The 144179-nt window shown below is 41.4% G+C and overlaps 1 protein-coding gene across 10 annotated transcripts; it reads right to left on the reverse strand.

Moving 5' to 3' along the window:
• Positions 1–8352: 8352 nt before the first annotated feature.
• Positions 8353–104559, reverse strand: EPB41L3 (erythrocyte membrane protein band 4.1 like 3). 10 transcript variants are annotated; one of them, XM_063396177.1, is made up of 27 exons: positions 104022–104559; positions 72862–73079; positions 67887–68084; positions 48466–48570; positions 46207–46249; positions 43376–43451; positions 41684–41902; positions 41295–41382; positions 37646–37798; positions 35521–35618; positions 34021–34196; positions 31712–31932; positions 27682–28248; positions 23584–23637; positions 21674–21709; positions 21441–21506; positions 20778–20969; positions 17456–17530; positions 16940–17041; positions 15433–16161; positions 14796–14918; positions 13891–14283; positions 12732–12863; positions 12197–12295; positions 11045–11125; positions 10662–10778; positions 8353–9426 (listed from the first exon to the last, which is right to left on the reverse strand). In XM_063396177.1, exons 2-26 carry the CDS (start codon positions 73066–73068, stop codon positions 10668–10670), a joined length of 4344 nt encoding a protein of 1447 aa, XP_063252247.1. In that variant the 5' UTR covers positions 73069–73079; positions 104022–104559; the 3' UTR covers positions 8353–9426; positions 10662–10667. The 10 variants fall into 10 exon arrangements, with proteins under 10 accessions (XP_063252247.1, XP_063252181.1, XP_063252188.1 ...); XM_063396111.1 differs by lacking the exons at positions 21674–21709; positions 27682–28248 and having other exon boundaries at positions 104022–104558; XM_063396118.1 differs by lacking the exons at positions 21674–21709; positions 23584–23637; positions 27682–28248 and having other exon boundaries at positions 104022–104558.
• Positions 104560–144179: the final 39620 nt, after the last annotated feature.

Here is a 144179-nt window from a genome sequence, read left to right on the forward strand (position 1 = left end):
AGATCCAAAAACACCATCAGATCCAGTGCTTTCAAATACCACATCTTCTGAGGACAATGACTTACCCTGTCAGAAGCAGAGCCTGCAAGGGAGTATGACTTCTATCCGTCAGTGTATTCCCAAGATAATCATGAGGGAAATTTGCTTTGTTTTTCTTCCTCTGGGAGAGAAACAGATACAGAAACACCTATATTAGGAGGTCTTAGATATTACTGTTGTCTCAAAAGATCATTATTTCTCTCTCCAGCAGCAAAACAGTGCAAGAGGTGACTGAATTTTAATTGTCGGTGTCAACACATTGTGCATCAATTTTGACAAAAGCTTTACTAATTGACTTATAAGAAATCCATTTGCCAGAGTAGGTGAGCACGCAAGTATTCTTTGACCAAGCAGATAATTTAAGGTGAACATCATTATCAAATTACGTACAGGTGAAATCAGCTCACTTGGGAGTCTCAGCAATTGCTGCTTTGCATAATTTCATGTAGGTACAGAGATATTACTGGTTTAGTGTTGAAATACTTCAGTCTTGTTCACACAATTTGTAGTTTTGTGCCTATTTTTTAAGGGGAAAATACAAATGCAAATATTACTGCATAATGAAATCCCTTGAAATTTTTACTCATGACTGAGCCATCAGCACTGTCTTCATAGCAACTGTGCAGGCATTGGATATAGACTCTTTTCCCTAGTTTCTCCCTGGCACACATTAAAAATATCATCAAATAACAACACAGTTGTTGTATCTAAATACATTATTAGAGATACATTCTAGTATTATATAACCTGAGGACATGCTGTGGAATTTAGCAACATTATGGGGATGATCTTTTCTGTTCTTATCTCTGCTCATCAAGGTCTTAAAGCAATAGCATGTAAAGGTGAAATATGCCTGTTTCAGATGGTGGATGGGTATTACACTATTTTTACTCCTTTTCGAGACAGCAATGCTCATAATTTATGACTGCAATGATAAGAGTGCATTTTACAGGATACAAGCTAACAGAAGAGATATGTTGGCTTGCATATCTGAGCTTTCTGTTACACCTGTGGTATATTTTGTGTGATTTATTTTTTTACCAAGCGTCATTTAGACAAACAGGTTGTGTTACCTTTACAGACGTTCTGCATTAGCACTGTCTGCCCTACCTCATTTTCCTAAATTAAAAAGATTTTTAAGATTTTTACAAAACCCACACAGCTATTGGTTGTTCTGTATCACCATCTGCTGCAACATTACTCCCTTATTTTACTTGCAGAGACCTGGAGGTTTTCTTTTTTCCACATGGTTGTTCTCTTATGAGTAGCCACAAGATTTTTTATTCCCCTTTGCCACCATTGTTTTTGCCTCGAAGAAGGCAAAATTAATGCTGTAGACACGGCATAAAGTTTGAGATGACAACAAAGATTTTACTGAGACTCAGGCATAAGATGAAGTTTTCTTGATCCTAAACTATTACTAATTGTCTTTCAGTCTCATCATCTTCCCCAGGCTCAAAAATAAGTTCCATCATACCTAGTGAAGGAATTGATTTTGCCACCATAACATGTCAAATACTGATGTTTTGATGGAATTTTGATGAGGCTTTTGGTGGGATCTTTTCACTTCACTGTGAAAGGCAGGTTGTTAGTTTTGGTTGAATTAGTTTTCTTTTGACAAAAAAACCCAACTTGTTCCAAATCACTAGAGCAATGCAGCTTGGCTTGCCACAGCACTGGGTAGCTTCCTTAACACTGCAGGGTCAATTGTCAATAGGAGATTAACATACTTCACTGGAGAAACTGGAATCAGCTTCCCACACTGCACATATATTTCTGGAAAAACAAGGGTGTATAATGATCAAATTTGGGTAGGTAGCCAGCTGGGCGTATTGTTGTCACAACATCCATCAGCTTTAATTGCTGGGGTGATTGATGTACTTGGCAACACAGATGGAACATGCAGGGTACCAGCCAAGGTTTCTGTCACCCACAAGGCTACAGCAGAGCCTGTGCTTTGCCTGCCTCGCTTCTGCCATGCCATCTTCATCCTGCAGCATTAAATGCACTGAAGGAGAGCTTAGCAGCATGGCTGAATAAATGCTGTTGATGCCCCGTTTCAGTACAATTGCACCGATGCATGTATTCAGTGAGTTGATACCTGACTTGCTCAGCCTGTTTCACAGCAGCCTGGCTCACGTGGATCAGAACACCTCACTGCATTCCTAAGGTTTGTGTAGGGGTCATGTGTACTAGAATGGGAGGAAACAGTCCCCTTCTTCAGCCCTTGCTCTGAGCAGATCAGGTAGAATCCAGCACCAGTTCAGAGACTACAGGGCTGGGCCCCAGTGAAGATGCCCATTTGGTCATGGGCATTTTTATCAGTGGAAATAAAACAGGCAGTTTATTCCAGAACAGTTTAGGTGTCAACATAGCAATGATGTTTAGTTCTTTATTCTCATACACTAACAAATATCCTATTTCCTGGGAGTGTCTCCATTTTGCCTTCACACAGAAGTTCTAATGTGGTAACACGCATGACAGACCTACTTTTCCTACTAAAAAGTGCTGCAGCTGTAAATATACTCAAATTGCTTTCTGACTTATTGAAAGAACTACAGGCTGGTTGAATCCATGTTCTCAAAGATCACAAGATCACAGCAAGGCAATGTAAAAGGAAGACTGGATGCACACCATGAGCTCCAAAGATATCCACAGAAAAGTGGAGTGAAACAAGGAGGGCCTATGCTAAAAGAGTGGATAAAGAGTCAGAAGGACTTAAGTGAGCACAGAGAGGAGAACAGGACTGGGACAGAAAAGTTGTAAATGTGTCTACAGAGAGGATAAGTCATGGAGGACAACAGAAAAGTACTGGTCCTGAGCCTGGAGAAGAGCTGCTGTGCTCTCTCTAGTGGGAAGAACAGGCTGGCCTGCCGAGTGGGAGAGAGCTGTTCATGGTAATGTCAACAGATGTGAATTTGAGACTTGATGGGGGCCAGAGAAGACACTTTTACCATGAGAGGAACTAAAAATTTAGGAAATAAAACTGATATTGTGAGAAGAAAGATCCCTTGGGATGCAGTCCTGAGGATGTGTTGAGGCTGTCAGGAATTGAAGCAGACAAAATACTTCTATGTCTGTGAAAAGGGCAAGTTGAGAATGAAGAGAAAGTAGAGAGGCTGGTAATAGTAATTTTGCTTGTTAATTATGCATGTTAGTTATGCTGTCCTTGGAAGGTATAGGCAGGAGTCCATGCAGAAAGAAGTAGAAGAAACAAGCAACAAGACATAGGTTGTCTTCTTGGGGGGTGGGATTTATTTAAATAGATGAGTGTAGTTTTACATTGTTAGAGAAAAGAATGCTTATTTTACTGAAGGCAAACTATCTACAGCATTTCCATCATGCATGCTTTTCAGTGACGGGTCAGAAAGAGGAGCAGAGAAAGTAGGGATGGGGTTTGAAAGGTCTGAAAACAGATGACGACTCATCAAAACTAATGGACCAGAAAACATGAAAGGTCCAAGTGTCAATGTGAGGGAAAATGAGCAAATGTTGAAAGAGATCAGACGAAGGTTGAAGAAGGAGAAAGTGGCTATAAAATAATATCAGAGATTGCTGTTGATAAAATCACTCATGGGAATGACACCGGTGATGTGAAGAATGAACCAAGACTGAAATTTGTAGATAGATATGAAAGCAAAGAAATACCCACTTAAGGGTTGGATGTATCATTGTAGGAGTGGAAGTGATTATGGATGAGTGGGGAAGACTGCAGGACAGAGAATTAGCAAAACTTTAAAGAAGGTTGGTAAGTGTGGTAACATGTAACAGCAAAATGAACAGAAAGAGAAGCATCAGATACAGTTTGCTTAAAAGCTGGGAGAAAAGTTGGAAGAAGATGCAGAGAAGCCTGACAGATCAAACACAGATGGGTTAAGTTGGAGAATGTGAAAGTACATAAGAAGGAAATTAAAATTACTGGGAAGTGGTGGGATAACTGTTACAGGCTGTCTTCCCAGAGTATGCAGAAGTGTCCTCATCACAAGAACCAGATCACACAGGTATTCAAGTCAGTCATTAATTTCAATGATATCAAGCCACACATTGCAGTGGTTTTTTGTTGTTCCCTTTTGTAGAATGATACAATAAAAGTACCTGCAATCATCTGATTGCAGCAAAAAAAAATCTTGTTACATGTCAGTCACCAGATGGCATTTTGAATGGAGAGAAATCAAAACAAAAATCTATTGTTTATTAGATATGAAAGGATGATTTCATCAAAATACTCCTAGAACAAATAATGTTCAAATAAATGTGTGTGTGTGTTAGTCTGGTAGCTTAGGATTCAGGAGCTCTAAAGATGAGCAGGTAAACTATCACCACCTCTGTGACTATATAAAATGATTCACATCTAACTGAGTTGTATATTGATTGGAGATTGGACTACAGGAATATAAATGCCTTTAGAAGCCTTCATATGCCAAATGTTTGACCAGAAAACCAACATGTCTGAGAAACAGCCTCTTAAATCCACTGAGAAAGGACATCTGGGCTAGCAACACTTGATTTAAGAAAACATCATATTAGCTGCATTCTTCCTACTGGAAAAGGCTTTGAAAGTTCTTAGTTATTTGCTTGGTATACTCAGATATATTGTTTTGTTCCTTTGCATTTTTGTACAATTAATGATAACACCCTCCTCTTTAATGTGCTTTGTCTAATCTTGTATCTTTTACACTCTAGCCACCCAAGATAGCCACCAAATAACACATGTCCTGTATTTTACATGTGCACTGTAAGGCAAGGCTTGTGTGGAAACCCCGTCTGGATTGTAATTCAGGCAGCTCCAAAGCTGCATGTTCTGGGATCTGCTTTTCTGCTATCAGTTAACAGCACAGAAGTTAAGAGTCATGGTATACCTCACCACAGCAGACAGCAAAGACACTTCTAAAAAATGGAAAAGAAATTCCTAGTCATCTCTGGACAAAAAAAAACAAAACAAAACAAAACAAAACAAAAACCAAAAAAACAAACAAACAAAACCACAACAAAAACCAAAAACAAAAACCAAAAACAAAACACAACCCCCACCCCACCCAAGAATAAAAGGTTTGTAATTCAAGTTTTGTACTGGAGAAAGTAGAGCTGGTAGACTGTAGAGATAAAAATCTAATGTATTTAAAAATGAAAACAATTTCCAGTGTCAGAACACTTTCTCATTTTTCTTTTCCCTTTTATGTCACTGTAGTCATGCTCAAAGACAGGCCATTAATACTACTTACAGTGAGTGATGGTCATTTCAGCTTCAAGGATGAGGTCACTGATTTATGGAGGTTATAGCTGAATTTGGGAACATGAGATGATGGAAGAAAGTTGACTGACTTTTTTTTTTGTCTAATTTGAGCATATTGGTTTCCCTTTAAACAAGGATTTTTGAAATTCTGCTCCAGAAGCCTTTACAGGAGCCATAAGTTCCAGCTGAGGAGCAGGACTGATGTTGAATAGGAGTCAGAAAAAAGGGTGGAGGTGGAAACAAATGGCATAAACCAGACTAATATATAGTCTGAAGAGGGGATAACAACATTCCAAGGTAATGGAATAATTTGGTTATAGTTAGTGAATACAGAAACTTGTAGAAAATATTTTTATGGAAAAACTAACAACCATATGCCCCATTGTTTATCTATATGCAAATCTTTGAGATGGAACTAAAAGATGCATAAATAATAGTAATTTTAAATACAGCCAAGTTTTAATTAGGAAGGCTGGTATTTTGTGTTGCTCTGGAGCAACCACAGGCAGACTCTTTGCTGATGTGGCATTAGAGACAAAAGACAGAGTAACCCACTATTTGCAGTGTAAGATTGATATAGCCTTTGGAATCTGTAGATTTAAGAAAAGTGCTTAATTTTCTTTCCTTAAAAATAACATAAACCATGGAGTTAGTGTTTCTCATAGCCATCCACTTGTTCATCCATAATCCATCCACAGTGCCTCAAACCACCACTGTACCATGGATCTATATAAGATTGCAGGAGATCTCAGCATTGCCTAGAAATGTCACAAACCTTTAATAACTAGAACTAGGACATATAACATTATTAAAAATAATTATTTCATTCCTAGTTCTGAAGGACCTCAACCATTATTGTTCTGGTATAAAAAAGGGGAATGCATTTCTTTATCTCATCCTTATTACCTGTGAAGAGGGAAGATGTAAAGGTGAAGTTTGTAAATGGGTTTTCTGATCTTAACCGATAACTATTTTGGTGTAAGGAAGGAAACCTGGAGCAAGACTCACCAGTGTGATTGCCAAACTGAAGCCTGGACTCGAAGTCGAATTTATATGCCATGAAGAACTATCATTTTAGCAGATACAAACTGTTGTACAGATGAAGCACACCATCTCACCAGCTGCCTAAATCTGCTCTGGGAAGAAGTAAGGCTAAGCTGTTAAACCCTTGCTTTGATCTAGTGTATGGATTTAGAAGCTCATTAAATGTTTTTTATATTTGCTTGAGCACAGAAACACCATTACTTGCCATTTGTGATGAGACAGCCTTGAAAAACTTCAGGGGTATAAATGTTAAAGCATCCCAAGCAGCCTTAAAAAATCAGTGTGATGTATTCACTCCTTCTGTATGTGTAATTGTCACTATTGCTGTGGTCACTGGGATTCCAGCTGTAGCAAGTAAGGCTGTCTCCTGTGCTGGTGTCTGTGTCGGCAATGCTACCCATGAGTAATACACTATGTGATGGTTTGTTTTCCAGGCCGGTTTATGTCAAGAAGCCAGACAAAGACCAACAACAAATGAGAAGAGACGGAGACAAAAGATGGTTGGTAGAAACAGGCAGGTGCTCTTTATTTCATGTGGCACAGCATTAGGCAGACAACCCAAGAAACAGTTTCTAACAAAATCCAAAGCTATCACTTCCAGGAACCATCCCCCAAACAAGGGTCTGCTACCAACAGCGGCACTGAGATGTCCTTGCCTGTCCACTCTCATCTCCTCATAGTTTATTTGAGCTTAGGCGGTATCTTAGTGGTGAGTGTCCTTTCCAAGGAGACTAACTTCTTACAATGCAGTATCTTTAGACAGCGTACATACTGTGCAGGATCACCAGAGTACAATCTCCTCAAGCCATGCTAAAATATAATGCTAACTCTGGAGAGAAGGCTGTGCGAGTGCCTCGCGTCTCTCTGAGGTAATACAATGCTGTTTCTTAGCTGACAACATGAGGGGCACCTGAGGGAGGGTCAATATGGCTTCAGAGTCTAGTTTTAAACTCCTGATGCGGTAGCGAGGACCTGGTGTGCCATCGGCCGAGACAGGGCGGGGACTCCTCCACCCCTGACCGCCGCTGGGCACCAGCAGCACCAGAGAGCTGAGCCTACTGTCACTCAGGGGGATGAGAACAGGGATGGTCTTGGGCGAGGAGGAGGAGGAGAGGGCCATCAAAGATCACAACAGACCGTCAGCTTTGCCTCGGTCATTGGGCGAGAGGTAACAATGACGGCGGCGCGGGGAGGGGTTACATCGTTAGCACTCCGGATTTAAAGGCATGAAGAATGGCTGGTGGAAGGAAGATGTTTTGGAGACTAAGGGCAAAGCTTTAGAAGCCTTGGGATATTACTTTTAATTATTATCTACAGGTTATTCTCTCTGTATATACTATTTTTTTTCTAAATTATGAAAATAAACATTTATAACAAGTCACTGGGTCAAATCCTGCTCTCCAGTGAAGGCAAATCCATTGACTTCAATGGGAGGGAGCCCCGTGTAAACAACGAAGGGCAAATTTGGCCCTTTATGTCCTGAAAAGTCTGCTTGTACCCATTGTCTTTCAATCCTGCAAGGAAATACAGATTTGAAGGGTGAACTAATCGTTAAAAATGTCTCTTCAACTACCAGGGGAGTGTCAATGAGATGAGGCAAAGGAGGAAAAAACCAAACCAAAACAAAAAAAAGTAACCAATAAGTAATACTGCTTTAAAGAGAATTTTATCCATATGTCAGAGCCAAAGTACAAAAAGAGAGTGGATCTGGATCAAGCACTACTGGCCTTTCCTTTTTAAGCAACAACAAAATTCTTCATTTAGCTTCGGTGAAATGTTACACAACCAGAGAAAACAGAAGGAACCAAACAGTCCTTTTCCTTTGCAAACATCATATGCCCAAAGGTGAACACTGTCATCCCTTTGGACTCTGCTAACTCCCACTGTCTGCACAGTGCAGTGTCGGCCACTGAAGACAAAACACATCTACTGTGCACACGAGTAAAACCTGTGGTGTCTTACAAACATAACATTTTGATGTTTTGAATACTAAAAACCACTAGGTGCTTTTAGACACAGAACAATACGATTTCAGATGCATTTACCACTTTTATTTCACTATGCAGAAACATACATTCACCATGTGTTGTGATGCAGCTGACAGTGTAATGGACGCTATCCCTTCCGTGGGTATTAGAGCTGGACACTAGCGAGTTTTCAGTGGACGTTCTGTACAGGTTAAGGCTTGACTCAGAACTAGATAGTAAATGCTGACCAGATTCTCAAACAGGTTTGTTTTTTGTTTTTTTTCCTCTGAGAACAAAAGGGAAATCAATAGAAAACCATCACGGTTATTTCAGATTAATAATTTTCTAAAGCTGCAAACTAAGTAAAATACAGATTTTTTTTTTTTTCCTCCAAAATAACTACATATAATTTACAAGGTTAGGATCTGTGAAGGGTGACTGGAAGCTGACTCTGAACAATGCTGACAAAAATCATTAAAGTTAATATACTAAAATCATTACTACCTCATAAGGTATTCAGTCAGGTATACAAAGCACACTTTGTAAGCATTTATGTTTTGATAAGAGTAAAGATTCATCATCGTTTATCGGGCAGTAATAAAACCAGATGAAACAAATATAAGATTCAAGTTGTTTACTGAATAAACTGTGTTATTGGCACATCTAATGTGTGGTAAAACATTATACACGGTACCTATACAGCTTCTAGCATTTTGGGGGTAATCTTCATTTACAATATCTGTAAACAAAAGGCTTGCCACCTAACAAATTTTAATTTGTTTAGACTTTCAGAAACTGTGAAAGGCATGAACTGTTTATGTGTTACATGAGATCACTGTTTATATTGTTTATGAACGTGCAGGTAAAGCTGAAAACTTAGACATTTTAAGAAAATGAAAAATGCTGCTTTTCTGTAATTTTATTGTTGCTTCATGCAATATTGTTTAACTGCTGCTGATTCAGATTGCTTTCTATGGGAAGGTATCTCTGCCAGTTTCTTTATTAACGGTCAAGATCAATTCTTCTGTACTGAAATTTTCCATAGACAGATACAAGTCAGTCAGGTTGGAACTGAGACTCCGTATAGGCTCTCGTATTCCTACTGGTATGCATGTCTGGATTCATATGCATTCTAGGTTATTCCTGCAGAAAAGAGAACTGAGTTAATTATTCAAAACAACTAGTCTCTTGCAAAAAAGATTTTGTCAATTTGTTCGTATACGAAAAGCTGTTTGAAAATGGCATCATCCCAGTATAAGCAACTTGGACCAAATCCAAAGTCCACTGACACCAATGGAAAGAATTAGTGACATCACTAGACTTTTAAGCAAGCCACACTGAGCTGTCTCTGAAACAATTAGCAGAATACCACAAGAATCACAGCTACTCACTCCTTAGTGACTGGTTCCATCTTCCAAATAAATAACTGACACTGAAATTCAGTTTTCTTTAGGGTCTGTATATCCAAAAGCAGGAGAGCCAAAGAACTTCAAAAGGTGGTGTGCATTATACTCTGTTACTTACACCAAGTGCTAGGGAATACACATTGTTTTAAGAATAAAATGCTGCTATCGATTCAACAAATCTGACAAGCAGCTTTTTCCTCCCCTGCTGCATACAGCATTCAAAGCAATTTGAGCAATGGTGCTGGCATTAAGAGCTTTTGCATAGCAGGTTAGTATGCGTGACGTGTTTCTGCACACAGAATAAATACAGGGATATTGAGACGTCTGCTTAGCCAGCCACTATTGGAGAGCATGCCTTTACGGAGAAGAAGCTGGGCGCAAAGAAAGCTGCATTATCATCTCATCCTGATAAACAATGCTGCTTTAAAACATTAAATGTTCTTTCAAGTACAAGAAAGCCACGACACCCAAATACTGACAAACTAATTCACTGCGTTTAAAAGCAAGTCGGACCATATCTTTGCAAGTTGGGAATCGAAGCATAACTTTTAACATATCTGCACAAGACATTTAAAAAGCAGCTATAGGTTTTCCCCTTGGCATTTTTTAATCCAAAATGCACACCTTTAAGAACAAATTGGTTTTGTTCTTAAATGACACAAAAGCAGACAACAGACTTTTTGTGACTTCAGAAGTAGAGGATTAGACTATAACAAAGCATGGACAATGAGGACTTTTCAGAGAGCCAACAAAAGCAAATGAGTAGTTTCTCTTTCTCCAGCTGGCACTGTTTAATGAAGGCAGATGTCCAGAGCCGAATGTGGTTTACTTTCAAATATCAGAACAGAAAACCAGCAACTTGAAAATGCCAGTGAGAGAAAGTGAAGAGTTAAAGGTGAAATATGGTAGGAAAACAACATCTGCAACATGCCAGCCCAGTAAATGCCTAGGAAAATCATCCGATCCTCTTACCTGTGGTCAATCCTCCCCATCTTCTGGTGTGATTTCTGTCTCTTTATGTACCACTACTTTGGTCACTGACATGTCAGGGTGCTGCTCTTTGGCTTCTTTAATTGCCTGAGCCAGCGCCTATCCCAAGGAAACCACAGAAGGGCAAAAACAAAAAGGAGGTGGAACATGCATGATCAATAGCAAGGTGAAGAGATTCATGACATATTACACAATTTACAAATGAGGAAAATGATTAAAATATGAAATATACCATCACTGATTTAACTACTATTCCAGCTTAATTTAAGGCATGCCAGTACAAATAATATCTGTCAAAGCAATGTTTAGAAATGTTCTATTTGGCAGTCTTCAGAGTAGCCTTCTTAGCAGTTTGTAGACTTTACCTGATCATGATCAATATCGGCATCTCCTGTGATGACTATTCGTTTTTCAATTCTTGTCTCTGAGATGCCTCCTTTCACAGTCTAGATGGGAGGGACAAAAATGCATGTCAGTAACTTACTTTAGAGTGCTGCTACTCAACCCCAGAATGATCAGTGCAGGAACCCTCTCATGACTGGACCGAAAGGGTCAAGCAGCTTGTGCAGAGGGGACAGCCCTGGACTGAAAGAGAGCAGCTCTGGAGTTGGCCTGAATGCTCTGAATGGGTTAATGACCTCCAGATGTCCTCCCTACACAGGTAATTTTATAATTCTAGTCAATCTGCACATGCATCAAGAGAGACGTGTGTATGTCAAAAATGGCAAACTTGTCCCATGAAAAACAGAATGGGAATACAGACAACCCATATTCAGACCCATTTAAGTCCAGCTGCTTGCTTCAGAATGGCATACGGGGTGGTATGGCCTCTGTATGGCTCATCTACTAACAGGGGAATTTCACTGCAGAAAGAGGAAATCCTGTTCTCAGTGAATATTGGTAGGAGAGCTGTCACAGCACTAAGAGAGTTTCAGCTTAGGGAGGAACTCTTATTTAAACGCTACCTTAGAACCTGGAGGACACAGCATGGTTTGTCTGTGCAGATGAGCTTTCGGTCTGGCTGTGGGCAAGCTCCTCAGGGTACCACCCAAGAACACAGCCAAGGTGTTTGAGCTGACTGAATGTCCTTTTATGGCTACAGGATATAGATTCACTATGTGCTTTCAACACCACAAAGTGCTAATATCTCCAGGCTGAAAGGCTCAGTCATGTCAATGGAGCCTCATGTTCCAAGACAAGTTACACATGATGCCAATGTGGTTAAACTCTTTCCAGTTCTAGGTAGTATTTGCAGCTAAATCAAGTGTCTCTGTACAGCAAGGTTCTGTGCTTGCAGAGACACAGGTTTAGGATTCACGTCAAGTCATTGGATGATGCATTAATCAGCTCGGCATAGCCAAAGACAGGTGAATAAAGACAAGTATTTTTGGTAAATTTACAACATTTTGTCAAGAGAGTATCAGAATGTGTTCCCTTTTTGAAATAAATCATAGAACCAAAGCTAAGACAGCATACATCCTGGTGAAAAAGGAGCTCCCTATTTTCTGAGGACTCACTTTGGTGATATGTGTAGTAGTTGTAGTGCTGGTGGTTTCAGATGTGATAGTTTGTGCACTCATCAATACACCTGGTTCAGAATCAGCACCGCAATCCACCTAGAAACCAGAAGACAAAACCAGTCACTGAAAATATGCTCCTGAGCACAGGAAGGCAAGAACTGGACTGCTAAACTTCCCTATTTCTACAGTTCTTCATGAAGTGAGTATCTTATGGTAGGGGACAAATGCTATTAGGGTGACAATGTGTCAGTATTCTTCTGCATCTGGAGGCTGTCCTTCCCCTCTGGAAGCACATGTGAGAAAATGGCACTTTTAAATCTGCAGTTTCATCGATGTTCTCGAAAGGCCCTAGACCAGGATGTGAGAGTGACCCTCAGGTAAGTTATTGTTATGTACATCCTTCTCGTGCTAATATTTTATTCTTGAAAAACTTAGAAAAGTTTACACTAAACCATACACTTAAAGATGGGTGAAGAAATGGGTTCCTTAAAGGCACGTTAAATTAGACCATGTCTTTTGCAGAATTTCTTACCTGAGAAGACTCATATGTAATGGTTTTTGTTTCTGTATGGACTACTGGCACTTCCTTTGTTGAAATTTCAAGGGTTTCCCCACCAGCGGGAACACTGCTGAAACTTATAGTCTCAGTCTTCACAACTGGTGACTGCGTGAACAAAAAAGAAGGAATTGGAACATTTAGCAAAGCTTATGGATTTCTCAAAACAATTTTTCGCTTGGGGCAAAGAAAGAATAACTAAAAAGGGCTCTGCATGTAACCAAAAAAAAAAAAAAAAAGAAAAAATTATCTTAATTACAGTGGCACATTCATGTATATAATGCTGGCAACATTTAGTGCTTCCCTGCATTTTACAAAAACAAAGGCAAAAATGTTCTAAATACTACAAGAGGCAATAGTCATAACTTGAAAAACTGGAAGCTCCCAGTGAACACCAGGAAACACTTTTTTTGCCATGAAAGTGACTGAACACTGGCACAGGTTGCCCAAGGACACTGTGGAGTGTCCTTCCTTGAGGATCCTCAGAAGCAGCTCTCTGGACATGGTCCTGGGCAGCAACTCACTATGGATGTCCCTGTCTGATCCAGGGATTGGAGCAGATGACCTCCAGAGGGCCCTTCCAACCTCAACTGTTCTGAGAATCTGTGATTCTACATTTTCTTAAAATGACAAGAGAATGAATTCTGTACAAGCTTAGTCTTTTCATCTCTTGGAAAAACACCCTGCACAAAACAGCTCTTGAAATTCTACTTACGGGACTAAGATAAGGAACCTGGTCTGTTTAAGACACAGTACACTTATTTATAATTGGACCAAGCATGGAAAAAACAACCTATTTCCTGTCTTTGAGGACACTTGAACTTTGCCAACCTCAATGGAATGCTAGATGATCTTGTTATCCGTTGTGTAAAATGCCATAAAATTTGCTATTTCTTTGTAGTGTGGAAAGCAGTTTCAAGTAAAACATGCATGGCATTTTGCTAATGATGGAAACCAGCAGCAAGCCTTGCAGGTGACATGCAAGGAGGAAATAAGAGGAGAAAAATCCGCTTGCTGTAAAAGTGCAATCATACAAGCTGGGCACAGTTTACTTTCAATGACAGGAACTAACTCAGCCCACTATTGCCTACATTCACAATTCAGCACAGACATGACCAATTCAACAACAAGTTACCTCAAAATGAGGTTTTCTTTCCAAAGACTCTGAAAGTTGGACTGTTGTTCTGTGCTCCTCCGCCTGCTCACACGAAGCAGCGGCAGCGACTCCTTCCTGTTTGGTTAGGGCTTTCCCAGCCTGCTCCCTTTTTTCCTCCTTGGCCCCCTCAGTCCCAGCAGAGCCCTCCTTCCCTTTCACGGCAGCCGCCACCGCCGACGCTGCCTCAGCCTGGGCATCCAGCGCAAGTCCGGCCACTTTAGCAGGATCCCCGCCTGCATGCACCTCCATCCCATGTCTCTCCTTGACAACTACAGTCTCCTGTACAACCTTCTGCACTGTATCCTGATCCGGCTGAGCTGCTTGCTTCATGTCACTGGAAGTTATCTCCTGAGACGTCGTCGTTTCTATTCTCTACAGGGAAGGAGGAAAAAAACCCTCATCATCAGAAGTAGACAACACTATTTGCAGTAGTTCCCAAGCTTAATGCACTGTGAATGAAATTTTTTTTAAAAAGGGCATTATATTTTGCCAAGTTACTTCTCCCACACTGCATGGATTTTTGTTCTCAGGATGTTATCAGTATACCAGAAATGGAAAACAAAGCAAGAATCAGAATTTCTAAAACTGAAGATAAATTTCAATGTCAGTGCTCTTCTCATTGATATTTTTGTGTGAGTTTTACAAAGGCAAAATACAGCACCCTGCAAAATGACCAAAATGAAATGTAATGAAAGAAAACCTGGTTGTTGCCTTTTTTTTTTTCAGTGAAGTTTCTGTTGTGGTCCATTGTAACAAAGGAAAACACACATGAATACATGCACTAGTAATACAGTTCCATATTGTGCAAAAAACCACGAAACAATACAAAAGCAAAAGTAATTGGTGTGTGGTTATGACATCGATGGAGGGAATCAAGCAGCCACCTGAGCCCAGCTATGGGAAGTAGAAGTAACCCCTCCTATGAACTCAGTCGGTTTTCTGGCAGACTCTATTAAAGTGAAGATATCTGAACCATCCAAGGTTTTTTCACTGGTGGACTGTTTAGTCTAAACAGACAAAGAAATGTAGAGTCACACATAGAAAAAGGGCAGACTCTTATGCACAGACATATTAATTGCCAAAACCAGAGGCGGAGACAGAGGAAAAGGAGAGAAAGGTTGCAGGGGCACGGAGAGGTTGGAAACAGGAAAAGAATGGGAAAATAAATTAGAGCAAATTCATAATGGCTGTAGTAAGCAATAGTTACAAAGCGTAGTTGTTAGCATTGGCATTTTGCTGGTTCAAGCAAACCTTTTTTTTTTTTCCTTTTATTAACAAGCCACAGCAGCAATACTGAATTTCAGTACATAAACCAGAAAGGTTGAAAGCCTTATATAATGTCTGCTTCAGACTGTGAGAAAGATTCAAAGTATGAGAGAAAAAAAATAAGCTGGGTTGGCTGCTGTCAACATAAAGCCAAGCAGCAAGAGAACCAAAAGCTAGGGTGGTGTGAAGGGATTGCCTAAAAGAAGTCATGCTTTTATCTTTAAATCGTGGCATGAAGTCAAAGCCACTTGTTACCACTACTTTTGATGCAGACGACTCAGTAACATAGTGAGCAGTAGCAATGGTAAATGGCTGTTCTCTGGAATATCTCCACTCAGACAGGCTCTTATCTGTCCGGGCAAACGCCCTTGCTTTTACAGCTTCTCCGCCAAGATGCTTTTCTGCTTTGCCAAGCTGTAAGCTTTCCAGTGTACCAAGTAACTGCAAATCCTGGTCCATCTTTAGTGTCTTTTTCAAACTCTCCTCTTCAGGACTTTGCAACTGAGATTCTGCTTCCTTTATGGGTGTCAGAGAGTCAGACAGCTTTCTTCTCGTGCTCTGCACGTCGGATCCCCGCCTGGCATTCTCATCAGTGACAGGCTTGAGGATTTCATACTTGGCCACTATCGGAACGATTTTCACAGATTCTTGCTCTTTCCTTTCCATTTTTTGCAAAGTTTCTACAGAAGGCTGTACTGCTTTCTCGCCCTCTTTAGCTTTACTTGTCATGGTTACAATTTTCCCAGACATGGTATCATAGGACTTTCCTAGGGTGAATATTTTCTGCTTATTCTCCTCATTGGATTGTATTTCACTTTCCAAGTCCTCAAAGCTCTGCGTTAGAACGGTACTGGATTTTAATATCTGAGTTGGAAAGGCAGTTTTACTGCTCACAGTCACTACTTTGTAGGCCAGATTTTTTTCCGATTCACCATCAACTACCTCAGAGGGTATTTTGTCTATAATAACCCAATCCTCAGTGCCCTATATAAGATATAAAATATATTTTTGAGATATAAAAACTAAATTAGAATATCTGCAGGTTTATTTGTACTTCAAGAGCACTAAATTATGAAGACTTTTAAGAAATCACGTTGCTTCTTCTGAAAGCATATAGTAACTTTTAGCATTGTACCTCTTAAAGCAGTTATCAAGCAAATAAACAGAATCACCTTAGGCAAAATGTGATTTCTTTGCATATTCTCTGTCTTCAGAGGTCCATATAACATGGACCCAAAAGTATTACTTTTGCCCCACTATTTCTGTATTTGTTTGAAGCAAAATAGCATGTCAGCACATAATTATAAAGGTGATTGGAATAAAGCTGGGGTTAAAAATCACATACTGCACTGATTCACAAAGCTACAATCAAAAACAAATTACAAAAATAGGGCAAATAAACCCATTCAACTGTATCCCAGTTGTTACAAACGTGCTGTTAATGACGTTTCAGGATAGTATGCTTTTGTATGTAGCCTGCCCTGAATTTCCTTGTTTTATTAGAAGAACATGAAAAAACATCAGCACCCTACAGGATTGTTTAAATGGAGAAGCACAACACAGCAAACTGTATAAACTAAGCATACTACTAAAAATTCTGAATGAAACTGAATTGCACCATCTTTTTTCCTCCTCATGCAAATATGATATGTGATTTGCTTTGACAATGTAATCAGCATCTGGTTTTTTGACTTTAAGACCATAACTTCTGTATTTAACTAAGCAAATGATGCAGTTTAAAATCAAATGAATTAAAAATAACCTCTAGGGATGATGGGATACTTTTCTGGATAATGATTTGATGAGAAGTAACCAAAGTGCCAGCAGATTCTCCTTCCTGCAGCTTCTTCTCTATCACACTTGGCTAATAGAAAAACCAATAAAAATAATAAAGTTCACCATCACTCAGCATAATCTAAATTCACTAGACAATATAAAAGAAACTCATTCTTGTGACAGAAGTGCCCCATTCACCGTAACGTTCTCAGTGAGGTTTATGCTGGGAATGCATGCAAACTGCAAACAACATCCAAACAGCATCGTGCAAGTAAATTTCTAACTAGAGGAGAAATCAGTCTCCATTCGGAAGCCATAAGCTCTGGAGAGGACCCATTCCTCAGAATTTGGTCTCCAGATATAATCTTGTCTGAAACTTATGAAATAATAATAACAAAAAAAATATAAAAAAGGAGGGCTTGGAAAGGAAAAAAGATAATAAAATAATAAATCATTGCCATCCTTTTTGACTGCATTTCAATGAATTATTGTTTGTTTTTACCTGCATTTCAAGGAATGTAGTACCTCCCTTCTGCAAAAATATGAGTTTTTCTGATTTTTCTGTTTCTTCTTTGGTCTAATGTCAGGGGAATAAATGATTTTAGTAAATGGAGGGTATAAAGCCCACTATACTCTACAGTAGCTCATACTTCTCTACTCTACAAATTATTAATCACATGGAAAATTAGGAAACAGAACTAAAGAGAATAATTTTACAGCACAGAGGTTTCCCATAAGAAGTGAAATCAGCGTCTCTCTATGGTGAATGCACAGGAGACATGAGTATACAAATGGTATGCACAAGTGTAGCACAAAACCCACTAAACTGAGTAACACCCAGGTGTGGATGCACTGCGTTTGTTTCGTTTCATGTTACTCATTTAAGTGGGACTGATGCCAGCTTACACAGCTTCCACCAAGAGCAGGCCCCTCCACCTTCTCTCTGGGCAAGGCTCTCTACTGAGTTTGCAGCCCTCTCTGCTGAAGCAGGCAGAAATCTTAGCAGCCCAGCTAAGATTTCAGCTCTCCCTTTTTCCCTGCTGGTATTAGAAGCCTTAGGAACACTTTTCCTAGGAGAGGGAGCTAACTGTTGTTCTATTATCCTGTAGTGTGTGACACTGAAATCTCCTTACTTTTATTCCATCAGCGCTTTCCCAGTGCTATGAGAATGGTAAGAGTATCTCTCCATCTTGGGCAACTGGGAAAATTTTAAGTTTTGGTAAGACTTAATTTCCCAAGGCTTTTGAGCCCACCTTCTGGGCTGGCCACTGTTGTCATTTGGCCAGATAAAGGAAGCCCCTGCAGAGCAAAATGGGTTTCTTGGTAAACCCTTTCTAGTGACTTCAGTAACTACTACACTCAATAGATATGCCAATGGAAGTCCTATGACTGGCATGATAAAAGGAACATATACTCAAGAGGAAAGAGAGAAATTTAAAGAGAAATACAAAACTAGAAAGAGATAAATGACTCAACTCCCTGACTGCAATGAGATGCACAACTCCTTTGTTCCTAAAGTGTTGGTTTCATCCAGTCCAGGTCAGATTAAACATTGTCAGGGACTTTGTCAATACAATGGCTTTTGTGTTCTACAGCTATCTGGCCACCATCATGGAAGATATTTAAAACAGTATTTTTCATCACTAAAGAAAACCAAAGTATTTCCCCGTCTGTTCTAAGAAACCAACTGGTGACTCGACAGGCTTAAAGTCACACCGACCAAACACTCAGGTGCCACATACTCGAAGATCACATTTTGAAAATACACATTCTCTTCTGTTCTTGTTTTATTATAAGAAGGAGCTACAGGTAACAGCACTGAACACATTTTTAAAGTGGATATGCCTAATGAAATGTGTAACTTCTTTGACTAGCAGAAGGCATTACACTGTCTTGACTGTCCTTCTTAGTAGACATCAAGATGCTGATTTTGACCTATGGATGGCTTCACCTTTTTCCTGAAAAAATCCCCTCTCATCAGGACGTGAACTGAGACCATCTCACTTCCTGGGAACAAAGGAATGGCAAGGTATTATCTACAGCAGAAGTCACCTCAGAATTGGGTTCTGATAGCTCAAGTCTGCTCTTAATTTTCCACAGAAATACCTTCATTTGGATGAGGTTCTGTGAAACGGATGTAGATTACTTAGATGTATGTAAGCTATATATGCATCTAAGTAACTGGATATTGGTTTTGATCAAGTTGTCTTCTACTAGGAAGAGAAGAGATATCAGCTAATTCTTGCCGTTTTCCTATTTGCTACTTTGCTACTTCTTGTGTGTTTTAATTAAACCTTTTTATTAAATTCCTAAAGTAATAAAGATATTAAACAAACAGGGTGGTGCTAAGTTTGCTTCCCCTGCAATCCTCTGATTCAGGCTCAGCTAGCCACCCTTTCCAACAATTCCTTATATCTTTATTATGATAAATGCGTCCTGTTCACTGTACTTACAATTTTACTTTTTACAAGGATAAACCTTTATTTTCAACTACAGTCATACCAGCATGTTTGTAGGGTCTGTTATGATTCCTGATCAAGGCAGTAGAAGCGATACTAGAAGTCCTCTGTGCTCCCCTCAAATGGGAAGCTTTGAGCACTGAGCCTGCTTTTTTAGGTATCTTAATCCATTGTGAAGGCCACAGTAATACACATCTGGTGCCTGCATCAGCCACTGAGTATAATGTGGGAGAGAAGGAGGTGAGAGCCCTCTCCTTGGCAATATCCCTTTCCCTATGAGGAGAAGCTGACACTTGCTACCTGCATGCCTCCAGGGATGCCCTTCCCCAGAGTTGTGGGTCTGCAACACCAGCCTCTGAGGTGAGAAGGCAGAAAACTCTTTCAATTTACACTTTCCAGACAATTTTTACTGAGTTCCTTACAACATTACATCAGTGCTATGGGCACAGAAACAAATCTCATGACCATATGTTGTCTTTAATGCTAAAACCAAGAGGTACCATAAAACCATAAAGATAATTCCTGTGAGACAGAAACCAGATATCCATTCATAATAGAATAAAAAGATTAACTTCCAGGCAGACCACACAAGCTTATTTCTTTTTGCTCCATCGGACTTAAGCCAAGACACTGCACTATGTATTTTATTGCAACACAAATGTTGCCTTGCTACCCCTACCTGTCCTTATCTACCTACAGATCAAGTAAACATGAGCTTTTAAACTGGCAAGTTTCTTACAAGCACTTCAAGACTGCACACTGAGCAAGATTTTTCACACACGCACACTGCATGAAAACGCAGATACTGAACAATCTGCATTGGGTCTTCAATAAAGTATCCAGCAGACAGCAGCAACCATCAGGTCCCTTATGGAACTGGCCAAGATGATCTAATTATCATCATTATTTCTTCCCTGTCTTCAGAGACTGAGAGTTCTGCCCTTTGTTTTGTATTTTCTTTTCAAACCTGGCACCATAGCCCCCACCTGTCTCACTACACCACTGCTCCCAACCAGTCACCATTGTTTAAATTTTCTCTCCATCACTTTCATGGTTTCTTTCACGCATGGCTGGACTTCCTCAAGCTCACCGAACCTGCCTGTATTTTGCACCCTCAAAGAGACCCAGTTCTGCCACACGGCTTCCAGTGAATTTAATTCTCTTTATACACATATATTTATATATGTATATATTTATGGTACCTGCTCTTCCTCCTATCTTTGCTGCTAAAGCCTGCATCCTGAGCAAAAGGGAGTGCCTGCAAGCTGGGATTGGCCTCTAACTACAGCCTCTACTCTAGTGAGAGCTGCTATAGGTAAAAACGCATAGACAAATACACAATGAAGCCTTTCAGCTCACGCTGACCTCTTCAGGCACTAGTGGTTCAATCATAGGAGCATCCTCCTGCCTTGCTGCAAGCCGAACGGGAGATGTGGAAAGCCTCTTCTCCCACTCATTAGACACAGTCGTTTCTGTGGAGGTTTCCAAGAAGGTGCGTTTCAACTCGCTTATATTGGTCTGATGTTTCATCAGATCTTCCTGGGTTTTGTCTAGATCCTGGACAGTTTTAAAAGAATAGAGCAGTTTGTGACACATCCTAAGCCAACCAAACTTTAGAGCCAAAACACACAACTTGGTTAGTATAGAGGAAAGTAACAGCTCAGGGAGCCAGGGAGCACAGCACCAACACAACACTCTGTGAAAATGTGGCATTTTGAAAGAGAACAGCATAGCATATCTCGTACAAGTGAGTCTAAGTACACTCTTAAAGAGCCTATCCATATCGCTATAATTTGCACCTGATAAAGAGGCTCCAAACAAACATACATATGCGCGTGGAGGCACACACATATACGCACACGCATATATCGATATTGATAGTACAAGTTAGAGGAGTCACCATAATCTGAGAGAAAAAATAATCTATTAGCAGGTGGGAGTACACAGTTCATGCATCATAGTGCAGATCCACAGGTTACCACTAAAACTAACACACATGTACATGCACTGGTATATACCAATACCAACCTCTAACATAAGATTACTATGTTTGACATACACATTTTCACCCTGTATTCGCTTAATCAGACTATTCTGAAAGAAGTGAAAAAGAAAGGGAAAGGTAAGGGACACAGTATTGAAAGGATACAAAATGCTCTTTCTACACATTTCTTCACAGAGAACCGACAGTAACATGCTGAAAGAGGCGAACACCTCCAACATTAATACCTGAGCAATTTCTAGACCTTTTGTTTCTGTACCTGTGCCTTTAGATCTCCGTCCTCCTCTTGATCCGACTGCCAGCATGAGAAAGATTGGAAAACAACACCTTACCCACTTGCATGAATGAAGGCTTTATGAACATTGGTGAGAGGTACACACTATGTTAAAATTCCATTTTCTCTTCATTAAGGGTTTAAGGAGAAGGAGTAGACACACTAGCTTTGAACGGTTTTCCTAACTCAGAGCAAATTTCCTCTTCTCAAATTTGTTTTTATTATCAAAGGGGTATAAAACATCTCTATTTTATAAATATTGCGACACCCCACATTCATAGATCTCTATTTATGTAGCAGCAGTTGCACCTTCTCACCAAGGTCACGGCTAGTCTAGGACTGACAGCAACAGCAAATGCTTTGGAATTCCGTAATCCCGGAATTTACACATAGGACATAATCTGGGCCACAAGCAAAGCTTTGCATAAACCCACCAGGGCAAACAACCTGGAACTTTCTACAGAAGGAAGCACATTTTATTTGCTTAAAATGCTATTTCCCTAACCATAGCCCCTTTCTGTATTTCTGTAATTTTATTTCGTATTTAGCCTGTATATATTCTTTCAGGACCTATCGTCTGGAACGGCACGCACATCCTTTCCACTTCAGTGCATATTTTCAAAAGCAATGCCAGAAGGACTGCCCCAGCAGCCCTTTCTCCAAGGGTGCAATTTGCAGGTGGTGCGTATACCACACATTTTGAAAATCATATCCATAAGAAAAACTGAGATGTGCTATATCTTCTCCTCTAAATAAAAATGGCAACTAGGGATATTAACATGCATTTTTGAGTAATAAACCGAACATTTAAAATGTCACAATTTTATGATTATGTTTTATTTTCTGCAGGGTTCAAGGCCTGAAGCTATGGAATGGAAGAAGCACTTGAAAGATTTTGTACTCAGACTTTATGTTGTCGCACCGTTTGAATCCTTTTAATGCCCGTGATGCTATATTATTGTTAATTTCTCATATAGCCCTAATTAGACAAATGACTCATGGGAAAATCTGTTGATTACTTTACAACTCAGTTCAAATTTATTCTATTTAGCGCCATGGATGAATTGTCCTGATGTGTCACACAGAAAATTTTTCCTTGACGATAATTTTAACAGTCTCAAATATTAATGAGATCCTTCTGAAAACCTAGAGTAGTGTTTGTGGTAAGACTCTGTCTTCTAGCAGATGTCAGACGAAATCCAGCTCATGTTTGCAGCTGCAACCATATTAATGATGAAAGCATTATATGCACTTCAGTGAAGTCACACAGGGTTGGATTTGCCTACACAGTCTATATACCATGTTGTGGATATGAGGCTTCTCAAATCCACAACAAGGAAAAAAGAAAGGAAAATATAAACAGTTGACTTTTCTCGTCTGAAAAGAATACCTGGACTAGTAGTAGCAATATGTGAAGATGCCATGTGAAATTACATTAAAGAAAAACCTTAGATATTTAAAATATGACAATACCTCTATTCAGTAAATTTGAGAACTGTTTTTTATTGTCTTTTCCCCACTCTCCCACTCAGGCTTCAGAGTATAAGAGCACACAAGCCAACACAAAACCCCAGGGCATGATCTGGCCAGCACAGCCCTCCGGGTGGGCAGCACTGGCGCGGGTGACACTGCCACTGCCCCACCAACCGCACGACGCAGAGGCCTTGCAGCTTCCAGACCAAGCTCAGAAATAAGAGGAACCCACAGGGAGCACCAGAAACTCAACTCTCCTAGCACAGCTGTCCCTCTTGCAGGCACGCACATGCACCCACGCGCAGGGAGGGGCCCTGAAGTGCCGTAGCAGACATGCGGTCCAGCCCCGGGGCCCAGGGTTGGGAGGAGACGAGGCCAAACGCTCTGCCCTGCCATAGCTGGGTGCCGGCGACTGTACAAACCTCGGTGGCAGTGGTCTCACCATCAGCCGCAGTATCCGTCTGCTCACTGTCAGTCTATTGGGGTAGACAAGTACCCGGGTCCCGAGAGGAAGGCAGGAACAAAGAATAAACCCAGCTCATCAGTACACGCGGCTCACGCGGGGAGCGTTAAACTCAACATCCCTGTGAACTGCATTAGCACTGCTTTTCAAACAACGCACATGTCAAAGAAGCAAAATAAAAATGCTATATTAGTAAACAGAACAGACTCAGAGGAAGACTCGAGGCGTACTGTACACAGTATATGGCTTTACTGGAACAAATTTATAAACCAAACAAAACATTACTGGAAAAGTGCTATTTAAATAGCAGATTTGGTTTTTTTCCTTAAGAAAGCCAGGTAGCTTTAAAAAAAATGGGGAAATAAGTGACTAATATTTTCTGAACAAACTTTTCCTCCCATAATGATCTTTTACAGAAAATTATTGAAGTAATTTTTATTCTAGCCAATATAAAGCAGTGGTTAATTTTTTTATCTAGAGGGGAAGAAGATAATTTTAAAAAAAAAAACAATAGCAAAAAAGCTACTTTAACAGTCATCTGACTTTCAGCCCCTCATTTGTACAGAGGTTGTTCTTGTCTCCACATTTATACACCATGAGGCTGTCTGCATTACCAAGGAGTTCAAATAGCTGTACCCCCAGCCCATCTACTGTCTGTCTGTGGAGTAATGGTAAGGCTCAGATCCCACTCGGTTCCAATAAAGAGCAGCTGATAATTGTTAATGATAGTAAAAAGAAAGAAAACTGCCATTAAAAGAAGAAAAAAAATACTTCTCATTCCATTTAAGAATATGGATGAAAGCAGGAGAAAAACAAAAGTAACTCCCAACCCCCAACACTTACTAGGTATGAGTGATAAAAATGAAACAAAGCACAGCATTGTACAGACTGATCTATCCCTGCTTTGCATGAGAAACATTTTAGTGGAGAACACAAGTGTCAAGATTAATAGAGAGTGGAGTGGAGGTTACTACAGACTGAGAAGAGAGTTCAGAAAACTACTCTGATGTCAGGAAAGCATGTGGATAACTAGTAAGTGAAGTGCACCCTACTGCCCCAGACTGGCACATCCAAGTTGCTTTGGTAGCAGTAAAAGCTCTGGTTTCCATTAGGGATTTTCTGTGGTCCTTAGATAACCTAAAGTAACCCAGGCAGGCAATTTAACACCAGGACAACATAACTCATCCTCCAATAACACCAACATGAACAAGAACAAAAGAACAACCTACTGGTGGATGGAGTATCAGTCTTAGCTTTGAATTTCCTCTAATATTTTGTAATTTTCCAACAACTCCAGTGTTTCACAAGACAATGTTTTGATTTTTTCATTGCTTTGTTTTTTATTCTTTGAAGAGTTTGTATTGTTTGTATGACAGAGAGAAGAATAAACAAGTATTTTGCACTACTTGCTAAGTGCATGAATGCAAGTTGCATGATATTTTTCAAGCCATGACCATTCTTGAGACAGACCACATTTATTCTTAAATGCAAGTGTAATGTCAAAGTAGTCTATTAGGCTGGTCCAATTGCTTTCACTAAAGTGCTAGAAAATTGTTTCTTCATTAACAAAGGATCTCATGTCTTTATAACATTATAGGCAATTGTAAAGGTATGGCAATAGAAAAAAAGGTATGCATTGTCACTCCTATTTACAAAAAAACCCCAAAAAACAAAACCCAAGAAACAAAGAGGAATTAATGAATCTAGGCATTTAAAATGAATTAAAAATTGTGTCAAGGCACGGTAACACAAGTCTGGCACATAGGGTTCATTTAAGAACTTGAAGTCAATAGAAAATTAGCTGCTAAGGTAAAAACACAGAAGCCAATGAACTCCAACGGGGGGAGATTCTGTCTTTGACTGCACGGACTGACTCCAGATGCATAGCTCAAGGGAGAACAAGCTCAACAATGTATGACATTGGTTCAGAATACTGGCTGTAGTCTTCTGCATCTCTGTGTGCCATCTTTTGTGAACTGTGGGGGCAGGGAAGGTTCCTATTTCTTTTGCCATAAGTGGAATGAAATCCTAAATAAAACACAGAACTTGCTTTACAGCAACATACATGTCTGCTAATAAGCCAATCAACAGCCAAGGAGTCCAAGTCAGCATTACTGAGTTACTTGAAATAAAGGTCTGGGGTTATCACAGAGCAGGGAATGGTGAGTTAAGGCTGAGCAAGGCAGGTCTCCTCGGAGTGGAGAGTAAGAAAAGCCAGGCTCAGCTCCAAGACGGGCTGAAGTACAGCTGAGGTGGGGCTGGTGGGCAGGCAAGGGCTGGAGCAGGACAGAAGGCAGCTTCTCCTGACGTGCTGTGGCTGCACCTCTCCTACCTTGCGATCATAATTGCTGTGATTTGTTTTGCCAATGTAATGCAGACATGCCCAAGTTTAAAACATATTCACTTTCATGCAATATTTTGAACAAGATATACCCCGTGGATTAGGCACAAGTCTGTGTTGTCTGCCAGGAAGCACTGCCAGAGTAATCACCCTCATAAAACAGCGATGCTAAAAAGCCTATTTTAGATGTTTTTATGCTCAATACTTCCTAACTTTACTAACAAAAAGAAATGCTCATTTCTGAAAAAGGAACAGACTAATGTATTACATAAACACTGCCTCATTATTGCCTCTAGACCTGGAACTATATTAATGCTGTTATTGCTATTAGATTAATCCAAGTGCAGAGCTAATGCAAATTGAGACCTAAATGCTGTCTCAAAATGAGGACAAGAAAGGAGGCAGCAGCATTTTGGATGCCTTTTATCAGAAACTGCACATTATTTTTTAGTTGTAAGGCATCACAGAGCCAAAAGCATCTAAAACCAATGTTTTTACAAGACAAATTGATGTGACTTTTGGCTTTCCATAAAAAGGAAATGAAATCCTGCACCAAGTCTTACAAAACCAACAACAGCAGATGACAATGTTCAAGCTGGTTTACTGAAGAGAGCTACTGCAATTGATTATTGACAAGCGGCCAAGGTGGCTTTTTACACGGCCAACTGGTCTGCAATTATCTGATCTGGGAGTTTTTCTTTATATACAAAACAAAACAGTACTTTTGCATTCGAAGCTGAAGAAGAAAACAGAAAATCAAGGAAAACCTGAACTCATTAATGTATTCTGTCAACGATGAATAATCAGGCTCCAGCAAAAACTGAGATGCCAGTTACTCTGTTACTTAAGCAGATTCCTTTCCTACTTCTGGACATACCATCACAACCACAGTACCCAGAACCACTGCAGACTCCTCCTGCAGCTGGTTCATCTGCCTTGATGACCCTCGTGGCTTGAGGCATCAGTTTTGGCAGCACTAATCTAACACTGCAAATGTCAAGACAGCCCACACGGCACGTTCCCGCAACAGCTGCAGAACAGCTGTCCCAATCTGACCCCTTACTGATACATTGGATTTAACCATGGAAAACAATTTAATCTGCAGCAGAGATGGGATCAAGGCTGAAAATCGAGATCCAGGTTTTGCTGGACCAGAAAGCCTTTTCTGGGGTTCAGCTACAGCTGATAGCCTTTTGCAAAAAGCTGAGTCCATCTGGACTTTGAACATACTGAAGTTGGTGAGGGTGATCATCATTGTTGGCTAGCTAGTCATATAAATAAATGTAGATACATATGCATATATTTGCATGCTTCAGTAATTATGCAGAAAATTACACTTAATATCCACTATTTAGATAACTATTCTAACCCTAGTATAAACAGAAGAAAAAGGAAGAAAAAGGTCTTATCATCTAGTGCAAGTCATATTGCACCAGCTGACACAGCTCAAACCAAGCCTTTTCCACACAGTGTTGTGCCTAACCCTGGGCTTCAAGCTGTACTCCCAGCATGAGAAAAAAATAAAAAAAGAAGAAGAAAAAAAATCCCAAAACCAAACCAAAAAAACAACCAACCAAAAAAAAATAACCCTTCTAACATATCAGCACAGACAGAAATGAGGCTCTGAAAGTAGGACCACTATTGCAGCAATCTAACACTGGTTAGGACTGAAGCACTGAACACGAAAAAGAGTGTGTTCGATGCCGAGGTACACACCTCTTCCTCTGAACTGTCACTCAGGTCATTGGCAAGTGAGGCACTCAAGGAGGCCGCCTTGGGCTCCAGGTAGCAGAGGCACATAGCCAGAGGAAAGGAGAGAGTGAGGGCATATGGCACTGAGAAAGAGGCAGAGAGCAGAAAGAAAAAAATGAAGAGGAAGCAAGGCACGAGGGAGGGGGAGCGGATGGGGAGGTAGTGCTGCACACTGGCAGGCAGGAGGTTGGTTTCGGAGAGGTTAGGGAGCGACAGGTAGCCATCGTCATCCAGGAGGGAAGGAAATGACTCTGGAAGTTGCAAGGAGAAGGAGAACAGTGTTCCGCCTTTGCCAGCTTTTTGCTTGTAGCCAAAAGCCATGTCTTGCTCGGCGGAGCAAACTCGCCCCTTTCTGTCAGAGTCTGGCTCCGACTGGCTGTGTTTGGGAGGGCTCTCTTTGGGGGCCTCACAGCCTAAAGACTTTGTCCGAGTGCTCTCCTTGCATCTCCTGCGAAGCTTTGCTGAAGATACATGGGGGCCAGGCTGAGAGGATGGCAAGGAGTGGTGGGAGTCAGTGCCAAGCAAAGGTGGCTGGTGACAGAGAAAGAGCAGCAAACAAGGCGCAGAAGCAAAAGGACAAAAAGAAAACTGTAATTAGTTAATTTTCTTCCGTGATAATAAATAATATATATTAGCTATATATAAAATTATAAACAGTATTTTAACACCACAGCTTTCCACTGAATTGAATGGTGCATGTTCCCATGCCACACATCACAGGTATTAGTGAATCACGCTTCCAGCTTACAAAAGGCAACTCTTGATGCAACGTTTATCTAGTCCTCTGCAGCATAAGATTTACATAAAACCCTCCATGGCCACACAGGGAGCTCCAGGTGCTGCTAATTTCCACTTACTGCAAGACTGGTTTCCAATCATAAAGAGTTTTCAAATATGACATGGAGAGCAACAAAGAAGGAAACATATTTCTAATACCAGCACTACTTGTAACAGCATTCTTGCAGCCAGGGGGAGACCCAGTGCGGGCCAGGTGCTTCCCATCTATGCCTTGGACAACCTCAGCAGTAACAGTTAAAACTCCAAGGACTTTAAATTCCTCCATTGTAATATTAAAAAAAAAAAATCTAGGCTCTAAATTAAATTAGAACACACTGTGGTTTGGTGAGGGGGGCAGAAATCTATTCATCAGCTGTTCCTGATGGAAAAAACCAGCTTGACAGCTATCCCAGCAGCCAGTTCCTCAGCACAGCTCCCTCCACTGGTCCCTGCTGGGCATCCCCACAGCCCTGCCCTCACCTCTGCCCACTGTCAGCCCAGGCAGGCAGTGCTGGGGCTCAGCCCCTCCCAGCCTCACACCCTGCCAGCCCCTCCAGCTGCCACCTCTTCGGCCGTACACTGAAAGAAGGGAGCTGAGACTTGTGGCTCAGCAGACCCCATCATCTCTCACTGGGGACCTGAAGGGGGGCTGGCTAGAGAGAGGTCTCACACAGCCACATCTCCTCATAATCAAAATGTGACCCTTTAGTCATAGTAAAAAGACAAAAATGCCCCTGATGCTTTTGCTACATGTTTTACCTCAATACCAAGAATACTGACAACCAACAAGCAGGATCTGCTTTGATACACCACTTGTAGGGCATTCAACTGGCCTTTCAGGTCATTTGAGGACAAAAAATTGGTAGGAGGAGCGAGGTGATTCAGCAGAAATGGTGACTGTCATTTCATATGCTTGCTGCAAGCAGACACCACTGTTCTTTAGAAGGACAAAAACCACTGTCGTCACCAAAATGCGTACCCCAGTACAGCACATCTGCCACAACGCTGATGGATCAGAGATGTTTTTGCCCAAATCCACCAGGTGCACATAGCTGAAGTGGCCCACTGCATCCATGACCAACCCCTAAGTGCCTGAGCTGCTCCTTCCATAGTGTGGCTCCCCAAGGAGCTATAACAGCCATTTCACTTTCACTCCAGGCTCCCAAAAGCAAAATGACTTAAAAGTCACAACAGCACTTGCCTCCGGTTCAAGATGCTGTTGAACTGAAGCCAAAAAGCAGATCCAAGGTTTAGACACAGGTTGCTACTAAGCCCAAATACCTTTACCAGGTATATTAATGGTAGGAATGGGATATAAGCCAAGTAATTACATGGAAGAACTGCTCTCCTTCCTCTTTAATATTTCCCTTTCTCTCTTCTCTAACAATCTATCAGTTCAAGGAATTTGTATTCCCAAGCAATCAGAACCAAGCCTTGCTTCAAACCACTTACAAATGTCTTTATGGGTTTAATGCAGTAAGCTCAAGTCAAAATTTAATGCTGATGGACTCACAGGTTTTTGTGTGAGCTAAATGCACACACAAACACAACTTCTCTTTATATTGCAAAGATAAAAATCCAAAGTAAATGTGTTCTTTTCTAATACACACTATTCACTTACTGACATCTTTACAGTGTTAATATTTAGAATAACTTCTGGTACTTCAATACACATGGATAAAACAAAGTGTCTTAATGAAAATGCTGAAAACATATCTAAAACATTTAAATGCCCTTAAAAAGGGATTTGATTTCAAGCTTGTCTCGTGTTTCTTGAGACATTCTATTTATGATGACAGAAAAATCTGTTAGTAGGTCCTTGTGGAAGCAGGACAGAGATCTCTGTAGAATTACAGACCTGAAATTCTATTAATGAAGGTTTAAACAGAATTCATCTCTCGAGTGGGGGTAAAAATCAATCATTTGTACATACTTAAGTTCCATCAAATTAGTCTCCTAAAATATCTTTGAGTATTTCTAGCCATATATAAGGAATAGCTACATGAACTTCAAAATGCAACTGATCCCTCCATTGACTTAAATTAACAAACCCTTGGTACAGAACTAGCTTCTATTGGATGATCTGTACATATTTGATTTTCTTCATTTTTTCTCCATGTGGAAACTAACAGAGTTTCAAGAAGAACTCAGTTAAATTTTGTAGACATTATCTTTTAAATGCTACAATCACAGCACACACTTTCAAAAGAAAACCGTTTCTCATTCAGTTTTTAGTAGCTCAATTTGTTTCTGGTTTTCAATACCTTAACTGCAACTCTTTTTGAGGACTTGATCCTTTTGCTATGTAGCTCATCACGGCCTTATATGATAAAGCTAAAAGTTCAGGTTCTAACAGTTGCATACTTGACAGTTCTGTGGATGTAAATATATATCTCAAGGTTTTTCTTCCTACTTGTTTAGCAAGTGCATTCCACAATACACTTTCTGAATGCTATTCTACTGTATTTCTCTTCACTGTCAATCTCTATTCACTATTATCTCCATCCTCCTGTTTGGTTTACCCTGTATTAATATCTCAGTAGATATTATGCACAACCATATGTGTGTGGTGGTGGTGGGATTGAAGATGATGAGGGATGACTCAAATTTAACAATTGAGAAGAGAACCATCAACAAAAACTGCCTTCTTCTACACAAACTTCAAACAAGGGAAGCAAATGCTTTTGTAAGCCAGAAAAAAATGTTCATAACAGCAGATTAATATCCAGAAGTTAATAGAGAAAAAATGCCCACTGAAATTCATTCAAGAAAACAGAGTTATGAGAAGTGTAAGAGGAATAGTTTAAAGCAGAGAGCTACACAGAAGAATAGGAACTATTTTGTTGCCTTGTCAAAATAAAAAACCAGGATGGCCGTACTAAAGTCAAAATATGACTGAAATCCAGAAGAGCAAACATGCATCACCAGGCCACTTCTGGGCATTTCTTAAAGAGCTGTTGAATGCTGAGTGAAAACCATCATTCTGACTGTTAAAAATATTTCAAAAAACAGCCCAAGGCAGGAACTAACTTTTACAACATCATACGAAAACTGAAAGGACTGCAAAAACACTGATTCAAGATATGTATATACACACTGTATATTTCCTTTCGCAGAACTAGTTTTATTTCCTCTTCCCCTCCCTCCCTAAAAATTCTGTGTTCCTCCAAGCACTTTCCAGGCAGCCCTGTTTAATACAAAACTCTGAAAATTCTACCTTGGTGTCATGGCGTACTGCTGAAATCGGGGTGACTTCCTCTGCTCTCTTCTTTTTGCCCTCTTCATCATCTTTGTCCTCTTCTGTCTTTTTCTCTGGAGTCACAGTGGTTATCAAGTTGGTCTGAGAGATGCCCTTTGTTGTGGCGTACTGGCCAGTACCAACCTCTGCAGCAGACACAGAATCCTTCATGTACATTTCATGGTTTTCATTCACTGATGCTAAAAGCAAATATTTAAAGAGGGAAAATCTGAAATAGCTTTTGCTGAGAAGCTGCATAAAATTAAAAAAGCTGGATTAGAAAAACATTTGAGATAATTCTGAAAACACAACTATGTCATGTTTCAGGAAACCAGAAGCATGTGCATACATTTAAATAAACTGTTTACTTGAAATGAAGCTCATAGCTTTTATATGCATACACATATATTATGGATGTGAATACACACATTACTGTAGCTAATGTGTGCATTACACAGTTGTTAAATACTAGCAAGCCGTTGAAATTACTACTGTAGTAAAACACCAAACAAAAAAAAAAGCAACGTGTTGCCACAGTTATCAGGCAGGAAACATAAGGAGAACCAGCTATTACATCAGCCATGGGGGTGGAAGAGATGTTTTTTAAAATCTGTCAGAATATAAAAATGCAGATCAAATGCAGATTTAGTAACGTGCTGCATTACAGAAAATGACAATATTGATATAACACAGGCATAATACCTGAGAAAAAAGAAATGTGATCCTTGTATTATTGAGTGCTAAAGTCTGCCTGTTAGGTGAGCTCATTATCCTAAAAAATTCTGTGAAGTGATGACATTCAGTTCAGTGGACCCAACCAGAATATTTTAGGATGCAAGTGCTCAATAATTAATCATTTAAAGATAAAAGTTATTTTGAAAGAAATAGTACCTTTACAGATAGAATGTAATCAAAACTTGAACACATGCCCAGACCCTGCTGTTGACTATTGGGTAAGTAATTTCTAAACCAATAGGATTATTCAAATTTATCAACTCACTTGCATCTGTAGCAAATGGCAGAGTCTCAGTCACAATATAAGCACAATGCAGAATGTTACAGACACATCTGCATTATAGCAACAATGCTAGTGAAGAGATCATAAGCACTGATTTTAAAAACCTCTCTCTTTCCCCCATTTGCACTTAGGCAAATTAACGTCATAAAAACCTTGCAGAGTCTAACAAATGCTGCGTAAAGCATTTTCAGGTATCTTGTCTCTTGGGATTAAGTTTAGGAGGCAGGAGAAAGCAAAGGGAGTAGAGGGAGACATCTTGTTTAGATGTTACAAACAAAATAATGCAGAAGAGTAATTTCTGCTTTGAAACACATGCACAGCAATCAGGTCACCAGTTGCTTGGTAACGAGCAAGAAGCACATCAGAATTAGAAGATTCCAAAATAATTAATGACAAGCAGCACCTTTAGAGGGAGAGAAAAAGGCTTGTCACTCATACTTTTAAATCAAAGCTTCTCCCCATCCCCACCACAACTATACTCATGGCAATTTGTGATATTCTGCAAGAGAATTCACCTTCTTCTAATCTGTAATGAATCCAAGTTTAGCCTCAGTCTCTTTTTTTCCTACAAAAATGAACTACAAAACTACAACCTATTTTACTCAACAGCTGACAACAGTAATAGCTGATGGAAGTAGCAGATACTCTGAACTACACACTGATTTAACCAAAGTCAGCAGCAGAACCATGACCTCCATGAACCAAGAATAAAGAGAGGAAGGATGTACTATTAATCCACGTATGCTACTCTTCATTTCATACCTTAAAAAAAAAAAGTATGAAAAAAGTCCCTTAGTGCTCATTGGAGCAGGATATGAGGTAATTGGAATCAAGTGTTATTACTCAAGGGAAATAATTAACAATTTATGGATTGTAACAAACTCAAGTGAAAAACCTACACAGGAAAAAATCTCAGATTCAACCAAAACCCAAACAGTCACTCATGCAAACCCTGAAAAAGTGTTGGAGCCTGACTTTCTTGGGCAGCAGGTCCATCCCATCCTTCCCCAAAGCAGGGAAGCAGATATGAGGCTCTGTGAACAGTGGGCTCCAAAGGACACCCTCCAGCCAAACACTTTGTAAGGACGACAGCAGCACATTTAGCACAGAATCTCTCTGCATCCTCCCCTACCCCTGCAGTGAACGTGCAGCGCTCACAGCCTCCACTCAGCCAAATCTCAAGGAGAGGAGATGATGAGGTTTACACCTCATCTGAAGCAGACACCGCTGTGATGACAATTTCTGCTGAGGTCAGTCGAGAGGACCTTACCCCCATCCAAGCTGCGAGACATGGTGTAGCGCTTGCTGGAGGAGCGCTCGAAGTAAGGGGCGGGACGGTCTATGAGGGCACTGGCTCTTCTCGTCTGCGCCTGCGTCCGGCCGCTGTAGCGGAACTTGGAGCCCAACGTGAGGAACTTCTTTGGAGGTGCTTCTGGCAGCAGGAGCCTAAAACACACCAAGCAGTGCACCTGTTATTCCCCTCCCCTGCAAAATCAGTCCACTGTTTCTGCTGAGGAGAGAAGACGACTGCTGGGTATCACTCTCCATCGTAACCTGTGCCTCTGCAGCTAGAAGGGAATCAAAGGATGCCCCTCATACAGCATGACAAAACCACTTAGCTAAAGCATTTGAAGATCTGAGTTCTTCCAAATGGGCGAGAATCACTCAGCTGCTTCATGCTTGAGAATCAGATTTATTATTTGCTGATTACCAAAACTAAAAATAAAGAGTTTCTTGTACCAGAGGCCCGCACTGGGCTGAAATGCAGATGTATCTCTTCAAATTTAACATGGTGATGTTATGCTGAGGACAGGGCCAGAAGTGATTTCCAGTGAATGACAGGCAGTATTCATTCACAGAGGTGTAGACATTTTTCAGGTTTGAGCTCTCCCACACTCTGTGTTTTGGGCATGATAGCTGGCTGAAGAAGCCATTTTGCTGTTATGAAATCTATGTTTCAGACATTGATTTTTCATTAAAAAACCAAAAACGCACACTCCATTTATCTTTAGATTTTTTGCTGCTAAGACTGCATTTTATATGAATATACAGACAGCATGAACCAACAGTTTTATGAAAGGAGGGAAGCTCTTCAGTACTCACAAACATTCCCCAGAGGGGTTCTTAAGCACTGGACAACCTTTCCAGCTGTTGAAAATCTCACCCTTTTGACTTTCCCTTGTTAAGTATCTATTTCATGACTATCTTAGTGCAAACTAATTACAGCACTTAGTTAACTATCCCAAACTTTTCTCAGTTCCTCTTAGAAGTCAAAAAAAAATAGCTGTAAAACTCCTCAGTAAACCAAAAATTACAGCTAAGGGTTGGATATTCTGGGTGACCAAAAAACCTACAACCTACTACTGTTGCACTTTCATATGTAGGTAAATAAAAATACTCCTCTTTTTTAAATTCTTACCCACATCCCCCAGCAATCTCCCATATAAGTTGTTCTCCCTGAGGAAGCTTATATGCAGTAGTGCAGCAGAGTCCTTCATCTCTTTAATTATAGCAGCTGATAATATTGTGGCACAGATAAAGTAAAATGATTAATTAGGACCATATGGTGATTTTAAGTAGTATTTATCTGAAATAGTATGAATAATTTGGGTGCAATATCTTAAATTTTGAAATACCAATAACCTTCCTTTATCTGCTCAGGGGTACCTCATGATCAAAAAGACAATTTGATTTGAAGGGGTTTGTCTCTGCTGACAGAATTGATATTTTCTGTTTTATATCACACCTTTAGGAAAAGAAATCCACATACCTGAAAAATGTATGGTGTTCAACACACACTTTCCATAAGCGCTTTGCAGCACGATGATTTGGCAACTTAAACCCAATAGTGCTTTCAAACTGCTCAAACTAGGTAGGAAAAAAAAATAAATATGTTTTTGGTGCTGTGCATCTATTTTTAGACAGTGTACACAGGTTCATCTTAATTTCCTCCATCTGCATCACCTCACTCATTGCAAGGGTGAATGTATATGCTCATGTATATAACCACACATATACATATTCTACAGAAAGTATTCTGGAAAAGGAGCTATGAATAATAATTTATGGCAGCCTTTGAGGATCATTTCTGAGGGTAAACATTGGTAATGAGCAAGAGTTTTCTAATGATGACAGTGATGTTTTATACCCTATAGTAAAAAACAGAGCAGTTAGACTTGGGAGACTACTGAGAAAACATTCAAGTGTTTTAACCCTGTTGATTTATTTTCACCAGTTTAAATTACAATGGGAAACCTGTTAATAGCTGGAGGTGAGCAGCAGTCCTCAGGGGCTGATTTAGTCTCACACAGCCTTCGGTTAGGGATATTTACAGAGAAAGGACTACTGTTAGTAAATCACAGTGGTTAGAGCTAATTCATCTGAGGAGGATGAGGTAAGACAAGTAATTGAAAAGAGTTGTCCTGAGATACAAAGGAACCTCTTTAGATTGTGCTGCAAATTTATGTATTTCAGATGCAGAAGCTGTGCCAGCTATATCTGCTGTAACATGTTGATGGCTACACACAGATAGCTGAGTAGATAAAACAGAGTTGCTGTGATTGGGGAAAGGTAGACAAAAGGGCACTTGTAAGGAAGTCTGGATCCCTACGGAAGCTGACAGGGAAATAGGGCAGGAAACAACAAAATAATAAAGATGATGTGGGACAGTGAATCACATTATCATCAAATGTAATTTGGACAGATGCTGCATTGATTATTTTACACACAGAACTATGACCTGGTCACAGAATACTGTGTACCAAGACGAGCAGAGCTCAACAGGGTAGCAGTGGTGGAGAGCTCCAGTAGGCATTGGAAATGCCAATGACTATTTGTTTGGGGGTTTAAAATCAAACTCAAGGCTAGAAATTTGGTTACTAACACTGTGTCTGCTGAGGGGCAGGAAATATATTTTTGTGGATTTTGGTTTAGGACTCTAAAAAAGGCTTAGGTGCAGGGGTGAGGAGCCCCAGCGAGTTTCCCAGGTCAATTATGAAGTCAGTCCCAGAGACATTGGCTGCATTAAGGGAGACATGCCAGTCCTCATCTAAGTGGTTTCTGTCCTACTATACAGCTCCACACTCTAAATGAATATGGGGTTTTCATCTGTCACAGCCCAATTATTGTACCAGCATTTGAAATGGAAATCCTCCTTTGCCTGTGATGATCCTGAATTTCTTAAGAGTTATCATCTTATAGGGCAGGTTGGATGGAGCTTTGAACAACGTGGTCTAGTGGATGGCATCCCTGCCCAGGGCAGGGGGGTGGAACTAGGTGGTCATTCAGGTCCCCTCCAACCCAAACCATCCCATGATATCCATGATTTCTGGGTGAGGTCGGTATTTGCTGTGCATCTGGCTGAGCCACGAGAGGGCACTCACTGTACGAGGTTCACATCCCCTTCTCCAGAGCCAGCACAGGAGCTCCCGTGGGCCTGGGAGGGCTCCTGTGTGCAGCTACCCAAAATGCTGTAAATATACTGGTCTGATGGGTTTATAAAGTTTGGAATGGCTTGTCTACATCCCTCAGTGGGTGAGATAAATGCCAGTTTCATGTACAACAGGAGGGAGGATAACAAGCCCTCCATGAATAAGCAACGCGCTACTTAAATGCCCAAAGTACTCATAATATGGATGAGCTTTTTATGTGCAGATGGTCATATTTATTGCTTACATTAGTTCATGGATGTAAACAGAAAAATACCAAAGTTGCTTTTTACCTGTATTTTAAAGAAAGTATATACTTAACCTTTCCTACGAAAATCAGCATAAATTAGGAAATATAAATGGAGAGGAATGTTAAAAGCTTATAAGACAAAACAAATCAACAAATCAGTAAAAACTCATTTTGTTTTCAAGAGGTTCATTCACTTAAGAGAATCAGGATGCCCTTACCTCCCCTGGTCGGATTTTGATGTAAAAATTGTTTCTCTTGTAGGAAATTTTCAAAACCTTTGGCCAGGCAAATCTATTTATTCTGAGTCTGTCTCGATATATTAAGAGTCCACTTGCACAGACTCCCAGCATGATTTCCACTCCTTCAGAATCCTGGAATAGCAAGCAATGCACTTTGTTGAGTATTTCTGTCCTTTCACCCTACAATACACCAGATTCCTGTATCCTGTGTTTCTATCTGAGCTATGTCTTTTTAATGCATCAGCTGTAGTGACCTGATTTCTGAGCACTACCCTACTCACTGAATGCATTCAGGCAAATAATAGTAAGGTTGGGCAGGGTGAAGGGAACTGAGGGTTTCCAATGTTTCCTTATATTTTACAAAGACTCCAAAAGGAGGAGGGAAATTTTAGATGTCATTAAAAGAATTATATCAATCATATAGCAAAGTTTTATTAGCATAATAAAAAAGGGGTATTAGCATAAATACCAGATTGAAAGTAAGTATGACAGCATACAAATTTACTTCTCCTGGTATCACTTATCTCCATGACTAAGCCTTGTGAATCCTTAGATAGATTTTTCTTCTGTAGTTTGCTCATCCTGGCTTTAGTACGTTTGCTAGTTTCTTTAATGCTCTTACGTTTTTGCCCAATATTTTCACTTTGAAATGCCCAGTGGGCATCAAGTTGGGCATCTGGACCAGAAACTATTCTTTTTAAAAGTGTGTGACAGTGCTGGGCTATAATCTACATTTGACAGGAGGCTGTAGCTCAGACACATTAGCACTACAAAAGATTTGGCCACAATCTTACCAGAACATACCCATAAATATGTGGTTTTTTAGGTAAGAAATATAGATTTGTCTTTCCTTTAGAAGTCTTCAAATACTCTAAAACTAATCTTTACTATCTTCTATCACTGTTTCTTTGTTTAGCTAAGTAAGAGTACTGATAGAGAAAAGAAGAATCCACTTTAAAGTAACTGAGTTCTTCAAAATTGTTTTTAAATAACCTAATGTCAAAAAAATGATCACAGAAGCTATGAAGATGTCACCCTATGATAATCATGAAATGAAATCATCATTTTCCTCTGGTTTTCCCAGCCAGCTGTCTTTTAGGCACTCGGTGAAAATCTGATTACATTTCAAGACCAACACAGTGGAATGCATGGTCAGTCATGATGAAACAGCTACAGTACAGCTTGAAATGAAAAAAAAAGTTTTAAAATCACAACATAGAAATAGTGCCATGAAGTCACTCCAGTATTAAAAAACACACCAAGAGAGGACATATGTTCCAACAACGATGGTATCACCACTTAAAGATAGATTTTTTCCTAAATACAGCTCTTATGTGGTATCACCATTGGGCACTACAGAAAAGACAAAGCTGATCTTTTTCAGTGTACTTCTGTTTCACTTTCCTAAGCAAAGAGCAATATCCAAATACAGTGAATACATTCTAAAAAATGAAGTCTCATTGCAGTAATCACACTGCCTGGTGAATGCCTGAAATGCAAGTGTGTTCATACATGGCACATTTCTGCAGGTTCTGCAGCCCCTGCAAGGGGCTTCTTTTTTTTTGATACATTTTCTCAAAAACTTGTTGAGAAATGCCTTCTTCCCTTATCTCCACCTTTTGTGCAGATCTAATCTACTCAAGACTTCTGTTACTTGTTGGTATCAGAGACTGTTTTCCAATGGGATACTACCAGTGTAAAATGAAACCTGAATAAAAGAATTTGACTTTTTTCAGGAGCCGTGTGGTTGCATGGGCCAGAAACCTGTTAGCTGTAATGTTTGAGGCACATCCCTCTAGCTCTGCAAACGGATGGGGGGCACTTCCTCAGAATGGTGACAGCCCAGAGGACAAATCTATCTATTTGAACATATTTTTCATCACAGCCTTGCATTGGATAACTGAGATCTAGTTTTAATGCAAACTGGTGAGTCCAACATCTGTCCAACACTGAAGATATTGGCACAGCCTTAATGAATTGACATTTACATAGAGACATTTGCCATGGCACGACTTCCAAAAGGCATGCACAGAGATACTTGTCCCCTAGCCTGACACCATCAAATCTCACTGGCAGACCTAATTAAAACTAAACATGACTTCTCACGCCTTCAGCTCAGTTTTCAAGACGACTGTCGGGTTTCTTAACCCACAGACACATCCTGTTTATCATTGCAGCTTTTTCAAATAAAGAGCATCGCTTTGGAGAAAGATTAGCTTTTCTACTAACTTCTCTTGCTCTGAGTCTTTTGATATAAAAAAAAGAAGAGCAAACCAGGACACTAATACTTTTTCAGGAAAGAATAAATAAAATGGTTATCTTATGATATCCTATTTAAACTTCACAGCTTTTCTCCAATATTCTGAAAAATACTTAGGCCTTAGTGCTATGTTATGTAAAATTTTCAGTAACAAAGCCTGTAACTTATTTAAAACAGTAATCCATTTAGTTGCTGGTTTTGGGATTTCTTTACATCAGAAAAAAAGCTATCAAGTGACACTTGCCAATCCATTTCTCTCTGCTCCAAATGTGCCTCAAGACAGTGTGGATATCTGCAGGGTACAGGGAAGGCAGTGGCATCCCTCCTGGTAGATGTTTCCCATTGAGCTGTACACAGATTTTTCATTTTCAGTGAAGGCAATTAACACAACACAAAAGATTGCCTTGAATTCTGTAACATACATGCACAGCTCCTACGAAATGCCCCAGAGACAGTTGCAGACTCTTTCAAGATCCAAGCTGCAAATTTACCTCAATTCTTGAAAGGATTTGGTGCAGCAAAAAAACAGGCTCACAATAATTTGACCTTTACAGAAAATGCAGTTCTCTCCACAGGGCAGAATTCTTTGGTTTCATATTCATTTGCCAAGGATGTTTGCTAACCTCAAAAATGTTAAAATCCACTAGTCTTACTCTGAAGAGTGAAGAAAACAATAGTAATTATTTATTCGGAAAAAAAAAACCCAACCAAAACTAAAAATCAGACAACCAATGCAAGGCTAATAAGTGACTCTCCCAAGCCACAGAAAGAATGACCATGTTTTATTCATAACTTAGCCTGCTGATGATTAGAGAAACTACTTGATCATGGGAGAATGTTTCCAGGAGAATTACTGCCCTCCCTGTCAACTGCAACAACCACACTTCAGGAAAGAGACAAGCTGCTGTCTCCCCATTATCATCAATCTGATTAGGTTTCCAGCACAGCTAAATAATTGCTTGAAAGTCCTTTGCAGCATAGAAATTATCTGCTATCCAGTTAAGATAGCACGGTTGGCCTTATTAAACTGGAAAATGTAGCTGAATCACATGAAAATTGACCACTCTCTGGACAGCTTCTAAAATCCTCCCTCATCACCTCATCCATTCAGTATTTTTCTCAAGGATAGCATTATTTAATCAACATGAAAGTTGAAGCGCAACTTTTTTGAATCTATAGGATAAGTTATGTTATGAGATACACTTATTTCACTTATTTCATGGGTCGCCTTTTCTCATGTTGACACATGATTCATCCCACAAAATTCCTGTCTCAAAAATATGAGACAAAATAAATCAGGGAATCCGCGCAGATCCAAGTACTATGGCACAGGAGAGATATGGTCAGTGAAAGAACTAAAGTACTTACCTTGGCATGATGGAGATCTACTCCATACATTGATAGTTTTTTGGCATTCTCCAGGAAATGCATCTCAGCTTCTGCAGGTGTCATTCCCCTGTGGAAAAGTAACCAGTTCAAGCATAAATGTTAAGGAAACAGAATCCAGGAGCCGGAAAACATTTCCAGCCTGTCAGAACTACAGCCATACCCCTTAGGTAGCTGGGTACCTAGCAGAGCCACAGCTCTAGAGCAGACCCTGCTAACTCACACGCTGCAAAGCCCTTCTCTATCCAAACACACTCAGAGGAGTCTTGCCCAAAAAATATTAAGAACACCGCTGCAGGATTTAACATCTCCCGATGTCCCAAGACGGCACCTGAAGCAGGCCAGAGCTGCCACTGATGCCCTCTGCTCACCTGTGGCTCTTGTGCAGCTCGATGACCTTGTCCTCCAGCTCCTTGGTGTGGTTCGGCGCGAAGCGGAACTCGCTGACGTAGTCGCTGCCGTACTCGTCGGGGTCGTAGTCGCCGAGCTCCGACTGCACGGTGTAGGAGCCCAGCAGCGCCAGCGTGACGAACGAGCAGGGCAGCCGGCCCGACACGATGTCATCCCTCAGCTGCAAGCAGAGGTAGTACCTGCAAGGCAGCACCACAGCAGCTCGGACAGGGCTCCTCCGCCGCTGCCCCCAGGAACACCGCCCGAGCACTGGAGAGAGGCCTCGGCTCCAATAGGAACAATGACAATAATAATTTTGTAAAAAAAACCCCAAACCCCCCAAACACCGAGCTCTTGCCTCATTTTTCAGTAGGAACACCTAAGTTTATCTTTATACAGCAGCATGGAGATCTCTTAATAAAATTGGGTATTACTTTGTTTAGTGACATAGATGAAGAAATATGCATTAAACATACTAGATTTCTATCATAAATCACTGACATATAAAATTACCTGATAATTCTTTAAGGAAAAAAAACAAACCCTCATATACTGTTAATTTAAAAATAGCTGAACTCCAAGTCATTCACAAAACATAAGCTGTCTCTTTAGCAACAAGTGCTTTCTCAAAAATACATTTAAACAATAAATGCTGTTAAAACCACAGAAATGTGCAGTGCAAGGTTTCATCAGAGAGATGAAAACAGAAAAAAAAAAAGTGAAAAGCATTGGTTTAGTGGCAAAGGCAGAGCTCTCAGGGGAAATTTAAAGAGTCCAAAGAGGAATAAAGCAATCCTTTCCTTTGGAAGTGCTCTGTTCAATTGTGAACTCTTGGCACACTGTCTTTCTGCACAGTACCTCCCACAGGGGACCCTGATCTAGGCCGAAGGCTTCATGCTACCTTAAAAGCAACAAGTAGTCCATAAAGCACTGAAGGTTAAAAATATTTAAAGGTTGCAAAACATTGCACCAGGCTGGGGAACAGTTTGCTGATGGCACAAAACTCATCATGGGTTAAAGTTTTAGGTTTTTTTTTTTTGTTCTGGTTGCAATACGAATACAAAACCAGAGAGCGGGGGTGTAGAGTGCAGAGCTGAGTGACTTGGAGAGCAGGGAGCAGCTATTCATTACCACCATATTCACTATTCCATGCACAGTGATTGCTTACTTTGTCAAATGATATACAAAATTTACATGCATGTTTATTCTCATCTATCCTGGTTTCAGCTGGGAAAGAGTTCATTTTTTCCTAAGTAGCTGGTACAGTGCTTCGTTTCGCATTCAGTATGGTCATGAAACCACAACATTATCTCACTTCTTTCCTTTCATAGTCATGGTTTTACTTAAAGTAATAACTGGCAAAAATGGGCATCATGTATCTTTGTGAAAACTAAAATCAACTCTAAGGAATATATTCTATATTCTAAGGAATATAAGGAATTTACATATTGAAAAAGCTGGGCTTAAAGTATACAAAATAATTCATGACATGGGGGATAGACACTGCTCACACTATCCTTTCTGTCAAAGTATTGCATATTTTCCATAAGCTCATATGAAGAAGGAAGACAGTGGGAATATAAAGCATTTCTTTTCTTGGATAATTAGAGTGTAAGTGCTACCAGGAACAGCTTTTAAGCCACTTCTAAAAAGGTATTTAATGTTTAAAACACCTGGTAATGTCTTCAGATAGCTGGGCAGGGTCTGGAGGGTAGAATTTCACATTAAATGCAAACTGCCAAGCACCACCTGGAAAAGAACACAGATTCATTGAAAGTATACTGCAAGTGCAAACAGAGATGCTCATGCTATTCAATCAGCGGCAGACTTAAAAATATCCCAGACAAGCAATTAAAAAGAACAAGTTTTATAATATTTTTCCCACACATCATACAGAAGATATTGTATTAGATTAGATTTTACAGCTCTTATTTAGTAGGATTACCACTGAAGTGAGGACTCTGAGTGTGCGGTAATTATTAATAATACTAAAAAAACCCCTCAGTTTGAGAGCAAGGTTAACTGAAAGTAAGCACCACACAGTCTGTACAAGCATTAGAAACCAATAACCCAAAACACAGAGGTGCTGGAAACCCCACAAGCCAGAGTACGAATGGGCTCTGGAGCAGGGTGATGTGCTGAGGTTTAGCTGCCCAAAGCAGCTCACAGCATCCTCTCAGAGTGCTGCCTCAGCACATACCTCCTTTCTTCAGCAGACATAAATTATTGTGCAGACAAAACTGCAAGGACAAACAGAGAGTATGACTGCAAAAGTACATAGCACCGGGGAATTCTTATTTAATTATTTCACTAAATTTAGTCAACCCATGGGATGGATACTGGTTTGAGACTCCAGAGTTAGCAAAATTATTTCTGGAGTGTTAGCTTTAAATGTTGTAAAGAAAAAAAAAAAATCAAGATTTTTAAAAAAGAGTTGAACATGGTACATAAATAAAGAAGTTATTCTGAAAGAAGGGGTTAGCTTACACTAGCACATGACTTGAATGCAAATGAAAAGCAGTCACAAAACCCCAAACCACACTGTTCTAACAAACAACAAGGATATTTTATCCCATGGGAGACCCCATCCACTTTGGTCATCCACACATCTAATCTTGAATATTCAAGGCCAGGCTGGCTGGGGCTTTGAGCAACCTGGTTTAGTGGAAGGTGTTCCTGCCCATGGCAGGGGTTGAAATTAGGTGATCTTTAAGGATCATCCTATCCAAACGATTCAATGACTCTATGAATGTGCAAGCGGAGTTTTGAGGATCATCATCAGGACTTCAGCTCCTGGTAAGACTTTTGGAGTCCTTGATTCTAGGAACTTTTCCATTTTCTTGGGCCATTAAAGACAGTGAAAGGAAGATTTGGCTGGCAGCAAGGATGGAGCATAGTCCCACCGGAGTAGATCAGCCCCAAGGTGGAAATGCAGCCAGAGGTGACACCTGGTTCCACAACAGATGGAAGGGACCATGGCCTGTAAAGCTATTTCTTGGCACAAAAAAATAAATCAAACCTATGATAAAGCCTATCATAATAACACAGATGGTTAAGATAGAGGAGTAAGCAGTCTTTACCCTATATTTACAGGATTGGAATAAACCCTAACACTGTGTAAGTTAGTGGGTTATAACTAACAGGGTGTGAACCAAGGGCCTTTCTCAACCACTGGGATGAAGGCCAAGCAGTGTGGTCTGTGTGTTGTACAACTCAACCAGAATTTAGCGGGACTATACACACACACACACACACACACACACACACACATATATATATATATATGTTTTAGAAAGCATTATGTGTAACAGCACTCCTTTTCCACTGTTGGCCTGTTCCAAACTTCTGGGATGAATTGTACAGAGAAAACAAATTATTACTGTCATTTTCTGCAAATACTACTGTCCACTGCCTCAAGTCCAGGATGAGACTCTTCTCGCCTGGTTAATTTCCTGCTGTCACAACCCTTCATTGTCTATGTAATGGCTTGGGTACATATTAAATACATTTCAAATATGTGGTGGGGAGCTGAGGTGCTTTACTTGCATTGACCCTCTGTGTAACGTAACTCATCGTGGTCTGAAGCACCCTCCTCTCCAGATCCATCCCTTCATGAGATTTAAAAAAGGCAAATGCTCTTTACTTTGTATTGCAGATCACTTACTTGTAATGAAAATAATACTGGAGGAAAAGGGAAGTTGCTCATAGTAAGTGGGGAAATTTTCCCACCAGTGTAAATTAACCCTTTTAATCTTGGGGAGGAAAGCAGTTTCTTTGCCAGGCCTCACCCAAATAATGTGAGCTGCCAGATAAACATTTGTTTGTGGAAGCACAAGTGCTAGAAGAGGTCATTTAGAAAATGTGCAAAGAAAAAAAGTTACTGAGGCTTTTCTGCCCATAGAAGTCAGACACATAAACATTTTGTCAATTTTAAAAAGTGAGGGGAAGTAAAAAAAACGCAAGTCAAGTTTTGAGCCCTGCCATCTTAAAAAGGTTTTCCTTCGACAGGTTTTTGAATTTCTAATGTAGCTCAGTTGTTACAACTGAGCTTTTAAAAAGATTCACGTGAATCAGAAAATTGACTGAATGGTCATTTTAGGAGCAAAGATTAATCTTCTGAAATGAAGAAAGGGAAAGTATTTTAGAGTACTATTTTGTATCAGCAAATTATTTCAGTATGGGCCATGAGCAGTGTTTCTGGATATGATATAAATATCAGTAATGCAAGAAATTATTCATATACATGGCCTAGTCCCTAAGGTTACGTTGCTTAATGTCAAACTACAGGATTTTGCTTCTCTGCAAATGTCAAGTTGTTTTCAGCAATGCAAGTTCATGTGTTGCGAGCATCAATAATGCCTCATCATCATCATGGGGTAAAAAATCTAAAGGATGCACATAATTCCTTTGCTAAAGACTTGGGACAGGATACAAAAGATGCCTGTGAAATACACTTTGTCCCCATGGGGAAACATGTAGAAGGGGGCAACAATAACAAACTTACTTCGGATCTGCTTCTTGATTTCCTTGGCAGGGTCCAACCAATTCTGTAAAGAAAATGTTTCCTTTTTTCAATTTGAATTAGAAAACACAATAAACATTATTTTTAAAACAGTGCTACAAGTCAAAGCTATGTGAAGCTCTGCCATCTCTTTCTCCTTGGAGTAGCAGTAGGCAGGGCTAACACTAATTTTCAAGACGTGGCCCAGGGTAGAAACAGGATTTTTATTAACCTTCACAGACTCTGAGGGCCTAAATGATTTGAAATAAAAGAATCAAAAATAGGAATTGGTAAAATGGACCCACAGAGATCTTTTCACAGAGTATCTTCTGGGAAAACTAAATTTCTACAAGCTTGATATAAAGAGGTGTTTTTGATCAATTTTTTTTTCTCGAATGCTGGAAAGGCTGGAAAGACTTGTTAGAAGATAAGCAAGTGCAGAATAGGGCACTACCCTGTTTGCAACACAGCGTGGGCACAAGGGGCTCTCCAGGGAAAACCAGAGGCAGAACCACAGCACCTCTGCCCCCATCCACACCAGGCAGAGCCCAGTGACTATGCAAGACAAAACCCCTGCTGAGGAGGTGGAGAATTATCCCAGTGATGTGTTGGTACTCCATGGATGCCAAGGAGCAGATGAAATGCCTCTGGAGGAGGCACACAGCAGCTTGGGGTCTCAGTGCCTCTGCTGTCTTGACCTCTAAGAGAATCAAGTTCATATTTAAAATGCGTCACAGCCCAGAACAAAAACTTCGCTTTCCCCAGGAAAGTTCCACTTTCTCCAAAGAAAGATAAACAAATGTATCGGAGAGACAATAAAACACTGAAGAGATATCAAACAAGCAGAACACAACAGTCCCTCCCCAACAAAAACAACCAGTTTGCAGCTGTCCAAACGTGCTCTGTGGTGCAAAACAAGAGCCTGAAGATCTCCAGCTATTGCTGAGCACAAAAGCACACTATGCACCAAGAAATTAAAGATGCATTAGGATTTCTGTTTACAAAGATGACATGGGACGTGGGCACTTATGTTGTCTGGCTGGAATCTATGTGCCAGAGGATGGAGGTGAATTGCTAAGTACTTTGACATTAAAAATATGCATGTTATTGATCAATAAAAGTGGCAGCAGGCAGTTGCTCTTTTAACTGTTTAGCTCTGTAAAGTAACTGGTGACCTATAAATGTTTAGTGCTTCTAAACCAAATGTTAATAATGAATCCATCTTTCCCATAGGAAAGCATACCTATCTGAAAATACACTTAGACTTCTGCCTAACTTTTCTCAAAATTCAAAATTAAGCACATGCTAAGACATTATCTTGCACTGGCATGAACTAAGTATCTGCTTAAGTGATTTTCTGAATCAGAAACAAAGAAGTCTGTAAAGAAAGGGGAAAAAAGAAACAAAAAGACCGATATCTTTCATATCATATGTATTTGAAACAAAAGGAAACCTAGAAAACACAACTGTCGTTTCCACAAGATATAAACAGCTAAAGAAGTAGTAGTAGCTCCAGCTCCATGAAGGAAGACCTTTTAGGCCAAGCAAAGTACAAAATACCTTCAGTTGGTGAGCTCTGCTGAGCTACCGTGCATATTGTTAAGTTTTGTACTGTTTTCTGTAAAATATTATCCTTTGATACTCTCTCTTTCACTGTACCATGTCCCAAACAATGCAGGTACATATCACCTGCACATTAGATCATCTTTGACACTTTTAATACACAGCTTGTTTCATACTGATGTTGGGATGCAGGACAGCAGAACGTGATTCACTATTGCTACCAACTGCTTTTGAAGACTAATGGCTTTAGTCAAATCAACAATAATGCTGAGATAGAGTCAAGGTTTAGAGCCTTCCCTTATCTTAGCAGTTAGCAGGAGCAGTCAGTCATCTCCTGCCTATTTGTGTCCCAACCAATATTCTTAAGCCATATTTTAGTATTATATGTTTTGCAGTATATCTGAGAGTGTAAATCTGACTTTTATCTATGACAGTAAAGCAATAAATCATACAAGAAAGAGCACCAGCTATGTGATTAATATCTTTCATGTCATAAATAGCCAGAAGAGAGGGAACCCAGGGAAACACAGGAGATGCTCTTGAGAAGCAGAGTCACAAAAAACAATTGCTCAAACTGTGTCTATGAAACTTGGCAAGGAAGATAAAGCCAACTTCTGGACTGTTTGCAGCTGTCTGGGGAGTGTCTCAGGGAGTTCTGATGTTCACATGCCAAACACCACCTGCAGTTTTGTGGGTTACCTTTTGGTTTTCTGTGTCTCTGTATGTTAGACCAAAATAGTCTTTTTCCAAAAGGTTCAGATGCTCACACACTTTGTCGAATAGCACTTGACCTCTGGAACGTTTCTGTGTGAGGAAAAAAAAAACAAACAAAAAGATGCTTAAGTTTGCAAAATAAAGTAATATAAGCATTAAAATAACACCTTTTCTGTCAAACCAGTAACCTCAAAATTATTCAACTCAAGGCATCCATCTTTCCATCCTATTGACCTGGAGCTTCAGAGGAAACTGCTGAATGGTGCAAATCCTCTTTTCCTAAAACCTCAAGTCTTCTTGCAGAGTTAAAAACAAGTCATACATATCATGTTTCAACTTCCAATAGGTAAATCTCTTCTGTCTTTCAGAACCTGCAACTTCAAGAGCATGATGAGGCCACACCTCTGCAAACCAAAGCAATTCTTTGTGTATAAGTAGCAACAAATGGCAGTACAAAACATTCCATGGATTACCAGAGGTGTGACTGCGGGGGCAATCCACTGGAGGAAAAACCGAACATGGACATACTTTTTGCTTTGTTAACAGTGTGGACTGATTTCACATTTTTATTTTTTGTCTAATACAGAGGGAAATGTGATTGTGCCATCTACGGAAATCATGGAAAGAGCCAAGATCTGACTAGAATGAAGCTGGGTAAAAAAAACAGCTTCCCAGTGCCCCCCTAACCTTCATCACTGCTGGCATGTCAGACGAGAAGACCTCTCACTGTCAACACCCAGAGCCCGTAGCAGACGCTTCATAGTATCTATCATATTGGACAGTGAATATTCTGTTCGTCTTGGTTCTCAGTGTTGTATGTGAAATTGAGAAAAAATTCTCCAGAAAACCAAACAGACAGAAACAACCTCTTTAGAACCTACACATGCCAATTTTGATATGCATTAACCACGATAAACAAATCAAAATTATTTGGGCCATAATCAACACCGCGTTTCATCACGGCCTGCTCCTCAAAGTGTAACTCAGCTAAAGGAAAAAATCTCCCCACTTTATTCTGACCACACGCACACATAAATATTTTAGTTGATGTCAGCACAGCGTTTTTGTTATCTGTAGCACACAGATGACTAGAAGCAGACTAGAAATACACTACTTGCTTCAAAGGCAATGCAGCCAGTTGACACAAAACAGGAGAGAATGCCACCTCCAAATTTATGTGCCTCTGCCAACAGAGCTGTGCCCGAACTGCGTTGCCAGCCCAGCAGCCTTGGCTGGGAGAGGGCAGTTCAAAATCCAAGCTGACACAGCTATGCCAACAAACCCATGGAGCCCAACGCTGGCCTCAAACTGTTTCAGAAATTGTAAGCAAGCCAAGAGGAAAAAAAAAAGGAAAGAACTGAGGGTTGTTGCCTAACACCCAGTGAAAACATCGCAAGAGATGATGGAGGGAGTTGTGAAGTGTAATCTAATTTGTGTTAAATTTGGTATTTTTACTGGCATTCAAATGGTATATTGGAAGGAACACTGGAACACATCCTTTACATTTTTATCAATGGAGAAAGCATGGCCTAAAAAAGGTTCTCCAGCTGAGGAAAATAAACCAGGCCCAGAAGTGCATTACAAGTGTATTCCTGTAAATTCATCTACTGTGCCTTCCAGCATTATTTGAGCAAACAGCTCTAGGGCCTTGTTCTGTGTGTCACATGCTTTCCACCCTGTAAGTAGGAAGCATAAATGTGCCTCAGCTCCTTTACAATGTCAAACAAATGTTTAGTTAATTCTTCACGCTCCAAACTTGAAAGTAGGTAACAAGAGGTTGGTGGTTTTATACTTGGTGTTCTCTGAGAGAAAGAGGCGGTTAAAAAAGATCTCAAAACTGGTGTGAGGAGAGGAACCAACTCAGAAACTTCAAGCCAAAATGGTCACGTTTCTGCTACAGGCAAGCAATGTTGCATTTTGACAAATTTCTTGCTCTTCTACTTGTTAACAAACTAAGCAGTTATACCAAATAGAGAAAAATAAGCATGTTAGCTCTGAGGGCACCAGCTTTGAAAACACTGTGTCTGCACCAGTGCACCATTAACATGTATTCAAATTGTGGCACTTCAGTGCTCCCTTAATTTTAAGAGTCACTCAGGGCCAACAGAGGACCTGTTTTATGTGGCAAAATCACGTAGCCACACAGATGTCTGTTTTGAGAAATAGTAGCTAGCAGCTCCAAGGTATGGTGTTTTAACAGGGTATTACAGGAAACAGTTATGCAGGACTGTGGTGTAATAAAAACCAAACGCCCAGAAAACCCCCAGTGCTCAGTATTTCTTATTTGGCTACACACTGCAAGCAAGGGAGAGTATCTGTGGCAATCTGGAACAATTTTCATGGCAATATAACCTCCTCTTCCTCCTCCTGTGTGAAGAGGCGCAAGTTGTACTTAGTAATTTTCCACAAAACTCCTGCTGCATCGAGATATGGGAAAACCCTGCTGGTGGTGCAAGAGGACATGAGAAACACAAAATGTAACTGACAGCCCTTCCTGGCCAGGGTCTTCTCTTCACCATCACAAGGTAAGAACTGGTGATGGCTGAGGCAAAGCCTTACCAACACCACTTCTCTTCTGACAGAAACAGCCATTGACGCCTTAAGTTTTATCTTTCGTGTTTTTCAGATTCTGTGCTGCCTAGGGGTGTAGTTCTGAGCCTCATATTAAGTGTTAGTAAGCTGTCTTCACAGAGCAGGTAGACAAAACAAATCCTTTCCTGCTGAAGACCAAGGACAACGAGTAGGCGTTTTCAGGCCCAAAAGCATAAACAACAGGGGACTGAAGAGAGAAAACAAGGAGCATGGGACTTCATAATCTGAAGCTGCAATTGGACAATTAAACCCTAATATGAAAATGGACCAAAACTTCTAAAAGTGTGAGACCTCGTGACCGGCAGTCCATTTTGTGACCATTTAAATCCACTTTGGGTGTAGCCTTTGCCAGGGTCTTGTACTGTCCAAGGTGTATCCTTAAAGACCTTTCAACAAATTTCTACTTTATTCTCTAGCTCTGTCCAATCTCTGTCCCAGGTCAGCCTTCCCAAAGCATCACTAGTGCAAGAGAAATCCTCATGCACCTGCATACAGGCAGCAGTGCCATTTTGTACCCACGAGTTGTGAGCAGACACACTTTTCTAAAGCGTGATTGCACAGAAACTCAGTGAAGGGAAGCTACTGCATAAATTCATGAGAAATTAAGAGGTTCAATTAGAAATATATAATTAAAGCAATTGAACAAACCTCTTTTGCTCTTGTTAACTGTTTCTATTTTACTGTATGCCCAAATAACCATGCCATGAAAGGCAAGGATATAATTGCTTTGGCAGGGAGAGAATGGGAGGAGGAGAGAAAGGTCAACTTGCAAGTTCATACAGCTCCTCAATCCATCCTAAACCTTTACTTTCCATTTTTTTGGAGTGACAAGTCTAAGATGATGAAATATTGGCAGTCTGCTGGTTACTGTGGATCACAGGTTAATGCCAAAAAATGCCAATCAATTCTCAGCAGTCAAAAACATGTGGATCAAAAAAATAAATAAAAAAGAAGACTTTGTGCTATAAAATACTGACTCTGTAAACGAAAAAAAAAAAATTCTGAAAGGTAAATCTGGCAAGAGTATCCACTAGAAATATTCTTAGATATTTTTCAGGCATGAATGGGATGAAATGAAATGTGCAGATGTGAAAAAAAGAAGCTTTGCTTAAGCTCTGGGAAATCAAGTAAACAGAAGGAATATAACACACAGATTAAACACTATAAATGAACACAAAGGTCTGGGAGCAAAAACATTATGTTTTTTCACAGCCTCATCCCTGCAGGTCTGTAAAGGCCAGGGCTCTCTCTTGAAGCTGGAATGGGAATAAACAGCCTTCTGGTGAAGTTCCCAGTGAAAGGAGCCAGCAGCAGCAAACTTGGCAAACCAGTGCCTGCCAGCAATTCTCACACACAAGGAGAAGCAGCCTCTCTTCTCACCAGCTCCTCAGTTTTGAAGATGAGTTTCTCCCTCCTTGGGATGCTGAAGGTGATAAAAGGCTTTCTTGTCCCCTAATTGCCTTCTGCACCATCCTCAAATCTTTCCACATCATCTTCTTCAGCCCCATATCCCCCATCACCTTACAAGATCACCAGACCAAGACTGTGTAAACACAGAGTGAAAAGCTCAAAAATCCAAGTACTTCTACCTTTGTTCTACCTGGATAACAAGATTATTATCAAGTCAATTATTCTCATTGGCAAATATTTGGGTACAACATCTGGTTTTTCTTAATGCAGAACAATAGTAAGAAAGTTTTCCTTTATTATGATTAAACCCATAGGCTGTAAAGTACTTATAATAAGCAAACATCAAAGTGAAGAAATGCAAGCCTTCGTTATCACTTCAGCCACAAAGTATGTACTGTATGGTAATCACAGAACCACTGACTGGCTGAGGCTGGAGGGCACCTCTGGAGATTGCCTAATGCACCCTCCCTTCTCCATAAGCACCACCTAAAGCAGACTGGTCAGGATCATGCCCACTTGGGTTTTGAGTATCTCCATGGACGGAGACTCCATAGCCTGTATGGGCCACACCCACAGTGAATTATTTTTTTCTTCTGTTTAAATGGAAATTCACTGTCTTTCACTTTGTGCCCTTTGTTGTGGCTAATGTGTACCACTGACCACATTCTGGCTCTGTCTTCTTCACTCCTCCCATCAGATGTTTTTACACATTGCTAGGATCCCCCTGAGCCTTCTTTTCTCCAGGCTGAACAGTCCCAGCTCTCAGCCTTTCCTTGTACAAGATGTACAATGGCCTTCATCATATCTGTGGCCCTTTGCTGAACTCGGTCCAGTATGTTCATGTTTCCCCGTCCTGGTGAACCCAGAATCAGGCTCAGCACTCCAAGACTGAGTAAAGGGGAAGGATAACTTCCCTCAACCCGCTGGTAACATTGCCCAGGATGGCACTGGCCTTCTGTGCTGCCAGGGAACAGCAGTGACTTCTGCTCACCTATTTGCCCACCAGGACCCTTGAGTAATAAAACCCCTGTATTGCACCAAGCCAGCTACCAAACCCACATGTTAGTGTACTGTGTTAAGCAACGAAGGAAATGACATAGAAAATGAGCAACCAACAGCTTGATACAAAGTTGTTAATACAAAGGTGTTATACAAATGCTTAATGATATCAACTTCCTTCCTACAGGTGGTAGTTAAAATCAAGAAAATTCCTTTGCGAGTCAGTAAAATACAGGGAAGAGATCAGGAAGATTTCATATGTTATGTACTGGATGGTGCTTCCCAGGCTGGAAGCCATTTTTGCCAGAGGAAAATTTATCAGGATTCAGATCTGCCACCTCCAAGGGACAAATTTTATTTCTGTGAAAGGCTGCAGGCTTGGCTGCCCCATGCCAAGAGGCACCACCTCTACAAAAGGTCTTCAAGCTGCTGTGGGTCCTGGTTTGGCAAACCTGCCCTGTCTCTGAAACACAATCATTTGGAGTCTTTCTGCAGGCCATTTTGGCACCCACTCTGATAATGCAGCCTGAGCCTCTTCTGATGCACCTCACCCTGAATGACCCACTTTCACTTGTTGGGTAACCTCCAACCTACAGGACCAGCCATCTTTCCCAGATCTGTGCCAGCTAGAGCCATCCATGCTGAGGACCTGTCAGTGCTCAGGCTTCTTCCAGATAGAATTCAACCCTCTGTCTGACAGATTTCTCACTGGAGGGGCAATGTCATTCTGGGACTGGTAGCTCAACATGGCTGAGGAGCCTCTGTTCTCAGAAGGTTTCAAGGCATTGGCCAGGGAATGCCAGAGCTGGCCTGACTGCATCTGCTCAATGCCCTGCTCATGTCAGGGGCCTCTCCAGTCCCTTTGAACCAGCATGGCTGTGATACTGGGATCCTTGTGCAGCTTCCCGAGTGCTGAGGGATTCAGTGTCTGACTACAGGGCAGAGTGTTGGTCTACTCTCAAGGCTCTATTTTTGCTTACCAGCAGATTACCCTACTCTCACTGAGAGGGAAACAGGAGGAGGACCTGACAAGCAGCAAGCAGCCCTCTCTGCTTCCTAGAAATGAAAACTATGGAAGCCTCTGAAGTGATGCACTTTGGGGCGGTTCTACGTTGGCATTCAGTGCTGCAGTCTCATGTGGGTGCAGAATGCTGAGCAAGGGCTGCTTGCAGCATGGAATCAATTACAAGAGATCACACTCAGACCAAATTTTGCAGTGCTAGGGGAAACACAAAGTGAGAACAGAGTTCCCCAGCCAAACATCTAAAACAGGATTCATTTTTGCCACCAATAACCACCAACTCCACTGCACAGTAACCGCAAGGTCAGGACAGCCCGATGAACTGACACTTCCCCTTCTGATCAGTCAGGGAGCACAGCAAGATGAAAATGTATCACAGCTGTGGACCTGGGTTTTAAAAGGGAAGGGTTTGCATGTAACTTTCTGCACAGATACATATGCAAACGACCTTGCTGCTTTCCTGGGAAAAGCTGCCAAGCTGCCAGTGAGCAATGTCAGAGCAGCGCTAGCCTGGCACCCGACTCCACACAATTACGGTAATAACTCCGGTTGGGCAGGACCGCTGGAATGAGCACAAACAGATCAGTGTCGTGAAATCCCGGTACGAATAGTTGGACTCGAACTGATGTTGAGGTTATCTGGTTCACATTCTTAATCAGCATTTGCACTTTCCAATGCATCTCAACAATACACTCTGTAAATGTGTGGGCTGGCTCTAGCCTTGCACACTGTAATGTATTTTGGCATGTGGTTGTACTAACCTCTTCCTTTTCCCCTTTTCCTTCTGGTGGGGAAGAATTAGCTAATTTTTTTTCATTTCCAATGTTTTAATTTTTTTTTATGAAAAAGATTTCAATTGTGTGCAGACCACTGATTTGATTTCATTTTACTGTTTCAATTTAAACTACTTCTTGCAATTTAATTTGGTCGATACTTTCATTTTCTACATTGCATGGGCTGTGTAGTAGTCTCCTATGTGCAAACACAAGTAAAACACTTCCAAAAGTTAAAATGTACATGGCAACAAATAAATAGCACACACAAAGGGAAGCTTCTCCATCCCCACACTGCAGTTTCTGCAATTATTCTTGCAGCAGAAACAAGTGAAAATGATTAACTGGTTGTTGGGAATACTTTGTACTCACCACAGAGAGCACTCTCTTAACAAAATTCCCCCAGCTGAGTTGCTGAATTCCAGCCTCCTGACAAACAATTTCTCATTCTTTCCTCATGAACTACCCAATTTACACAAAATATATGCCAGATCCCAGAAAAAAACACCCAATACTTCTGCAAATACTTACTACTCGCAAGCTAAAGTGACCAAGCCTGCAAGATCAATTTTGTATTGAGAACCCCATTTCTGGGGGAGGGATATGAACATCACACATATGTCATAAATTAAGATGCATAGGCAAGTATGTACATAATTTGAGGCATACAATATATGCATACAAACAGATGTGAATTTGTAAGTGGATAATCATTGTAGTTCCAAATGTGGCCATGTGGCCACATCATGTTGCTTCTCCATCTACAGAAAGTCAATCAGAGATTCTAAATTCACACAGCCATTCTGGTAAGGAGCATATTTTTATCTGTGAATGAAATAATAATCAACATACCATGACATTTCCCATGTTTTTCCCAAAAAGAGTTTGAGCTGTTCAAGAACCAGAGAGTTGAACTGAGAAATTCTAGAAGCTGATCACTGTACTTTAGGCCAGAAAATTTCCAAGGATGGAGAAAATTATTTTTGAACGTGTCATAATTGAAGACAACAGAAGGAAATAGTAATTCTTTTCTCAAGGAAGATACATGGAAAAAGTCATTCTGAAGAAGTTTAACTTCATTTCACTTCTACACATTTATAATTTGCATTTTCAAAGGATTTACTCTTTCCCTGTTTATACTTCTCCACAGGGAAAAAAAGATGAAGCAGAAAGGTGACAGGAGAGAAAACAAAACCCCTGAATTTCTTCAAACCTACAGTTTCTCAACTAAAGTTCCCAGCCAGAAGCCAAGTGAGGAGAGACACAGGATAGAGAATCTTTCCCAGAGTCTTAACTGGCTGAAAATCAGCAAGTTTTCCTCTGGTTTACTGAAGTAAATATCACATGTGTAGTGTGTAGGATAAAAACATCTGTGAGCATAACATGACTTAACCACTGGAATGTAGGTCTCTAAATCCCCTGCTGTGCTTGCTGAACATGGCACTGGCAGTTCCAGAAGCATCATCAACAGTTAATTCATCTGAAAGTTCAGTGTGTTGTGAGTCATGTTCTACCCATTCCACAAAACATTTTCAAGTCATTTCTGCTAGGGAAAAAAACCTCTGCTGAAGTTAGCAGTGTAACACTGTACCCTGAAGACAAAGGTAGGATATACAGTGTCAAAGCAAACAGCAAATGGCCTACTCTCCCTCTTCCACACAGAACAACAACAGCAAAAAAAAGAGCTTAAAAATAACAGAAATTAACTCATATTGTCTTTTGATTCCAACTACTTTGTTTCTTGAAGAAAGAATCCGCATATGCAAAGTATTATAAACCAATATCTTGGGTTGGAAATACGCTTAAAGATCATCTAGTTCCACCTGCCCTGCCATTTCAAGGACACCTTTCACTAAACCAGATTGTTCAAAGTCCCATCCAACCTGGCCTTGAACACTTCCAGGGATGGGGCATGCACAGTTTCTCTGGGCAACCAGTGTCTCAGCATCCTCACAGTAAAGAATTTCCTCCTAATATCCAATTAAATATTCCCTCTTTTAGTTTAGAACAGTTCCCCTCTGTCCTGTTGCTCACTGTCTGAGTAAAATGTCTCTCTCCCTCTTTTCTGTAAGCCCCCTTTAACTACTGGAAGGCCACAATAAGGTTTCCCTGGATCCTTTTCCAGGCTGAACAACCCCAACCCTCTCAGTCCTGTCTTTACAGAAGAGGTGCTCCAGCCCTCTGAGAAACTTTGTCGCCCTCCCCTGGATGAGGAGGAGACATAAATGTTCAAAATAAAACACATAATCATTAATAATAAATGTTCATAAATGTATCCCTGGGATGGACAGAACACTCTCATCCAGTTTGTAAGCAGTTGGCCAGCAAGCGTAGGAGATATTGAACAAGACATTTTTGCCAGCTTTCAGGATGCAAAGGGAAAAAAGACACACTCCAAGAAAAGAAAATGTTCAAAGGAAAATATATTAATTTTCTTGGTTCTCAAAAATTTTCCATACTTCAATGATAAACTGTATTTGGATATATCTCAAGTCAAAATTCCAGATAATATCTACTGAATGAAATATTTAGCCAGAACTGGAGAGAATTAAGAATAAGGCAATTTCAGAAAGATTTTGCTGAATAAAATCTATATCAAAAAGATTTTTTTTGGCCATTATGAAGCTACTTTCTTGCACAGAAATCCTTTTCCTGAAAGCCATGTATCAATATAAGCTCTCCAACTGTTCTATTTCTTTATTAACTTCTTTATGTGTGAACCCTCATAAAACATCTCAGTAGGTGACTGATATAGACTAATAGTTTGAAATAAAAGCTGCAATAATATTTTGCATATCTGTCTCTGCCTTTTAATTTAGAACACTATCTTATACTGCTCTGCACATATAAATGAATGCCTCATAAGGAAACAGGGTAGATGAGAAGGTATTTTAACATACAGTGATGACTGATCACTTTCTTTATTTCCCCCATTATGGCAGCACTATAATTTAGCATTTTATTGATATTTATTGCAACACACCATATTGAAATGTATTACCATTCCTGAAAATAACCTCTTCTGCAAACCGCCAACCAAGCATTTAGATAAACAGATAAATACGTAACACTGCCTGTGCTACAGTTACATACCTGCAGCAAATGTCAATGACATTGTATAATATGACATAGTTTTTATCAGGGGCAACCTTCTTTAATGCCATTTGAGCTCGCAATCCTAAACAGCCAGCACTAATCTAAAAAAACCCAGAGGACTGCTAAATCCCAGTAAGAAGATTGGTGACCTAGTCCCGATTCTGGCATAGAACCAAATTAGGGTTTTTGCCTTCCACATCAGCAGCAGAGATCACACCAGCACCAGCACCACACAAGCTCTGAGGGTACCGATGGGTGCTCTGCACAGTTCGCATCCTTGGGAAAACAGTGAGCATTCCGTTCAGGACAGGGCAACCGCGCTGGGGGCACTCGAGAGAAAATAAACACTCGAGCATGTTTTTACACACGGAAGTGTGAGAGCCATGTCTGCCCGTGCACAATGGCTACAGAAACACCTGTCAAATGTGATGATTGTCAAATGCATCCCAAGTGCATCAAGAGAACGCATGCCGTGTAAACTGAGGTCTGCTACCAGCTTATGAGCACTGCTCTCGATAAATGAATATAAAAACAGCAGGCACAATTTCTCAAGTAGAAGTTCTGTTCTCAGCACATTTATTAGCTTCATGCATTTGCTAAATCATGACATAAAATAATAAAGAGTATTCCATTTATGAATTCTTTTCAGCAGAGAAAGTGACCCCCTCACTCAGCTTTCCTGAGAGCACAGATTGTTTGGGCTTGGATTTTAGCTAGACATGCAGCTGATCCATTGGCTTAATGCCTCCTGATTGCCCTACAGCCTCCTGCAAGACACTCTGAAGTAACTCAGGCGGGTCTCTTGGGATTCACTACAGCAGCTGAAGCTTTCCAGTGGTAGCTAAAATATTTTCCTTATTCTACCTATACTTGGACAAACTCAGCAAACACTCATCTCTCCTCATCTCACATGCTAACTAACTGTGCACAAGCCTAGTATCAACACAGCAAGGGGAACCAATCACTACCTGAAATATAAATAGTCCTTGGCATACATCAACAAAAAACAACCATAAATAGTTTGTTTATTTTCAGCTGAAAAAAAGCTCTACTGTCAACATAGTCCGATTTACAGAGTAATCTTGCCATATGAATTTAAAAGCTACAGAGCTCTCTCTGACCTACATTGCCAGCCCAGAGTGAAAAAAAAAAATACACTGCAGAGAAAGATGCTCTTGAGGCAGAAGAGGGAGTAGGATGATCAGCTTTTAGATTTGGGGTACTTTAGATAGTATTGCACCATCAACACTGGGGTTTTCATGAAAACTAACATATCCTGTTCTCAAGCTACATCCAAGCTTTATCCACTTCAGATCAAAACCATTTCTGTCAGAGTGAGATAAACCATGAGAGACAGACCTTGCTGCATATCAACACTTTGCTTTGCAAGCAGATATTTTACCACCCAGTCCTGTCTATGATATTCTGTTCACTGTATCAACAGACAAGGATAAGAAAACATAAAAGCAGCCCAGTGCATCATGGGGCTCAGCTGGAAAAAAAAAATCACCCACGTGGGACATTAAGATTTTCTTTGACATGCTAATATATTTAGAGGATGATAATAAAGTGAAGATTTATTTAGTTTGGGCCTGGAAATGGCAATTATTAGTGTAAACGTGGGGGCAACACCTATAAATTGGAGAAATTTAAAAAAAAATAGAAACAGAGTTGATAATGAGTTTAGACAGTTCAGCTGGGACTGGAACAGGCAGCAGGCACTTCAGTGACACAGAAACAGAGCAGGAAGCATGACAAAATGCAGGGAGGCTTGGCAGGAGAGTGACAGGGCAGACATGAAAATCAGCAACTTCTGTGCTGGTTGGGCATGAGGTGGAGGGGAGAATGTACCCATTGTACAGAAACAGCAGCAGGCTTTGAGTGTCCATTCAGAAAAGGAAAAAAACCCAAAGTCTTTCATCCACTCTTTTTGATTTATATTCCAGCAGTCATTAAAGAATACATGCAGAGGCTGGGTGCTGGCTGCACAAGGCACTCTGGTAAGAAGCTGGAGGTTCTCTGGGGCAAAGACTACCCCAGGCAATAAACCTGGAGAAGACAAACATGAAGGGACTGATGCAGTCTTACCCTGGTGGGGCCATCACCAAGGATGGTGAGAAGGACAGGACTCCTGGAGCCAACAGACCTCTAGCAGTCTGGGGTGAAAGGCAGGTGGAAGATCATGCCCTCCTGGGCTCTTGCACACAGATTAACCAGCAATGAACCGTGCAGTGCCTCAGTTTGAGTGTGCATGACCAAACCCAGTTTCTTAAAAACTTTGCCAGATGGAGAACAAGCTCCTGCTGCCTGGCTTGTGTCCAACAGGTGCCCCAAGGGGAGGGAATTGGAGGCAATATTTCAGTAGGAAGTTTTCAGCTAACCATTTATTCCCAAAAATATGCAGTTTCAGAGCAGCTGTAAGTATTTGTCAATGTAGGTCGATCCCTCACAATAGTTTTCAATGTTATAAAAAATGGCTGGCACCTCCAAGGTATCAAAATGAGTATTTTTGCATGATAAACTCAACTTTTCACTGCACAAATAATTTTCAGAAACTATTTACAAAAGGCAAGAGTCGAGAGGATTAGATGTAGAAAATGTAGAGAAAATGTGTATTTTATTTTTAAGCTTCCGTCATTTGATTGTGACCGTGTCCTCTGCTGTGCAAAAATGTGTAATTTAAGGCCCCACCTGCTGTTCACTTGGTACATTAATTCTTGGTTCCCCATTCAGTCCCTAAAATACTTGCACACTAACTGGAGAAAATATCTGTCTAATCATTTAGGTGTCTCCCTACCAAGGTGATAAGAGACCTTCTCCCTGAATACCACACAGTCCAGACGTTCCCAGCCACAAGAAGCTCTGGAGGACCTGAGCCTCCCCTGGCAAGGCAGAAATGCTCCAGCTGCACTCCCTCAGCCTTGTGGCATTTCCAAAAGGCTTAGCTCAACCTGACTTGTTTTGATTTTGATTTCTTTCATTTCAGTGAAATAAGAATAAGAATAATAATCATAATTACTAAAAGGGAGCCTAAACATTTTTTTGTTTGTTTTAACAAAGCGAAGAAAAAACCCTTTCTCTACTCAGCCTCACAGTTGATCATTATGAGCTGGATAACATCGGTGCTGATTTCCAGATCATTGTGCTTCTTGAATTAACAATTTTAACTCATAAAAAGCTGCCCATGGTATTTGGAAAAAACAAGTCAGAAGAACTGTACATTAACTTTATTCAGCTGAAACATATTCAGGCAATACTCAGACTCCTACTGACATGTGTCAGGTAACATAGATCTTAAGTGAATCCCCTGGCTAATCCAAGTCAGCCCTAATTAGAGGATCTGGGGACAGAAAACATGCTGTGTAACAGCGATGATGCCTCTCAACCCAGTCACTTCTACTGAAACGTATCCTGGGGAAGGAACAAAACCCAAAACAAAGGTCTTCATATTAAATTAAGTGAAATGTAAGCAATGAGTAGGTCAAAAGGAAAAGACTTATTAAAAAAAGTCCCTCTTGCATTCAGTAATCATTTTCACATGTAAAGCCATTTGCAAGAGACTGTGTGGAACTCATTACACAATTAAAATGTGCAGGGGGCAACAGAAACTGTATCCTTCAGAATGCAGAGTGCATCTTATTACAAGGTTTCCTTCCTGACCTTAAAACCTACGTCGAAAGGGATGAGAAATTTGATGCTATTAAAAAGTGGCTTGCAGGTCCACACACAGAAACTCACAGGGAAGGGTTAGTTTGGGCATTGTGTGGGGAAGGGGGACCATGGGGCTATGCATTCCCCTTCTACCATACAGAAACACGGGAGGATTTTTCCTCCGGAGGGAACCCTGCAGGTCAGGAAAAGCAGAGGTGGCAGTGCAGAAATAATTCTGCTTGTTCTCAACTCTTCAAGACTGTCCTAAGCCAATCTTTAGTGACTTATTTTTTTAAGGAAGCATTCTGTATTCTCACATTTTAACAGGAAAATGAGAAATTCATGCAAAATGAGATACTTCAACTATGACAGAATCCATTTATTTCATGTCCATTTTGTCTTTCAAAAAGGATTATAAACCCATACTTGTGTAGGGTAGAAAGGGATCAGCTCATTCCAGTCTGCTTGGGTCCATGTTTCAAATCCTAGTTTCAAATGTATGAAAAGAAAACTTCTTGCTATTTCAACTCAAGGATGCTACTCTACATGACCTGAAGATGTGGGGAAACCTACTAAGAAAGTGGGGTCTCCATCAGGGAGGAAGTCACCAGAGGTTCATTACAAAGGAGTAAAAGTGGCTACAGCATGGGACACCGAACCACTGCCCAGGGTGCAGTGGCAGCATGGCTGAGAAATCTGGAGTTAAAAACCACCCATATACAGTGTATTTTTACCAGTCCCTTCCTACCTCAGCTGACCCCCACTGACACAGAGGTGGGGTTAACAGTAATACTTTGTGAGATGTTGTTTCCCCATGTGCTGTGCAGTTTATCTGGGTCCTACGTCAAGTTGCTGTTTGAGGCAGGGCTGCAGAGATGCCACAGACAGGCTGCCATGGAAACATTTGTTTTCAGTCACTGGTGGCCTGCATGATAAGAAAGTCTGAGTGGTACAGGAATGACGAAAGAGTATAAATTACCAATGGCCTCAGACAGCTGAGCCTTCCAAAATTAAATCTAATTATTTTACCATTTATTTAGACAGGTTATGTTACAGCTTTCTGCCCTCACATTGTGAGTGACAGCATGTATATATTTAGAGCAGAAACAAAGACAGATTCAAACTTGTTTTAGGAAGATACTTTAAATTAGGCTATGTGTAACGGAGAGCATGACAGCTTGTTCCACTTGGATCTTTTAATTAAAATGCAGTGGTCTAGATAACAGAAAATTGAAATAGGGTAGAAAAGGACAAGAAGGGAAATAAATCCTAGAAAAAACATAATTGTACTACAGCATTTGAAAACTCCTACTTAGAGCTGAAGAAACCCAGAAGTAAGGTTTTTTTGCTTGTTTTCTTGAATCTTGGGGAAAACTTGAACTAGCGTGTTCATTGTCTTTTTTAAGGTTATCTGAAATTAATTTGCAGTCTTGTATCTTGCTTTTTCCTTAGCTCTTCAAACCAACAAATGCAAAGCATAGGTCTAGCTTGCTTAAAAGAGAAATCTTCAGCTACCACTTTGAAGTGCAGTTTTGGCCACAGCTCTGGCCTTGGATGCTTTGACAATCAAAATTTCTGAGCCTGATGCTAGCTGGGAGAGCACAATGAACCACCCAAGGAGAATCACTGCCAGCAGGGGTGGACATCTAGGTGGAAACCACCACCTGTGTCCCTCTGAATGGACTGCATTGACTCCTGTGATCCAGCACCCCTCAGAAATCTCCAGGTTCTTCATGACATGGGAGAAGCCCACAGCTGCCCTGGGGCTGTTTTTCTTGGCAGAGTACCAGGGACAGTGTCAATGTACAAATGCCTCTTCTCCAAAAGCCAACAACTTTCCCTGGGAAAGGGAAGCACCATTAGGTGGCCATCCCACCTTGGAAAGGAATCCTCCCCTGAAACAAGGCTGCCACTACCATCTGCAGGCTTCTGGACAAGAGCAGCATCGGGGGTACAGATGGTAACACTGGTGGTTCATGGTTTTGGAGGATGATGAATGAACAGGTTGGGTTACCTCCTTAACCTGGTTTTGGCTTGTAATGTGTTACTGCATGAAAGACTTTCTGGGTCAGGACAGATAGAGTACACAGGCAGTAACACTGCAGGGCCTCAAGGGAAAGCTTTTACCTGTTATTTGCTTAAGAACCTTTCACTGAAAGGAGACTACATTAGATGACCCCGTGTTAACCTCAGCTTTGAAGTTAGCTCCACTACACTTTTCCCTCATACATCTCATACAACATGAAAAACCCCGGTGTCACAAATGCAAAGCACTGAATGTGAGAGAGACTGAAAGATATAGCAGCAGACAGTGAAGATGCTCAGCATTAAATATGGAATAAGAAAGAGGGGTTTCTGAAACAAAGGACAGCAAGGGCATAATGGATTAACCAAACTTGCCTCAGAAGTGTCTCAGTCTGTGAGTACGTGCCACGTTCGCTGCCAGGTCATTAACGGGATGAACACATAATTGATAAGCTGCAGGTTGCGCTCTACTGGAGAGCAATAAGCTCCTTTAAATTACATTAATATTTAACATATATAAAAAGCATTTGTCATTTGCAAAGCACTTTATAGAGTAACTGATGGATTCTATAATGATCCCCGACTCTCAGACTAGGGAATGCAATTGTGGAGAGATAAATACCTGGCCTGCATCCAAATCAAGATTCACTGACAGAGCTATTATTCTAGCTCAAAATTAGGTTTCTAAGTTTCTGGTCCTGCTTTGTACCCTTCAGTAGGTAGAAGCATGATACACAGAGAGCAGAAAGAAAGGAGCTGACAACACAGGATGACATTTCTGATTTACATGTAAAAACTGTCACATCCCTAACCTGGGTCACTGTGCAGTCTCAAAAATGCAGTTATGTGGGTTGAACACAAGGAATGGAAGTATTAAATATCTGATTGTCTGTCTCTCTCCTTTTCCTTATGAAGAATTAATCTTGGGGAATTTACTGACCACCATAATTTGTAGGGTGCCTTAGTATACTTTTTATTTTATATATATGTAAAAGAACTGAGATTAACTCACTTGCTTACAACATGGTAATTACAACACCAAGGGGGTGGGTTCAATCCCTGAATTGGCCATTCACTTAAGAGTTGGACTTAATGATCCATGTGGGTCCCTTCCTACTCATAGTATTGTGTGAATCTGTGAAAACTGCATGGTTTTGTGGGCTGCTAACAGAGAAGAATATATATATATATTTATATATATATATACACACACATCTTTATGTATGTATATATACTTGCATATATATATTTTTCCCCTATTTGATACAGTGAGTTCACTTGAAGGTGATCCTTAAAATATGACAGCATTTTTCTGAAATATGATAGATTGTTTCTCATGCTGCAGCATTGACTTTCTGTGTAACTGACACAGAACTTTACTACCCAAAACTTCTGCAGAACTTCATCTTCAGCCTCCTACATGATTTCCTAAGATGTCTGCTGAGACAGACTCTCAGTTTTCCTGCCCTACAACTCCCTTTGTGATTACTTCTTTACTCCTCTGGAGAAAAAGCACAGTGAAAGTCACATCCTTTGTCTTGGTTGGGCTCAGCATCCTGTTGCTGTGGCTAAACTTTATGCACATGGCAGGTAGACTTCCTTTGCAGCTGCCAAGGATTCCCATGGGCTAGAGTGGGCTGTGCCAGAGAGGCACCTGCAGTTGTATCATCAATACACACAACATACTCATAATACTACCTAGGAAGGATGCAAAGTCTGAATCACACTGTTTAAGGTATGCAAATTTATGCACCACTCCAGCTGCACTCGTTGCCTGAAATATTTGTTCCTTCTAACTTTGTTTCAATGCACCCCATGGTCTGCTCATCATTATAGCCTTACAGCTTTGTCATTTGAAAATTCATCCTTTTAGGAGCTCTGTTCTCATCAATATTACATTCTGCCTGGGAAGCCTGATCATCTTAGAAGCAGATAAAATGATTACTGATGACAGTCAATACAACTTGAAAATATTTCAGCAATGTAAGTAGAAAAAATTCATACAAAACTTATATTGGATGTTATTCAAGAGCTATTCAGAACTTGCAAAGCAGAGAAATCTGAAAAGCAATAAAACATGATGGCTTCCATATGCCAGCATTTTGACACTTCAAGAGAACTGAAGTTTAGTGAAAGAGTGAAACTTCCTATAAAAAGTATTATTCACAGCATTTTTTTTGCATAAGTGGAAATCTAACATAACAAATCTCCCTTTCTGCTCCATCTTAGACTCTGATAAAGCTCAGCCTGCTAGACAAGATTTCCATAGAAATCTTATTTGGTAAGATTTGCTTGATTGTATTCCAAAAAGTGACTCACATTTTACAAGCAAGTGGCAAAAGCTGAAATGAGTTGACTCTTTCCATCAAAGCCAGTATGAGTCATTCATCCAGCTTAAAGGCTCCCACACTATCCCTGAGTGACAAAACTGAGACTGCAGGTCAAGAAATGACCATTTAATAGTTACAAAGGATGTGTCCACATAGATAGTCCTAGACCAAAGGAAATAACATGGGACTTGGCCAGTGGAATTAAAAGGTGCTCAACCTCATGGACGGCTAATTTGCTATTGGAGTAGTAAAATACGAGCTTCTGTTTTCAGCTCACTCCCAGCATCATAACATTCGACCCAAATTGTAATTCCACAGTTAAATAAAAATCAATAAGGTTTTTCCTCATTCTGCCACTCTCCAAAGCACTGAAATTGAGAGCAGCTGAAGGACAAATGGGCTGAGTGCAACGTGATTATAAAGATGCTATGGTTTGGCTCCCAGTCAGGTACTCCTTTTCTCTGCCCCTTCTCCTTCTCCATGCTCCTGTGGATTTCCCTTTCAAGCCTGCAGACTATTGCATCTCTGCCTTTATACTCTCCTGCTCTCCCCAAGTGGTTTTCTCCTCCGTGGAACCTTGCAGTTACCCAAAGGATGTTTGGTTTAGCCAGGCTCTCCAAGGCACATTCTTCCTCTGCAGCCACTGCTTGGTCAGGCTCAGCCTTCTCTTGAGTGCATGACCTTCTAATCTATAACAGGACAGGCTGGTCCACTGCCCAAAAATCACCTTGATGATAATGACTGAGTGGACAAAGGGTCCACCCTGAGATGCTGAATTTTCTCAAATTTACTCTGAGATGCTAAATGCGCTCAATTTTTGCTTTTCTGGAACCTTCTCGAGTTGAAGGCATCCTCTTAGCATGGGTTTGCCCACAGGCACAGACTGGTTTTTAAGTGACAGCAAAGACCATACCCCCCAAAAGTAGGCTCCTGTCAAGAGTCCCAGCAGGGAGGGCAAGCTTCCTTACAGAAAAATCACAGCATCTTTTTGCCAGTAACGTCCAGACGCAGCTATGATTCACAGACATCATGGAAAAGCACACAGAACTCTCCATTCTCACTGCTGACATTTCCCCCGCTTGCCCAGAGTGTCTCTCATGCCTGCAGTAATCTCACAATAGTCAGAATTACTGTATGGACAATGACTCAATGGAAGACTCAACTCAGTCAACTACCAAGGAAAATAAAAGCCCAGTGAGATCAAAATCCTTCTTTGTTTATGGGCTTTGTTGCCCATACTCTGTTTTCTGCATTCCGCTGTGGCATGTGCCATATAACAGAAAATTAATCCAGAGTTTCTGGCTGTTTCAGGGAGTGCTCAGAACCCCTCACCTAGCTCAAATCCGTGCACCATCTTCAACAACCTCCAGAGAAAACAGTGAAGGTATCTCTGTGCTTGGCACTGGTGAAATATCATGCCATTCATCCTTTTTCTTACATTAGAAATACAATTTGCACCATTTACCTCCTGACAGGATGAAATAAAAAGGATGACAAAAAGCCATTTACCTCTACTTCACAGGCATATTCCGATCCATCCAGGAGCGTCACTTTGCATTGCATATTTTTCGGTTTCTTGACGATCTTTAGAGGAGACTTGGAAAGTTTGCTAGATGAGGATTTTTGAGAGAGCTTGTCGTCCTCTAGCTGCTGATATTCCAGCTGTTTTGGACTCGCAGCAGCTAACTCCTGTTCTTTCTCTGTGGCCTATACAGAGAAAGAAAGATACTTTTTGAAGTAAAATAAACCAATCACGCCCTGCAGTTCACTGTACACGCTGCACCCAAGCATTTAAGTGAGCCTTTTTTGGGGCTTGGACAAGAAAGCCCCTGATGCAGGACAGAGTTTTTACTGAAAAGATTTCCCATATTCTTTCCAGCCGTCCTTTCTCCCTCCAAAATGTACAGAACACTCATGAAGGAGGGGCATTCATGAAAATATTTTAAGCCTTCTACTTTTTCCACAGGAACAAAATCCCACCTGGGCTTCCTGTACTCATTGTTTTGGTGTTTTGGAAATACTGAGTAATCAGTAAATTTTGTTGATGAACAGATACTCCTACACTTTCTTGATATTACTTTGAAGTCCCATACCTGTTAAATCATATGATATTTCCATGGTGTCATACTGAATAGAAATACACCATCAAGTCTGCACTAATTTTGCTGTCAATGGGAAAACAGTCCCTGAATGAGGGCATGGATCCTCCCTGAACAGTGTGAATTCATAGGGGGATGCTGCCATCCCCAGGAGAGTGAGAGGCTCCCCAGGCACTCAAGTAAAGGGTTAAGAGAACATGACAGAAGTGAGGGGCCAAACAACTTTAATTGGCTGGCTAAGTGGATAGGATGAGAGGATGAATTTTGCTCTCTGCTGATGCCCAGTAAGTCTCTCAAGCTGGAGTGAAGTAGGCACTATTTGAGGGACAAATATACAACAGGGAAGAGGGGCAAGAAGTAAACAAACAGGGTTGCTTTTGCTCAGGTTTATCTGAGGGTCAGGTCCTTTGAAGTTTCTGTCATGGAGCACACAGTCCTCTCCACAGCACTGGGTGAAAGTCAGAACAGCTCTACAGCAATTCACCCTTCCTAGCAACAGCACTGTGCTGCAGTCATTACCCCTCTCATCAGTTATATCCCTGATAGATTCCAAACAAAACCTCAACAGGAGTGCAGTAATACCTCAGCTAAAGCTTAAGTTAAATAAAAACGTCTTTCTGTTATCTCACTACAAGGCAACAAACCCTAACCTGCTCTGGCTCTGAATTATTTCAGTGTAATAAGCAACAAGCATTAGTGGAAATATATTGTAAATTAATCCTGCAAGTCTGTTTCTATTCCTTGTATATAATAAACCTTCATGAGAATGGAGCAAATCCATCCAAAGGCTTTAAGCTGCTTTGAGACCAGAACAATGTTGCATCATACAACCTGAAACAACAGTGTACTTCTAAATCACGGGATACTGTCCTTGAGTGATTTCATACAAACAAGTTTAAGTTTCTCCTCTGCCTTCTGACAACGGGGGAAAAGGACAATTTGGAGCTGGCTGTGATCCCTACAGTGTCAGCTCCCACCAAAGCCCAGCAAATTACAAAGAGGTGTGGCAAGACCTCACAGTCCTCCTTTCCCTGCAAGGAGGACACAGCAATAGCCTCCTAGGCTTTCCTGGATGGGGAAACTGGAAGAAAGTTGAGGTGCATAAAAGACAAAATGGCAAGAGCTGCTTTCAAAATCTATTGCATCTCCTGGGCCATGAATGTTCTTCCTCAGGAGCAGCCTGGCACCAGCCATCTCTTCCCCCATGTAGCTCCAGCACAAGAGGAATTCCTCCTTCCAGCAGCTGGACATCAGCTCTGTGCCTGGATGTCAAGGTCGTCGCATACCCTGAAAACTGGCGGGAGATGAAGGCACAGTGCCTGTAAGTGGATCAGCTGTTTGCTGAGCATTTAACACTCACAGCAGCTCTGATGAAGAGAGAGAGCCCCCCTGGGCTCACAGCAAGGCTTGAGGCCAGCTAGCCTTCTTCCACATCCACAGCCAGCTGGCAAGTGGTCCAGCCTTGTGCAATGAGAAATGCACAGCACTGAAGATGCCTCCTGCTTGGGCCTCTGTGCAGAGCTGCACTGCTGCTGCTGGGCAGAGGGGCTGTGATGATTTCTGTATGTTTTGTCAAAAGAAATCTGCCAGGAAAGGTGCACGTGCACATATGTGGGTAAAAAAAGTAATTTCAGTGATGGGAAAAAAAATGCACTGTCTTACCCAGTGGCTCATTACATTTCTCAAGTGAGAGTTAACACTGTGCTCAAAAAAAACCCAACCAATAAAATACCCCACCATGAACCTAATCTCTTTCAAGAAAACAGAAAAGTTATTTGAGAAAAAAATCCACCACAAGGATACCCACCATCCATTTAAACCTTAGAACCATACTCAGCTTGAAAGCAATTTTTGTGAATTCCAATGGACTAGTCATTATTTTCTAGTCATAAAGACACTCAGTATATCAAGACTAGTGCACAGTTTTGCTTATTTATAAATATTAAAAAACATTACTGAGGTTATTTTGTTTGTTAAGGTCCCCATCTACATTAAGATCAGGGGACTGTGTCTAGGTTAAAATCATACAAAAGGTTTTCCTCTCATTTGTCTGGAGAACAAAACATGCCAAGAACTATTAGAGAAGATTCCCCCAAACTATACTGACATGTTCAGGCATTGAGGTACTTTCAGACTGTATTAAGTCTCTTCTTCCTAAAGAAACCTGACATTCTGGAATCTAGGGAAAAAAAATGACCAGTGAAAGACCATGTACACAGTGAATTATTTTGTGTTCTGCAAGCATAGCTTCATTTTCTCCTAAATTCTTCATCAAGGTATTTCTGCACTGTTTTGGGTTTTTTTGGTAGTTTTGGTGCTCTGTTTTTGCAACATTTTTAAGTGTTTAATTTTAAATTCTAATGCAGAAGAAGCTGCTTCAGGGTTTGCATTTTTTGAGTATAATCTCTCTCATGTATGACACAGAATGTTCAAGTCCCTCTAAAGCTGGACCTCCTCTCAAAGGATGCCTCTGGAGTCATGAGATTCAGCAGCAATGGTCTTTGGATGCTTTGCAGCTTCTCACTGGGGTATGAAGTGATATTGCCACAGTACTGCAAAACACGTTAATCCCATCTGTTTATGGTAGTTGCTCAGAAACTTTGGTGCCCAACCTTGTGTGACACCGCCTTCTCTTTTTCAAAGAGACGGGAAGGCAGGCAGAAATTCAGGTGACATTACACATGATAGGAAGGATTCATTTCTCTAATACCTGTTAATCTCAATACCAAAAGGTTATTCAGCTACATTAAAATGTTTGGGGGGGGCGGTATGTGCAGAGGATAGCAAAAAAGATTTCACTGTTATGGATTAGTAACTTAAATCTTCCTTCCCAAGGTTCTCTCATACAAGCAAGAGCAAAAATCCACTCCCTCACTGCAATTACAACAGCAAGAGAAAGAATAAGATCCTACAGGTTTTGGCTTTTTAATGACACTATTGTAAACAGTGATGCATGTCTCTTGGTGCTGCATGTAAATGTTCCCTTTCTGAGATACAGACACTTAAGCCACTACAGAATACACTGGGCCTACCAGTGCTGCTGGCTTTGGCAGTCTGCTTACAGCATGGACCTTTGGATTCAGTCTGGCAATCTCAGCAGGAAGGTGTCATATATCCCTCTCACTAACCCAGTTCTTCTATCTTCCCTTCTACAGAAACCAGCTCACTGGTGATCTTTGGGAAAGAAAGGGATCATGCAGCACACAAGAGCATCCCACACCTCCAAACACACGTGGACAAGCTTGGTGTCTAAATTGGGGTTTTTTTTGTATGTGTGTGGTTATTTCAGGGTTGGGATTATTTTGTAGTTTGGGATTTCTTTTTTTTTTTGTTTTTGCTGTTGTTTGTTTGTTTTACATTTTTAACATGAAAAGAAACTTGAAGTTGAAACATTACTGAAGATGTCTGGAAAAACATCAATATAAATAAGAATACTTATGCCTAAGACTGATAGAATTACGCGTCTAATGAATGACCAGTTCATTCAACACCTATCTCTTTTGGACAAGCTTCTTTTTCCCAAACTAATTACAGGAAACTTCTGATCTATCTGAGAGATCAAAGTTGCTTTGCCAGCACTGTCTACCCCAACCAAGTAAAAGAACAGGAGCCCACTTCAAACAGCCAGAATTCTTAAAAGGGTGGAGAAGAGGAGGAGCTAGACTGGCTTATTGCACTCTCCAAAGGTAAATGTGATCAGATGAAGGTCATAACCTTATGGAGCTAAGGGAAGCGATTTGCAGGTACCTCATTAATTTTGTGTCACTTACCTATGAAGAAAAATGCCTGTTAATCCTATTGACTGGAAATTATTAACGGAAAGAAGAAAGCAGCTTCCGCAAATTTAATAAGTACAACAGTGAACTAAATGGAAAAGCACGCAATAGCTCTTCTGAAACCTATTACATGAATAGCTCAAGTAATTATAATGCAGTCATTTCAGACCCACGAGAAACTTAAGGGACCACAGATTCTTCATGGCTCACACATCAGACAAGCAAGCATGAAATCAGTGTTCAGCAGGTGTCAAAAGAAATGAACTCTGAAAACATTTTCAGCTTCATAAAAACTGACACCGTTTGCTATCTAATGCAAACGCAAGGTCGAAGATGTTTCCTGCTTAGTTAACGAGACTGCCCTCCTATTTAAGCACCGGGGGCAGAAATACCTGCTGTGAATTTAAAAACATTCTGCACGAGAGCTGTTTTTGTTTAAATGCAAAAGACCAACCATCCCAGACCTACAGCATCGCATCCAACACCCTTCCACGCGTACCTGAACACGCATTTGCACTCCTAACGTGCCAGGCTGGCTATCTCCCGGGAGCAGCAGGTGGGTGCAGAGCCAGCTGTGTGCAGTGAGCGCGTGTGCAGGGGCTGCCTTACCTGCTCCTTTCTCACCGGCGTGCTGTGCGCTGCCACGGCCGAGAACTGCTCCAGCGCCGTCTGCCGCTCCTCGCTCGGCGGCTGCTGCGGCGGCGGCTGCTGCTGCTGCTGCGGCTGGGTCTCTGCCGCCCCTTCCTGCGCAGGGCTCTCCTCCTGATCCTGCTCTTTATCCTTGGACTCCGAGTCTGATCCCGATTCTGTAGTCATGGTTGGTTATTCTGCAAGGCAGGGTGAGCACACCTACTGAGTACAATCTCAGAGCTGTGAGTTTGTAAGCTAGGCATACAAAATGAAGAAAGATCAAAAAGTTTTGGTCTTAACATCCTCAGCCTTTAAAACTTAAGTACCTATCACACTGGCCCAACCAGGATCCCTAGGAAAGCTTCCCTGGTGCAAAAGACCGGGTCTAAAAGCATCCACACTCTAGGGAAAAAAACATGTTGCCAAAAAATCTTATTCTACATAGTAATACACAGACATTATAGGACTTATGTACAAGTTAAATACAGAGTAAGTGGTTCATAACTCATAAAGGGAGAGTAACATATTGGGCCTGAAATCTAACAAAACCCACTGGAGTCTGGGTTTCTAAACCATGTGGAAACTTGAAATATTAAATCTTTTGTCTTTTACACTAAAGTCAACAGGACTTGAGCCCCTCAACAACTGCATTCTCTTTTGGAAATGTACTCAAGTACTTTTGATGCTTCCAAGCAATATATTAATAGTTGAACTAGATGATCTTGGAGGTCTTTTCCAACCTAAATGATTTTATGACTCTGTACATACTAGAAACTTCTGGAATGGGTCCACCAACACCAGTGCAAACATACATTTGCCCTTAAACTCAGTTCTGTCCTTCCCACTTGCATTCACCTACACTTCTGTCATTTCTTTCTAAGTGCTAGAGCATATAAAAGAAAATGTAAAGACTTCCATTAAGTCATTCTAAGTATTAGATTTAAAATGAAGGGAATACAACTTTCATTGAATGTGGAAAGTCTGTGTTTGTCCTTAACTTTGTCCAGTACTAAATCAAAATGAAAATACTAGCAATATTCATTCAAAATTTTAACTACTCCAGTTAAATAGTTTTGTTGCAGATATGGTTGGCACCCAAATCTTAAACTAAATCCTCACAAACACCAACTTTAAAAAAATACTGTGATTTTTTATCAAAACAAGGATTTGAAAAGCAGACTCTGCATCAGTTCAGCAAAGGGAGTGTGCTTCTATGTTTGTTACTCATACGTTCTCAGACCTCACAAACTTATTCTGGAATAGTTTGCTACTAAGCAACTTGAAGGCAAACCAGTCTGCTGCAATCTATTTCTGTTAGTCATCAGGACATGATTTCTTTAACCTGGTAACCATGGCTACTGTGTAATTCTAGGTGATTCCACAAAATATACATCTACTAATTCACCTGTTAGGAAGTCACTATGAAATCCTAGCATATGCTACAATGCTTACTAGTAGAAACAAGTTTATTATAGAACATAAGAAAAGTACCAACCTTCCTCTTTTTATTCACTTAAATGTTTGATAAGCCAAATTGCTTGAGAGAAAATTGAGGCCAATTACTATTTTCAAACTCACTTGTGTATTCTGCACTTTCGAGGCTAAGCTCTCCGGAGAATACATGTCTCTGCAGAGCAAAGCAAGTCACAGCACTCAGCCTGTGCTCAGCTCCTGCACTGTGTGTGAGGAGGAGGGTGCATGTTCCCACCCTCTGCCAGCCAAAACAGCACCAGAGAGAAGCAGAACTAGAAAGCATACATGGCAGATTTATGCTTCAGGCCACATTTTCAAGGTACTAACATGTGACACACTTGTTTAGAAACACATCGTAAATTTCTACACTCAAACTGGCACAACTGTATAAAAAAATACTTTTTGAAATGTGCTATTTAACAAATAGTCTTTAGCACCTACAAACAGCAGTAATTAACCTGGGTCTTAAAACGTGACAGTGGGAAAGGTGTTTGTTTAATCAAACTCCTGCTGTCCATATCTGAGATGGTCACTTTAAATGCGGAGCAGAAAAACAGACGTTTCAGAGAGGGATTCATCTGACCTATTTTAAATTCCTGCTTTAAGCTGAGATAAATCACATACTACAGTGACTCCAGCTTGCTATGAAGGAAGCCTAAACAAGTTCCTCCAAAGCAGATCATGCAAACCCATCCTCCATGTTCAATTCTCCTAAGCCATTCCTTTTTTTGTGTGCTTTAAACATTAAATTGAACAACAATGTTAATCTCTCAGAGTTTTGCTTTACCCATCTGTCAAATCAATGTGAAATAAACTATTCTTCAACTGACACTCATTATATTTGCCTTGCTTTAAAAGCACCTAGGTCTCCACAAATCTCAAGTTTGCCCCTGCCTGCCCCCACACTGTTCTGTACAAGTGTTTGAGGACATGAAATGCAAATTAATCAAATAAGTATTTCAATAAACTCAAACTATGCATTCAGTTTTCTTTTCCAGAAACTACGAATTAGAAAGTTACCAAAACCTAACGTACAGCTACAAAAATCATTGTTCGAACAATACAAAAGAGCACCTATGACCAATATAAAGAATAATGCATGTAGTAAGTCGCAATACTTTTTCCCCCCTCTTGATATTACTTAGAGCAGTGTAAATAAAAAAGTAACTATCATACTTGCAGTTTAGAAAGAAGTATTATTCTCTATAGGATCAGATTGTCAGCCAATACTAAGCAAAAGTCTATCTTCCTTCAGCTGCCATCACCATGCCTCCGAAAGCTCATTTTTGCACCCTATGTAGCTTCTTTCCTAATGAACATTTGTATCCTGTCTGTTTGCAAGCATGGAAACAGACATTTAAATTAGCCCCATAAACCACAATTTCATGTAGCATAAAATGTAAACAAGTTTTACTTTTCCTTCCAGTTGTAATTTTGAATCTCAGGGAACAACAAATGTGGTTCTTAGATTCTCCTGGGACATTCCTGCACGAAGTGTAGCCTTACAATACTGAGTTACTCTCTAGGAGTAACTGGTTTCTCTCCAGTTCCATGAGCTCTTGCTGGCTTTAAGAGTGCTTTATTAGAATACTTTGTGTGCTTTATCAAATCTTCCAGTGTAAGAGATTCCCTGGATTCAATATTACTATCATTAGTCAGATAGCAGATGGATTTAATTAACCCAAGGTTGTCTATTTCCAAATGTCTTTATTTCCCCATGCATGCAACACGTTTAAAAACAAATACTGAGAACAAAATACTCTTCTTCTCACACTGTTCTCTTACAGATGTACCCAGAAACAAAGCGAACACATCGCAAATCCCATTTCTTACAAACTGCTCAGATGAGCGTTTTGTTAAGATTTATCTCTTTCCATCTAGCACGGGTTGAAAATACCTAAATTACAAGGCAGGAAACAACATTCCTCTCTCAGTGCAAACCAATAAGTTGTTTTGCCTTCCTCAGTGAACAGCTGCTTATCCGCATGAACTCTGACAGCATTTCATTTGTTATAAGTAGCACAACAATCCTCCTAGGAAGAGGTAATTTCACTTATTGAAAGAAATAACAGTAATCTTGAGAAATTTACCAACATAAATATTACTCTACCTTTGTTTGTATGCAGCAAACCTGACAGAATAGCTGCTAATGCCTAAACATTTATCACACACGCAGCTGGCTGATAATTTCTTATTCTCATTTGATTAGTTTATTTGCTATAACTAGCTATGTAGCAAAACCATGACTTTTAATGTGAATTTCAGCACAGGAAGAAGGAAAACACTTAAGTTTCTTAAACTTTTTCTGTTGCCAGCACAGCCTCTGTATCAAATTCCGCTTTCCAGCAAACAGAAAACAAAGCAATGAAGAGAAACTGGGAGCACTACTTTATACAAATGAGGTAATACTATGCGAGCCAGATGTGCTCTTGGACAGCTAGGCTTTGGCTTACAACCCAGTATTCAAAGATTCCAAAAGATTAGCTGAGTCCAAACTTAACACAGATGCTGCTATCACTGGATAGTCTGAGGTGAAAGTACATTTGGCTGCAGAATGAAAATCAGAATGAAAATTAAGTCTGTTGATTAAAGGAAGGGATGGGGAAGGGAGGGGAAACCCAAAACTAGCTTATTTTAATCTACTATTAAAAAATTAAGTTATAAATGTATGTACTTTCAGCAGTGTAAATAAAAAAATCAGAAAAATATTGGAATGCCAGTGTTTTAGTACTGCTGACAACAGCTAAGGGAGTATAGATATTAATATATTATTAAAGTATTAAAACACAACTTAAAAAATTAACATGGCATTTCTATAATAATTTTATATGTAATGTGGACCAAATCACAGAAAATTAATATTTTCCTACCCTCACATTACATGAAGATATTACATAAGGACCAGAAAACCTGCAAAGCACTTATGCAAAACACCTACATCTTGAAACCTGACACAACGCTTAGGCCTTCTTTCCTTCAGCTACCAACCTACTGCAGCTTGGGAGATTCCCATTTCCATTACCAATTACTCACTATAGACTTAGAGAACATAATTTACTTTTCTCCGTAAGGGAACCAAAACCATTTGTCCTCTGTGTCACCTGGTCCCCTGCAGCAAGTGACAGCCCCAATCTTCTGTACAACTTCATACATTCAAAAACTTGACACTGCCTCTTGTTTTCAGAGCACAGACCTTCTGGGCTGCCTCTACAGAGCAACAAAATTCACAGCTAATTGACAGCAGAGCCCACAGTTCAATTAACACCGCAGTCATTAATAAACCTTTATTTATATATAAATACATGCTAGTGAAAATATCTTCTATATTAAGCAAGCAGAAGTCACATTAGACAAGAAATTACAAATTAATTCTGAATAAATTGTGATGTAATGAGAAAACAAAATTGAACCAAGTATAATTAAATGAACTATACATAGCCAGTAACTATTTCCTGTAATGCATGGATTAATGACTTACATTTAAATGCTTCTTTGATCTAATTAATTCTCTTTGTAGAAAGTTCTCCTTCAATTACAGTAATTCTTGAAGATTGTTATAAATCTTTGCAAAGGTCCAAATTTGGAAATTATGTAACAAAATAATGATTCCATACTTCAAAAATAATGTTCTGCATAATGAGAGACATATTTATCCAATAACGATGAGATGCTGATGAGAAGAGCATATGGAGAACAATATTGCTGCAATGAGCAGTGCCAATATATGTAACAAGAAAAGAACACACACCAGAACACAAACTTCTGAGCTTGAAATATAAACTGTTTCCATCAAACTGCCTGAACCTCAGCTCACTTCATTCCAGTTGTGTTCCTTTTCAGGAAAACGACGATTTGCTGTTGTTGATCCTCTTTAATGTGGATGAGTTTCACCCTCACAAGCAGGAGGCACCCAAGCCACAAACGCCTGGCACAGGGTCCCCAAGAGTTAAAATCAGCTCTTTCTTGACCCATCACCAGTGCCACCAGCACTGGAAGCCTTGCAGAGAAGGCATTTACCTGGCATCAGAGTTAGTTCAGTGGACATCAACAACCCGAAGCAACTGCAGAGATGTGTCCTGAGTGGACACGGGTGGGAACAACCCAAATCTGGGCCACTGGATGCCTCCTCCCAACCACATGCCTCCTGCACATTTCTCATGCTGGCACCAGTGTGACTTTGGGGGCCTGGTGGCTCAGCTGGGAGGGCTGGTGCTCCCCAGGATGGGAAGGGGGAAGAAACAGCTCCTTTGGGCACTGATGGGTACCCCATCTTTCTGACATGGCTGTGAGGCTCCTGCCCAGCAAGTGCAACCCTAATGCACAAACACATCGGCTGTGCTGAGAGTTCACTACTGCATCTTAATTGTACACATACAAGCACAAATCCGCTAGAGTCAGCACATTAAAAAACAAACAAACAAAAAATCCCCCCATGAAAATAAAGTCATAAAAGTAATAACAAAAGAGACAAGAGGAAAACCAATGGAGAAAGGTGCTAAGCATCTGGATGATGCCACCATGCCAGCAGAGAGTGCTCCAGGCTAAATGACTTAACAGATGTGGTGGCAGAGGACATGGGCCCAAGCACAGATGAGGAGAGAGACTGCAGGTAGGGCAGGGAGGTGTTAATCAATAATAATAAAAAAAGCTGGTTGGAGGTGTTGCAAGACACAGCATGATTTAAAAGATTTGTTTGGCCTTCTAGGAAGGTGCATGATATAGATTTCTTTAAAGTTTCTTGATGAAGATGAAAGAAAAACCAGAGGCAACATCTAAGGAAGGCGTAATGTCATCTGGAGATGGAGAGGGCACCTTAAAACCAAAGGGGTTTCAAAAGGGGACAAAAAAGGGAACTGCAGACATGAGTTACCTGTCAGGACCCAAACCTCCCTCACCTCAGGCACACGTGCACCCTTTGGCAGCACCACCACAAAATGAAAATGCAGCTGGGTGTTTCTGGAGAAACTTCACCTAGCAAGCCTGGAGACAGAAACTGTCAGAAGCTTTGAAAGAACCTGGGAGGAATATATCAAAAAGGGACTGTACACCAAAGCAGAACCAGACATTTGACTCAGGGATGAACATAAAAGGAGAAATGAAGACGGGGATGCCAAGTGACTTAGAATTAACCAAGAGATATGGCAAACAACAAGAGAGTCTCTATAAATACTTTAGAAGGAAAACCTGGCCTGTTACAAAACAGCAGAAAGGCTGAATTCTCCAGTGCCTCATTTCCCAGCAGCTATCTGGGATCAGATAATGGGGACATATTTCACTTGACACACAGGATGTGCAAGTTCAGGTTGGATGGAGAAAGGGAAGAACAGAGCAAACACATCAGTCAGCCAAGTGGTTTCAAGTCAGCAGGAACGCTGAAAATGTCCCCACAGTGCTTGGGGAACCACCATCAATCATCTTTAAACCATTAACCACTGCTATGCAGATGCCAGAGAGGCCAGGTAAGGTCTAAGAGAAATGAAAAGACCAAACACAGCACCCAGTCTCACAAAGGAAAGTGGGAGCAGAAAAGCCAGAGTACTTCTAATACCAAAGTTACTGGAACACACTGCTAAAGGATTTCTAATCCTGTAAAAATAATGAGATTAGGAACTAAACACAACAAATGGCCAACATGAATGCATCAAAAAGTCATGTCAAACTAGAGTAATGCCTCTCTCGCTCTCTCTGACAGGACATCTGTCCCAGCTGATAAAAAGGAAGTAGAGTAGTACAGATGACAGAGCCTATCTTTAGAAAGGCTTTTAAAACAGCCCTGTGTGACTTTTCCATGAGTGAACGACAGAAATAGCTTACATTATCACAAATAAAAAAAGGAAGGGCGGGGGGCAGAAAGGTGTATAAATTATCAAAAAACCAAAACCCTAGCCTACAAAGTTATCAGCACCATGATGACAACCTGTGAAAACTTATTGATTTCAGGAATCTCAGCTATTTGAGGATCAGTGGAAGATGTGAGAGTGCGTGATCCATGCTCAGTATCACACTGATGAGGTTGGGATACACCACTGGCATCCTCACTTAAAGAAGAGCAAAGCAGTCTGAAAGAAAACCATGTATGTGCTGAATCTGACTATATTCATTTAAGGGTAATGGCAGGAGCAGTGGGGACCTCAGAAGTGAACAGGGATGAGGAAGATGTGGGTTAGGCAGCAGGAATGAAGCAGCATGAAATGGATTTCTGTGGGACATAATGCCAGAGGCGTTCTGCCTTCTGCAGCACCAGGAAGAGGTATACAGCATATTATATTTAAGTTTAGCATTAATATTTTTTTGAAAAATATTCATTAAAGAGTGTCAAAAGGGGAGCAGGAAGAACAATAGTAGCTTTAGAAAATCTGACCAGTGGAAAAACATTTAAGGAGCTGGATTTGTTTACTCTGGAAAGGGAATAGAAAGAGAGGCTGATAAGAGCCTTGCAGTACATTCAAGTTTCTTGCAGACAGAAAGTAATCAAGAATTTTCTAACAGTGGAGCAGGAACTTGATTGGCATCAAGTGGGATTTAGAGTAGACAGCACATCAACTATAATGGCAGTCAAGAAGAGATTATCTATAGCTGTATGGAGTCATCATGGGACACTTACATACTGATGAAAAGCAGCAAAAAATTCTCTGTTTGCAACTTTATAAAGCACAAGATATTAATCTTTTGTCTATTTTGCTACCCCTTCCACTTGGGTTGACAATCCTAAATTCACAAAACACATACATTCACTTCTGTTTCAGAGCACCAGGATGCATAGGGTAACATCTTCATCTCCTGTTTACTTTTAATTTCTATGAGTCAATGAAATTACCTAGATCTGATTTGCTCTCTGAATGGGAGGCTTCACACAGCAATAAAGCCCAGAATCACTGCCATTTCTGCTGCCCCACTTGCATGCAAGGCTTATGAAGAATCTGACTGACTGGGTTCCCTGAAAACATGAGATCACCTTTTGGAGGTCATAACACCTAGAGCACCCCAAGGCTACCCTAATTTCTGAACAGGAGAAGAAAAATCAGGCCATCATAACATGTTTTGGATCATTTTTTCCTATCCTGCTGATCCAAGCAGTTTTCCCCAGAGGCAAACATAGATTCACCTGCAGAAGAAGGGAACTACATTTTCCCACAAATTTCTCTGTTCAGGTCCCCAGGCATGGGGTGCAGTTGCTGCTGCACCCTTCCCTGCATCCAGAGTGAGGGCTGGCTCTGCCCCCCTCACCCCCCACTGGCAGGGTTCATCCACCAGCTCCAAAAGCAGGATTGATTACAGCTACTGCCCACAACTCACACCAGTTCCTGCAGATGGCTCCTGCCTGGAAGAGCTCACGTACACAAGCTGGCAAGCACACACCTCTCTGAGAGTGCTGGGTGTAACTATAGAAATGCACAATTTAACCCAAATCTGACAGTTGTTTCATTCATTAAGAAAAACCCCAAGTGCCACCACAAAGAAAACCCAAAAGCTGGAAGCAGAACTCCTGAGAAACACAAAACACTGCTGCTTATAACAGACTTCAGCAAACTGTCGTCTCATGAAAAAGCTTTAATCTGCACAAATACTGCATTGCAGGAAGGTAAAGGGAACCAGAAATAATACACAGATAACTTAGTAAATCTGTATATTGAGAAACAACAGGGAAATACAGGAAGGAGGCAGATGTGAGGAGGAGGAGGAGGAGAAGGAAATGAAGAAACTCATAATGGAGAATACAGCAACATCTCACAGATGCTGGCCATGAGAGAATTGCACAGAAACACACCCAACTTCACCCCCCATTTCCACATTTCACTGAAAAAGTTGGCAAAAAAGAAAACCCACAGCGAAACTGCTTTTAGTTTGATTACAACCAATTGATAAATATTTCATTCAGAAACTAAAAAGGCAAGAAGCAGCCCTCAATGGCACAGGCTGATTTTCTGCAAACAAGTGACTTTGATTGCTTGGGTTCCATTTACACGAGCTTTTGACCTTTCTAAATTGCTCTGGAGCCAAACGTTCACATGGGGCTCCCTGTGCACCATTCACTATTTAAAAGTTGTATTTAATGTCACAGAAGCTGAGTGTGCTTCAGGCATTACATCATTAAAGTTCATATTTTCTAATATGGAGCAGAAAAGAGAACCAATTCAAACTTAAAAAAAAAAAAAAGAGTTGCACAGGGTTGCTGACACATGGCAGGTGTGTGCTACATTGTCACACTACCCTCAGGCCAAAATACTGTAACACCTGTGAACAATATTTTTTGTTTCATACCGTACCTAAAGAGACTGTGCTCCAGTGCTCCCAAGCCGGTGACCTGCCTAACCTCACAGAAACAAGAGAAATCAGACAGAAAAGGTACAAATCAGAGCAGCAAGCCCATCTCCTGCAAGGGCTGCTGGCTCCCTCTGACCAGACATTCATCATTCCAGCTCAGATGATGGAAGAGCCTATGAAGTAAAAGAAAATTTGAACTGTAATTTAAAAATATCACCTCGACTTTTCTGATTTATCTTATTAATTAGAATCCAGCAATGAAACCACTTGGGTTTTTTGCTTTATTTTACTGAATAGTGTTTGAAAAAGTCCCAATGGACTGCTCACTGATAAATTAAACCCTCCCTAGTTTATTACTTACAAAGGCAATGTAGCAGCATAATTATTTTGTTTGGGTTTTTTGATTTTTTTTTCAGTGACTGGATATTTTCCCCCCATTTTTACGGTTTAGAGGGAATTCATTGTTACGTTTTTTTCAATCCAGTGTGGTTCAGAGATCGAGGAAAAGAAGAGGCACATTTTGCAGCCAGTTGCCTGATGCCTCTTTCAGCTGGCCACAGCTGTTTCCAGTGTCCACCACTGCTCCTCCCCAGCAAGACACAAACCAGCACTGCGGCTGCGAGCTCTGCTCCCAGCTCCCAGCCCTGGCACAGGCTCACAGGCACTGCTGCCCTGCAGCTTGCTCAGCTTCAGCAGGTTCCCCACAAGCCTCCCCAGAACTGAGACTCTTAAAAGCAATTTTTTAAGGGGGTCATGAATCCTTTCTTCTCGATGGCAGATGTCTGACTTGGGTCATGCAAGTCAGGATGCTTGAGCCATGGCTTCCCCCACAGTATCCCAGAGCTGTGCTTGCTCTCCATCACTAGGAGCTCCAGGCGTTCCTCAATATTGGATTAAAATAATTGAGAAAACTTCAAAAATTTAGGCAGAAGCAAAAGGAAGGAAGAAGTCACAGGCAGGGAAAAAATGCACAGGAACCACCCTGAATTCATTCTAGGTCCTAGTTAAATAAAGGCAGCTCTGTGTGATGAGAGACATCATGCTGAGGCCTGGGGACAAAACTGCTCCTACTTCATCTTCCTCTTTTCTTTTTGTTCCTTCCTGTACCAACACTAATTTTACACCCCATGTTTCAACTTTTGAAGGTACTAAATGGGTCTGATGCAGTAAGGCTACTTGATGGTGAGGCATCACAGTGTTTTTAGTCATAATAGCTTTTGCTTTTCTGAAATGGATTATTCATTTCATATTTACATTTTAATCTCCTGGGCATTCATGTCAGTTTTGAATATAAAACACACGCTGCAATATCATGTAACAGACTTTCCACTATGGATCAGTGTATCAGGAAACCACTGGCTCCCCAAACAAATTAAAATCTTGTGAGCCTAAACAACCAAACCCACGGAATCAGACTGCTAGGTTTTTTTATACCTAAACTCTTCTGGGATCTCCAAGCTCCCCAGAGCTTTAATTACCTGCTACACAGGTAATCACAAAAATACTGTTCTATTGGTGCTGGCAGCTAGCCCATGACACGTGTGCTCCAGGTTACACTGTCACTGCAAAAACATTTTCCCAGCATCCTCTGAAAATGAATCAGTTCATCCTGAACTGAAAATGCAGTTCAACATTTCCCCCTCTCCAAAACTCAAATGCACATACCAGCAGTCAGCCCTAACCCCTCATTGACACCAGCTGTAAAATCATGTGTTGGATGCAAACCAAGATCTCAGGATGGTGTGGGAGCAGGGACTTCTAGGAACAAATTGGTCAGAGTGGAAAAGCACGAACAACAAGTGTATTTATCGTGGGTCCAGACATCTGTAGAGTGATCTCACTGAAAATCAGCCAGAAAGCGGGATTCTCCTCCTGAGCCAGTCACACTTTGAGTACATGTTTTAGAACCCTTTTAGTTACATGTTTCCAAAGCACGGGAAGCTCGTTCACACCTCCCAGTGCACACATTTTAAGTCCTGGGGGTCCTTTGCATGATCAGCTCTGTAAGGAATTAAGAGCAAGCTTTCGGTGTCTTCAAGTAACATCCCAGTAAAGCCAAAATCTTTCACCATCTGTGCAGCTATACCAAACTACAAGGATTTGCAGACCAGCGTCCAATATAGCCTGACAAAGAAAATAGCTATCTTTAAAGAGGCTCTAACCCTTTTTACCTATTAAACCCTGCAATGCTCCACATACAGCTCCATAGTAATTACATTATATACTCTTGACCCAGTGTTATACTGGATTATGCTGTCTCTGAAGATGGATGTCACCAGATCTGGCAATTCCTCTGCAATGTGTATGACCTTCTCGGAGTTCAGACACACAGAAACGACAGCAGCTCAGAGAGGACAGAAGGGGTTGAGGCAATTGGGACAGACAGGTGGCCTAAAGTGTCCCCACAAGACAGCGGTCAGAAAAAAAAGGAGGGAGGAGGGGAAAATAAGAAAGCAGAAAGTTGCAGAAATGCAGCTTAATGACAAAAACAAACAAAAACAACACTAACAAACAACCCACCAAAACAAACAAACAAACAAACCCACCCCAAAACCAGTAAGAGGGAATGGACAAACCTTTGCAGGAAGAAAAGCTCTTTGCAGCTTTTAAAACACTAGGGTTTCAAGAAAGCAAGTCACATATATCTAGGTTACTCAACAGAAAGTGAGCGTTTAAGAGGGTAACAAAAAAATATATTCTGTATCAAATTGATAATTTGAGAGGGGAAGTGAAGGTAACTAAGCTAGGTGCTGCAATATCCAAACTCTGGAACAAATTACTTTAAAACCTAAATTATTTCCTTCCCCACACACTTTTCTTTAAACATATATTTGCTAAACGTTTGATGATAAGTTTTTAAGGCAAAAATCACTAACTCCATCACAATCTACCTTAATTTAATGGAGAATGTTACAACTCAGAAACAACGTGAGAGTCTTTGATACTGTACCCTATTTAGTGTGCTGAGTTTCAAACTTGTTGCACATGTTAATGAGGTAAGTGCCCAAATCAGTGAAACAAGAACATGAACAGTGTTTTTTTCCATCTTTCCCCCTGATGTTATGCAGGACCCTATGCAAGACTCCCTGGCTGAGAGACAAAGGACTGTTGTGCATTGTAACTAATGATTATTTTTTATGCCAATCCATTTTCTTCAGTTTCCTTCAGGTCCCAGCATGTAAAATTCATTACATTCCAAACTATATGCTACTTTGGGTGGGGAAAAAAAATGGTAACTGGGTAACTGTCTCACTCCTTACTGGAAAGATTTGCTCAAGAAGGCATTTATAAATTAAAGTTTAACATATCAAACAACTTTGATACCTTAGTGCACAATTCAACCTTCTCAGGAGCTAATACACATGTAGGAAATACAGTTACTCCCTAGAGCATCATAAATGGTGACTCAACAACCACAAGCTTCTCCTAGAGCTATGTCTGATGCTAGATTAACAACAGAGTCACATTTCACCTCTCCTTCCTCTCTTCTGCTCACTCTGCAGTCTGTTTTCTGTGGGGACACAAAACTCCTTGCCAATATTCACAGGGCCATTACATCTCAACTAAAAAATGGATGAGGTAATCCACCCCCACCCTGGATGTCATGAATGCTCCAGGGAAGTGGTACCCTGCAGCTGGGCTCCAACCCACTCTGCTCTCTGTCACCTTCACTCTATGCATGTGTTTTACTACAGCTGGGGCCAGAGACACTTCACCCTCGAGGAATCACAGCTTTAAAGGGTTGCAAAGAAGCAAGAAACCAGCTAATTCTTCCCCCAGCTCCAGAACAGCATTAATTATCCCTACAGCAGCAGCCACCACATTTTCTTTGAGAGATACAGACACACAACCATGCCAAAAGCACCACCACAAAACAAGCACATCAGATACTGGATCTTAACCAGATACCAGATACTGGATCTTAACTAGGGAGCTCCTCTTGCACGTGACTTCAATGCTCAAGGGTCCCCTTGCCAGCCCCCCTTGTCTAAACTCTACCTGGTGGATATTTATGTCACCCGTTACTAAAATCCCACAGTGCTGAAGGTTACATGTTGCCCATAGGCCATTTATTGCAATGGTTCCCGAGCCTTACTGTTTATGAGAATTTTCCCAAATGTCTGAGCTAATTCTTCCCACTTTAAATGTACTGAGTTCTCCTCACCCTGATGACAGTGGATGCATAGCATGGCTCTGCAGCCCTCAGACAGCTGCTGTTTGCCCCTCAGACCACTGTCTCCTCTGCCTCTTCTGGCAAGTCCTATTTTTAGTCCTCTCTCAGGCTCTTTCTTTTCTCCTCTGTTCTCTTTGCCATCAGTTCACCTCTTTTCAAAGCAATAGCATACAAACCCTATTTTCAGCTGAAAATCTACTGTCAGCTTACTGATGGTGAACAGCTTGCAAGGGCAGCTTCATGTCTGGAAACAATACTTCTCTTCATATCTCCAGCTAGCAAAGAGTTCAATATTTTCACCGTGTTATGATAATTATCAACTTAGTTTTAACCTTTGATCCATTCATAATCCCACACTTTTTTTCACACTCCTGCCTAAGGATCTCCCTAGTGGATAAAAACCACCTTACCTACATTGTATTCAACAAAAAATGAGGAAAAAGCCCCACTTATTAGCTAGATATTATTTGATTTTTTAAAAAAAATCTTACTTACAAAGTCTCTTCTCTTTTGTTGGGCATCATTCAAAAAATTAAAGCATTTATTACCATACAAGATCTAGTTTCAGTGACAAGAGTGCACATGATTTATGTTAGAACAACTGCAGCTCCCTATATCCAAAGTACATTCATGCCACAATACTCTCAAATTTATTAAAATATTATGGAGTACCAATTGCAAACATTTCCAGCCTCACCTACAGTTTCCATTCACGGACACACGCACTCCAGTTCCTTGACAGGTCTCGGGAGCATTAGAAATTTGGCCAGGCTGACCCCCAGCACGTTTGCTGTAATGGTTTCATAGGAGCTGAGAACACCTTCCAAAGAAGGCAGGAACTCAACGTTCTTGTCCACTTTCAAGACCCACAGGGCCATTAAGGCCACCCGAGTGGCACTGCTGGCAGTGTCGCAACTTATTAATAAATTCAGAGCAAGCTCACATCTGCTGGGAAAGGAAAGTCTAGTCTACCTCATTTCATGGTCTCTAGCTGAGTCAAGCACATTAAAATATGTATTACCTCTGTCTACCTGTCACTTCGTGTAGCATGCTTAGGTGAACCCATGGCTGCAAGCCAGAGCCCAAACTGTTCCAATGCAAGCAGTGCTTTTGGGGAAAAGTTATTTGCAACAGAAGTGTCAAGTTCCTCTCAGTATGCTGGCAAATGTTTGCCTCAACCCTTACTGAACCAAAAGTGAAATGGTGAGGAAAGACTGCAATTTCAGGTTAATCTGGGCATCATACTACGCTCATGAAATGAACTGCGTGCTCTGCCTCACCAATGAAAAAATGAAAGAATCGAGAAATGGAGAGTGACTCCTTTAAACATGTATTTTAAGAACAATTTCAATACTGGTTTCTCATGAGGGAACAAAACCCCAGCCTACATTATGCTACCAAGAAGACCTTCTCTTCCTTCCTTTGGTATTGACAGCAAATGTGCTTTGGAGACGTGAAGCCAAGAAAGGGCTGACAGGGCAGCATAGGATACTGCTTCATTCCACCAAGTGGTAGACAATGGCTGGCACTCAGACAACTGAAAACTTGCAGAGAAGCTAGTTCAAGCTGGCTTAAGTGGATGCAAGTGTGGGCTTGGATATTTAGGAGTTCTTAAGAAGAAAAGCAGCTTGCAATATTTCAGGGTGGGGTTCCAAGACTTTCTTTTTGTCTAATCCATTATTAGTAAGTAAAACCAGGAACATGGCAGAGTTGTGTGTGCCCAGAACTGCATCTAAGTCTCAGAATTACAGCTGCAATTAATGGGTTTTCCAAGGGAGGGTGGGAGGGGTGGGGGGAGGAGGGGAGAAGAAGCAACTAGAGAAAAAAAACAAATGAAAAACAAAACAACAAAACTGAAACTACCCATAAAACCACAGCAGTCTGCAGACTGAGCAAGTTAGAGATTTATTCTCTTGCTCACATGCGAGTACAAATAAAGGGCACAACTTCCAAAACACACACATTTGAGGTTCTTCCCTGTTTCACCCCATTTATAATCTTTTACAGTCTTGTAAAAGTGTGCTGCCTTCAAAAAGACAAGGATTCTTTTTATTTCTTATTATTTCCTCTGCAGTTCAGCACATCACTTGACCTGCACTGACATAACCTTAAGTGACACAGGTTCAAGTATGCAGCTTCACCACCCCTAAAGTGAGATGCATTTTATAAAGGTTTTTTTCCTTTTTCCTCTTCCTCTGCTCACACTTCAGACGACAGGAAATGCCTGCTGTGAATTCTTGTCCAGCATTTTAAATAGCACATGAAGTGCTTTCTGTCCAACTCCAGACAGCTTCCCATGGACTGTAAGCTCTCCAAGAACAAGAGGTGTAAATACCTTTATCCCTCCTTGGTGAGTGGGAAGCAGCAGGGCCAGAGAGGGAGCCCACAACCCCTACAAGCCACTGCACCCACCCAGCACCCACCCAAACCAGCAAGGACAGGAGATACCATCAGCCCCTTCACTCAACTACCCAGCTCCCACTGTAACCAGAACTGGCAAGCACCCAAAAGCTTCCAATTTTTTTAATGAGGATTGTTATTTTTGAAGCACTAAACTGTACCACCCTTTACAACACCGCCATACATTCTTTATGGTTGGTTACATGCACGTAAGTGCAGACAGGCTGAATTATTTCCTCAACAACCTCAGTGTTGTAACACCCAGAAGTCTCATAGGACACAATTTTGCAGCTTATTAAACTAAATACATTTTTGTGCACTGCAAGTTTTAATTGTTAAGGAACATCATGTACAGCTATAAATGTATGAAATCTATGAAATGTACTATAAATAATGCACATATTCAAATTAGTTCAGTTTTTATTGGAGAAGATTATTCTGTGAGTTTATTCCTCTAATACTGTGGCCATAGCAGTCTGTAAGGTACAACAGGTCTACTACTACGGCTTAATAGAAGACAGTTTTAAAACTCACATACAAGAAGGATAAATCCAAACTTCTCTAAGAGTAGAAACACCATCTGTTTCAGCACTCTTCATAACAAAAAGGCTGGACTTTTAAGCTGGGTTTTGTGGGCTGGTTGGGTTTTTTGGGTTGCCTTTGGGAATTTGTTTCTTGGGTTTAGGGGGTGGGGGTTGATAATTTTCTGGTGAGTTTTTGTTTTGTCAAAAGATGGCTTATGTTATCATTCTCTGTCCTCTCGGAAGATGACATCTGGTTACTCCAGAAAGCAGTTTTTTGTTAGAAAGCAGACTTGTTAAGTCATGTATGCACCTGGCAAGCTTGAGTATAGCACACATCCCTTCCAACTCCTCTTCATTCAAGCAAAATTTATATAGTGAAAAAACCTGTGCCATAGAAAAAAATAAAAGCCATTTAGCTATTTTCAGAACAGACTGAATGTACTTGAATGAAAAAACCTAAACTGAGTACTTAGGAAAATGACAGAACAGGAAGACTGATTCAGCCTTAACACTGTTGGCTGTAACCATCCTTGCCCTTTGCACTGTTTCCAACCTCAGCAGAGGTGCCTGACCTGTACAACAGGATTTATGGGTACCCTGAGCAGATGCAGAACTGTTTCCCAATGTATTGCTTTCAGAAGCAAAAGGATTTGGAGTTACCTTCAAACTGCAGGTGTGAGTCTGCAACACAAGGTACAGTGTGCTTACAACCCCTACACTCTGTGCCATGGGTTTTGTAACTTGTTTTAGTTCACAGGTCTTTGCAGGCACAGGCAGTGTGATGTTTGGGACAAGAGCAAGGCCAGTGCAAGGCATGTGGATGTCAGGGCCCCAGCTCAAGCATTTCATTGTATGGATCCCCTTCTCTCAGGCCAATTCCACTCTCCTAATGAGGATATCAGTACATGCTTCTCTCCCAGTTTATATTTATCCCTGGCCCAGGTGCTGTTTCCCAACATCGAACACAAGCTTCCCTGTGCTGAGGACTCTCAAACTGAAAGAAAGAATTTTTCCCACCTCCACATGTGCAAGATGGTAAAATGAATTCACACAAACTGGTGCCATGTGCCACGTGCCAAGGCACAAAAGCCTGGAGTTTTTTCAAAGCCAGCATATGTTTGTCCCTACGCTTATGTTGTATATGTTCTTTGCCTCACTGAAGCCTACAGCAAACAGCTGTCATTAACATTCACCCCTTCTGTTAACACTTCCCTTAATCCCTAACTGACTTCCCAGCCTATAATTAAACTTTCCAGCTGCCACACTAAGAGATGGCACCAATATCCATCATTTATTGCTAAGTAGTCCTTAAAAAGCTCTTTTTCCAATTTCCAAGACCATGGACTAGAACCAAAGCCTCTTATCCTTACAGGTTTTTGGCTAAAAACCTTCCATTCACTTATTCATCTTTTACCAGGAAAATTAAATGGCCAAGTAGTACTATCTTACCAATAAAACTGATGCATTTTTATAGTGCCAGTAGCCGGAATGCAAAGAGCTTGAAAACTGACGCATAAGCACTGCATGTCTTTACACATTTTGTATGGAAAATATACTAGAAAGAGCTGTATAACCAACAGCATTTACAAAGCTGTTTGATTCAAGCCCAAAGTTTAAACAGGAGCCTGAATTAAACGAACAAAGGGTCTAATATCTTACTTCAGATTGCAACAGTAAATTGGGGTTAGCAGTTCAATCTCGAAAATGTGTTTTTCACAACCATGTAAGAGATTACTTGAACAGAAGAGCTGGTTGACAACATTTCCGTCTGGTACTATTCTTGCAGTGCTCAAGAGGACTTGATATTTTATAAGAAAATTACTGGCTTCACAGTTGAAAAAAGGAGATGTCTGAAGCAAATGCTGCATTTTTTGGTAACATGACTTCCGAGGAAGCTAAACAAGGCAGGGTAACACCCAGGGGACACACAGTGTGGGGTTCAGAAGACCCATCATCCACAAGCCTTTCAGATGCATGCAAGAAACCCCCCTGAAACAGGCACAAAATGCAGTTATTTTTGTGAACCCCAAATGTCTGGGACACCCGCTGAGCCTCTGAACCCACAAAGTTCCCCCAGCCCAAACCTGAAGGCTGAGAGGAGAGAGATGTACATCATCCTCAATCCCAGAGCTCTGCAGCTCTGCACACCAAAACCCAGGAGCCTGTATTCCCAAATACTATCTGTTGTAGAGTAGGGCAACATCTGCTTGACTGCTGAGGCACCATCACTGAAAACAGCAAGCAGGCTCCATTCATAGTACGATTGGCAAGTGCCAGCTGGCAATCCTGACAGCCCACAGCCTGCAGCCTGCTGATGGAGACTCGGGGATGTTTGGGATCAGCCACCTCGGCATCTCCTTCAACGTGTTCAGGAGTCACAGCATGCTTTGGTTTTGCCTTTTGCCTCACGTGGCAGAGTAAAATTGAGTGCCAAGATGCAGCCTTCATGTTTATGAAGCTGCAGGCTGGTTTCATAGGGGATGAGGCTGCAACCTCGCTGGGAGTTACCAGCCATTTAAACAAAGTGGGGCACCTTCAGGAAAGGAATGCTTTGGTTTTCCATGTTATACTACTACTTGAGGTTAACAACTGAAAATGAAGGTTTAAATGGATTTCAGTAACTGTACAGGATTTATCAGCTATGGTAAGGCTGTTTAGGTAGGCTACAGATTAATCATTGAGGTTTTGTCAAGTCTAAAAGCATCACTTCTCAGCAAAGAGATCAGGCTAGACAGGTGCAGAAATTCAAAGCCTGAATGGCTATGGCTTGTTCCTAGCAGCAAGGCAAGAAAGATCAATATTTGAAGTGAAAATGGATACACTTTCACTTCTCTCTAAACTATAGATGAAACTTTTTTCCCTCCTTATATTAAACATATAATTTTAAAGATATTTTTTGAAGAGTGCGTGTGACACTTTAAAGCTTCAAATATGTACGTGTTGAGAGGTTAGGAGAACATGAAAACAGTGTTTCATTGAAACCCGTTTGTCATTTTTAATCACAGGATAACTCTAGAAGAGGTGTGACTGATGCAATTTAAATTTTCACCTGACAAACTGAATTATTCATCTTGGCGGTGCCTACGACAAAAGACCAAGCACAGCAGTCAGTCAGGCAGTCCCCAGCCCCAGGAGCTGCTACAGAACACCCTTGAGAAGGGGAAGCCGTGTCTTGCAGCACCACAGCGAGAAGTCCTGCTCCTTGCAAGCTCAGCAGCCAGGAGGGCCCAGGACCTCGTCCTTGTCCCCACTGCTACCTCCCACCTTTTGCTTTCCAAAGCAGGGGAGGACCCTGGGCAGGCCCACTGATGAGAAATGCTGTGGTTTGCGAGGAGGGTGACAGAAACGAGGCTGAGGCCTTGATCTGCACCTGGAAAGAGCTGTGTGTTCTGTACTTGTGGCTCTGACAGGGAGGATAAGGAGTCTGAGGAGTTTTTTGTTTAAAACTGAATGAAATGGTACCTGCTGCCACTCACTACTTTATTTACCTGTGATGGGACCGGAGGGAATGGCCTGAAGTTGTGTCAGGGGAGGTTTTGGTTAGATATTAGAAACAGGTTCACTCAGAGGGTGGCTGGAGTAGGCTCACCAGGGAAGTGTCACAGGACTAAGCCTGGCAGAGTTCAAGGAGTTTTTAGACAATACTCTCAGGGGCACATGATGTGATGATTGGGGTGTCCTATGAAGGGTCAGGAACTGGACTTGAAGGTCCCTTCCAATTCAGCTTATTCATTGAGTCTGAAATACTCCAAGGTCACACTGAGTTTTCAAGGAATTGCCTTTTCTAACAGAAAGCACTTGTCATCACGCCTCATCACCCCAGCTCTGGAAGATACCACTCATTTTGCAGAACTGTTACTTTAAACAATGCTATGTATTACTCTTATGTCCCAGTTTTGTACCGCACTAGTATCTGTGATCAATAGTTTCCTCATTGCGTGTCCTACCAAAGTTCTAAAAATTTCCAATGAGGTAATAAAATGGAGTTTCCATACATCACAACTTCAGAACAGTAGGTTAAGAGTAGGCTATCCAAGGTCTTAAAATGAAGACTAAATGCTAGCAGAAAGCAGGATTCCTTGCCTGGAAATGTAAAGATGTCAGGCTTAAACATGATTAGTCAAAGAGTGAATTCTGCTCAGCCCACATCTCCAGTATGTTTTTAAGTAGGAAATAATTCTGTTCATTATGTAAACTCTTATTCAGACTCTTGTTAATGTTTGTGCTATCCCTTCTGAATTTCTGGACAGTTTCTTTCAGGCTCAGCAGCCAACATTTAATTAAGAAATATTTAACAACTAGTGTTTTTTAAACAACGTCATGTTTGCAGAAATAATTGCATATCACATCCACTTTACAAAATCAAAATACAGCCAGTGGAAACCAGATACAAAACACATGACTTCAGCTGAGCTAGTTTTGTTTAGAAAATTAACGGACAATGTATTTCCTTGGCTGAGACCTTGATCTGTTTGCCAAATACTATCCTGCAGAGCTTTTTCTTCCCACAACAACATTCCAGGCACAGAGGACACTATCAAGGAAGCACACTCACAGTTCTGCAGGTTAGGAACAATGATAACCTTGGCATGCCTTAAAAGAAAGGTGGCAAAGCATTTTCAGTGAAGTACATAATGCTGTGTGTAGTTAATGTATCTGTTTTATCCCTTTATAACTGCTCGGAAGCCAGAGAGCAATGGGTATCTTCTCATGCAATTAGAAATTTTTTCACATGATGTTTTGTTTCCACATCTTCTAGTGCATGCCAGCACTTTTTTTTTATTTAGGAAAAGAAAAGCACAGCGAGATTTCTTACAAACCTATGGAAATATCAAGCACTCGTATCGATTTCCACAGACTGGTTAAAAAAAGGAGGTATAACTTCACTGATGGTATTCTTCAAAGCAACATCATAGGATCAGAAGGTCACAGGGGGCATCTCTTCTCATAGCAGCTATTTTGCTTTTAGATAGAAGAAACACTGGCTAGAGTCAGAAAGGGACGCTTCAGATGATGGAAAATACAGAACACAGGGAAACAGGAAAATAAATTGCAATAACCAAACTTCTGCTGGGGTGAGGCAAGGTGATTCAGAACTATAAGGGATGGGGAAACATGTGATCCTGTCTGCAAAGCAGATAGGTAAAAAAAAAAAAACAAATAACATTGGAGCTTGAGAGGGAGGTAGTCCAAAGCCACGTAAAGAGTTTGGTTTAACACAGATATTCCTGCTACAGAAGCTGCTGGTATCCTTCTGGTCAGTGTAATCCTTTTGCCCCCAGGGATAACCCCAAACCATGCAGTTTGCCCTGTACTGACAAGAGACATTTTATATCAGTTCCTACAGCACAGCAATGGGAAGTTGGTAAAAATTTAAAAAGAAGGAACTTTTTTTTTTAATTCCTCAGCTCTGCATCCTTAATTCAATCACTGTACCCTAGGGCTGAGAAAAGGACTGGCTTTACTGCTCTCTGCTATCACGTTGGCAGAGAAGCTACACACAAAAATATTCCTAGTATACATATGATGCAAGTGTAAGAAAAACAGTTTCAGGTTCACACAATGCAAAGTCAAGAAATCTAAGTCATAGAAGTAGCAGATGAGGGCAGAATACTTTCAAACCTTAAGTATGAAATTTTGTGTGGTTGAGCTGCACAAGAACTGTGGTCAACAGGTCACAGATCAGAAACAACAACCTTAGCACAGACACTTAGAAGTGCAAGGTCTGCTTTCCAAGTATCTTTAGTTTAGCTTTCAAGTAATTTAGTTATATCACCATTTCAGCATCACAATAATTGTGTGACATATTTAGTTTGTGCAAATAAAAGTAGGTACATTGTTTATGCAGACAGAAAGCCTGTCTGAATATATTTAAATATATTGGTGAAGGAAGTGGGCACTGTCTTTTCTCCCTGTCTTCAAAAACTGGTGAGGGCAGAAGTCTGCTGGTTCTGCTTCTCCAACACAAGCATGAAGGGATCCCTGAGATCAGGACAGTGAGACAAATCAGCTATTCTCTGTTTCTTGAGAGTGTCATTAAATAGGATGGCATGAGAAGTGACTGTGAGTAGTGATTCTTATGTTTTATTTTTTCCAAAATATCTACTATAGCCCATGAATAAATGATTATAATCCACAAATACAAGTAGTGGCACTGAGAGCAGGACTGAACACAGAAAGCAAACCAGTGTCAGTACCAGATCTAAGCTGGCACAGAGCCTGTCCCCAACCTTGTTTGCTGCACTTAGCACACTACCCCTGCAAGTAACTGATGAAATCCCGACAGTGTGCTGGCACAGTATTAAAGGATCCTCCTAATTGCCATGCTTCAAATTCCAGCTCTAAGCCTGCTAAGAGAAAGTCTGCAAAACTCTTTAATAAATCATAGAAATCAGAGATGAAAATTAGGTCATGTCACCCACGCCTCCTATCTGCACCGTGAGTTTGTTACCCATACAGTGCTGTATGTGCCCTGTCTCGACAACTCCTAAATTATTCAAGTGCTGAGGTTTCTCCCAACTCCCCAGGCAGCCTGTTACACAGCCCACTGAACATCACCATCCATAGGCTTTTCACTGACCAGTCTCATCCTCTAAGTACTGTTTTTGCCTCTGTCCCATTTTGTTCTGTTCCTATTTATATCTTCCTCCAACCTCCCCCAAATCTGCTCTTGATGCTACCTCAACCACTATCTGGCAAAAATTGTTGCTCAGGAAACGTTCTTCTGCCTCTCCTGTAATACTGCTGTAGTGTGCTGCTATTTTTAGGAGAAAAAAAAGGAGGTGGTAAGGGAATGAAAGGCTGCCAGCTCCAGCTGTACAAGAATAATGCTCCAGTACAGTGGAAACTACATTACAGTGTTTCTCTTTAAGCACATATAATTGACCAAAGCCTTAGTCTTCTGGAATGATCTAAAAGGGAAAGACAGAAGAAATGAAAAAGACAAATTCCAAGGTCAAAAAAAACCCTTGTCATTTCACTTCACCTTTCAACCCCACAGCTGGGCTCCTCCTTCCCAGGGGTTGTTCTTGAGATTTTACAACAGCACTTGCCTAGTGAGACATGTGGTTAAAAGTAGCCACGTACTGCCATTATCCTAGAATAGTTTAGACTGGAAGGAACCTTAAAACTCACCATGTTTCAACACCCCTATCATGGACACAGACACCTTCCACTAGACCAGGTTGCTTAAAGCCCCATCCAACCTGGCCTTGAACACCTGGCCTTTGGCAATGCTTTCAGGTACATGGTATGGAGCTTCAGATGTCCTGCACAGGTCCAGGACTTGGACATTATGATCCCTCATGGGGCCCTTCCAACTCAGCATATTCTATGATTCCATGACTTTCAGGGATGGATGGGGCACCTAAAACCTCTCTAGAAAAGCTGGCTATTCCACCTTGTCCTACCTCTCCATCTTTTCTGTAAGCCTCCTTTAATTGAAATGTCCCTATGCAGTCTCCCCAGAGCCTTCTCTGCTGCAGTCTGAACAGCCCCAACTCTTTTTGTCTGTCTTCATAGCAGAGGTGCTCCAGCCCTCTGATGACATTCATGGCCCTCCTCTGTATCTGCTCCAACAGGTCTACACTTTTCCTGTGCTGGGGACCCACAGGTAGAAACAATATTCCAGGTAAGGTCTCATGAGAGCAGAACAGAGAATCACATCCCTCATCTGGCTGGCCACACTGCTTTTGATGGAGTCCAGGATGCTTTCTGGGCTGTGAGCATGCCTTGCTGAGTCATGTTGAGTTTCTCTTCCACAAACACCCCCAAGTACTTCTCCTCAGGGCTGCTCTCAGTCATGTCTCAGCCTGTATTTGAGCTTGGGTTTGTCCTGAGCCATGTGCAGGGTCTTGCACTTGACCTTGTTGAACTCCATGGGCCTACCTCTCAAGCCTCTCAAGAGGGTCAAGGTCCCTTTGAATGCCATCCCTTCCCTCCAGCGTCTCAGCCACACCAAACCACTTGGTGGTGTCAGCAAACTGTGCAATCGTTAAAAAATGATCAATTAAGAAACCTGCTTACACAAAGCGACTGTGCCTTGGGCCAGCCCCTCAGATGGAAGTGAGACCTGTGTTTGATGCCTGCTTCAAGACAAAGTGACATGCTGACCTCCACAAAGGCAGCTGCATGTCACTCCTCAACCTCCCTGGCCAATGCCAGATGACCCACACAAAGGGCTCTGTGAAGCCAGTGCCTGGACTATCAAGATTATGAAGCCAAACTAAAAGACCCTGCTTTCCTGAGCACCCACTTTTATACATCACCCACTGTCTTTACCTTTATCAAACCTCGTATTTACTGATACGCAAGGTATCAGTACTAGGTATCCGCTACTAGGAACAAAGTAGAGTACCAGATTTCTTGCTACAAATAATTGTCATAGGCAAGCAGTGATGTTTCTCTTTGTATAGATGCATGTGTCCACATATGGATTCAGGTGCATCTGTGGGTGACCTTCAGCAATCACACCATGCTGGGAGGAGAGGGGCTAAGCTATGTCTGCCCCAACAGTTGCTCTGCAACAGCAGTAATTTAATTGAAAGAAAAAAACACGATAAATACAGAGCACCTGGTGAAGTAATGATTTCCAGGGTCCTTAGAAAGATTACAGCTTCCTGCCCTAAGCTACGATTTGGCTGGGTCAGATTTTGATACATCTATCTAAACCAAACTGAGCCTTGCCTCACAGCCAGGCTTACCGATTTCTGTGGGAAGACTGGCAGATTAAGATACTCCCTGACGTGAGTCAGGGTGCAAGAACAGGTCTCTCAGTTAGTATAAACATATGTTTCCCAGGTCTGGAAGAGCTGGGTTGTTTTTTTTTTCTTCTTCTTCTTCATCTTCTGTTCTTCACAGCCTGTTTACATTTGCTATCTTATTAAACAAGATGTTATTTGCAGCCAGTACACTCTAGGAAGCTGGAGGTGTTACCCACAATTGCCCTCAGATTCATAAGGACTAAACAAAGTAACCTCCACCACTAGGGAGTCCTCCTGCTCCACTGCTACCAGCAGTGTCAGGTTCCCAGGCTGCCAGGAGCTGTGTCACCTCCTGCCACCAGGGAAAGGGCTGCTGGTGCACCCCAGCACGTGACTGTCTCCCAGGATTTACTCACCTCATCCAGGGAGGTGGAGAGTGCTGAGACTGAGCCACTGCAAGGGATGGAGCTGTGACGAGGAATATGAAGGAATAATCCCAAATGAGGAGGAGAAGCAGGGCAAGTACTTTGCCACTTTCTTGGGTGATGGGAAGAACAGAGAGTGACAGAGGATTGGGTTCCAGCAGGAATTCCACCAAGGAGCCCAAAGACAGCAGGACCCAGCCAGTGACTGCAGCCAGGGAAAGGGGACATGCAGGGAGAGCAATAGGCAAGAGCCTGACTGGAGGAGCAGGACACAACTCCAGAGGAGAAGAAAACCACAGGCATAAGTGTGCAGCTTGCCCTGGCCTGACATGGGCCAGGGCCAGGTGTTTTCCCTACCTCTCTCCCATGAACATCCCACCGTTCATCAACAGGGCTCCAAACAAAAGCCCACCGTGGTCAGCTCTTGCCACCTCACATTATTCCCTCACTTGCTGCCCATCTGGAAACAGAATCCAAACCCTGTTTTGGGAAAAAGGCCGCAGTAAAAGCCAGGCAATGGGCACGTGCTACACCTTGGTAGTCCAAATTTTAACATAGCCCAAAACTATTCCATCCCATCAACCTTCTCTATTCCACGCAGGAGCTTTCTCCTCCCAAATCTCACCCGATGGAGCAATGCTGTGACTGCTTCCTCCTGTCCCATTTTCCAATAAACATCTGTTTCATACAAATACATGCACATGAGCAGGTATAAAAATTGTATCCTGCTTTTTTCTCTTCACATTCCCTTCTCCTTCCTGAAAATATTTTTTATATTCACATATGCTTTCCATTTAGTCTAGCCCTTTATCCCTGACACATGCTCCGAGTCCCCAGTTTCCACATTCTTCTTTAACCCTCTAAACTGAAAGACTTTTCTCAGAGGGATCAAACATCTGGTGGGTGATTCTCATGCAGATTTCCTACTTCTTTTGTTTCTCAGCTTGCCAACAGATCAGTTTTGATAGACAGTGAAGCCACTGAAAAGGATTCTCTGTCTGCGGCACACAAAGTATTTCCAAGATCTATGAAGGAAACGGTAAAAATTGAAGAGGTCTATGTAGAAAAGCTTCCCCCCATTTTTTTTTTTTTTTGTTCTGTGTACTTTTTAAACTTTCATTTATGTAATACTCTTTCACGTACTGCATCCCATAGGATGCAAATAGATTCATGATTTAATAGATTATAATTTCCTTTTTGCTTTTATCTGCTTTATACAAGAACAGCCAGCTCTGCTGATACAAAGACCAAGTAAAATTTAAAGATTTCATTTTCCTCCAGAGACAAAAAGCTGACAATTACTCAAATTGCATTATATCAGTTACTCAGGAAGAGTGCAGGAGATACTGATTTTGCTGTCTATACAGCACACTGTCTCAGATTAACTCAGTTGTCCCAAATACTGACCCATTTCTGCTTTTCCAGAGGTACTCAGTCCTCAGCAATCCTCTCGAGCTTCCTCTGCACTGATGGTGATGGTGACAACGATTGAGAGTGGCAGGGGAGGGAGCAAAGGGCCTGTAGGATTTCTCTTACCGAAGCCAAGAAAAGTGCTTATGCTCCTCTTCTCCACTACCTGGGCTGTTCCCTTTAAGAAATGGAGATCTTCCCAGAGAAAACAAGCCTTTCTCCTTGGGTGTTTCAAAGCAGCTATTGAGAAAGACAGTGCTATGTGCCCATACACTTATTTAGACCTGGACCCTTCCCCAGCCATTATAAATGGCTAACGCTGGAGATTGAAAATTTAGAGAAACATGCTATAAAAGCCAGCTAATCTATCATTCTTCCAGTGGTTCATCTCTTTTAAAGACTTCTTTTATGCTACTGACTCAAACTGCTTAGTGATGCTTATTTAAGTCTAATTCTGGGTAACACTCTTATACTCTACAACTTTTGTACCAAATAAAAACAATCCATCATCCAGAATAAACACTTTTTCAGTCTAATTTTCAGCTTGACAGCAATCATATTTTTCAGCTATATGCATGCATTTATATGCACTTGATTAGAGAGAAATTTTGTTTGAACAAAACACTTTGAACATTCCAACACTGCAGTCATAACATATTTCCTGTAAAAATGCGATAAATAAGATGCTAAACCACAAAATCCTAGGGCCATGCTATACACATCAAAAAACCACAATCCTGCTGGTTCACATCAGCCCTTCCTGCATGGACTGACCCCTCATTTTCAAAGCCCAACATATACTGAACATGCACTGAACACACACAGATTCTCACCCAAGGATGTATTTTGATGTGACTAAGTCATATAGTTTCACACTTTTGTGTTGAAAATACCATAGCTCAAGAGATAAAGCGGATGCTTCATCTCATGAGAGACAAGAAGTCTTTTATAGCCACTTATAAATGGTTTGACGTTTTCCCTCAGACAACAAGCAGTAATTTACTGGTACATGAGCCTTCCATGAAACAAGTCTGAATGTCACCCACCGTGAATAACACATTTAACACATTTCAAGAACTTTCTGTTAACTCAGGATCATGCCTGAAATACAAAGAAGTGACATTTTACATATTTTAAGAAAACAACCATGCATAACTCCCATAGAATTCACAACCATGCATCAAACAACAAATATAACAAACATAGGTGCGACCACGTTGCTGTGGGACAAATCTACTATCACCTACCCCTTCCTGGATTTCAAAGAAAAATCTCAGAATAACAATTCTTTGTTATCAAAGACTAAATATCCAGCAAGTTTCCACTACAGACAAGAACAGATTTCACCCCAATTAAATGAAAAATTACATAAGTTGTAGCTTCACCTTCACTTGCTCCTTGTCGGAAGAGAGAACGAACCCCCAGCCCAACCCAGCCCTCTCCAGTTGTGGTGCAGCTCTCCAGCAGTGAGGCTCAGCCCTGCACAAGCCAGGCTCAGCCAAGGCTGAGGCGCAGGGGGAGCCTGGCGATGGGTGCCACACCCTGCGCCCCTCCTCCCCCGCCGCTCCTCCTCGAGGCGAAGCCTGCCCGCCGCAGCAGCGGGCTCCCGGGGATGAGCTCCTGATGCGCATCCCACCGCTCCTCGTCCTATGGGGAAGCCCTTGGGGAGAAAAGGCCACCAGCTGCACCACTAACAGAGGGATGCGACTGCAGGCAATTAGTGAGGGGAGAGGCTGGGGCTGTACTGGTCTGATTAAATAGAACCAGTGTATTTTTAATGTTGCCCGATGTGTTTCATGTTCTCTGCTGCAGCAAGCAGGTCTGCAGCGTGCCAGCAGCTCAAGGAGCCTTCCCGTTCATGCAGTGTCATAAGGAATAAACTTCTAGGAGCTCTTACCCCAATGCAGTGCTCTCAGGCTCTCCTCTCCTCCCCTGATTGCCATGCAGGTCTCATCCTCACTCTAGAGCTGAAACTTTCCAGCCCAAGGAGACCAGCATAGCAGTATTTGCCTATACTCTATTATGCATGTACACACTCAGAGGTGCAGCAAGACCAGTGAATTTAACAACATCAGTGATGCAGCATGATGATCTTGACCTTTTAATACTCTATGAAAGGACTCTTCTCCATAGATGTAGAGAAAAAGCATACATTCTATTGCATCTGATCTTTATTGGTCCAAGCCTTATGTAGTTTGCTTATATTCTTATTTTTTATGGGATTTAATTATGCTTGCTTTCTTTATACAAACCTTTCAGCTTTCTATGGACAGACACAATTGCTGACAACACTAAAAGTAAAACAGAAAGGTATCACTCAGCTCACCAGGCTGTAAAAGAACAGATGCACATGGGACACACCTAACCTACAGTTTTTGGTTTGGGGTTTGGTTTTTTTTTTTTTTCCTTTGGAAAGCGTGCCTCTGACTTGGAATCATTCTGACAGAAAAGACCTCTGACGTTGTAAGTAGTTTCCCCTAAACTTCAAAGCAACGTGCATATTCAGTGGAGGAAATACTTTCCATCTCTGCCGCAAACAGGGGCACATGCCGGAGAACAGCGGTGAGAGTAACAACCGCCTTGACCCAGCGCTTTCCTCCTCCAGCACAGCCCCAAGAGGAATTAAATCAAGACAGCGCAAGGCCAGACTTGGATGCTTTGCTATTGCCATCACCACAGGAGTGCGAGTTTTTAAGCTTCTCGCTATATGTGATGAAGTTTCGCCTTTGAATGAAAAATGGGACAACCGAGGAAGACAAAATCTTGCTCCACCCAGCCGCCCCGGTCCCTCTGGAAGCCCAAGGGCGCGGGGCCGCACCCAGGATGCGGGCGCTTCTAGGGACCCGCTCAGCCCGCACGCTGTTCGCACCCGCGCCCTCTCGATTCCCCTTTCCCCACAGACCTGGCCGAGCACCGACACTTCCACGCCGCGCTCCGCGGGGCCAGGAGTAGGGCTGGGGGAGACTGAGGGGTTCCAGCGTCCGGGCCGCGCTCCCGAGCACCGGGGAGCCCTCTCCGGGTCAGGCAGGCAGGGAGGCGCGCTGCCCCAGCGCGGGGCGGAGCGGAGCGGAGCGGGGCAGCCCGGCCCGGCGGGGCCCCTCGCTGCCGGCCAGGAGGGGGCCGGCGCGGTGCTGCCACTGCAGCGGTCCGGGGCTGCGATGTGCTCCGTGCATAACCACACCCACCGCATTGCAGAAGCCACGGCCCGGGGCGGGGGGGGTAGAGGGGTAACCCCCCCACGGCGGGCAGAGCAGCCCCGGCCGCCCCCTGCACCGCCCAGGTGTTTGTCCCCCAGGTGAGCGGGGCGCTGGGGGAGGCACGGCCGAGGGGGGCTCGGGGTGCGCCCCACCACGCCGCACGCCTCCCCCGCCCCCCCTCTGCCGCGCCTCTGCCGCCTACAGAAGTTTCCCACAGAAATGCGTATCGTCCTAAAAAGATTTAAAACTGCGATCGCCCTCCCACCCTACGTCCCCCGCCGGAGCTGCGGCGGGAGCAGCCGAGGCTGTGTGCGTCCCCGCAGAGCCCCCGCCGCCCTCCCCGCTCTGCCGGGGGCACCGCTCGCTGCCTGCCCGGGCTCCCCCAGGCAGCCTGGCCGCACGCACACGCCGCCCCCCAGCTTAAAAATGGCTCCTAGAGAATGATGTAAATATATATATACATATATATTTATATATGTCTATATACACACACACATACATATATATAAATAAATACGTATATATCATAAAAAGGGGAGATGCGATCGGCCCCCGCTCCCCCGGCATACCCTGAGCTCCCCGCTCGGGGAGGGCTCCGCAGGCAGCGGGGCCGGAGCGGCGCGGAGCCTCCTCGGAGCGGCGGGCGCGGAGCTGCTCCCGGCGCGGCGGCGGCCACGCGTCAGCAGCGGCAGCGCAGCCCGGCTCTGCCCAGAGCGAGCCTCCGCCGCTCCGCAGCAAATCAGGGCTGCCGAGGCTCCTCCGGAGAGAGGGAGGGAAAAAGGAAAGGGAGGAAAAAAAAGAAAAGAAAAAAAAAAAAAAAAAATAAACCCTACGCCGGGGAGAGCGGCAAAAGCTGGATGGCGGCAGGTTTGTGGAGGCAGCCCTCCCCCTGCCCTCCTCCCCGGGCCACCGAGGGCTGCTCCCCGGGCACAGCGTACAGCCCCCCGCCACCTCCGCCCAGCACAGGGATCCCCACCTGTGTCCGGAGGGATCTGGCCGGTTTTTGGCTCAACTCACTGAATCCATCTATTTAGGGAGATGAGTTTAGCTGCTGCAGTTACAGGCAAGCCCCCGCAATGGAGAAGCTCCCCGTCAACTTAAAAGCAGCAAGCTGTGAGCTGGCAAGGTCTGGCTTTGAATTACAGGTGGGGATTTTGACTGTGGGGGGAGGGGGGGGTGTTACCAGTCTTTGCAATTTTAATTTTCAATGACAAACGACACGTTCTTAAAATATGAATCGTATTTCCCTCAGGAAGATCGCAAAAATGTAAAAATAATAAAATATAGGTCCTGTTGCACATCAGTTCTAGTCCAAAAAGGATAATGTAAAACTGAAGATGACTTTCAAGTTTCTACTCCAGTACAGGCCACAACATGCCACACGTCAGAAAGTATCAAAAATTTCTAGTGCATACAAAAACAGTTTGGGAGGGGATTAATCCAGCTTGCACCGTTCCAATGTGCTAAATACATAGCTCCTCTTAGAGCACAAAACTGACTTCTCCCTTCTACACACATAGGAGTGAGTGACTGTTGGGTTTGAGACCCTGCTGCATCACCCTGCTCAGAGGCACTGCTTCTCTGGGGGACCACAAGCAGCTGAACTTGCTCTTTTCCAGAGGAGGAATTGACCACAGGAAAGGCAGTGATGGCTTGGATGCAGAAGAGTGACACATCAACATGGTCTGATGCTGCACCTTCAATCCTGGTACGGCAAAGATAAATGAGGCTTATTCTCTCTTTAGACAGGGCACTTTGACAGCTCCCAAAACTTATGAGATCCAAATTATACTCAGGGCTCATGAATCAAGGGGGGAGGGAGGGGCAGGGAATAGATCTTTTAATTAGCAGCATCTCTAGGGGATTTAGGAGGAGAAGGAGGTTTTGACAGTAGGCAAAAGCATACTGTTTCTCAGATGTGCAAAACTGTGCTGTTCTGTATTCCACATGGAATCACAGCCAGACACACACCACCCTCTTCACCTGCTACGCAAGGGTGCCGTTGAGCAGGTCTGGCACACTCTAATGTGCCTGAGAAGGAAAGAGGGTTCAAAAAGAAAATGCATGCCATCAGCTAAGAGGGGGCATACCTTTGGTCACGCAGTTGAAATAACAAGACTTGTGTACTCTTTTCCACCAGGAACTCTGGAAGCCATCACAAAGCACAAGGGAATGGACTTGACAGCTGAGACGCACATTAGAGTTTGATTAGGTTTGATTTGAAAAAAAAAAAAAAAACAAAACAAGAGGAAAGCAAGAAAAGGGCTGAGCTGCTCTGAATCAAACTGAATCTCAAAAGCAATCTAGGAGACTTGAGAAATATTTGTGAAAAAAACAGTAAGAATTTACCAGCTCAACCTTTGGCAGCTCTTGCATTGCCGATTACAGAGGAAGGTGTTGACATCACTTTTAAGCAGACACATCACAGGAGTATCAGTGCTCCCCAGCCACCCATGCTGTCCTTGAGCAGCACTGCAGGCAGATTTGCCCCACAGTTACACTATTCTCTGTGATCCCTTTTGTGGATATTTTGCATACGTAATGGCATCTTTCATCTGAGGCTCTAGAAGGCTTCCAGCACGTTGATTTAACCTCAAAGCATCAAGTGGTATTAGCAGGCTGCTCCTACAAACAGGAAACTTTGCAGCAGACTAAAGGCATCTGGTACCTCTGGGCTACCAATATGGGCCTAAGTTTCAGAACTCTCAGCACTCACGGTATTATTTTTTTTTCATTTTCAAATGTTAATTTCTAATTCCAAAGTGGGTTTGTTGCCCAACTTGTCGTGACTTTTGTCAGAAGGAAGCTCCAAGGAAGTTCAGGTTTCCGTGAATCAGCAGTTTTTAACATTTTTTAAATGTTTTTTGAGTAATTTATAGCAAGCCTGAATCCATACTCTCCTTACACAGGTGGGAAATGTGAATAACTCCCCTGCCTTTCACTGGAATAATGCAGTATCCATTAACACAAAAGGAAGACACCAGATGACAAGTCCAGGTAGCATGAGAAGAGACTGATCTCCTGCTTTGCTACAGGATAATAATTTTATTTTTGCTATTTTCTTTTCTTTCTGGAGGTGGTTCCTCAGACCTAGATGTCAGGAGCACCTGGTTCCATTTGAGTTCCATTCATCTCAACTCCCAACACATCAGGCTTGGTGCAGCCCAAGGCAGACCCTTCTCACCTCCACACAAGGCCCTGCTGGCAACAAGTCCCGCAGCCCCTGGGGCCTGCCATGGAGGAGTTTTTAACTCCTACATTTGGCTTATTTAAAACCAGCACCAGCTTGGGCAGCATGCAGGATGCCACACTGGCAGTCGCTCTGAAAGCACAGCCTTTCAACCCCCCACACCCTGCTGCTCTAGACATGAGCTCCCTGCATGCCACTACCCACACATCTCCTCTCCATTTCAGTGACTGCAGAACACCTCTCCCAGCCTGCTCCTGCTACACCATCCCCCTTCCTCTTCTCATGTCAGGTTTGGCCCATTCTTCTCCTCCCTCCATTAGCACCATACCTCTTGGACAGGGATTTCCCAACCATCTATTCCCCCTCAGCCCATACAAGAGGTATCACTTCACCTTCCCTCCAAAGCAGTTTCCCTGCCCTTGTACCATATACCTTCCCCATATTTTCTGTGTTGTGATGGCAGGACGCAACTGTATGAGCAAAAGTCAGAGTCACTCAGGAGAATGACATAGCTGAGGAAGGGGGTAAAATAGCTCTGCCTTCCTTTCTCTTCTTTATCCATCCACCCCTTTTGCTGTTCCAGTTTCTCTCCTTTGGTGAACACATCCAACTTTCTTGGGAAAGCCCTTCAAAAGGAGGAAGGAAAAGCCAGGGAAGAATAATAGCAAACACAGCCTCTGACTGTGAAGCAGGTATATTAGAGGTAGGGAAGGAAAAGGTGTCAACACACACACACTCCCCTTCCCCATGGGGTTCCACTCAGAGGAACACAGTTGTAAGGAAAACAGGCCTGTGCAAAGCATTTGGCCACTAAAAGGACTTTTTTATAGGGGAGAGGAATGGGGAGAAACATGGTCTCTGCCAGGAAAAGATGAATAGGCAACCCTGGAAGAACAGGGACAAGGATTATTGCCCAGCTCTGGGAACTGATGCCTAAAACATTCTTGTGATTCCCTAATTGATTGGACATGGCATTCAAAATAGCACATAACAGAAACGCAAGACACAAAAATGCTATCAAACTCAGCAAAAAGCCATCTCAAGTCCAGCCAACAATGAATTAGCTGGGCACAGCACTTTGAAAAATGGCAAGTACTATAAAAGTACGAGCATTTATACAGCATTATTAAGAAGATACTTCTTAGCAGACAGGAGCTTGGCACTATGTGTCTAGACAGGCAGATGGGTTTGGAGTCAAACCGATTTTTTTTTTCTTTCTTTTTTTTTTTTTTTTATTATTACCGTATCCACTTCCATTTATTAAAAACAAACCATTCTGTCCATGACTCATGCAGCTTAACTTTCTGCATGGCAATGAAACAAAATTCTCATCATTACAAACGATCACTGTGAACAGATGAAGGTAAGATTTAGAAATCAAACCAAATCTTCTATTTCTGTCTTCACTCACTACAAACATAATGCCAACTAACCAGCCAATATTACCATCATCCCTCAAATATGTACGTAGTAAACCTTTAGCTGAGATATAGTTTAGTAGAACTCAGTGACACAGCAGGTCAGATTCATTCTTGACACTGGTTTACTGACCTCAGGGAAGAGATTTATTTGGTCTGTTGTCTAACTCTCACTCTACCAGTCACTGCCAAATCCACCTCATTTTAAGACTGCTGAAGGAACAATTAGTAAATTTGGCCCTGGTGCTTTGCAACTGAAATCCTGCCTATAGAAGATTTACTGTGATTAATTTAGCACTGCCCTTTGCCATTTTCATATCTGTGGCTACTTTCTGACTGAGAGCATTAACTGGATTATCAAGGACTACCTCCTTGGACTGCCATTGTCCAGCCCCCATTATGAACCAAAGGTAGCCACATTTTAGGAATAAATGATGCTTTGCACCTGAGGCTGGGACCAAAACATAGAAGAGTTAGCTTTCAGAGAGAATACTAAACTGAGGCTTTTAATCTGAGTTAAGGTTTTAATTTTTGATTTATTTTATTTATTCATAGTCATTAATAAGGTTTAACTGTACTCTGATTTAATATACACTGACTACAGGAAACCAAAAATGCAATATGCAGTTAGTACAAATTTATTTTCATTTCAGTAGGGTTCCTGAACAGCCCAACAATAAGGGAGGCAAGGACAATTCTCATTTTCCATCGGCAACTCTAGGACTCTAGAAGCTTCCCAGATGACAACCAACTCTAGGGAGGTCAATACAGACTATTCTCCTTTACTGCGTTACTTCATTCTTTTCCATACCATTAAACCCCGTCTTGTATTTTAGTTATAAAACTATTTTTAGCTCTTCTATGTCTTTTCCTCTAATTCAGAGAAGGATTTAAGCTGAAGGTTACACCTTAAACATAAGCTAGAGTCTCACAGAGTCAAAGAAGAATCAATGCTCATATTTATGGACTACTATCAGAAATAGAAATGCCATCCTGAATCATAGCTGCCTTCTACAAATCCCATTTAAGGTGCCTCTTCCTCATGACACCTATAATAAAATGATTCTCAGTGGCCAGGTTAATAGGCATAGCCTCCAAATGCTTTTATATCATTTGTCTTCATTAGCTGCAAGATTTACCAGGGAGGGAAGGCACTTTATTGAGTGTTTGCATAGCACTCAACACAGTTCAACTCTCATCTTAATGAAGGTTAATAGCAATTAAGGGAAGTAGTAGGGGGTTCTTGTTTAAAGTAAAATGAATGTTTATGTTTATCACAATACTAAAATGTTAATGGGAAAAGCTAAGGAGGCCTGCTCAAAACAGAACACATATATCCTTTATCTATATTGTCTTATATGCTAAGATGTCCGAGGTTGCTTTCTTCAATGGTTGAAGGATTACTTTAGGCTCAGGGATTCCTTACAATCAAAACATTTCTGACCTGGCCTGTCTAAGAACTTTAGGTTTGCTATCTTTCCTGTCAAGCTATCTCTCTCCATTTTTTATTCTCTCAGTGACAGAAGAGTAGAAAAACCCAGACTGGACAACAATAAGTAAACTCACAGAAAGAGGAAGGGCTTGTGTTTTTAATCTATCAAATATACTTCCTGAAGAAAACAACAATGAAGCAAACCCCCAATTTATACACTGTAGTTTCTCTAGTTAGAAAAGTGCACAGTTGTTCCCAGTATGCTGCCTCATTTTGCTCTTATGTCTTCCCTTGCACAAAATTTTACAGCAGAAGTGGAAGTGGCTGCTCTTCACAAAACAAGGACCTGGGGCTGTGCCCGGTGGCTCCAAGCCCACCAAGCCAGATGTCACCCTTGTTCCTCCCAGCCTGTCCCTTTTTTTGCCACATTGTCCCAGTTAGACATCTGCAATACCAACAGGAGAACGGTCTCCATCAATCCCACAATTTCCCAGCTGCTCCTTCCCACCTCCATGGTGCTCCTGCCCCTTTCACTGAGCCCTTACCAATATTTATTAAGGAAGAAGCAGGCAAACCCTTCCAAATTAGAACTGAGAATGCAGGAGAAACAATAAATCTGATCAATCCTTCACTATGATTCCCTGTGAGATCTCATCAATACGGGACTGAGGAGTGGGTGGTGACATGAGCAGTGACAGTGACAGCAATATCACACTGCTGCCTCTGTCAGGGGCTATGCCAGACTGTGCTGGCGTCAGATGATGATGTTGGGCATCAGCCTCTATTTATGTGAGCAACTGGTCAAAGTTATACCCCTGTCCTTCAGCCCCCACCTGAGCGGGGTCCACAAGGACTGGCCCCCCTCCAGCAAACAGCCTCTGCACACAGCCAGAAGCTCCTCCACCTGACATTTATAGCTGCTCAGATGCTTTCAAAATGCATTAAAACATGATCTGATTCAGATTACAGTTTAAGTCTCACATTCAATTCATGGGACGCTGCCAGTAAAAACGAAAGTAGTGAAGAGAGATTCATCCCTTCCTTCTGCTTCAACAGCTTACTCCTCTGCAACTCGCTCTCACTATCAGTACTCACAGGGAAAAATCAGAGGTTACGTACCAATCCAAGTTTTCAGTGTTTTTTCCTCAGCAAATATAGTGGCATGCCTTAAAGTTAGATGCCTTGTGTGCACCCAACAAATTGCATATCAGGATAGAAAGTAGCAGAGGGTCACACTCCACTGTTTTCCTTCTGACTGAAATGCAGTCAATAGCTAACTGCACACAGACCTGCAAACAGCCCTGTGATATCTGCCTGGGATCTCTGAAGGGTAAATCCTCTTAATAGCATGAAAATGACACTGGTACAATTGTGGGGTGGGGAAAGACAACACCAAAACAGACCGTCCTCTTCAAGTCACAGCTTTAAATGAAACAAATTTCACTCACCCAAATGACAAATGGTATGTGTCTGTCCCCTAGGCACTGAAAAATAGCCAGAAAGGCATCTCCGCCTCTCACCTTTTGAAAAGCTTTTTACACTTTCCAAATAATGAGTATCATGAACAGCCTCTTACAGTGCAAATGTTTAATTTATCACACATCCCTTGAAACAATAATTTTAGGACTGGGTTTACTTGGTCACCACCAGGCTCTGCTCCCAGTCAGCCTGTGAGCAAACATCTGTCCAGCTGCTCCCACAGAAACGCATGCATGGCCCAAAGTTGCCAAGCAACATCCTCGATGCATTAAGCATCAGGCCAGCTCTCCTGCCTTAAAAAAGTTACTCAGAAAAATAGGCTGATAGGAACGCACAAGCTTACATAAAGATCCTGCATTTAGACGAAGAGATCTTCTGCTGCTTTCCCAGAAAATTTTTGGGTGCACAATTTGTTCGCGGTAGAAAAGTAAATGTAGTAATTCCTGTCATCACCTTCAAAACAAACAAACAAAACCCCAAAAAAACAAAAACAAAAGCAAACTGTTTGAGTGTTGAAGTTTCTAAGGTTTCTAAACTAATATCTGAACAAATATTCAAGTTGAAAAATCTATTTCTGGGGCAAAACCACAGAAAGCACACACTGCCTTTCCATTCCTTACCCAAATCCAGGATTAAGCAAGCATCCCTTCAGCATACCTGAGGGCTGGTACAGCACCACTGGTGACAGTCAAATAATATATTTACAAAGAGCCTGTGAACCAAAGAGCTACAGTCTCCACATTTGAACTCATTTTGCTCAAACTTCAGACAAATTACTTCCAAGGCCCTCTTTAACACACCAACCAGAGTAGCCAAGCACCTGCACTTCTCAGGGTTTTAATGTAGCTCCTCTCCCAAAACAAAGTAACAAACAGAAGAAGTGGGACTGAAATCTGTTTCAAGATGAAATCATGTCAATAGTATCAGGCCTTACAAACAGGGCTGGTCCTCAGTTTCCCAACTTGCCTGCTCTGCTCTGATGGTGCCATGGTGATGGATTGCATCACTCTGCACTTTGGCATCTTGACCCATCTGCTTAGGACAAATTTGCAATTGCCATTGCACCTGTTAACATGCACCATGAACAGCCCTTTCTCAGCCAAAGTAACCAGACCTTGCTGATGCTGGAGGTGCCAGACAAGGACAATAAGGCTGGAAAAGGAGAATTTTCGATTTAAGACACAATTTTCTCCTGACAAGACAGAGTGTAAGATATCATGAAACCTACAAATATTTTCTCAAAGGAAAAACACAGTAGCATTGACACACGGCATTACATTTACACAATGTGCAGCGCACTGTTGCTGCCTTTGCAACTGCAAGAAAATTCTATAATTCAATTAGTTTGGAATAAAATGTCCCAAACCCCACCAATTCTGACTTTGTTATTAACTCCATTCCTGGAGGTTTGGGCCATTTTACTGCTATTTGTACAGCAGATAATCTACAGTCTAAGAGTTATTTTTGGCAGAAGAAAGAAATTACAAAGAAACACAAGCAAGCCAGATAAATGAACTCATAAAACAGCCTTCAGAGGGTTCAGATGACTTCAATGAGTTGCTCTCCTATCTTCCTTTCAGAGAAGGGGAAAAAATTGGAAAGATGAAAGTGAAGTATGGGAAAGGCTGCATTCATAAGGTTTCATTACTGCTCCTTGTCCTCACGCTGCATTACCCCACCAAGCTCAGAGCTCTCAGTATCCCTCTGGATCTTCCTGCAAGGCAGGAAGGAGCACATGCCCTGGCTATGTGCGTGCTGGCAGGCAGCACTGCTCACACTGGCTGTCTATCACCACACAGGCTGTGATCAATCACACAGGATGCCTGCCTGCTAGGGCCACACAGGGCCGAGCTCACGCCAAAACACAACACATCCCTCAGAGAAAGAGGTAAGCTCTGCTCCTCTAGACCATCCATCCCAGACCACCATGGCTACACCACCACCACTCATCTTTATTTGTCATAGCACTACACAGGGTGGATTTAATGCTTAGCAGCAAAGATGCTGTAGCAGTGTCTTGTGGTGCAGAGCTTCCATGTCTCTCCCTGTGCCAGCCACCCTCTGCTTTGCATTAAGCAATACAAAGTCTTGCTTTATGTCCCTTGGTGGGGGATTCTGCCGTGCTTTGAAGGAACCTGAAAGTTATTATGCGGACGAATGATGAAATATGAGCTCTTGCTCTCATGTTCCACTCAAGCAAAAAGGCAGGAGATAGAGTGACTTATTCTTGGAGCACTCAGCCTTGAGTACTCACCACAATTGTGGTGACGCATTTCTTGGGGTGCAAGAGTGCCAAACCCCTTCAGAGAGCAGGGTCGCTCTTGTGTAGTATGCTGAAATTATCTTCAAAAAGAAATTGCTCTCATGCCATGAGTGAATTCCTCACTGGTAGGTTTTCAGTATGTTTTCCTTTCCACTATTTTTAATGAGTAACAAATAATACTGAAAACAACAATAATAATAATTTTAAACCTTAACTTCTAATGAACCATTCTTGGAATAACATGACAGAAGGTCTAGCCTTTGAGAGAAATAAATTTTCTGTGCTCCACAACACCCACAAAATCAAATACTCTGACATATGTCCACTATGGTAATTAAAGTAAGGACTTCTGAAGCTAAACTCACCAATGATGAATTTACGAAGTAAAGTGAAGCAAAATTTTGTTTTTCTGTAACTGACTGTGATCTTAAAATGCATGTGAATTATAAGGTCTCTTCCAAAAGCTGCATCATCTATGTGGATATTTTATTCACTTATGCTCTTCAGAGCCTCTTTAAAGCTAAAATTATGTCCTCTGTTATTCATCAATTTTATTTAGGCTAATGAAATAAAATTTTCACATTGCAACTTCCCAGACATGCCATTATGTGATGTGTCTAAAGTTTGTATAGAATTCATCAGCCAATGAATGTAGCAAAGCAATGTTCACCAGGCAATTATAGCATCTGAAAATCTCACTATAAAACAGCAGTTACAGTGCATTATGTACATGCAAACTGAGCTATTATGGTAAGATAATGTAGCATGTTACATCTTACTTTCCTATCTTTGAAGTCCTTAATACCCTCAGCTTCTCTACCATGACTACAAGCAACTACTCTTAACCACTTCTTGTTACCACTTTCAGTGCCTGAAACCTATAAAACACTTGCATTGTGTCAGGAAAAAATATTTTTGCTTACTTACAAAAGAAAAAGAAAGTATGAAAAATAGAAACATTTTGGAAACGTCTACAGCAGTGTAAGACTTCCTGAGTTAAAGAATAAGGAAAATTTTTGGTACAATTTACATAGCCCACAGAAAGCAGTTAGAGCTATACTTAGGCATTCACAAATATTTGAGAGCTTTACATATGGGGAACAATCGTGCACAAAGATGTCACATTTGAAGTGGAGTAAGAGAAAGGAACAACAGCTACTTGTAACCATGCAGCCAGTGCTGAACTTGCACAAGCCCAGGGTGCCCTCCACCTTCTGGAGACCTGCAGTGGGAATTCATCTCCACAATCCCTGCATTCAGGATCAAGGGGGCTGGAGAGGAGAAGAACACAGCTGGCATCCTGGGTACCTGAGCAAATACGTGCCTGAGCGTGACTCCAGGGGATACCAGGATCACACTGCAGGAAGGTTACATCTAAAGTACCGGGATGTGACCAACCTGGTTTGTTATGGAGGGCCAGCAATGAATCTGACCCAAGAAATCTAGGTTCTGTGCAACAGATGAGATGAAAATACTAACAAGTGGAGCTGACTAAAACCAGCCTGAAAATTTTACCAGGTAAAGTATTTTGAAAGCATTGCAACGTAGCAATAATATCATTTTCAACTGTATTGTATATTCAACTGTATGTATATATTTTCACAAATTTCCAGCATTGCTATATTTGTTTCCACACCAGGTTCTCTTTATACACATATCTTTGGGGAAATAAAAATATACCAGGTCTTTTTGATAATTACAATTCCCTCTTCTTCCTCCCACCCACATCTGTACATCTCCACTTTACTGCTCTTTGGAACCATAAAGCTTAAACAAAGTAACTCGTGGAAGGGAAGCTGAGTGTTGTAACAGCTAGGCAAATGAGAAAATCAAACACAGAAAGGAGAGGTGGTATGAATCCTGTTGAGTCATGTGACATTTCTTAAATCTCAACAAAGAAAAGTTTTAAAATATTTTAGTTAATAATAGCATTGTGTATCTCAGACTCCTTAGTGGACAGCCAATTTTTGGACCTGCTCTTATCCAGGCTTCTTATATCTCTATAGACTATAAATTTCCTTACTTTTTGTAGTCTTCATTTTACTCTGATAAAGTTTACTTTCTAGCATAGAAGAAAATCAAACTAATCATGGCTATGAGAATGAGAAAAAGAAAATCAAAACACTTTGTCCACAAGTGTTCGCTATTACACTGGGAATGCATCCACCTGTTCTAACAGCTATTATTTTTTCTACTAAGTGATTTTATGAAGTGCTATCCTCAAATTATTCGAAGCAATAGAAGGATATTAGGAAAAAATTCTTAACTGAAAAAGATGACAAGCACTGGAACAGGCTGTCCAGTGCAGCTGTAGAATCACCATCCCTGTAAGTGTTAAAAAAAACATGTAGATGTGGGACTTAGGGACATAGTTTAGTGGTGGATCTGACAGAGCTGGGTTATTAGTTGGACTCAACGGTCATAGAGGTATTTTCCAATCTTAATGATTCTATGATTTTCAAGACCAGAATCAGAGCAAACAGTTTGCTTAAACAAACAGGTTTCCAATCTGATTTGAAAGCTGCACTGACTCCAAGCACACTGGCAAGAGGAAAGGAGGGGTTGGACAGAAGCAGCCCCGCTTCCTCCACACCATTTCCTAATGCACGCTCTGCTCTCTGGCAGCACACAATAATTATATCGGGTTTCACAAGAGGGCTTCTCTGCCTGAACAGTTGGGCTGTCTATAAAACTAAGAATTGAAGCAGCATTACAAACCACACAAATAAGCTGCCTCTCTGCTTGTTTGCATGTGGGTTACCCATCGGCAGTACTGACAGGCCCTACCTCAACACATTCTTTTCTAACCAAGCCACTGAGGAACAACAGAGACTTTCTAAACCACTGTCTGAAAACCTTATCACTCACTCAACAAGAGTCTTAAACAGACTATCAGGAGTCCCACAAGTACAGCACAGGTGGAAAAAAAAAATAAAGTCTGTTCTATGTATGCTATCTGCCACAGTAGCTTTGCATAAGCAAACCTGACACTCCTGCCTGCAATAAAGAGGTTTAATCTCAACAGTTCAGTGGGTGAAGCCCTCATCATTGAAAAGGATGGGAAAATTCATCGGTTTAACGATGCAAGGGTGTCCCTGCCCTGTGCAATCTGATATTCCTGGTGGCCAAGCCCAACAAAAACAGCAGAAATAGTGTCAGCATTCTCTGACTACGCTGTTTCACAAATCAGACAAAGACAATTTTAATAGCTGTACAGTTTTGACTCAATTCCTTTATTTGCATTTTATCCAAGAGAAGCTATGCTGTATTTGTGGAGAATTTTTTAAATACCTTTTTTTTCTAAATAAATGAAAAGAGTACATTAGAGAGAAACAGCTACATTATGCTTAGCAATGAACTAATTATCACAAAACATACACTCATCCCAAAAGAATTCTAGCCTACTATTTCAGCTCATTCAATAATTCAATTCAAATGCAGACAATATTTGAAAATTACACAATTGCACATAAAAAGACAGCAACTGTGTTTCATAGGGACAGTGAGAGCAATTGCAATAATTTCCCATCCACGTTGTGTGTGCAGTTGATTCAGGGTGCACCTCTCAGCTCCAGACCCGCTCGGCCCCACTCCTCCCGCAGCACAAGGAGGTCAGCTGCTCTTAATGCCGGAAATTCAGCGAAACAGCCTGGTTTGTTATTGCACTGGAACTGGTTTCAGTCAGGGCAGCTCGCAGCTAAATGGCAGGCAGAACAAGCAAATTCAATTAAAATAGCTCTGAGGCAAAAAGGAGATGAGTGTATTAGGAAAATATAAATGGAAATTTAAATGGGTGCTGCAAGAGCACGGCCAGCCCACATCACAACCCTGTCTTTCCCCCTTTCATACCCATGTTTTTCTCTAACAATGAAGAATATTTTTAAATAGGTTGCTCCATTCCACAACTTTATCTTATCTTGGCATGCAGCGAGCGGACACAGACGAGCTGGGTTTTCACCAATCCTGCCACACCAATCCTTCCCTGTGGAGGAGAACTTTCAAAACACATGGTTTGGAGTATCCCTCTTTCCCAAGCTTATTTTTTGCCCCCCCCCACCACAGAGAGAAGGCACACAGAGCATCCTTTCTGCATGATGTCAGGGTGAGGGCAGGCAGGGCATGAGCTGCCACCAGCCTCTCAGTGAAGAGGAGGGAAAGAGTAGGGCACGATCCTCACAGCTCCAGGGGTGCTCTGCCAGGAACTTCAGAAATTAGCCTGAAAGTTATTCAGGCCAGCAGAAACATTGCCAGTATTCACAGATTCACAGGAATGACCACAGAATCTTTTTTTTTTTTCCTTTTCTTTTTCTCCTTGCTTTAAATCATTGCAAGACACTACTCCACGTGTGGTCAAGGATAGTATAACATTTTCTTGGGCTCAAAAGTCAGAATGGGAGTAGTTTGGGGCCTGTTCTCTAGAGCTTGTTTTACACTAAAAAGTCTTAGAGAAGAGCTCCACCCATGAACAGTGCAGCCTCCCTAAGAGCCTTCTCTTCTGTACTAGGGCTCATCCATGCCTTGCTTTGCAATTACTTAATGCAATTCCTTCCCTTCATCATTGCTTGTGGCATTATTTTTATTTCCCAGTTGCAGAAAACTATCTGGATAAGGGAGAATCAAACCCCTTTTAGTCTCACCAGATATAAGACAGTCCTACAGCATACAGAAGAGCAGCAGGAAGAAAATTAACGTTTTATATTCAACTACTTCTGGGTCTCTCAATGAGAGTCTCTCTTATTTCTTAATTTTTAAATCAACTGCATATGTGTTTGCATAACATCTACCCTACATGCTAACAAAAATTTATTTTCTATGGGTCTCTGTTGCTATAATAGCTGTGATGTGCAGCTACATCCTTCTGCACCAGCACTGGATCAGATACTATCCAAGTTACCAATTCAGTTCTGCTTCTGTGACTCAAAAAAAATCATCAAAGTAATGTTCAAGTAATGCACATTACACAACTTTAACCTCAAAGTTTTACTCTTCAGAGTGAACTAAAAACAGGCATTCTCTGAACTAATCTGAGTCAAAGTTGTTTGTGGTTGTTGTTTTGCTGGGTTTTTTTTTCCTTTTTTTCTTTTCTTAGTATCAAAGGAACACATCTTCTAGCAGAAATACTTTCTTTTCTCAAAATATGGCCCAATTTTCCTTGTGGTTTACATGATAGACCTAATAATCAGAAAACTAATGAACTTGTTATGAAGACAGACTTCAGAGGACAATGAATAAAATCTTTTCTGTCCTTAGTACCATCTACTACTAGGGACACTTTCTTTTTAAGAAAGATAAAATCTTTTTCTCCTGTGTTTTCTATTTTTTCCCCATACCAAATTTATTTCAGTTTTAGTGATCCCTTTCAGATGTCAGTATGAAAACAACATTTTTTCCCCATTAATGCACATAAAGCCGCTTTATTAATTCTTCTCCTGTAGCATCTCAGAACTCCAGGCAGTGAAAAGAGCTAAATCACACTATAACATTTCCACATCAACAACAGATAACCCTTGCTTTAGACAGGATTAAGACTAGAAACAGTACGAAAGTGAAATTATTTTGAAACTAATCCCCCTTTTCACACTGAATCCCAGCAATTCCACATTTCTTACATGTAATTATGTTTATGTTGTGTCTAGAGCAAGTGTAACTTGGCAGGAGTGCAACACTCAGCAGACAGATATGGCAGCAGGAGAAAAGATAGCAACTCTAAAAATAAAGGCTCCAACAGTATCACAAGCAGGAGCCAAAATTCAGAAGAAATATGTATTCACTATCAGTGAGGTTAAAGAACTGTTGGAAACCCACACAGCACAACAGTCCACTCAGCCTCTGAAAGAGAATTTTACCTTTTCTTTAAGTGAACCGGACGGGAAAACCTGGACTAGTCCTTTTACATCATTAATGCTGAGTAATGCAAGCAGACCGAGGAGCTTCAGAGGAATCACTAGGGCCAATGCTTACAGCAAGAAATATTGACAAAACTAATAGGAACACAATTTTATAGGTAAAATTACCCACCAGAATACATTAGCATTATACAAGCCAATGCTTAGAAATGCCAGAATTAAGTTGCCTTCTACTGATGCACAATGTTCAACCTACCTCTTTTTTTTTTTTTTTTTTTTTTTTTCCCGGCCAGGAAGGAACTTCTGCCTTATCCAGTGGAAAAGGTAAAAAGTATCTAAGAAATTGAGTCATGAAGACAGAGTTATCAATCTCCTCGCTTGCTTTCCTGTGGTGCTTAACACTGAGAAACGAGCACTGCAAGAGTAGCCATCAATACTGATAATCGCCATCTTCCCAGCCACATTTTCTGCACAGGGGACTGAGCCACACACATTAATGTCAAATGCATCCATCAGTTTGGGATGCCCAGCTTGTGCCACCCAGGCAAGATCATTTACACCACATGGCATCTTCTAGCACGATCCCAATACTTTTCAGATGCAGCTCATAGTTTTTGTACTGAGATTCTCAAATCACCGCTCAAACCTCAGAAAAGGGAAAATTCAGATAATTGACATAGCCTCACTGGGGAACTTCAGGGTAATGGACAGGACTGAATGTATCACTCCAGTCCAGCCTGCTGCTTCATCACCCCCTTGGCCTTGCCTAATTTATCACAGCCCTTCTGCAAAATATAAACAGGAGGCTGGCCAGATTCTGAGCACACCACTAAACAAGTCCTACCTACAACAAAGCAGAGATATCACTCTCTACTCCCTTCCCCTGATTGTTTCTGTCCTACTTCCTTCTTCTCCTCCACTTTCTAATCTTCATCACACTCTCTACTCTGAGGCTTCCCTTCCATGCATCCCTGGTCTTATCAACTTGAACTCAAATCCTCATTGAACATAAACTTTTTGTGCAGGACTTCACTCAATAAGGCCTTGCCAAAAAGCCATGCAGCCTGCCAAGCTAATAGGCTTTGCCTGAAAGCACAAGTACAATAGAACTTTTGAGAAAAAACAGGAAAAAATCCTAATACAGATAAAACAATATATTATCCTTTCATTCCTGAAAACAAGGTTAAGATAATTTTGGTTTGGGAAAAAGCCCAAATCCCTTCTCTTCCCCTCCAGGTAAGGCATACACTCCTTTTGCATAAAACAGTTAGCCTAACTATTTCAAATCAGGAGTAATTATGGGCTGAAAAACATTTTCCATGAGAAACCTGACTAGTAGTCTGATAAAAATCAAGAGAATCCAAAAAGCATAGGATTTTAATTGAATCATTGAATAATTATGATTGGAAGAGGCTTCAAAATCATTAAGATCTATCTCCTTGCTGAAGGCAAGGTTAACTTCAAAGTTGGATCAGACTGCTCAAGCATTTGTTCTGTCAAGTTCTGAATATCTGCAAGGATAAAGACTGAATACTCTCTGAGTAATGTGTGCTGATATTTGATCATCTTTACCATAAAATTTGGGTTTTTACACCTAGCAGGAAATCTTTCTGCTGCCATACACTTTCAGGATGAGGCTGATCCACCTTATTTATAAACCATTCATAAGATTCCCCTTTGATTAATTTCTTCTCTGGGATACATAAAGTCACAGTTTCCACCTCTCTTGGTCCTTCATTTCATTCTTCAGTCTCCTTGCTATTTAGATAAGCTTCATTCTGAAAATGAATGCCTTTCTCCCACGGGAGCAGGACCCAAAACTGGGCACAGGACTCCAGATATAACCTGTCTTTTGCTGACTTTTAGGGGGGACTTCTCTTGGCATTCCATCTGTGCTCTTTTTTAATCATGGACATGGTCTAGTGGAAGACTTGGTAGAGTTATGGTTATGCCTGGACTTAATAATCTAAAGGTTCTTTTCCAACTAGAATTATTTTATGGTCTGTGATTCTGTCTTTGCCCTTCACTGCTGACTTACGTTCAGCTTGTCCACCAAAAGGACTCATAGGTCCTTTCCTGCGGTCCTGTTACAGAGGCAGCCATTCTCCAGCCACTGCTCATTCCCTCCCAGGTGCAGCTCTGTGCAGTTTTCTTTGATGAGCTTCCCAGGGCTCCTTCTCAGTCCACTAGTGTTGCTTTTTGTGGCTAAAAACTCCAGTCGTTTGCACGGCACTGTGAATGGGAATCACTTACACTCACCAAGGGAAAAGTCTTTGGAGCATAAAATCACCTGGCAGGGCTGCCCATCCAGACCTAGATCCTAGCACACCTCTTAACAACTCGTGTCCAAGCCTAGAATTGAGACACTCCTGCCCAGTCAGGGAAGCCCTCAGTGCCCACTGCTCTCAAAGGCAGCCCCGTTAATCAGGGCAAACCCTGCAGGTTCATGAAGCCTGCATCAGAAAAGGTCCCCCAAACCACTTCCCACAGAAGGAACAGGACACATTTCTTCCATAATCATTCTGGAAATATTAACTACCCTCATCTGAAGGCAGATAAAAATCAACACAAACTGAGAAGTACTAAACCAGATGTGCAACAAGAAGAAATGATGGATCTTTTGGGGAACAAGATGAAGGATGTAGAATTGACAGGTTTCTTTTTCCCCTCTCTGAGAAGGGCATGAAGCTGATGGATGATTTTTTTTTTCAGGAACATACTGTTAAAAATGTTGGCAACATATTATCAACCTCTAGGGTCTACTTAATCAATTAAAATCTCTGTCTCTGGAAGAATCAAATTAATATTAGACACAAAAGTTGAAGAAAAAGCAGGAAGCTGGAGAAAGGAATAGGTTTAGCTGATTCATCCTTTTGAGATCCTTGTTTAATTATACTTTGCCCACAATGGAGAACAAATTGTTTCTCAAGTATAAAGTTCATGGAAGGCAAATCCATCCATTCCCACTGCAGCAAGGTTCTGATGGTAGGATGCAGTGTTCCTACAATATTTAATTGACCCAGCAAGTGATGTGACTGGCTTCTCCCAAGGTCTAGTGTATGGCCCCACACCACAGAGTTGGTGGTGATCTCAGCTGGGATGTAATCACCTCCCACACCAAGGGCATTGCAGTTGTGCTCCTTGTCTGACAAAATACTTTAACAGGTTCCCTGCTGTGGCCAGCTTTGCTTCCTCGTCATCCTCTGCCCCCTCCCGAACAATTAAAGCACCATGTGCTACATTCCTAGGGGGTTTTGGAATCTCACCCTCTGCTAGAATGGGGTGAGGAGGGCTGCTACAACAGCACATGAACTGCACTATTTGTACTTGACACACGTTTCTACTGTGGAACAAAAATGAAAAGTTTCTGTTTGGCTAGCAGTTAGCTCCTCTTGTGGTTACCGGATTGGATGTCAGGGTCAAAAACTAGATGAAAAAACCACAGGTCTGATGCTCTCTGTAGGGAGCCAGTTTCTCATCTGTCCCAAGCTGGCACGGCTCCACATTGGCAGTCTGTCTCCCAATGTAAATGGGCTATAAACATGGTCTTTTCTTTATCTGTGAGGCTTGGGGTATCTTAAATTTGACAGTCGCTGAATGAAACCATACTCTGAAGTTTAGAGGCAAATTACTGAACTGACTTGTTAAATTACATTTCATTAGCTGTAGGAACATTACAATTTCAGCCTTTGTTATTTGAGCCTTCAATCTGATTTTGTCAAGACTCTTTCACTGCACAATTTTCTAAAGCAAATCATTCTGAAAGGTTGTGCAACTGGCATAAAGAGCAGCAATAGAGTAATGACTTTCTAAGCAATAGCCAGGGATGGTGGGAATTCATTTTTTTTAAATAACAAAACCAAAATTTTCTAAGGCTTCTCAGGTCAACTGTTCTCAATGGCTTCATATCCTCAACCCAAAGGTGTGAATTCCCAAGGTGCATGACAATGTTAGAGCTTTGTACTCCTGTTTGTGAGGAGCCTCAGTGCGCTGTGATTTGATATGCAACACAGCAAAAGAATTGCCAGCTGCCAGCACAAAAGGAAAAGAACTGGAAAACAAAGTTTGAATTACTTTTGTAATTCATCAGCTAGGTATTAAGGAAAAGAAAGGAAGAATGACTGATTCAAAGCCTGTAAGGAATTACTAGGTTTAAATTTACCTCTGGAGAGAATGAAATCACATCTGGAGCTTATTAACTTTTTCCACAGAAGCAGAGCATATTCACTTGTGAAATCTTAAGCAGCATGAAATGATAGACATGTAAAATAAAATTAGAAAAAAAACAGATTCCAATAAAAGATTTTGAAAACAACAGCTTTAGGCATCATGAAGACTGTGGTCCTACAAAAGTTATTAAAAATTTTTAACATAGTTTATTCAGTTCCTAAGATTATTCTGCATATTCTCATACATGATCAGGTTTTGTTTTCTGCTGTGCTTGAGAAGAGCAGCCCCATGACAGTTTTAAGCTGTAGGTACTAAAACTGGCTGATGAACTTCAAGACCATGCTCTGAGCACAACCTTGACTTGGGAAGTTTTCAGGAACAAGAAGAAATGCAACCACCGAATTAACACGTGGTATTTTGGATCACATTACTTATTACCAAAGACCAGAACGATTTGCACTTGCTTTGGGGTAGCTTCAGAGAATAAGACAAAGAAACAGGCTCAGGTTTCAAAAGCACTACGCTTAGGGAACCTTGTCCAAGAGCTCTTTGCTGCCGCAATCATGTGTGACATCAGAGGAGGTACTGAAGCTCCATCCCTGTGAACACCACTCAGAGAACACGCCACACAAAAATCCCTCCAGCACCCCGAATCCTTCCTGCTTCGGGCTGCTATTGTTACTGTGCTTGGGCACTACTGGGGCAGAGATCACAGGGGCTGTACTGGGGTGCTGGCTCACAAAAGTTACAAATATCCTACAGAACATGAGGAAACACCTTTTCCATTCCTAGACCTGCAACGCAAGTGAATGAAAATTGTGTTCAGGTGAAGCATACCCTCAAAAAAGTCAAACCAAATCTCAAAAACCTACCATGGGCTTATTTGTCCTGCTCTCTGCACAGACCCCAGAGCTGCTATGCCCCATTCCAAGGCAGCTGCTGGATAAACAAAATGAAGCATTCACAGCATGCAGCCCCAAGGGCTGCCATCCCCTCAAAGATATTTCATCTGTGGTTCCTGCCACCAGAGAATGTCTTTGATTCACAGCAGAGAGGCCTCACTGAGCAGCCAAAAAACTCCTGTCAGGTCATCAGCACTAACTGAGAGGAGGAAAAGAGCAATTTCAAAGTAGCATAGCCTAGAAATTTAACCCAAGCCTCCTGAGCAGGGTTTGATTCTCCAGGAGGTTGGAGAATATTTCACCTTGCCAAAACCATCTTTGTTCTCTTGAGTGCTTCCTAATCCACAAAGCGTGTAAAATATTCTAGTCTTATAAGAATGACTGTGTTCTCTATTAAAAACAAAACCACAGTCACGCCTTCCTCCTCTCACCTAAAAGCCCCCAAAACAAATCAAAACAAACCTAAACCCAACCTAGTAGAAAGCTCTGTCATTACTGAAAACAGAGATAACCCAACCTTACTCATCAGTGGCATCCACGCTGAGAAAAATTCAAAGCACTCTGAATTTTTATGCTCTAAGGAGGAAGGGTATAAGCTCAAGGTGATCCCTTTAGACATTTTATTCCTATTACTCTTAGTGTGTTTAGTAAAAATGCCACGTGTATTGTGCAGGGCAAAAAGTCAGTCCATAAAATTCTACATGCAAGATGTGAATACACCAGATCATCATCTAAGTCATCATAGTGTTATACAGAGGGGAATAAACATTTGCATATAAGGAAACACAGTATTTTTACAAAGTACTTGGAAAAGAACTTGCAGTAACAAGTTGACCAGCAGCAGAGCTGTTTCAAATTTACTTCAGGTTTTCAGCAATATTCACATTCCTATATTGTGAATTTGGGAAATGCAGAAACTTGAGAAACAAAAATTATTCACCTCTTAAACCACAGAAAGAGATCTGCACATAACCCACATTAGTGCATTAGTGCTTTTAAAGTACATTCCTCACATCTCACAATCAATTTTATCTTATACTCTCACTTCCCTTTCCAAAATTCCCAATACCAGCAACACAACATGCATCAGGATCACAGAAAATACCATTGCAACACACATTCTTTGGAAAAAAGTAAAATTAAGAAAGCATGTTTAACTTCTTCCCAAAGGATTCTTTAACACTTCCCAAAGTGCCAGGCAGCAAAAACTGCTCACCAGAGCTGTCACAGAGCTAGAGGTTTTTGAGGATCTGCACCAAATCTGCAGGAATGCGAGAGCCTTTAATGTGGCCAGCTGGCTGTCAAAGAGTGATGGATTACTTACTCAGCCAAATTACAGGAGCAACCAATTTTGAAGTGATTTGTTTGATTTTAGATCCTGATTGCAACTTAAAACAATCACCCTTAATATCATCCTGGTACCACTGTAAGAGACTTCATTAGGATTTGTGTTTCCATTAGACAAAAAAAACCCCTATAATCAAACCCTCCAGTTGTGCCTGTGTAAAGAGCAGCTGCAGTTTGCCAGGACATATTCTGAACCCAAGATCAAATCAGAGCCTCTCTCCACCCTGACTGACAAAAGAGAGTTTCACAACAGAAGTAGGAAGTTAAGAGTAGTCTCCATCTGGGCTCACCCAAAGGATACTTTTCCTCTACTCGTATATAATAATATATCCATGTATACAGAGCCAGAGCACAGTATTGGAGAATATGACATTTTTTATTAGTTCTTAATGTTTTACTATCTGTCCATGACAAGATAACCACAGATCATATCTCATCAAATGCATAACGAGCCAAATTATTCTCTACGACTCTAAATCGGTGAAGGTCCATTGATCTCATTACAGGAGAGCAATTTACACGTGCAAGAGTGTGGGGGAATACTTCTAATTGAGGAAAGAGAACAAACCCCTTAATCATGGGAGACCTAATTCAGGAACAAAATGCACACAGATCACTGCCTTTTTTTTTTTTCTTTCAGCTGAACTGCTATATTTATACCAAGTATTCACACTCAAGAGTTAAACAGTTTTAGAACAACTTACTGAGCTTCAGAGACTTCGACGACTCTCTGCAGTGTTTGCAGAGTTGAATAAAAGCAGTTTCCTTTCCCTGCAAGGCCACCAACGCCTGGGACTCACTTGGCATTCCTAAAGCATTCCTCCCTCCATCCCTTAGCAATGATAGCCAGGGCCACTGACCACCAGGCACCCTATTCACCCTCTCCTCTGCAGCCACCACGGGTGACACTGCCAAATGCAATGCAGAAACCTGAGCAGCACCTCTGCTAATGGAATTGCCAAAGCATCTGGCAAACTCCATGCACGTGTTTTATAAATTTGGGGTGGGGGAAGGATTCAGGAGCAAATAAGATACCTTGATGTCCCTGCCATCCATTGCCTTATGCTAAAAAAGCCTTATTGCTAAAAAAAAAGAAAAGAGGAACACTTTAAAAATCAAGGTATCAGTGGACTTTTACGCTATGAACTGATGATTTGTTTACTTGATGGTTTCCTCTTGGTGTGTGATGTGTACTATTGCTACAATGTAAGCTAGGTAGGAAAACACATTTCAACATAAACTTATAGAAACTGCTTGTAAGTGAGCAAATTGATATATCAGAAAATCACATATTTTTGCATTGTATACTAATTGTTTTCAAGCATATTAATCTAAAGGTATAATTTTTTAAATAGTATAATCAAGAACTATTCCTATTAAACTTGACTATTTAGTGTACACAGACTTACATGGAAACTTCCAAACCAGATCGATAGAAGTTACTTGATTCTACTACACAGCATGAAGCTGAAGGACAGAAGAACAAACCAAAACGTCTTGAATAGGTATAATGCAGTTAATTTGGTAGAAATGACACATATCTCTCACATATAATATTTTTTAAAAATTACTTATACAGCTGCTTTTGATTCCATATGCAGCTCAGAAAAAGTCTGGGAAGATGCTGAAGGAAGATAATTAACTGGGGGGAATCTCTTCCAAGGGTCCTCTCAGACAGTTGTCATTAAGAGAGATCATTCTTCTCTTCTGGGCAAGAGGCCACCAGAGCTGGGCAAGAGACATCACTCAGGATCCTATGGATCTCTGAGGATCGGATACTTGTAAAACCAACAGTAAATTTTGTGGAATTTCTTGGTTTTTTGGGTTTGTTTTTAATGATGTGTGCTGCTATAGTGTTTTTCCATCAACTGCTGCAGCTCTGACCAACAGGTTGTGTTGAACTGTTACCTTCTGAGACCCACAAGAGAAGAGAGGATGTCTCTCAGCTCAATACCAGGCAGAACCTACCCCAAAGGGAGAGAAATTTACCTCTCACAAAGCTCTAGCAAAAACAAATTAAAATGCTAAAGCAATAGTAATCATCATCACTGGACTCAAAGAACACCATCCCATAGGGGGAAAGCATATGGCAGAAGCTGCAAACTGTGCAGAAAAGATCTCTCTCTGCTATATAGAAGAAAGGATAATAGATCTCTCCATATAAAGCCCAACCTCCTGCTGCTGGAAGTAAGGATGATTGGATTTGATTAATAACAGCAAAATGCTTTTCTCTCCTTTACAAGATCCTGTTAATGGCATATTATGTTCATTATCAGGAGAAGGTATGTCACTGTGGGAAGAAACAGCAGTTGCGTCCCTCCCAAATGCTGCTTCAAGGCAGAGATTGCAACTGAGGCACAGGACCAGAGCCAGAGCAGGTTCCTGGGATGCAGCAGGGCAGGCAGGAGAAGCCCATGGATGCCCAGCAAGCCTGTAATTAGCAGTCACTGCGTTTCTCTTAGTGTCACCACAAAAGGGAGCTTTAAGAAAGACAAAAAGCTCACAAGAGCCATTTATGAATTTGAGGTATGGGTCTGAAAACTTGACAGCTAATAAAAGTCCTTTTCTGGCTATATTTTGTACAGGAATCAGGGGCAAAGGAGAATCTAGAGAAAGGCAGCAGGCAAGAGAAATTGTTTAATAGGTAAAAAGAAGACCAAAACATAGAGGATAAGAGGGCTAATTCTGTATTTTATCAACTGACAATCTGGAAGAAATGTCCAACTGAAAGCTGAGGTATTGCAGAGAGAGAGAGAAAAGGAACTGGACCATGAACATGAGATAGTGATGGTAGGAGTTGAGAGAAGGATGCTCTTCTGCTGGACTGGCAGAGCTCCAAGCCAAAACCATGACACCAGAGGAGGAGAGAACTCATTTATCCCAAAGAGTCAAAGTGGTTGTGCACTATCTGCCACACACACTCCGCAGCACATTTCTGTTATTCCACTCAGTGGTAATGTTAAAACCTGGGCTATCTCCAGACTGCCATTTAACCACAGTTAGAAGGGAAATCTCCAGAATATAAAATCTCCTTGCATAGGAGCAAGCAGCAGCACATCTGAGGGAAGTGCAAGGGGAGAATGTTTTCACCAGCAGTCAGCAGTAGTGATATATATTCATTCAATCCACAAGTAGATCTTCATGTTGCTGGCCAAAACACAATTCCTAGTTCAAAACACAGTACCCCATGATGGATGAAAGAAGTGTTTATCTAGCATATTGTATGTGCAAAATTAAAATAAAAATAGTTAAGCTACTGGAATCCAGTGCATTCCTATTCTAAAGTTCGGAAGATTTGATACAATATATATTTACAGAATAAATGATGAGCCAGAAAACTACTGGTTCATTTGTGTCTGAAATAAGAACAGACCTAAATGCAATAAAACGAAAAAATTAAAGTTTCTTCCAATAAATATGAACATTCAGAAAGTACAATCAGTAGCAAAAATGTTAACTTTATTGCAATGATTTTCTTCTCCCCATGAGACACTGTGTGCATATCTAAGGTTGGCATCAGACATTAATTATGGGCAGGGAACATTTTGTAGAGGTTAAAAAACAAAAGCTGTCTTTGGTGACCTCTCTAGATAGCAACAGCAAGCCAAATGGCTCCACTTCTGGGACACTTCCAAATCAGTTCTCAGCCTATAACCATAAGAAAATGCAAGGCTTTTAAAGGGAAAGTCATTTTTCAAAACTTTAATGCAGTTCAAAAGATTTGTTCTGGTAAGTGATCCAAACAGAAACAAGCTTTCCAATGCTGCTCCTGAGGGTCCTGGGCCTTGTGTTTCCATTCTGATCCCAGTCAGAAAGTTTCAGTGGGTCTGCAAGCACTCTGCTTCAGCTTTAGGAGAGCCACAAAAACCGGAGCAGGAGGGAAATGAAAAGAGCTGGTAAATGCAAACATAGCATTTAAATTAGGAAAAGTGGGATACAAGGGAAGAACGGGAAACCATCCAGCCACTTGTGAGTCTGTGCAAAGAGAGCCACCAGCCTCGGCAGCACAGCACCCCACACAGCAGCCCAGGGCCAGCAAAGGGGTGGTACAACTGGGTGAGGTTGGCAGTGAGGTGGGATCCAAACTGCACAGGGCTGAGACGATGGGCAGAGCCCTGCCAGAGCCAAGAGAGCTTGGAGAGGGACACCTGGGCTTCCTGCAGCAGGACAGAAGGGCATGGGAGTGGGGAGGCACAGTGGGGAGGCACCAAGCACATCAGCAAGTGGTACTCAGGAGCACTTAATCGTGAAGCATCTGTATGCAGCAGGGAGGGAAAAGTGCATCTGAGTGTTGTAAAAAAAACAGGTCAGGAAAAACCACAGCAAGACTTCAAGGGGAAACCCCAACAAGAACTTACAGGTGTGCTTTGGGAGGAGGAATTGCATTTGTCAAAAAACCAAAAAAGCCTCCCAATTTCTGTCTCATTATTTCCTTTTTCTAATAATAGAATAGGTGGTTTAAAATTCTTCTTTCCTATTTCAAGCAATAAGAACTTATTAGCAGCAATATCTTTCCAAGACAGTTTGGGACATAATCAGAGAATCATAGGATGGTTTGGTTTGGAAGGGACCTTAAAGACTATCTACTTCCAACCCTGCCTGCCATGGGCAGGGACACCTTCCACTAGACCAGGCTGCTCAAAATTTTATCCAGCCTGGCTTTGAACACTTCCAGAAACGGGCCATCAACAGCTTCTCCGGGCAACCTGTTCCAGTGCTTCAACATCTTCACAGTAAATAATTTCTTTCTAATAATCCAACAATTATAAATTCACTTAAGCATGTAAGAAGTCTTTTTGACATTGAGGCCACTCACATACTCTGTCTTAAGCAAATGTGGAGTATGTGCATGAACTGTGCCTAATTTAATTGTGTGGTGGCCTCTGCACCTTCTGCTTCACTTTCAGACTGCAACTCCTCATAAGGCACACACCTTTCTCTCACCTAACTTCTTACCAGCAGATTTCAAGCAACAGGGGTTTTCCTACTTTTATTTTTTTTTAAGCTGGAAATGTTGCAGCAAGCCATTTTAACAATATACAGAGTAGTAGCAGTGTAACATCTGCAACACTAAATTTTATAAGTGAAGCAATCAAGTTCCTACAAAGTATGTATGAAGTTATCAACTAGGCTGATCTGAGATGTAGTGCAGCCATAGATTTTTCAAGGCTCATTTCCTTTGTAAAAAAATTAAAGGCCTATTTTGTCTCAACAATAAAATGACAGATATTAGGACTCAACAGAGGTCAGGAAGAAATGAAGTGACTCCCTCACACAATAAGCCTTTGTTTGTTTGTTTGTTTTTTTGTGGGTTTTTTTTTGGATCACCATCAGATAATCTAAACCAAAGTTTTCTTATACTTTTCCGCCCCCCCACCTTCATCCAGAAAGAAGAAATAGCATTGTATTTCATTACAGGTGTCTTAGTCCTCATTTCCAAATATGCCAGAAGTGATGGTTTATTTTCTATTCAAAAATGAACACATTGAAATACAGCAGGTAAAATAAACCCAACCAGGAAGGTTACCACTATGGTGCAGACTAGCATTGATTAGCTCCTGGGAACTCTAGAAATACATTTTGGTGACAATATCACCTGAAAGATCTCACTTGGTGGCATCATCATTTATCAATACTGCCTGCAATATTTTTCCTGCCCTGATTGATCTGTTTCGATGTAACAACAAAATTGTTCTTGAAATATTCAAAACTCTGACTAGTGCACTTTTCTGAGAAGCACACTTTTCCTTTAAATTATTTCTCCTAGAACTGATAACATTTACATTTTCCTAGATTTGTCTTCATAGCCTCTCTTTGTATTTTGCTTTATTTTATCTTTTTCAACACTGAGCACAGCAAGGAAGAAATTTTTGCATGCTAATGAAAATTAAAACGTGAAAGCCATTAAATCAAACAAAAAGTAAAATCATCTCTGGAATTAATGAAACTACTCTTCTCCTTTTACAGTATTAATTCAATACTTTCTTTTACAGACCAGTTGAAACGTTTTGAACTCTTCCCTTAACCGAAGTTATCAAGAGAAACAAACTTTCATTAATTCAACGTTATATTGTGCATTCTAAGAAAAAAAAAAAAAAGAGTTATGCTTTTTTTCTTGGTATGCTAGGACATGTATGCTTTAATTGACAAATTTAGATCACATACCAGTTTTTCTAGGATCAAAACCTTTTAGGTATGTGTTGCATCCTTATAACTTCACAGCAAAGCAGAAGTTTGAGAAGAAGGATAAAACCATTACAAATGCTATTGCACGTTCCAGTTCAATCTAGTTTTCTACTGCTATTTACACAGCAATAAGCTCCCAAATAACTCCAATTAACCTCATGCCTATTTTTTTAGTGGAGAATATCTGCAAACCTGCTTGGGCTTCAAGCAAAAGGGCCTTAGTGCAAGGGCAAGCAGCCTGGCATAACAAACTAATAAAACCTGCATTACTTGTAACCTGCAAACTGCACTGCTGGCAGAGCAGCAACTTTTGGCCATTGCATTACAAAGTATAATTTTAGGAGACACTCTGCTTGGGTTTTGTAACAAAATAAACCTCTAATGATTTTAGGTGTATATTCAGCTTTAATAACGCTATTTAAGACTATATATAAAGTTGTGTAACTTCTACCTTCAGACCAGACAATTTCATTACTTTCCCCTATAAAAAGTGGCTTTAATAACTAAGCTTTTAAATTGTTTTCCCCATAATAAATAAATGACGTTAAAAGGCACTTGTCAGCACTGAAGATCTGGATCCAGTCCCAGAGTAGACATTAAGGACATAGATTAGATCAAGCCAAAAAACCACTTAAAGCAAAGGTCCTCCCTATTAGCTGTAGCAATTTTTAAATGAGATACAGTAATATGATTTTAATGCCAGGTGAATGAGATCAGACAAACAAAAAATGATGTCAGCAATAACAGGTGAATTTGTACCAATTTCATGTCTACAAATTAGAGCAAGCTTTCCTTCAGGAATGACTTACTTCTCTCTCAGCACAGAAGAAACCAAAAGCAAGACACGTCACAACATCAAACTTGTGAGAGCTACAATACAATGATGTTTTCTATTATTTCTTATGGGCACACTAAGAAGGAGGATGATGGCATCCCTTTTCCAACTAAAAAGAAAATTTAATGACAAAAGCAGCGGTTTAGGTCATGAAATGAATCCTCTCAATCTCAGGACAGTAAAGTTGCCTTTCTATTTCTCTTCCTTCAGTTTAAATGAATGTCCTTTTAGCAGTATATTTCTGGCTCATAAATTTCCAATGTCACATGCTATCATGGCACAAACCCAAGAGGTTGTGCAGCTACCGAAGACATCAATCCCCAGCAGAGCAAGAAAGGAGTTCAAGTCAGGTAACCAAAGCCAATGCAAAACTGTAGGTGCTGGCTGGGGCCAGCTCCCAGGCCAGCAGGCTCAAGTTTGTGTGGGGAAAAGGTACAAAGTTCTCCAGAGGTGAACATGCATCTGCTGTGACACAGGTGCTGTGCCCACCATGCAGAGGAACATTAACAGCCAGGACCTGATCACACCACGGTCTGAAATGCTGATTGCAGAATGGTTTATGTTGGAAAAGACCTCCAAGCCCATTGAGTCCAACTGTTAACCTACCACTCCTAAATCCACTGCTAAACCCATCCCAAAGTGCCACATTTACACACCTTATAATAACTCTGCTCTAAATAAAGGATCTTAGCACTCTTAATCTAGTTAATTGATGTATTAGTGTATTCTCTCTCTCTCTCAAAATACACTACCCAACACATTGATTAGTTGATGCCAGCTGTCTGCCCTTACTATTTACTTCCACAGTACACTGAGTATTTGCTACCTCTACCTTAAAGAGAACAGGTAGATGATAAATTATTTTATTCCTTAATTTTACTTGGAGATACAGAGTCTAAAATTCTTAAGCCATCTTAATAGTCAAATTCTTTCTCCTCCTCCTCCCAACCCTTTTATATAAGCTTTCTTTTTCTTTCAGTTTAAATAGGTTAGGAGTAATTATTTCATCTTCATGACCTGAAGTACTTCAAACCGTGAATTATTTCTGCTTTTTTCCACTCCATCTCTATTTTAACACTTTACTTCTGTAACAACGCAACAGGAAATATCAGAAAGCTCCATACCCAAATTTTGTGTACCAGAACCACCTTTCCAACCTCATGTTCTCAAGACTTTGCTTTCATTTTCAATTCCTGTCACAAACTCTGCAACAGATCTCCAAGTACAGCAGAGCATCCCTCTTCTAGACTGTCCTCAGTTTTGCCATTTTGCAGAGCAGAGGGACTATCTGCTTTGTTCCTTTAGTCTCTTTTATGCTCAGCAGAGGGGCTTGGTGGATGCAGCAACATTTGCAAGCTTCCCCTGCTGCCACCACGCTGTGTGCTGCTCAGCATCATGACTAAATCCAGCCTTTCTGAAGTTTTTCCCTCCTCTATACACCTTTACCACATACTATCTTGGACCCAACCAGGAAATAGTGGTGCAGTTGTGCCGTGAGACCACGTTGAGGAACAAGGACAACTATTTTGGCACCTTCCTGCTGACCTTCCTGCCAGCAGCAAATCTGTCCTCTGATCATGAGGCACCACCACCATAATCCCAGCAGTGTTGGACATGACAAGCAGAGGCTCACAGCTCATCTCTCACAGATTCCAAGCAACAATGTGAGTGAAGTGTCCCATCCCGTTACCTGGTGGGTGACAACAAAAGCCTTTGTTGTAGGGCCTTTGTGGTCAATTTTAGCCTCAGCTGAAAAAGGGGTGTTGGTTACCATGCAAAGGGCATTTCTGTGTGATGCAGTGTTTTAGTTGATGACAGACCAAAAGAAAATAATGCTGCCTTGCCCTTCTGGCCTGTTATCTTACAAATACATTTTAAAGCTACACCAGCAGTTTAGATTTGGCCCAGATTTTATTGTGTTTAAAGGGACAAAAGGATTTAAGGGAAACACTGGTATTTCCAACTTTTGTTTAGAAATTGAAGTAAAACCCCAGCTTCTACATAGGTAACTAATAAACACAAAATGCACAAAATATGTAGTGACCTACTAGATCACTGTATAGTCCCAGAAGCCACAAGTGACACAAATATGTTTGCCTTCATTGTCCTTTACTTCTAGAAGAAGTGTGAAATTAGGTAACATGGAAAAGGAAACTGGATTTAACCTTGTGGTGTTTCAAAGTTTTTTTGAAAATCCAACAGATAAATAAATGTTGGTTTGGTTTTCTTCTTTTCCTACAGAAGACAACATTTAATAGTAAAAGAAATCCAGGTGTCTACTCCAATGCTATCATCTCTTGTGAGGTTGAGACCTAGTTTACACATATGGGGAAGTTTAGAGGTTGAAAAGTACACCAGCATCCAAAAAGCTAAAAAAAAAAAAAAAAAAACCAACGTCACAACAACAACAAATTATGAGCTGTCAGGAAAGTGTGTGTATGTATAGGTACTTAAGCCCCTCCCTCCCATCAGCTTCTGGCTGCCTTCCTTAGCCATGTGAAACCAGCACAGCCCACACTGGGAGGCTCCAGGGCTTGGCAGTGGTGCCCCATGCCCAGGGAGTTTCACCACCACGTCCCACTTCCATGGCTGTCCTTCTCAGCCATGGCTCCTCATCCTTTCCCCAAGGCTGCAGACACGTGGGCAGCCCAGGACACATCACCCCAGCTCCCCATTTCACGTGGCCAAGGAACCATCTCGCCGCTCCCTCCCGGCACCAGGCGCTTCCCATTAACTTTGCCCGCACTCCGCTCACAAGTGTCAGCCGGGAAGCCCAGACCCCAAATGTTTTACAGATGAAACAATAACAGGCTCTTTGCCAATGACTCAGGCCTGGATCCCAGCCCCTGCTCCACACTTCTCAGGCAACTGGCAGAAAATAAGCCAAGAGCTGTCTGGGGATTGCGTGGGGATCTCCTCCACCTCGCAAGGGCAGGCAGCTCTGAGCTCTCAACATCAGCAACGCTCAGGCGTGCAGTCACTCTCAGCACAGCCATGGTGCCCACCTGCCTCGCTCCTCATCAGTCACAAAGTGCTGAAAAGTGCCAGACTGCTCAGGGTAAAAGCTTGTTTAAGTGGCCCCCAATGTCCCTTCAAGGAGAGGCTGAAAAATCACAGCTGGACAAAACCCCACTGGACTAATAATTAAACAGTCCTCAGACAGCCCAGGTTTTCCTCTCTGCAGGTTTGCTGTTGTGCCCTCCTGACCAAAATTCTGAGTTCCTGCTTCTTCAGGATGGAGTGTAGTAAGTAAATCTGCATTCAGTCTTAAGTATTTAAAATTTTCTCGAGTTGTTCCAGTTCCAAGAAAAAAAAATCCTATTGGGTGTTTCTTGTCTCTGTTTCACAGCAAGTATTATCAGAGCACTGGAGATATGATGGATTAACTATCAAATACTATTCTATTTTAGTCAAACCAGTTCAGAATGCAATATCCTTTTTAATTAAAAAAATTAAAGTAGCATTTGAGAGAGGGTTAAATATTACAAAAACTGAAATACTGAGAAAATTATTAAAAATATTAGACTCCTACATGCTTCTTTATAGAAGCATTACATATTGGAAGACATTCTGTTGACTGGATATTAATATCCAATACACATTTCAAAATTCATTACTTTGTAAAAGAACCCCACAATTAGTTTTCTAATTTTGATTTTATAGATGAACATGCTGGTTTCCAGCATGCCAAATCAAATACTGTGAGAGGAACTAACCACAAACTATTCCAGGATCACATCATTGCCATGCTGGTTTAATTTTTTTTTTTATCCATGTGCTATTTCATAAAAGAATTATTTTAGCTTCATGTGCATGTGTAAAACAGATGCACTGTTTCAGGTTGCCATTCCCACACTAACTGTACTGGATAAAGTCTCACTAGATAACCATCAGCAAAAGCAATGCCTATCACAATTGCTCCTCTGTGTCCTTTATCCACACTGCAAGGGCGTTTAAGAAAAGGAACTGGAGTCTAATCTTTAAATTAAACACTAGATGGAGCCCGCTTCCCAAGACTGAAAAATGAAGCTCTCCTTGCAGCAAACTCTTACGGCCTGTTGCAATATCTGGTCATGCATAAACATGACAGGACTCAAACAGCTGCAGTGCCTGTTCTTAATGCGAAAAGATACACTGTCCAGCAATTATATCTCCACATAAACGGACAGTCTTAATACCAGGCAACTGCAAAGGAATTTTCATTCCTCTACAGATATTAGGTTGGAGTAAAAGACCAACAATACTTGAAATAAATTAGGCACACGTGGATTTTTGTAATACTATATGACAAATATAATGCTGGGTTGAGGGAACTATGGTCGGGTCTGACATCTCTTTATTTTGACAGTAAACTGTACTGATTCCAACTGCATGAAAAATTTGCACATGTAAATTAAAATTAAATAGGAAGAATCCTTTTTCAGTTGGTTTGAAATAGCTCTAGCAAGAAGGCTCATTTGTGACATTTGGTAAAGTGCCACCTCTCTCAAATGAAACATACCACACATTCAATGAGAGATAAGTGAGCTTTGGTGTTAAAAATAGGACACAACAACACCAAACCTCAGCACAACTATTCTGGTGAGAAAGAAAAAGAAAAAAAAAGAGCCAAGTTGCTAAGATCCAAGCTGAGCAGCCTCACGGATATTGGATAAACCCATTTATCTCAGGCTCCACCACAAACAACTGCCAGTTCTGCAGGATTCTGGCCCCACTCTGGACTGGCCTCACAATGCAAAGGGCAGGCAGAAATTGCAGGGAAACAACCCTTGGCCTTTCCTTAGCTTGCTGAAGGACACGCTTGCAGGAACAGCTGGAAGACAAGCTGACAATAAAGTTGTGCAAGGCCTCAGACCCAGCAGTGCAATTCTGCTGACAGCTGAGCTACCACTGATTGCTTTAACCTTTGCTCAGTCCAGGCCACTGCCCTCACCTCATTCTTTTCCTAACAAACCTACGGTAATAGCTTCATCCAGGTAAAGATAAGCACAAAGATAGTTATCTTTACCACTGAAAACTACCTTTTGCTCATAGTGATCCATCCTGTTCAAACAAAATTAACCACAGTAACCCAGCTTGCCTTGGGGCATTTTATGAACTGGCTGGGAGGAGAGACAAAGAGAAGTTATGACCCACCACCAACATAGATCATAACGGCTGTTTCTGGAAGGGAAAATAGAGTATCTGTGATGAACAGTGGAACTTTTCTTTTTCCCTGAAGGACCCTACTCACCCCTTATTTCTGTGAAAAGCCTAAGTAGAACATTTTCTTGGTCCCACATCCTTGTGGATGAAAGATGGTCTTTGGGTCTTGCAGATTACTGCTGGGATGCCCTAAAACCAAGCAAAGCTCTTCAAACCTGAGGCCTGCTGCTAGCAGATGGTGGCTTGTAGTCACCACCACGCTGACAAGTGAGCGCTCGACCCCACAAAGAGCACGCACAGGACGATGATCGTGTCTGTTTGCCAGAGCTGGGGCCTGTGAGCAAACACACTGCAGCCATAAAAGCAATGGGCTTTGCAGCTGTAGCAAGCACACAGCCACCTCAAACATGGACACTTCAGTCTGTGAATGTCCTGGTTCAGTCCTATTACACTATGTTGGCCTTCCAGTGTATCTAAACTGGACACAGATCTGCTCCCAGATGGGAACACTGATTTGTGTCTTGGTTTTTTGTTTTTTTTTTTTTTTAACAGTGGCTAAGCATCTAATAGCAATCACCTAACATTTCCTTTACAAGTAAATCAGAAAATAATTAGCAACTGTTTCACACTTGACCTAAAACCATCTGGGAGAACACACCCATGTACTTCCACAACCTTCTGGTTCAATAAAACAGGGACTTTATTAGCAGGAAGAATATCTCACCAACCACACAAATTAAATGTCAGCAAAAGGAGGAGACAATCGAAGTACCAGCCACAGTTGTAGGTTTGACTAAATAACAATGTTTAACTACTTCCTTATCACAATCTTCCTATACAACTATAATTTAGGAACCTTTGCCACTGTAATTTTCTCTGCTTCATTTTCTTTATGGGTATGCTTTTATATGTCAGACTAAATACTTGTTCATCAGCACTATTATCCATGTAACAGCTGAAAATAACCAGCTATGGGAAAAAACAGAGAAGAATAATACAAAGTCTTTGCATATGTATAAAAGAAATTAAAAGAAAAGGCAAATCACGCAGTGTAGTATCTAATGCAATAGGGAAAGTAGACACAAAGCCACCACAGTTACACTAGTGTAACTCTGAAAACAATGTGCAGACACATGGAGCAGAGTGGTTACAGACCAGGTGAAGTTAAACGTAAAATCTGAAGCTTTCAGTTTCTCACAGCACTGGCTTTCAGTCTCAGAACATGAAAGGGATGAAACTCTGGCCTTGCTGGGATCTCACCCACTGACCTCATCCCATCAGAGCTGGGGCATGACTGGCAAGAATGTGGGTGGAAGCAGATGGAATAGTGGTTTAAAAAGTGCAAAAATTTTTAAAATCTCATTTGGAGTTACTAACTGTTGCTTTCCACATTCACCTGTATTGCCTCCAAACATAAAGGAGGAAAGTCAACCTGTAAGTTAAACTAATGCCCTTCCAGGAGAAAGAAAAATTAAGCAAAAAAAGAAAACCAGATATTTTCTGTTTTTTTCAAGTGTTTGCCAAACTAACTTCAATATTGCAGGCCATCTTCCTGAAAACACAGAGGAAAACACACTTGGAGGGTTGTGTAAACCATTTCAGTGCTCCAAAGGCACTGTGGTCATCTCTGAGACATCCACTATGGGTGCAGACAATTGGTCTGAATTTTGGCTTCAGGCTCTGCCAGTGTCTGTGTGAAAGGCAGGCGAGCAACTTTCTCATTCTGGCCTGGGAAAATCTTAGGGAGGAATTCAAACAAACCTTGGGAAGTGAGAAACCATCTACAGGTGGTGTTTTTCCAACATATTTACTGGTAAAAGATGTTTATAAAAGGGTGTAGACTCTAATAACCAATCATGTTCTTTGTACCAAACTACTCTACAAAAGTAGAATTTAGAAGAATAAAATTTGCTCTCATTTCCATCATCGTATTGAGAGTCATGTTGTTATTTCTTGCCATCTGAAAATCATAATAACAATCCACACTCCTCTTTACAGGTTCACCTATTTCATCCTGCAAGGTTGTGTCAGTACCTTGACCACTTTTCTCTCCCTCTACAGAAGCACTGTTTGGCTTCACATAACCACCCATAAGCACCTACATCACTTTGGGGAGCTGGCTCATGTTCAGTCTGATCAACCCACAGATTTTCATCTGCCTCCTATTTGCACTCCCACACAATTTTTGAAGGAATGCAATTAGCCATATATCAATTTCTAAAAAAAACCCAATTGACTGAACAACAAATCCCTGAAAAATTGGAAGTCTTCTGCATGAAGAATTTACTTCTCCTAAAATGTCTTCCCACAAGGTTAGTGATGTGTTAACCAACATAAACAAAAGTCAACTGATTATTTCCAGAATTTTAGAGATTAGTTATACAGCTACCAGTGGCATAAAACAAAGAGCACAGAGTTTCTTCAGAAGCAGCAAGTGTCAGGTTTTAATTGCTTTGCTCAATTAAAACCAAAAGCAACAAGCCTTCACAGACAGCCCCAGACAGCACTTCAGAAAAAGTCTGGCCAGATGCTACATCCCTTTTCACCTTACAGCAGCCACCATCAGCTTGCTGTTACCACAACACCCTCCAAGACCATGCCATTTAAATCTTCCAGCTGTACTCTTTTTCCCAGCATAAAGATCCCTCTAAATTCAAGTGGTTTTTAACAGATCACAAACTAATTCAGGCTAAGAGGAACTTCATGAGGTCTCTGGTCCAGGCTTCTGCTTCAAGTAGGGCCAGCTGTGAGATCCAGCTCAGGGCTTTGTTCAGTCAGGTCCTGAAAACTCCCAACGATGGAGACAGCAAAGCCTCCCTAGGCAACCTGTGGCCCTATGCAGCTGTCTGTCCTCAGAGTGAAAACACTTTACCCTTGTAACCAGGGTGAACTTCTCTCACTTCAACTCGTATCCACTGTCTCTTGGCCTTCCACCACGGAGAAGAGCTTGCAATGATGTCACTCTTTCAGTGAAAAGAAAGCACTTCTTACACTTTTAGCTCTGCTATTTATCTGTTTATGCAAAGTACGCTTTGCTCTGTGATTTAGATTGCTGTTTCAGATTTAAACTTTGCTAACAGCATTTGCCAAAAATTCAAATATAACCAAATCAGAGTGAAAGTGAAAAACAAATCTAAGAATAAGACTTGGGTGGAAAGCTCACCCATGTGATCACATCAAACTTTCCCTGATGTGCCATGGTGATGGCAGCACTTCAGCACTCATTACTGCATTTCCAGATATCAAAGAAGCATCTCTTTATATAGGTGCAACATGAGAGCCAATTATTCATGCAGATTACAAAATAGGCCAAAAAAGCAAGACACATGCTGGAGCAAAGAAATGCAGTCTGCTGGTTTTCAGACTCAGAGGTTTGAGCAGTGTGTCCATCACAGTAAATATGCATTCCTTCCTGTGCCCAGAAGCTGTTGCTCTCTCAGGCTCCTCAAGGCTCCTTAGCACATCAAAGGACAGCAATCCAAAGCCTCAGTCACCTTGCAGACCTTACTGCTACTCAGTCCCTAAATTGCCATGTACCAGTCATGCAGAAGGCTTCTTAACAGCACTCCTAAGCCATGCAGTTGAGGAGTAAAAGACATAACCAGAACTCAGAGTGAAGGTAAATGCAGCAGTGCAACAAATGTTCGTCCTGCCTGAAACGGGATTAATGCCATTATCCTCCAGGACTCTGGAAATTGCCCTGAGACAACAGCTTCCCAGCATAAGCTATGGATCAATAAAAAGGATTAAGCACCAATACTTCAGAAATGCTCGAAAGTAAACTATCAGGCTTTATCTGAAATTTTCTCTAAATCTATCCCTGATAAGATATTCTTAAGTTTGATGTCCACCCTTTGGTCTCAGGCTCTTTGCACCGGTGCAAGAACGCAGGTGACGCAGACTGTAGCACACTCAAGAGACTGGAAAAGAAGGAGGAGAGGCAGAGAGCGCCAACATCAACCTTCCCCCTCCCCCCGAAGGGGTGTGTGCCAGCTAAACTCAGCCACAATCTGTCAGCAAGCAGCCAGTGCCAGCCCCAGGCTCACTTCCACGCCTTGCCCAGGACAGGGCCATGGCCACACCAGGAGCTCTCGCCTCATTCTGGGATAGGACAGGCAGCCAACCCCACTCCCAAATCACATTTGTCTTGTCCCTCAAAACTTGAGGCTGTGCATAAGCGAGGTTGTCACCACATAAGGGAGAGGTGAAGCAAGTTGTTTTCCCTAATTAAACCTATTAGTAGTAACGAGTCACTCCTGCTAGGTCTAAATAGCTCAGAGATAAATCCTAAGGCTGCTGAGCTGCCAACCACCTCATCTCAGTGCTCAGAGGCAGCTTTTTTACTCCTACAGACAACACTGGCTGCATACTACCACCTCCAACCATGCTCCTGGAGCAGATCTGCAGGTTGATATATTCAAAGCAAATCTTTTCCTGCAGCTGTCCAGTCATCTTTATTGAAAGCCCGAAGTGCCAAAACCACCTCCTCAGGGACCAACAGCAGACACCCCCAGAAGAATATTCTGCAGGTCAGGTACACAAGGAAAGAGCATGACCCTGGCAGAGCTTTGTGCTCTTTTAATTAAAAAAAAAAAACAACAAACAAAGAAACCTCACCAGAGACTACTTGGGATGGAAAACCTTTTCATGGAAAATTCTACAATATTTAATGCAAACACACCATCAACACATCATCTCCCAAAAGTTCACACCACAGGCAACACCAATATTAAAAACACTAAGGAGAATGACACAGTGCTTCTCTAAAAAGCCATCCAATGAATTTATCATCTTCTGTCTGAACTATTTGCAGAAACAACTGAATAAGCCAGAAAAGAAAAATTAAAATGTTCTAAGCTGTTGCTTCACAGCATGTCTTACAGAAAAGTAATTTAAAAGTTATTACAAAGGCAATAACACTTAATCTCATAACATGACACTATTTCAAATTAATCCAGAACATGTTAATTCCTTCACCTTTGCCAATGATAAAACAGAATAAGGAAAAAAAAAACCACTCCATCAAAATAATTTGAAATTTAGTAAGTTCTCCCCTTTGCACTGACAAAACCAACACTGCAAAAACAGCCTTAGCTTTCATCAAGCACAACTTCCAAAACAAGCAGAAAGTAAGTGAAACTCATTTTCCAGACTCACCAAAATTATCCATATTCCAGGAGACAGCCGTTCATCCAGTTTGTGAAGTCCATGGTTTCAGCACAGTCACAGCCATCAGCAGGAAAATGAAGGGAAAAAGGGAAAAAAAAAACCAACAAACTCTTGAGATTCAATGAACAACACAACACTACTGCTTTCTGTTAAGTCTGCATTACAAAACAGTTTCAGGTAACTCATTAAATGGACTGACCGTAAACAACTCCCCACTCTCCAATTTACTCTAAAAGAAATAAAATACTCCACAATATCAATGTTAATAAAAGAATGATAATTACAGTCTAATAAAGATCTGTCTAGGCTGACCTCAGAAGGAATATTTTGAGAGGAGGGGAAAATGTATTTTTAAGGAAAAATAAACGTTCTACTTTACTTCCGCCATCAGGCAGTAACAGGTGTCCAATATCACAAATAAAACAAGTTATATTATTTTCTCTTATACTGCTGACATTTTGAAATCCTTGATGAGGAGATGAACATTTGGCAAGGAAGTAAGGCAAAGCCACCACAACGACTGCTCAGTTTCAGTATCTTCAGTCAAGGAGGATGGGGGATTGGTAATTTATTCTTTGCAATTAAGGGGGCCTGCAGCCCACCCCACAGCTGAGTATCTATGCACTGTTACACATCTGCAAACCATCAAGAACACCCAAGCTGAAACAATTTTTTTTTCAATTTGGACTTTGAACAATGTCTGAGTGACCAAACTCAGTGTGTGTCACTTCTCTCCTACTAATAAAAACCCAAGAAAGAATTTTACAGCTTTCCCAGGCTCAGCATTGATTTCTTTTGGCAACTGTTCCAAAGCAGTCGACCAATATAGCGTTCGGGATTTTTTGCTTTTCTGTTTGGTTAGGGTTTTTTTCATTATTATTACTTTGGAGAGGAAATGCTTCAAAGAGATCAGTACAAAATACCAATTGATATGGGTTAACCTAAACAAACTGCATGTGTGTACACATAAGGGCAGAGAAAGGCATGCTCTTCTTTTGACTAGAGAAATCAATTGCATGTGCAAGTTCAGGAAGTGCACAAGGTCCTGAGCACTGACAAGCAAGCAAGGGGAGTGCTGAAGCCTGTGGTGGAAGGAAAGGAAGCAGTGAAGGAAATGCTGTCATCATCTCCCAGCAGCTCTGTGAGCATCAGATTGATCACCAGGCCAAGGCTGACAAGATGCCAAAAAGCCAAAGGCCATTGCAAAGTCTCTTCTAACAGATTGGAATGTATCTTCTCAGCTCACATGTTTCAACTCTCCAAATTCTCCAAACTAGCTATTCTCAGGAACAGTCATCCTCACAGCTCAATGCTCTTCTGCTGGGTCCCAGTAAAGGGGACTGAG

This window comes from Prinia subflava, chromosome 1 (genome assembly GCF_021018805.1).
Source record: "Prinia subflava isolate CZ2003 ecotype Zambia chromosome 1, Cam_Psub_1.2, whole genome shotgun sequence".
Lineage (NCBI taxonomy): Eukaryota > Metazoa > Chordata > Aves > Passeriformes > Cisticolidae > Prinia > Prinia subflava.

Excerpts from the sequence above, each read along its gene's own strand:
- EPB41L3 (XM_063396177.1), bottom strand. The coding sequence starts at position 73,068 with ATGACTACAGAATCGGGATCAGACTCGGAGTCCAAGGATAAAGAGCAG. Across the intron at positions 34,197-35,520 it reads GAACACCATACATTTTTCAG|GCTCCTGCTGCCAGAAGCAC; the intron begins GTATGTGGATTT and ends GGTGTGTTTTAG. Across the intron at positions 21,710-23,583 it reads GTGAGACCACTGCCACCGAG|TCGGATCAAGAGGAGGACGG; the intron begins GTTTGTACAGTC and ends TCATGCTGGCAG.